Below are 142,414 nucleotides of genomic sequence, written 5' to 3'. Positions count from 1 at the left end.
TCCATTCCATAGTCAGAAGAACAACACCGTGATAATACTCCTTTATTCAGGCATTTGTGTTGCATCTCTTCCAGCAGAACAGATAGCTTGCTAATGTTCTTGACCTTGAATTTGGATTTCCCATCAAACATGATCCTAGTAAAATTCAACCATTTGTAGATATCCTGTTGGTCTAAAATGCCTGCAGAAAGTGATGGCAGTCAAACTAGCTCCCAAGAGCTGCAGGGAGAATTCCCTGAGTCCAGTCACTCCACAAGCTTTGCAAAACAGGGCAAACTGCAGCCCTGTTGAAGGATTAAAAGGGATTGCTTGTGTGTAACATGAGAGGAGCCTCCAGGGAACATACAGTTATGCCTTCCTTACCATTTTGCATGGCTTTTTGCAATGATCCCCTTTAATTACTGAGCAAGTTCCAGGAACTGCTGCTTTCCAGCTTGTGCCACACAGAAGAACCAGGGGCATGGAACAGGACACGGCCAAGCTGGTGTTTGCTTTCCCAGCCCCCACCTCCTATGTTAAATATTTATTTTAAATATTTATAAGCTCCCTTTCTTGCTTATGGAGCTCAAGGCAGCTTATAGCCTTTAGATAAAATACATAAAATAAAATATGTAAAAACTAAACATTTAGATCTTGCTGAAACAGGCATAGCCACAGTTGAAGCTGGGCAAATGGACTCTGAACCACTGGTTTTCTAAAGTGACCACTGTGTCAAGCAGCACTCCCAAGCTGCACACCTGGTTTTGCAAGGGGAATATAACCCTATCTATGATGGTAGAGATCTGAAGTCCTTTCTGGTCTGCCTTTGTACTAACCCAAAGTACCTCCATCTTATCAATATTAAGTTTCAGCTTGTTCATCCTCAACCAGGCCGCTACTGACTCTAAGCACAAGTTCAGAACATCAACATCATCCTCAGAATTAGATGGAAAAGAAAGGTAGAGCTGGGTATCATCCGCATATGGGTGGCACCTCCTGAAGATCACTCCCAGCAGCTTCACATAGATATTAAATGCCCCAGGGGATAAGACAGATCAACAGCCAGAGGCAGAGCAGGAATTCCGCACCACCACCTTCAGAGAGTGAACCCCACATTATGAAATTTGAATCATCATAATAAATGCCATAACATGGTGCTCCCCAGTCCCAGTGCTGGGAGGCAGCTCAGTAGGATACTGTGGTTGACAGTATCATAGGCCTCTAAGAAAAAATAGCACAATCCAATTTAGTCCTTGATAGAGGTCATCAACCAAGATGACCAAAGTATTCTCTGTTCCAAGTTCCAGCCTGAAGACAGATAATCAGAAAGTAAGTAAGCAAAGTTGAAGATGGAAATCACAGTGGAAGATAGAAAAGAGTTCGTTCTTTATTATTATTATTATTATTATTATTATTATTATTATTATTATTATTATTATTATTATTATTATTATATTTATATTCTACCCTCCCCAATGGCTGAGGGTAGTTCACATAAAACAGAAACAATACAGATAACTTAGATTAACAATAATAAAGTGATAACAACAAGTAACAAGGAACAGTAGAAAAATATGGAAAACATAAAATTAATGCATACTAGTAGCCCAGTGGGTTGAGTGGAATTGTAGTGGGTGCCATAGGAGGGAGGCTCAGGGGGGGGGGCCATGGGAAGTGGTGGTTTCGGTCAACCTCAACCAAATGCCTGGTGGAGGAGCTCCCTTTTGCAGGCCCTGCAGAACTGTTCTGAAGTAAATACAATTGGAATGATTCAGACTTGCTCTTGAATCTGCTAAGCATCTTCATTATATTACATATTTGTTGGATATTTTCATGAGGCTGTTTACTACTTTACTGCTAATTTACTCTCTCCTTATATGTGTAGTCTAGTGATTTCCATTTCATTGTCTGAAGTATGCATGCACATGGAAGCTCACACTTTGAATAAAAATAGATTCAAGTGGGTAGCCGTGTTGGTCTGAAGTAGCAAAATGAAATTTTAATCCAGTGGCACCTTTAAGACCAACAAAGATTTATTAAAGGCGTGAGCTTTTGTGCACAGGCATACTTCCTCAGATTTTAAATAAAACTTTTTTGGCCTTAAAGGTGCCATTAGACTCAGACTTTCTTATTGACTGTTCATTTTCTCCTTCATGTAACCTGAGCGTAAGCTTCGTGTTAGGCTACATATCTACTAGCAGCATTTGGACTGCAGGCATGAAACTCCCCAGAACCAAAGCTGAGGAGAGCAGCTTGCTTATCTGGCAGCTGTCAGCCAAGAGTGCGTTGCTATGTCTGTTTAAGTATTTTTAATCATTAAGCTCTCAGGGTAAAAGTAACAGTATTCCTCTCTTACTCTTTCTTCTTTGCAATTTGCCTGGAGCAGTTGGAAAATACAGTATATAGTCATAATGAAACTACACTGACACTACAGTAAGCAAGGCAAAACGGCAAACTGTCTTAAAATAGCTATCCTAGACGGATAACTAGTTCATGCAGCAAATTTCTCTAGCCCTAAATAAGCTCTAGGAGCCTCTTGTGGCGCAGAGTGGTAAGGCAGCCGTCTGAAAGCTTTGCCTATGAGGCTGGGAGTTCAATCCCAGCAGCCGGCTCAAGGTTGACTCAGCCTTCCATCCTTCCGAGGTCGGTAAAATGAGTACCCAGCTTGCTGGGGGGTAAACGGTCATGACTGGGGAAGGCATTGGCAAACCACCCCGTATTGAGTCTGCCATGAAAACGCTAGAGAGCGTCACCCCAAGGGTCAGACATGACTCGGTGCTTGCACAGGGGATACCTTTACCTTTACCTTTTTAAATAAGCTCTAATAAAATACACTGGGAGCAACAACTGGAATTCATTTTGGACTACTAACCCAAGCCTGGATATCCTGTATTCTGAATGTTACCAAAGGAAAAGATCCTATAATTTCTACAGCAGCTTATTCTATTGGCATTGACTGAAAGCTATGCTTGCATTTTTTCCTTAAGTTTTCCTCTCAGCAACTACCTTTATAAAACAGTCTGTCTTGACTCTTGAATTAAAAAAAAAAAGCTGGAGGATTAACAATCAGGCATTTTTTCTTTTTTCAAAAACCACCACCACTGGTTAAGATCCTAATGTTTTCTAATTGTTCCTGTAGTTATGCCAGGAGGCTGGCAAATTACTATTGTGATATGACAGTGGTCCTAATATACTAATAAAGATGGCACTCAAAACCTATTTGTTGAGAAGAAACGTAAAGTTTGTGTTTTTTTAATTCCAGTATAGACACCTTTTCAAGCTCTTAGGTCACCTCCATTACAATTTAATTACATTCTGAAATGATGCTCAGGAGTTCAAGGTGGGTGTCATGGCTGCATTGCATGGTTGCTGGGATCTTTACAAACACAGATGGTGGTGGTGATCTCTACCCAAATTACTTCCAGTCTTACCACCAGAGACAGGCAGGCATACAATGGCAGACATGAAGCAAGACCTCTAATGAGATACAATAAGGCAACTCTCACACTTACTAATACAGGGCTATCCATACCTTTGGCCAAGGCCTCTTTGTATTTTTCTTCTGCAACGTTCAAATTATTCACGTAGGCCGCATGATGTTTGCTGTGGTGAAGCTGCATGATTTCTGCACTAATGTGGGGTGCCAGGGCACCGTAATCATAAGGCAAGTCGGGAAGTGTGTGCTTTTGCCTGGAAGCCAGGCATCCAAGAGGTGCAACCAGTTTAGTGCCACATCTAAAACAGAATTGAAAATTATAATATTTTATCATTAAATGGCAATGCTTTTATTTCACCTGCTTTATGGGGTTGCCATATATGTCATTATGACTATTTTAATGAAAAGTATAATCAAAACTTAATACACATTTCAAACATACTATCATTTTTAACAAGTGTATTACATTTGGGATAGAGTCATGGATGTATGCACAAGGTCCCAGGTTCAGTCCCTAGTACCTCCAGTTAAAAAGAATCAGACATTAGGTGAAGAAACAGAACTCAGCCTGAGACCCTGGACAGGCTGCTGCCAATCAGACAATATTGATCCTGGCAGACAAATGGTCTGACTCAGGGGCTTTCCACACCGGGATCCTTGTAGCAAATTGTTTGCTGAACGAAAAATCGCCATTTAAAATAGTACAATTCGTCATTATGCATACCTGACTTTGTAGTGGAATCCAGTTGCGTTTCTATTGTTTCCCACAAGCTTCCGGTCTCAGCAAAAATCGCTAGAAAGGAAGCGCTATTGCCGAGCTCGTCCCGCCCCTGGCCGTCAAGCAGCCAATGGGCAGCCGTTAGCATGCTCCCAAACAGCCCCTTTCCCTTTAAGAAAGGTTTAAAAAAAAAAAAAAAAAACCACACCCATTGCAACGTTGCAACGGAGAGACCCATCAGCTGGCAGGTGTGTTTGAGCTGTCGTTTCATCGTTGCCACGCTCCCCCCAAGTGAAAAAAAAAATCCCCCCCCCCTCACGGGCCCGATTTTCGGCCGAAAACAGTGTAAAAATAAAGGGAAAATACATCAGCAAACGGGCTTCTCTGTTGTTTGTGCTTAGTGACTAAACAGCTCTGGGGAGGGACTGAAGCCAGGGAAGCCTCTAAACAGGCTTGCTGGTGGGTTGAACTTCGCTCGCTCGGAGAAAAAAAAATGGCGATCGCTTCGCCGGAAGATCAGAGGAGAGAGCCAGGGGGAGGGACTTTGTAGAAACCACAACAATGGTAACGCACAGAACTTTCCCGGTAGTGTTGCAGATTGGTTGCAGGAGTGTAGCGCTTTCCGGAGGGTGAATCCACTTTTGGGGATTTCCCTGAAAGCGCTACAAGGAAGCGCTTTTTGCGGATCGGTTTCAGGTGTGTGGCAGATTGTCAACGACGTTGTGCATAATGGCAAAACTGTAGCGTTTTCAATTGGCAACCATTGTGCGATTTTGAAGGCGTGCGAAAAGCCCCTCAGTATTAGGCAGCTTCATAAAAAGCAGCTTTGAGACCCAGCATGGTATAGTGGTTAAAGAGCAGTGGCCTCTAATCTGGAGGGTCAAGTTTGATTCCCTACTCCTACACATGCAGCCAACTGGGTGACCTTGGACTAACCATAGTTCTCTTAGAACTCTTTTTGCAAAGCAGTTCTTGGAGAGCTCTCTCAGCCACACCTACTTTATAGGTTATCCGTAGTGGGGAGAGGAAAGAAAAGGTGTTTGTAAGCTGTTTCAGGACTCCCTTGAGTACCGAAAAACGGTGTATTAAAAAACAGCTCTTCTTCGTTTGTTGTATTATGTTAAAGAAACCCAGTGACCTCATCTATATTGAAATTGACTGAATACTTAACACACTAGCTTCTTCATTATTTACTTATAAGAAAAAAATGTAATATGTTAGTTACAAAATCAAAATTAATTATACAAAATGGTATTAGAAACAACTTTTACCACTGATGGTGACTTGCTTGTCTGTTCAAAGATACATACTATTCTAGCAAATGGCCAGGAGAACCTTTGCTGTAATGTTAAGCCTGCTTCTGCTTGCTGCAGCAACTTTTACTACAGTCCAAAAGAAGCCATAATGAAATAAAACAAGGCTACGGCCTCTATTATTATTATTATTATTATTATTATTATTATTATTATTATTATTATTATTATTATTATGTATTCAATTTGTATGACCGCCGCTCTCGGAAACAGGTTCACAATATTTCAATGCAAATCAATACATTAAAACCCTTTAAAATCCCCCATTAAAAACCCCATAAACAGTGACTTGCTCACAATGATGGCAATTGAATAAGCTATTCCCACACAGGCCCACTGGATGGGCAGAAGGGAGCAGATGGATAATTGGGAATAGGATGGAACAATCTGGGGAACCAGGCCAGTCTAATACTGGTCTCCCCCCCCCCAAGAGAGGGGCCTGATATTAGCCCCCAGGCTACCACCCGGCCACAGACAAACGCCTGGCAGAACAGCTCTGTTTTGCAGGCCCTGCAACAGTGGTCCCCAACCTTTTTTAGGCTGGGGACCGGCAGGGCAACTGCCCCACCCCGCCCGCGCATCGCGCATGCGCGGCCGCACCCACGCATGTGCGCAAGCGCGGCCCTTATTCCCTCTCCCTCCCCCTCCCGCAGTAAGAAGTTTCCCGGGCCGCAAGCTTGCGGCCCGGGGAAGTTTTTTACTGTGGGGGGGTGCGGGGAGAGGGAACCACGGCCCGGCACCGGGCCGCGGCCCGCAGGTTGGGGACCACTGCCCTGCAGAACTCAGAGATGGCATACCTGACTTGATGATTTTTTTTTTTAATCATAGGCAAATAAGCAGTGATGACTGTAACCACCCTGGTGGTCTTCCTATTGAGCTGAAGCTGCAAAATATGTCTCCCGTATCCAAATGGGTAATCATCCATATTATTTCTACTAATACTACATCAATGACATGATTATTAAGAGGAAGATTCAAAGGTGCCACATTGTTCAAATGTAAGCAAGCAGACATACAGATCTCACATATCTAACACAGCAGTTCTAGAATTCCTAATGGGTTATAGAAACTGTACTTATAAGTCACTGTTGGCAGTAAACTGTGGGAGGCAGTAGAGTACAAGAAATAAGAGGCTGCATAAACCAAAAAAAAAAAATAGCTAGGATCTGAAGTAGTCATACTTCTGGTGAAAATCTGCAAAATATAAAAACAATCCACTTTCAAGTACCAACTATCTGCATGTTGCTCCTCTGTTCATAAGAAGGGCAGCCCCTAAATCTTGATGCTACTGCACAAGGATGGCTTCTCTCTCTCTCCAGAGCCAGTTTTGTGTGAATTGCCAGCTTGGTGTAGTGGTTAGGAGTGCAGACTTCTAATCTGGCGAGCCGGCTTTGATTCTGAGCTCCCCTGAATGCAACCAGCTGGGTGACCTTGGGCTCACCACAGCACTGATAAAACTATTCAAGCAGTAATATCAGGGCTCTCTCAGCCTCACCTACCACCTCACAGGGTGTCTGTTGTGGGGAGAGGAAAGGGAAGGCGAATGTAAGCCGCTTTGCTACTCCTTCGGGTACAGAAAAGCAGCATATAAGAACCAACTCTTCTTTATTATTCAACCTAGTGATGGAAGTGACAGCAACTAAGATACGAACTTCACCAGAATTGATGGGAATTCAGATGCCAGGATCTGAAGAGTTCAACATAAGAAGCTATGCAGATGATGGAGTTTTGATGTTGACAACCCCAAAAATTACTCTCACCAATTTGAGAAACTGTTTAGTCAGTTTTGGGTTAGACAATCAGGTTATAAAATAAATAGAAGCAATCCGATAGCAGGTACAGAATGTTATGTTCTTAAGCAAAAGAACAAGCCACTACCACACAATACTAGTTGATGTACTAAAAGTAGAGTGGTTCTCCTTAATCCCAGGTATGTGGGCTACCAATTGTGGGAAGGTATTTATTTAAAACATTTCAACGCCACCTTTCCACCCAAATGGTCCCCCAAGGGGGCAAATATCTAAACATTAAAATGTTCAGGATATCAAGATAGCATTTAAAGTAGGGTATATATATAAAATATTTAAACAATCTGATAAAAATACACACTGATGTAACATCACAACCAAGGAGGAGGATCAATATCTGTTATTGGAAGGTACACCAAAACAAAAACAAAACTTTTTCACCTTCTGGTGGAAGACAAGGATAGGAGGCAGACAAATCTCCCTAGGGAGAAAGTCCCCAAAAGTTGTGACGCCGTGGCTGAGAAGGTTCTTCCGCAAGCTGACACCCATCTAGTCTCAGTTGGCAGCATCACCCAAAGCAGGACCTCCAAAGATTACTAGAGTGGATGGCTAGGTCTGTATGGAAGAAGGCAATCCTGAAGGCAGGCATTCTCAACCAGGGTTTCATTAAACCCTAGGGTTTCTTGAGAGTCCTGGAACGGTTTCACTGATAGAGTGGGAGTTAATGTTTAAAATTATATATTTTTTAAAATTATCAGGTGATATGACCATACATGGTTATATTGACCCACCCCCTTCAAAATGACAACTGATGAGCCTGGAGGGGGTCTGGTCATAAAAATCCTCGCTCGCCGAGACTCTTCGCACATGACAACGAGTGGAGTGCACTGGGGGGGGGGGCAGGGGTTGATGGAGTTGTAGATACTTGCCCCAGCCAGGGTTTCATTAAATCCTGGGGTTTCTTTGGGGGGGGGGGTGTGGCAATGGTGTATGATGACACATCTGGTGAGAGTTTGGGTGATGTCACTTGTGGAAACATGTGACTTCCATGAGCGTGGCAGAGAAGTGTGGACTGCTGACATCACTTCCAGGGTTTCTGGAAGGCTGAATAATGTTTCAGGGGTTTCTCAATGGTAAAAAGGTTGAGAAAAAATGCCTTAAGGTATAGTGATTCTAAGCTGTATGGGTGTTTTAAGGTCAATCCCATCAATTTTAATTAAGCCCAGAAGAAAACTGAGAGCCAATATATTTGGAACAAGACCAGAGCAATATGGTCCTTATAACACAATCCAATCAAGTATTCTGTGCCAACCATAGCTTGTGGACAGTCTTCAAGAGCAGCACCTCATACCCTGCTTTGCTGTAACCTAATCTAGATGCTTCCAGGGCATGCATCACAGTGGTTAGCAATCTTTCCTGCCCAGGAAGGGCTGGAACTAAGTCACCACCCAAAGCTGGCAAAAGGCACACCAAGCCATCACAGCCACCTGTTTATCTAACAGGCCTGGTTCCAGCAACAGTCCCAAGCTACGAATCTGCCCCTATATTAGGGAGAGTGCAACCCTTTAAGCAGACTTCTTGGGTCAGAACTTACTGCCACCCCTGCACCCCCCCCCATACCCTCCTCCCCGTGGTAGCACCTCCATTTTGTCCGAACTAAGTTTCAATTTGTTAGCTCTCATCTCTCCCAGAACTGCGTCCAGGCAGCTGTTCGTGGTTCCCACAACCTACTGTCCTAAGTGTGAGACAGAGATTAGGAGGAGAAAGCATAGTCCTAACAGATTTAAATTGGCTCAGATAAGGATGCCTTGGGATTTTTTTTCCCTATGGGCCAACACCGTCCCCTGCAATTTCTACATTAGATCGACAGCCCTTGCTCAACTTAAGTTCTGATTTCAGTCCCTACCGAACTGGCTTCCAAGCAGCTGCTTATCCTACCCCATTCGTGCCAGTCTCCTCAGCCCTCGCCCGGTTTCTAGTCTCCCGCCTCCCGCCTCCCCCCTCCCCCCTCCCCCCTCCCGTACTCAGCCTCCCTTGTTTTCTCCACACCTCGCCCTTGGCCAGGAGCATTCAAGGTCCAGCCCTTCCTGCGTTCTCACCTGCCCCGGGAGACCAGCCTGCAGAGCATGGCGGCGGCGGCGGCGGCTAGGGGGGACTGGCAAGGACGGAGCAAGGGCGTCTGAAGCGGCTACAAGACCCGGGCTCAGCGCCTCTGCAAAGCCAGGCTACCGCGACTCCAGGCTTTTCGCAGGCGGCCTTTCCTCAACGAGCAAAGCGCCTGCGTAGTCCAACCCTCTCCCTTCTCCTTTCGCCGACGCCTCCGGGGCGGGGAGAAGAGGCTGTCTGCGAGCCAGTAACAGAGAAGGCCGGGCCGGGGAGTCGAAAGCGGGCAAGGGAAAAGGTTCGCGCTCCTGTCGTTCTTTGTTCCGGGACTTTTCAGCTAGCTGCACCACTCAAGGCAGGGTGAAGGCGGCTTGGAGCGCATAAAGCGCTTTCACCTCACTGCTTCTTTCTGGGGAGGGAATGTTGGCCCTGTTAAATTCCTGCCCGAAAAATACTGTTGGTCACTTGTGGGCTCCGGACGTTTGCTTAGTTAGCTGCTCCAACCTTTTCTTATTGCATGGCTGCTGACTACCCGTCGCCTTCTTGGGGTGGTTTTTGTCCCGGCGCATAAGAACGCAACGTGTTTTGTTTTTAAATGCACAATGATTTGTTGAACTGAAATGACGGCACGGATACTATCTTAGTTTAACATCCTATGCCTACAGATCAACGTCCTGAAAAACGGGAGCGCGGGGGCTGCGTTTCTGCGTCTGAATGATACATGACAGTTTCCTACAGTAATTGGGAAATCGGCAGAAAAAGGGGCTCATTGAAAACTAATACTGCCCCCCCAAAAGAAATCAAAGCACTTTGCCAGGAAAAACTGGTCTTGATTGCTAAGTACCCCTATGAAACTTGGTTCTAGTTCTTACGCAATGCCCCAAGGTATCTATTGCATAATTTTAGTCTGCATGCAGGTGGTTTCTTATAAAGCAAGCGTTTCTTAAGAAAGCAGAATTTCTATCATAAGCAAATGAGCATGCCAGCTGTAAGGCTAGACTAGAATCCTTCTCCCTGGTATACAAATTTTCTATGAAGCATTAATCCATGCGCCCTCAGCTGCAGCCAGCAGTGATGGATCTCCAATTCACTTTCTCAGTTATAAGTACAGTTGATCTAAGGAATCTGCTTACAGAACAGTTGAGATTGTTGTTGTCAGTCATTCAGTTGTGTCTGACTTTTGGTGAACCCATGGCAGTTATCACCACGATCCCCAAGCCCACACCGCCTCCCTCAGCCATACAACGTTCTGGCTGGGGGCCATTTTGATTGCGTCCAACAGTGGCATTCTTTATCCTGGTTTCCTTTTTCCACTGACCAATCCCAGCATAATTGCTTTATCCATTGAGTGGGATCACACGATATGGCCAAAGTGAGCCAGTTTTGTGATTTGGCCTACCAATGATATATCAGACTTTATATGCTGTAGTATTTCCTTGTGACTTTTGCTGTCCGTGGAACCCGCAGATGCCTTCTCCAACGCCAGAGGTTAAATGAATCTTCTCTTTTATCATGAGGAAATTAAAATTGAGGGTTGAAACCTAGTCAACAGGAAGAAGAGCCTAATGTTCAGAATGGGAGCCTAGGCATTGCTTGACTAGGGTAGATACTTATCCACACATTCACAAACTTAATATATTTTAATCATTTCAGCATGATAACTGGTAGAACTTACATCTTCAGGAAAGTTCCTAACAAAAACTATTCTGGAGTAATTTTGGAGTAAAATAGCAATAACAATATGGAGGAGCTCAAAGCCAGACAACGCAATAAGTATGGCCAGCTCAGCATGGCCCATGCCATGTTGGCACACAAGACTGGGTCCGCAGAGTGCTTTACTTATACAAATATGGTAGTATAAAAGCAGGAATAAAAAGATTATTATACAAATAACTGTTGACTACCTGGAGCAATTTGTCAGTCCCTGGTTTATCAGATTATAAGCAACTAGAACCTCTGTATTGCTTTCTCCAAAATTTTCTTTTCTTTACATAAAAAGCATACATTTATGAAGGCCACTAATCTCTATTTTAAAAGCATATTTCATTTTAAGCCAAGAATAGGTAACACTTAAGCCTTATCCTACTCCAACTCTGATGACTTTTCATCATGATTTACCAACTTTGGCTATGATAGACCTTTATAACATAAATGCCTCAGCAGAGCTATTAACAAAGTCAGGATAAATTGCTGTTCTCCAATTTTGTCATCCTAGTTACATGGTACTGTTCATTTAATACCTTATGACGTCTGCTTGCATTGTCCACCTTAAGACTCAGTGAGACAGCTAGTCTGAAGTACACAGGTTGCTTTAGTCCTTGGGTCATATTGAAATGTGGCAGTTATATATGTAGATCTGAAAGCATTTTGGAAGTAAAACTGACCACTTGCAGTTTTTGGAAAGCTTTTAACTTTTAGCAGAAATTATGCTACAGTTGCATCTGATAAGTCAATGCTGATTACTAACTACAACTGCACCTAAAAATTGTAACCGAAAATATTTTGCCTGATTGCCCTTTTCCCTATCATTTGTTTGTGATTCAGCTATGTGTTTGTTATGGAAAATGTTCAGTCTCTGCACCTTTACCAGATACAATGTGTTACAGATTTAATTAGGTTTTTATACTGCCCTTTCCATATTCATCCTGAGCTTACTAATGAACATTCAGTAACGTTATTACATCACCTACAACAGGGGTTTACTACCCATGGGTTGGGCCCTTCAGAGGGGTTGTACTCAATCACAAGCCCTTATTCAATCTACTTTGTTCATAGATGGCACTCCTCCTACTTCTTTCTACATGCATTGAAGGAGCAGCAAGGTGAGGTCCCTTGGTGGTAGTGAAGGTTCTTCCACAATTCTGATCATTGGATTGTTCCTTAAGGTGGCACACCTCCTAGGGTTTGTTTTGTTTCTTGTTCCAGGTTCTATTGGTCTGCTGCCTAGGGTCCTGGTTGTGATACCAGAGAAATCCTAAGACTGGCAGCCCCTGACTGTTGCATGAACTGTAATGTCATGTATGATGACACATGCTTGCAGCTCACTGGCTCCTATTCTGTCATCTGTGGATTAAAGGTAGATTTCAGGTCTAAAAATGTTTTAAATTCATTGATCAACAGCATTTCTAGAGGAGCTACCTATTCTGCAAATGTCAGTCTAAGATTTTGGAGATACAGGATTGTATCCCTACTCTGTCATGGAAGTTTGCTGGGTGACTACAGAATAGTCATGCATTCTCAAGCCTTGCCTACCTTACAAGAGTTGCAGTAAGAATAAAATGAATATAAGCTACTTTGGGTTCCCCCTGGGAAAAAATGTGGGATATAAATAAAATTATGTTCACTACAGAAGATATTTCATTGGTTCAAAATGTTCAGAAAGCACCCCCATCCTTAAGAGCAGCTTGTATTTTCTGATAAGATCACCATAAGACTTTAACTGACCTCTAAATAGATGACTATTTTAATTATAACAAAGATCCCAATATAGGCAAGGGAAGCCCAAATAAAATATATGCACAGGACAAATGCATGGGGACTAAACTACATTATTAAAAATCTTTATTTAGGTTTGGTCAGTACAGGTAAGATAATATTGGAGTCACAGAGCAATATGCATTAACAGGATACAACAGTTCTTAAACCGAGTAACTATGCACACAAAATTCTTAAACATTCGGTCACCTAAAGAGAACACACAGATGCATGTGGCAAAACTGGAACACAAACTACTACAGGACTCCTTCACCAAGTTCTTTTTAGTTATAAAACTACTGTACTGGGCAAACATGGCAGTCATTAACCCACAACTATTATGACAACTTTTAGAGTGTTGTAACAGTATGAGTAAAGAATGCCCTTACACAGCACAAGTTCTAGATATACACAAATTTGTACAGACATCATTTTGTTATACCTGGAAATAAATTCCATTTTCAACTTCACATTAACTCAAAAAAATACCTTGGGCCTACACAAACTTCCTTTTAGCAACATTCAACGTAATTGTTAAAATTTCAGAAGTGGCAGAGGTATTGAAGCAAAAAACCACAAAGGCAGAATTGTGACATATATGCACTAATTTGAACAGTTCTGGACAGTTTCTTCTCCCAATTTTAATGACACTATAAAAATGTTGCAGAAAAAATGTTACAAAACTGAACCCTGTACATTTACATTTGAGTCCAAACCATTCTGAACATGACGAGACCCCGCAGTTCTGTTACCTTTCACACTGACTGTTTTCTCTTCCTGAGGATCATGATTGGAGTCTGTATCATTTGAATGGTGAGTTAGAGAATTCTCACTACCAGTGGGAGAGTCTACACTTTCGTACCCAGTACTGAGTTGATTTATATAGCTACCAGATCCTCTGCCAGTTCTATCTTCAGAGTGGTTGGAAAGCTTATTACCATTGCTTGGTGAGGGTGGAAAATCATCCTCCGTTCCACTTCCCTCTCTATAAAAACCAGGCCCAGATGTCCTCTGATGGGAAGAGTTGCCATTGCTTGGTCCATTAGCCAGACGACTGCAGTCTTTGCCCATGGCGTCTCCCTGATCTGTGGTTTCAGAATTCGGAGTTCTGCTGGTACCTGGGGGTGAAGTTTGTGACTGCTGCTGCTGATATTGAACCAACTGCTGGCGAGTTTCCTTCAGCTGCTGCTGTAGGACTAGAATGGTACTCTGCATACCTTCCACTTCTTCATCAAGCTGGATGATGAAATCATTCAGTTCTATATGGAGCAAGCACATTTGGAGCAAACATTTAATAGCTCATAATTGTATCACATAGTCACTTTACCTCCACAAAGCCTTGTTTCCCAAGTGAGAAAAGTGGACTATAAGTAACAAATAAATGAATACATAACAGCATAACTATTAGTATAAGGTCTATTCCCTTTCACATACAACCATGCTGAAGTGTTCTTAAATAAATTCTTAATCTTTATTTCCTTAGAAAAGTCTTGCTGCAATGACAACACAGTAAATAACAAAGTAGATTGAATGTAATTATATTCAAAGGGTAACAAAACTCAACAGCAAAAATACTGTAGCCTTACCCTTCTAGAAGCAAAAGAATTATACTCCAAGGCCTCTGCAAATCCATATGTAGAGAATTAGTTATCTATATAAAATATGAACAGCTGCATATATTGATGTATATGCGAAGTCTTTTCCTGGAAGAAACGGTTTCTTTGGGTTCACTAGAATCCCCTGCTTCAGTAAAAGAAACACAAGCCAGTGCAAGTGCTCTTAATCACTTCAATAATTTAACTATAACCCCAAACAGTTTGGGAGAGAAGCAACTCAAGGAGTGAGTTGACAAGCCTCCCTTAACATCAAGAACATCTGGAGAGATCTTGCTTTATTCCCTAAAGCCCTGGACCTGTTTGTGTTATGATTGTTTATTGTTATACTGTGTTGTGTTTGGTTGCAATTGTTGGTTATTGGTGTACATGTTCTACAGACTGTTTTATGTATGGTTCTCTGTTATAATGTAAACCGCCCTGAGCCTCCGGGGAGGGCGGTATAAAAGTATGATAAATAAAATAAAAATATAAAATAAATAATACCTGCATATGTTTGGCAAGTAATGCTAGGGACAGAGACGGAAGTAGCACAAGTTTCAAGATTTTCATCCATATAAAATGCATCGCCTATAACTTCATACACAACTGTACTATTAGACATACGAATGATATTTAAAAGCATACATGCCTTAGTTTTCCATAAGCAAAACTTCAAATATACCTAATATTAGAAAGTGATACAAATTGATGCACCATGTATCTTAATGCATGCCATCTCAGAGGTAGAAAAAATGTTTAAAAACAGTAACACAGATTTTCTATTCAAACCTATGTTATTTGGACCTCACAGAAACAGTCTCACAATAAGAATGGCAGCATATTAAAACAGTGAGTCAAACTCATATGGGGAGAGGTGGTATACAAATTAATAACAGTAATAACATTGAGAACATTTAATACCTCAATATGTTAAAACAGTAGTTGTATATTATATATATAAAAAGTTCAAGATGATTACTGCTTACAAGAATCACCATCCAATATTCTAGTCTCTTTTGCATAACATTTTCTTATGTTTTCTGTGAGTAGAACGTCTCACCCATTTAAAAAAAAACTTTCTGGGGCACCCAACATCTGTTTTTTTCCCCCACTAGTATTCTTCCATGGGCCTTCACCTCTGTTCAATGCCAGTGAACAATATAGGTTTCTACGGCAGATTTAAAATATACATTCATCTCCCATTATAACAGAACACTAACTATATTTAAATCATTAACTATCACCAATCAAAATAAATTTGCATTACCACAGTACTCAACAACAAAATTGGTTATATGATCTTATTTGATAAAATTATCATCAAATCTTAACTGGATTATATTCAGTAATCCAAACATGAGCTCCTTAAACATATGAAGGTTATAAAAAAGGACATGACAGAAAAAAAGAAAGGTTTTAAGGTCTTCCAGTATCTTTCTGAATTATGGTAGAACATATACTTGGGAGATATTCTCAATACAAAATAACTGTGTTCTTCAATTTTTTTGGATTCAACATATACAGAATTCTAACAATGTGAATTTTTACTTAATTTCTTAAATACCAAGAATACCACAATATCCAAAGTCAGAAATGATTAAAGGCAAGTCCCTTCCAAAGAGCAATTTATGATGAAAGGTTTCAAAGTACTTAGTCAGCCAACTAAAACACCTTTCTATGCACTTGGTGCTAAAAAAGTTATATGAACTGTAGTATATAGTGGTTGGGATGCTCATGTCATCTTAAGAAACCCTTGGATATCTCTACTGCAGTCTTGCATCAACATAAAGTAAGGGCAACATTCAATATTGACTTTAATTCTGGAAGTGTCCTTTTAGTAAATGGGTTTTAAAAATATATCCAGAAATGGGACATGGTAGAATTTACAAATCAAACAATGGTCTTGCTCCAGAGAACTCACCCAAAGACTGGTCTTGCTTCAGTAGGATTTTAAAATATATTTTTCCTTATTTGAAAAGCAAGTCCCATTGTGTATCACAACCTGCTTTTGCAATTACACTGTTTCAAAAGTTTCTTGCTATATAGCTGTGGAAAGTGCTGCTCATGTAACAAATACAAAGAACCCTTGAACACACAAGTAGTTTATGTATTTAAAAGTTTCTATACCAGTTTTTTAAATTCATCAAAAAACTTCAAAAAAAAGTCATAAATACACATTAATTTCATAACCGCCCAGAGCTGCAAAGAATGGATGGTATAAAAATCCAAATAAATAAAAATAATAAAAAATTAATAATTAATAAAGCTCAGTTAAAAAGTGATACTGTAAAGATTTTTTTTTTTAACTAGGGGATAAATCTTTAAGATGGTGAATCAACAGAAGCAATAAAACTAAAACAACCTAAGGAAGATTTAAACTCAAACATTTCTTAGCTGCAACACCTAAACTATCCCTCGTCAGAAGTCATAACTGGCATTGTTACTGGTCCTCTATAGCAGAATCCTAGAACAGGCCTGGAAAATACTGGATTGCTAAAATCATTTGAATAGTAGTGGTTACTTTTAATTATTGTTTTGATACTTAATTTCACGTCAAGATTTACCCATTAATTGTCTGGGCTATTTTATTATTTGAAGAACACTGAGCAGGTAGTAACAAAAACAAAAGCAAATCTGGCCCTTAGAGATGCAAAGCAACCTTGAAGTGAGAAAGTTAAAGGAACAGAGCACTACCAGTAAGGAAGCTGAGCTTGTCACTATCTTTCTCACCTCAGGAGGCAGGGGTACCCAGCGAACAGCATTTTTAAAGGCCCTGGCCAGTTTGTTTTAAATGTCAAAAGCAAACCATACATTTATCACAGTGAAGAACAAGAATTTTAATGGCAGTTTGTATTTTGTGCAGTTTAAGATTCTGCAGCATATGGCCTTGGAGTACATGAGCTTTAAACTATACCTTTCCCCCCAGAATGCTTGCACAAAGGAATAATACTGGTATAACATGAAGCCTACACAACTACAAGGCAAGTTTCTATTTTTCTTTAAAAAAAAATCCCTTACCATCCTGACTGCTTTTAAGCTCCTCACTATATTTCTTCTGTAAAGCCAACTCTGCCTCAAGTTGTGCAATACGTCCTTGGGACAGCTGCCTTCCAAGCTCTTGATTCTCCTGGATAAGCATTCGACACTTCGCCATTAACTTTTTGCCCGTTTGGCTGTAAAGGAAAGAGCCATCTATCACAAAATGAAGACAAAATTATCTTCCTTTATAAAAGCATTCACTGAAAATAGTATTTCTTCAAAGTCTCATGGTAAAGTATCTTACAGATCTTCCAGCTGCATTTGACAAAATGAAAGGCAAGTTTATGCTGAATATTTAAGTGATCTAGGCATTATGACCAAATGACCACTGAAATTCTAAATATAATTACATAATTTTCATAGGATGGACTCAATTGTGCTCCCAGGAAAAAAAGGAATGGATGGGAGACGAGTGTTTTGGACACAGTTGCCTTTTCTGACTTGCGTGCACTGAAAAAAAGTTTCACCTGCATACCCAAAATTTTAGTTATGACTACTAGAATATAAACAAACTCAGACCCTAATGTCACATCTCATGAAAGTACTGTACTAACTGCACAACAGCAACTGGTCTATCTACACATATTTAGGATAGGAAGGGCAAACATTCAGGGCAGTAAATACCGAGTATGAAAAGTTCCTCACAGATCATGTTGTATCCTTCCTTAACATTTATCCTCCAGCTCCAGATGCATGTGTATACTGCCCCTATATTAAGCATATTACAATAAATCTTTTCAATTTCTGATATGCTATAATTTGTTTCCATCTATCTTGCATGCACCCAGCTACTGAATTCTACCCAGCCTATCCCTGTACTGGAAAGGCTACCATCAGCAGGAGTGGTGTCACACATAAGGGCCAGGAGAATGGACCACTGTATACATGTAAAGGCATGATATTTTCAACTTACCAGGAATGACTAGGGGCCCTGCAGCACACTCAGCAAAGGGTCCGTAAAGGAGCACTACTTTGTGTTAGACTATGGTCACTGCCTTGGTCATCTCTAGACTATATACTGGAATTCTTGTGCTAGTGGATTCTGTAGTTTTATGTAAAGAGCTACAAAAAGCTTGCGAACATTTAGGGCCATATGTAAAATTTGTGTTTTGTGTTTTGGTTTAAACAATCTACTGAGACCAATGAATCTGTTCAAAATCCACTGTAATGTATTTTTTCAATTTTGCTAAGTTAATTACACATAAATGAGTATTTTATATTTTCAAATTACAGTTTCAAACATTATATGACTTGGCATTCAACAAAAGGCAAAAGTAGAGTACATGTTTCTCATACTGAAGATACCAGATTCAATCCCTAGCACTTTTCAGTTATCAAGCAGGAATGCTGGGTAAACCTTTGCCTCGGATGCTGAAAACACACTGCCAGACATGAGATGTACCAATGCCTGTTGAAGTAAAAGGCAGCTTTCTACACTTAAATACTCCTTAAATTTGAGGGGTCGGACACGACTTCACACCTAACAACAAAATAATTTGAGGGCTAGCTGGGAGATAAAATGGCAATCAGACCCTCTACCACTTTCGAAGCTGAATAATAGAAGAATAATATCCCTCTCTCAACTTAAGCTTCAGAATTTACATTAGATAACAGTGTCGGAGCAAGCTTAAAATTGCACTATTAAAAGTTTGAGACACATAGATTTTGATGGCTATCACAATAAAATATCAGAACAAGATTGAGTACTGGGCACCATCATCTGTCCCATTTATTCTGCTTTAACATTCCACCTTCAAGATGTTGTTCATAAATGGCTACCATTTATTTTACCAGTTTTGTTATAGTTCTAAGTTTTTGAAGCTAAACCATATAAACCTCATATAATCAAAGCAACACACTTGTTTTCCATGCAAAATCCTTGTTTCTTCCAAACCCATGCAAACCTAATCAAAAATTATAAACATATGATGTTCTCAGTATTTTACCTGTACATAGAAGACTTCTGAAGATTTTTTTTAGTGCACGTAAGTGACAGGACTGCATTGTGCAAGGAATTTTTCTGTGTGTATCACTTCAATGGACAAAAAATAATACACTGTAATGTGTGACAAATGGACACCAATTTTCTGCAAAAACATGGAACCCACTGCAAATCATGGCTTCTCAATAGTTACAATGCAAACAAGCATTTACTATGTCTTTTGGAGTAAACCTGTTTTTTTTCCAGTATTGACCAGGTATTTATGTAGAAAATGGTTACAATGTGACCCTTAAGTTTTTTTTTTTACTCAACAGAACCGTGTAATACACCTATTTTGAATCTGTCCTTATTTGCCATGTGCCATAAAAGGTTGCTCTAAATGAAGAGCAAAGGCTAAAGCCCACTTGGGCTCAGAAACAGTTGTCCTATGCTTTGTAACTTGGGTCTGTGGACCTCAGAAATTTCTCCATTATCAGAACATTTTTCAAGTTTACACTCAACACAATTTCAGTTCTTAAGACTTGGATACAAAAATATTCTTGCAGAAGCCTTATTTACTGCATGAAGATGGGGAGAAAATTCTTTATTTTTGCTGTTTACCTATCCTCATTGTGGCTTCCCCCCACTACCTCTGACACTGTTTGAGAGTCCCAACCATCAAATGTGACAGAGGTGTAGGATGAGCAGGAAAGGCCTATTCTGTTCAAAATTTATTGGCACTATAAGTCCCACACAATAATTTGAATTATTGTTTGTAAAGAATGCATTTAGTTTCATACTTGTTTCATGTTTGTAACATTTAATGACCAAATTACTTATTGCTATTTTTATAAAATTAAATAAACAAAAGAAGAGTAACTGAATAACTATATAATAGAGCTGCAATACCATACTGCTGTGTAAACGCTGCCCAATTGCAACTTACAGGACGTGTACTTCAAGCATATGCTTTGGGCGTGTCCAGGCATTCGGTTTTTCTGGGAAGAAGTTATTACTCATATCAGTTTTATATTAGAATATATTCATTGATTTGAGGATTCTTATGTACTTCTGAAATATCTGCCCATCTCTTGGAACCTAACCAATGGTCAATGGAAATGGACCCTCCATGCACTTACTACAGCTAAAAGACTCATACCTGTAAATCAATGGACTGGGGACCTTAGAATTCTATCAGCATTTGAATACATGGTATATAGATAGCAATTGCCTATGGGTCTACTTTGAGATATTTGGAATTCATTTATATAAACATATATGTGTAGATTATAACCAATACTGTTATAATTTTGTCCTGTATTTATGTGGCTTTTCTTTTTAAATCTTATTTGCTGGCCTTTTAAGTTTTCCCCTTTGTTTTTTCTCAAGAAAAAAAATAAAAAACACTACCAAACAAACCCATGTACATAGATACTAGAGGTATATTAAAAAATTAATACTGTGCTTCTGTTAAAATCGCTATTAGATATATTATGCATGATGTCTGTGACAGTCATAAGGCAGTAGAAAATTCAGTATTTTCCCCCCTACAGCACTCAAGAGATTTGTCATCAAGGGCAATGAAATATAAGAAATTCTTGAAATTCTTGAGTAGGATTTTGAGCAGACTGACAAATCAGCCCCAAAAGTGTTATGTAAACACCAGAATATTACGTTATGACACACTATAGTCACTGTATTGGTGTGGAAGAGTGCACAAACACTTTCAAGTATATCAGAAGTGCTGTGGCAACATATACAGAATGCAAATGATTTAAGGGAAATATACCTTAAAAAGGAAACATTAAAAAACAATTTCTGGGATCTTCAAAAATGTAGCCAATTCAACTGTGTAATGTAAGGCAGAGCAAATCTAAGGAAATGCAATTTCACACCAATTTGATTTTTTCAGTTAAGTGGATATATATACTATGCAAGTCAGACTCATTCCAGCAGCAACTGTTTTGCAGATGTCTAGTTGAAGTAAACACAGTAAGAGTTACTCTCAGATAAACATCTTGTTTCAAACCTGAACATACTGAAATTACCATTACGTATTCAAACATAGAATCATTTGGTTAACTTTGACTTTACAAATAATCTGTATGACATACCACAATTAACACAGACCTAATGAAGAATGATTTTCTAATAATACATTCAGCAAGGTTTACAAAGTCAGTTGCAATATTCCAAGATTTGGTTTTGGTTTCATTTTGGAAGTCTTACCTCTGTTTGATGCTAGATCTTTTAAATATTCTTCTACACCACCACACCGAAGTAATTTTCAGACAATGATTTTTATGAATTATGTTAACGTTTTCTTTTGATATATAAATTGATAACTGATAAAATGCTTCACATACTACCACATTTTGTATGCTGTAATGATGGCCTAAAGCAGAGCTAAAATTTACTTCAAAGTATATATTAAATATAAATCATATGTAATTAATACTATTTTTGGAATGTATAAACAAGCAATTTTTGTTTTTCTGAAATTTAATCTCCTATGAAATAGTGTTGAATTTTCTCATTAAAACCTATAGAAACTGGCTAAGAATACACAAATACTACGCCAGTCTAAACAATGTCTCCAGTCTCCACCCTAAGCTGTCCCTTAATACTAGTTTTGGAAATAATTAGGGACAAAAAAAACAGCAAAAGGGACCAGGAAGTATTACTCTTTAGATGCTAGTAAGATGCTAACAATTACCTTCAACAGCATGTCTTTAAGAAAACAGGACAAGATATAGTTGGCTCTCTGTGATTTTAGATTCATACTCCATAAAATTTAATAAATAGTATAACTGTCAGTATTCGCTGCACTATGCATTAGAACTATTTCAAGGAATGTATGATATAGAAGTGCAGAACAAAAGCCAGATATACAATGGATTGCAAAAAGCAAAGGATTGCACCAGCACTGATCAGAACTGCACTAACGCACCACCTTCCATAGTCTGCATGTATTTCCTTAGAATAAAACTTGAATGCAAGTAAAATAATCACAACTATGTTTAAATATATATGCTAGTTGTGATCAAGCATGTGCATCTGTTTCAACAGTGTCAGATGTAATTAAATTGCAACTAAACGTTTGTACAGTACTAGATTTATGAATTCACATATTGCCAGCCATCCACAGAACAGTTTGTTATTAAAAACCATAACAAGGTTCACTGATGTCCTCTGCAACCCATACTGACTGTTTGCATGTTTTCACAGCTATTCAAAGCTGATTACCAAATATCTTTAAGCAAAATTCACCTCATTCTGTTTTGACCCAGCAGTTCAGTGAACAAGGAGGAAGTCCACAGTCTTAATGGCAAAACTGACTTAATCAGTCTCTAAGTCACTAGGTTTAAGAGCGAAGTATATTCCATTTTTAGGTTTTACTTGAATTTGACATGGTCAATTCATGATTTAAAATCACTAGGTTCTCCTCCAAACTGTCTGTAGACATAGTGTGCCACAGACTTTAGACTTCTGCTTCTCTCTCTATTTTCTTCAAATAGAACCACTTTGCAAAAGTCTACATGTTCTAGAAAGGACACTTTTGAGGTTGCCGCTTCTTCGGAATAGTCCGATGCTGTCAGCCCTCTGAAGCAAAGGGGGAGAAAAAAGCTGAAACACAAGGTTCATCTGGTAAGTTTACATAAAGCATTACAAGCTGGACAGAATAAGAATGTGGTTTTTGGCTCAAAACGTCTGAGTCTTGGTGTGGAAACGAGTACGTAGTTGTCCCACCAAAGCATTCTCTGTCAGGGAAGTCTTGACTGGGGAGTATGTTTTGTTTACCTATCAGGTGTAAATTTCCAGGCACTCAGTTCATTTTGGGCTTGTTCCAGTTTGTCTTTAGTCTGTTCCAGTTCACCTTTCATTTTTAGGAAAAACAAGTTGATGGCTGGATCCACCATTGTTGATCTCAGTTGAGCAACGCTCGGCTGCTGGACTTGCTTGAGGTACTGGATCTGATTCTGCATGAAAGGAAAAAATGATTAAATCTGCTTTTATAATGTTGCATGAGCAACATTACTCTGAGTCTTTAAGGTTTTCATAATTAGCATTTTTCTAAACAGAAACTGAACTCCCAGCTGTGAATAAATCCACAGACAGTGCAAGCCTTTGTTCGCTCCATCACTGAATTAAGTCATTCTTCAAGGTGTCTTAAAACCAATGAAGTCCTAAAACATTTAAGCAGTACATGCTTAAACGTACAGTCAGACATTTGCTTTATCTTACAGACTTAAATCCCGTTTAACTTGTACTTTTAATACAAGCAACTACTTGATTTGTATCAAATTCTTTTTAATGATGCTAATAATTTTTCACCTTTGCATATCCATCTATATAAAAACGCAAGTAGTTAGAGATTTCCAAGGAAACATCTGATCAAATTAGTGACTTTGGTACATTCCAAAAATCAGTTCTTACCTAGCTTGACAGAATGAATGTACTATGGATTTCAATAAGTTAAATATTTGAAAAATTATTTTAGGTGACGGAAAACCATTACAGTAGAGAACTGCACTTAAGTCCAACACAGACCCCCTCAACACACATTAATATTCACTGCTATTACTGAGATAAAGCTGGCTGGACATGTAAGCCCTAAACACAATATGCTACTGAGGCACTCCTAGTGTCCCAACAGAGTATGAAATTAAAGTAGATGTTCTGACATGCTAAAACTCAGTATCCAGAACACCCCTACTGCTGTTGGAAGGCAAAAAGCTCAAAGAGCAGGAAAATGCTGTTCCTAAATGCAAGACAGTAATATTAGACATTATGGCAATAAAGAAGAAATGAAATTATAACTAGAGTTGTGTGCTTCGGCCTCCGAAGCAGCCGGCACCGTGGCGCAAGGGGGTAGGGGCGACACCGGCACTGCCCCTCCCTGTACCGCTGGCTGCTTCAGGCTGCAATGGCTGCTTCAGAGGCCGAAGCGCACATCCTAATCATAACCCCCAGTACACCTCTACATCTGTTCCACTTAATGTTTCTGGTAAGCAAGTGGAAGAGGAACATGTCTCATGGCTTAAGTGCCACTCAGTGCTTTACACCCACGGAGGGTGGTTGTCTTGCCCCTGAGTGCCACCTCCTCCAACCAGCTTTTCTGTCTGTCCAGCGCCAGCCAATCACCTTCCTTCCCCCATCACTGGCCACCCGTCCTCTTTCCACTTCCCTCCAAGGCTTAAAGGCTACAGATCCCTGCTGCCTGAGAGCTGCCCCTGCTGTTGAGTTCCGTAACAGCTGCCTGCAGCCTTTCCAGGACCTGAGGGGAGGGGGGAGGCTGCCCTCCACCCACCCTCCCAATCTAGCCCGTTGTATTCCTGAATACAATGGGCTTGGCCCCTAGTAGGGACTATAAAGCACTTTACATGGTTTTATTCCTCCAATCCCATTTTCAGCAACAGCTCTAACAGCTGTTTTTAGAAAATTGCTGTGATCCACTCCATGGATTCTTTTTAACGGAAGGGTATCCAAATAAACAAATATCAAAATATATTGGTATGGGCACGAACCTAAAATTAGTTTGGATCCCTTCTCCTGGCCACAGCTTGCCATATCAGGGAGAAGGGGGGGGGGAATCATCTAGGAAGGATTAAATGGTTGGCAGTTTTGAAGTAGTGGGAGCAAAATGAACGTGTTTAATGGCTTTCAGCCATGTAAATGCAACAGTTAATGGGTGGACTCACCAGGAGACTCCTTGTTCAAATTTCATTCTTGTCACACATTCACTAAATGTTGTTGTTGTTGTTAGGTGCGAAGTCGTGTCCGACCCATCGCGACCCCATGGACAATGATCCTCCAGGCCTTCCTGTCCTCTACCATTCCCCGGAGTCCATTTAAGTTTGCACCGACTGCTTCAGTGACTCCATCCAGCCACCTCATACTCTGTCGTCCCTTTCTTCTTTTGCCCTCAATAGCTCCCAGCATTAAGCTCTTCTCCAGGGAGTCCTTCCTTCTCATGAGGTGGCCAAAGTATTGGACTTTCATCTTCAGGATCTGGCCTTCTAAGGAGCAGTCCGGGCTGATCTCCTCTAGGACTTACCAGTTTCTTCGCCTTGCAGTTCAAGGGACTCGCAAGAGTCTTCTCCAGCACCAGAGTTCAAAAGCCTCAGTTTTTTGATGCTCAGCCTTCCTTATGGTCCAACTTTTGAAGCCATACATTGCAACTGGGAATACCATAGCCTTGACTAAACGCACTTTTGTTGGAAGGGTGATGTCTTTTTGCTTTTTAGGATGCCATCTAGATTTGCCATAGCTTTCCTCCCGAGGAGCAAGCGTCTTTTAATTTCTTTGCTGCAGTCCCCATCTGCAGTGATCTTGGAGCCCAGGAAAATAAAATCTGTCACTATCTCCATTTCTTCCCCATCTATTTGCCAGGAATTGAGAGGGCCGGATGCCATGATCTTCGTTTTCTTGATGTTGAAAAAGCCTCAAACAAACCCATAGCCTCATACAAACCCATCTCTGACCCACAGCTTCACCCTTTAATATTCAAATAATCACATACTGTACATTGTTTTTGTATTGCGACAAGGTTAATGACATTGAGAATGCTCGATAAATTTCACAATTACACAAGAACCTTGGTTCATGTAAGAACCAGGTAATTCTCTCACTTTACTTCCCCCATAGTGTGCCCAGTGTTGTTCCAAGAAGCTCCCTGAAAGCCAATGACAATGTTTTGGGACAGTGGACTACAGCAGAAGAGGAGAGGCAGGAAACCTCTACTTGACAAGTGAAACTTCATTCTCAGTACTTTCAATATTTAAATATATCTTGCATAAGGAGAACTGGAAACACCTGCCTAACCACTGACTGCCAATATGCTACCGCAATTCCACACTAGTCAGCAAAGAAACCTAATATTTCAGCCCTAATTTCTAATTATCCATTGGCTAGGCATTAAAGCTCAATTTCTTATTTAGATGTTCAACAGCTAGCGGTAGTACATTTTGTTCTCCAACAATTTAAACAATTTCACTTACAGTACACTCTTGCATTTCTTGTTCCTTAGTTGCTAGACGCATCACCAGGATATTTTCCCTCCGAGCAGATTCTTGTTGCTGCTGCTTCAGCTTTTCTTCAGATTCCCTCAATCCAGTTACATCATTGGCTAGTTTAAAATGGTAAAAAAAGTTTACTAGTACAAGCCTTTCAAGATGTTCAATATGCCACTTTTTCTGACGACGAAAAGGCAATACTAAGTTGGGCAAAACTTTCCCCTGTGCTCCCTTTTTAAATTGGCCCAAGCCACTCATGGGGATGGCAGAAAGAAGCTGCATTAATGTGACACCATTGAAAAAATAGCCCCCTATTTTAGTGCTACTTTGTACTCTCACAGTCCTGTCTCTGTCCACGATACAAATGATGACTCCTGTACTGGTGTTATGGTAGATTCTTCTTTTTCTCTCATGCATACTGTGGTTTGAAAGGCAGACTGGTGAACATGTCTCACTTTTGCTGCTTGCAGGGTCAATATCTTTTTCCTATTTCTAACAAAGGTTTTTCTTTGTTTGTAGCCATGTTAGTCAGTTGTAACAAAAACACGAGGCTTGTGACATTTCAAAAACTACCATATTAAATATGACAGATCTTAAGTAAAAGAAGCCACCATCTGATTTCACAGTATCCTCAGCTATTCCTTTACCCAGCATACAATTTATAACAAGAATACTGAAACTGCAAAACAGAATGCAGCATTAATGGGTACACAATATGAGAAGACAAGCAACACTGGAAAGAAAACAATGCTAAGAAAATAGGAAAACCCAAGGTGAGATGGATTGACTCAATAAAGGAAGCCACTGCCCTCAGTTTGCAAGATCTGAGCAAGGCTGTTAAGATGGGATGTTCTGGAGGACATTAATTCGTAGGGTTGCTATTAATCAGAAGCAAGCTGATGGTACTTAAACAAACATGCAAGCAAGAAAAACTGGAAATCAGCTTTAGGGGGCTCTAAAGACATTCATTCAAGAGTCAATAATTGTGACTGAAGTACTCAGTATTCATGTGGCACTATGCTCTCTTAAACAAACACACAGTACTTTCAACTGGATTCATGCCTTAGCATTAACAACACACTTAAAATCCACTAAACAAGCAACCTTAGATTCTATCTGTAAGAAACAATTCCTGAGCATGATAGCACCAATAGTGGCTGCTTCTGGAAGTTCAGAACAGTCTAAAGGCCCAGTGAGAGAAAAGCACCATTAACACCACTTCCTTTTGAATTTCAATCAACAGGTTCACAGCAATTAAAAGCCAAACTTGAAACAGAACTCTCTTAGGTAGGTTTAGAAAACTAGCCTTCTTACTGCACTCTAGAGACATCACATGACTACCAGTGCTATCTGTTTGTCCTTAATTGTTGTTCACAGTATTAATCCCAAGGCTGGCAGGCAAGTTTTGTTGAACTGGTATCACAAGGGATAATTTTGAGATTATTCAAAAGAGCTCACAAGAACTCAGAACCCAAGGATACAGAGTACTGTGACTACCCATATTTCATTGTTGTTGTTATGTGCGAAGTCGTGTCCGACCCATCGCGACCCCATGGACAATGATCCTCCAGGCCTTCCTGTCCTCTACCATTTCCCGGAGTCCATTTAAGTTTGCACCTACTGCTTCAGTGACTTCATCCAGCCACCTCATTCTCTGTCGTCCCCTTCTTCTTTTGCCCTCGATCGCTCCCAGCATTAGGCTCTTCTCCAGGGAGTCCTTCCTTCTCATGACTACCCATATTTCATTACCAATTTATAATGTGAAGGTTTGTTGGAATATGTTTATGTTGCCGAAGCAAGTACGTTTTTTGATGACCAATGGTAAAGAAAATAAAATAGAAAAGCAATTGTTTGTCAACTTTAGCTGGATTTTTAAAAAACTGGACTGTTTAAGACCCTCACAGATGTTTGCTTCCTTAATGCAGATGGGTGCTGCAAACCAACAGGGTTCAACGTCAGAAGTCTCCCCTCATTTATGAAGGCAGGTAATGGACTTATCAGATACTTAGTTATTCAGAAGTTTAGTCCACACTCATTAATCATAGAATCATAGAGTTGGAAGGGGCCATACAGGCCATCTAGTCCAACCCCCTGCTCAACGCAGGATTAGCCCTAAGCATCCTAAAGCATCCAAGAAAAGTGTGTATCCAACCTTTGCTTGAAGACTTCCAGTGAGGGGGAGCTCACCACCTCCTTAGGCAGCCTATTCCACTGCTGAACTACTCTGACGGTGAAAAACTTTTTCCTGATATCTAGCCTATATCGTTGAAGTTTAAACCCATTACTGCGTGTCCTCTCCTCTGCAGCCAATACAAGAATTGACAATGTTAAATGCAGCTACAGCTTCCAAGTTAGGAGGATATCTTGTCAAGCCGACCACCAGCCCATGTTCTCAAATGTACAATGCCAGGACTTGGGTAATCAAATGGAAATTTAAGAAATATAGGGACACAGATCCTAACTTGTCATTTCACTGCCATAACAGGATTTTATTGGTGAAACAGGAAACAGCAGTTTTTGCTGATTGCCCAATCCCACTGCAGTTCCCCCACCACAACTCTGACTAGCAAAAGCATAATTACCACATGGCACAATAAGGCTTTAATGAGAGGGTACAGATTTCATCTTGTACTACTTAGAATTCAAGCCAGAGGTTTTAACATTTATAACTGCAAACCACTCTAATTCTGAAGTGAAATGGTACAATGGGCCTATGCCACGTGAGGTGTGTGTATGTGGGGAAGAACTAACCAGCAAGTGAATACTAATACTTGACCAAGAGCACAATAACCAAACCTTGAGGGACAATAGCATTCAACATCCTTAAACAATCAAATGGAATCCCTATTTTATAAGATTATCTTGGAACGATCAAGGTACCATTGAAAGATGTCAATAGTAGCCCAACATATGCTGAAGACAGTAGTAAAGGAGGATGGAATGGGCAGAGACAGGAGGTGTAAAGGTGGCGACCACCCACAATTTTACACACAAGTCACACTGAGATGAAGAAATACATATTCAAATATACCTTTAAATAAAATGAGCAGTACTTTTAGGATGGACAAAAAGAAACACAAATAAAATGTGTAATTTGCTGCCAGAGGATGTAATGATAACCACAGGAATAAATAGCTTTAAAGGGGGATTAAACAGATTCATGGAGAATGTCTATCAATGGCTATTAGCTTTGGAGACCAAGGGGAACTTTAAAATTACAAGGTAGTAAGTCTCTGAATCTCAGAGCCAGGAGGCAACATCAAGGGAAGGCCTCGGCCTCTATGCCTTGTTGCTGGCTGTCCACAAGAACTGGTTGGCTACTAAATAACATAGGATGCTAGACTAGATGGGACTACTGGTCTGATTCAGCAGAGCTCTTATGTTCTTACTGTTTATGGCACTCAGTGACCTGGCAATGTTATCAACATACCTCCTTACTCCCCAGGGAAGATAAACATTCTAGTCCATTGTTTAGCATATACTGGACATCTTAGCACCCTTGTAGAGAAGGTAAATTGTCTAACTACTGGCACTGTAACTTATATGATACATCTCTTAAACATGTGCTTCAGGCCTTTCCAGTTATTTGGCCTTTTGGGGAAGAAGTTAAGCACTCATGTCATTTACTGTTGCTAAAAGATATTACAACACTGGAGATATAACTGCCTGCCTCCAGGAACCAAACAACCTTTATGATAGATGACAATTGTGCATGGACATATTTTTAGATATGTGGAAATTTCTTTCAGTTTGGGGTAAAAATTAATTTTTGTAAGAAAACAGCATCATCCTAGGCCATTCCACCCTTTTACTTAGGATGGCACTTTAACTCATATCTAGATCAGCTTGTTAATGGGTAATTCAAAGAATGCTTAGAAATAATTCTTGTAACATATTAATGTACAGCCCAACTGCTGATTTCCAGAAACCAGTTTATAGTTACTCCTAATTATCAAGGTATGTCTTAAATATCATATCACAATTAATTCTGTCCCAACTTACAGTTAAGATCCGTGTATTTGCCCTCCAGAGCTTGTACATATGCTTCATACTGTTTCCACCTAACAAGGGGTTAAAATATTTTTTGTCAATTTTAAAAAGATTAGGGAAAATCTACAATACACATGAGATTTCTGAAATGCATACACATTCACTCCACCAGCTTTAATGGAATTGCTTCAAATAAATCATTATGCCTTCCAACTTCTATTTATACAGTCTTCATATCTAAAAACTTTATAACATTACTGCATTTTTATCTCCATAATAAAAACGGAGGCATTCTTTCATAGCCCCATACATGCCAAAATTATCATGGTCAACAGCTAGTTTTCTGTTCTAAAATAGATGCTAGCTAATTTAGCTAATGATCTTTCTCTATTAGCTAATGATCTTTCTCTATTTAGTTTTTACTTGTCAGGCTATTATGAAAATTTAAGTTTTAAAATCTGTTACAATACAATCTGCCCTCTGCATAAAGCAATATTTGCTGTGCACTGAGATGAATACTAAATATGTTCATTTCTTCAATTTAGTTTGTCACATGTTTGTCAAGAAGCTTAAAACAGAGTTCATGGGGTTATCCCACTGTACCATCACAATCCACTGTACAAAGTAATGTAGGAGAGTAATTAAGTTTAACAAGTTAACTTAGTAGCTGAGTAGGAATCTGAACCTGGGCTTTCCTAAGTCAAATCTAAATCATTACTTTCCATGTCATTCCAAATTAACTTAACATTACATACTGCATCCCAGGCAACTTTATAGACAACATTAAGCAAGGTCCTGGTCTCAGAAGTGAAGCAAAGCATGGAAACAAAGAGGCACTTGGAAGGGTGCTTGCATTTTATTTCTGAATTTTTCTTCCAAGACTAACAGCATAGACAAATGGTAAAAATGGGCACTTTAAATTCTACATTTCCCTAGACCAAGCATTTCAAATTATTTTCTGCATTTCTCCCCAAAAATCCTTTACTTTCTACCTCAATGTGAAGAGCAAAGATCCTTTTGCCTATTTAATGCCTCTAGTTTAGAAACCTGCATTTTGGCCACTATGGCCCATTATGCACGGAGGGGAAGGTCCGCATTCAGGGTGGAATGGCGGCGACTAAAAGCACTGATAACGCACGGTGCCGGCTGCAACCGGCCGCAGCTTCGGTGCATGCCGCCGAAAAAGCCGCTTTAGCGAAACACAGAAGCGCAGCTTTCTTTCCGGGTGACCAGGGCGCAACCAGAAGCGGTGCCAGGGTCGCCACGTTCATAATCGGTTACTCTGGATTTTGCCGCCGTTGCGTCCTGTCCCGTGCATAAGTGGTTGGCTTCGCTTCTTCCCCCTTCGCGTTTTCCATGTGACCCGAAATCGCCGTTTCGGCAGCCGTGCATAATGGGCCTATGTGACACAGTGTTGGACCAAATGGCCAACTGGCCTGATCTAACACAGCTTCTCATATGTTCTTAATCTATGTAGACTTTTCATTTCTTAAAAAAAAAACAACTTATAGTGTTATCATGAGGACATAAATTCTTCAAAAGGGTCGGTGAAGCATGAACTGCACATAAAAAATATGATTTTACCTTAAAATCAATTCCTCTCTGGGAAGAACCTTGAAGTCTGTGTCACTGAGACGAACCTAGAGGACGAGGTAATCAAGATTTAGTCTTCTCTTTGTTTGTTACTGAAAAAATATAAGGGGTAAAGATTTTCAAGCTTACCTTTTTTGGAAGCGGCTCCTCATTAGTCATTGTGAATTCTGGGGGAAGAAGTAATAAACACTAGGGTAATTTGGCCCTCTTAGTTATATAGTCAGCATCTTTGTAATTCCATAAAATATTAAGGCTGAGATCCTATTTATACATGAAATAACTTCCAATGAATTATTTCTTACTAAATATACATAGAATCAGGTTATTACTAAGCTTCATTTATTGCCCACATTTTTCACTGAGACTCAAGGGTTCAGAGGACCAGGCAAGTAAAAGCTATTACAAAAGCACTCAGGTTGAACCACTTAAATCATATGGCTTTTTAGTTTTTACACCGTAGTCCCAGCAAAACCCTAGATTTTGTCTACAACTGAACTTCACACTTTATTCAGACAGACCTGAGCAAGTGGGTGCTTAATCTACATACTAGCTGAAGCTTTCTTTTCCAGGAGAAACCAATCATTATGTCACTCACATAAATGCTATAACCAACTGAGGCAGATTTGTGCTACATTACATTTAGCAGTTAACTGAAACTGATATCTACATTAGTACATGGAGACCTAGAGTATCTACTAGCCTTAAAACATTAACTTATCTGAGCTTTCCCTCAATTTGTGTCAATAACTTGATGATGATGAAGATCTGACAAATCGATTCAGAAATTATTTGACCAGTGTATTAAGTATAGTTTAGATCTGCTCACTAAACAGGATACGGTTTGACTTAAATGACTGAAGACCAGGTACTATCAAAAGAATTAAGTTGTATGCTGAAAAACCAAGCTAAAATTGATTTTGCAAGTACCTCTATAGATTACTTACAGTATAACAGCACCTGAAGTGTACTTAAAGAACCAAAATCTTTCAAGATTCATCAAACTATAATTTGGCTTCAAAATAAGTTATAAAATATATTCTTAATAATTTTCTTATTCTGGCACTAGCTTTACACAAGTTTCTCTCCCTTGCAAATTATTGGCTGCCTAAGGAGGCGGTGAGCTCCCCCATACTAGAAGTTTTTAAGCAGCAGCTGGATAGCTTACTTATCATGGATGCTTTAGGCTGATCCAGCATTGAACAGGGGCTTGGACTTGATGGCCTGTATGGCCCCTTCTAACTCTATGTGTCTGTTCCAGTTTGCTTTTAGTATATGAATTTGAAAGCCATATATCTTCAGAACTTAATGTGACACTAGATGTCAGTGCAAAAGTTAATGCTGAACTATTTAAAGGAAGAATCAGAAAGAACTGCATTGAAATTTTATTAACTGTTCACTAGATTATGTTGCCAAATTAAAATTAGATTATCAAGATGGTTTAAAACACTAGTTCAAGAACTATATATAAATTGTAGCACACTGTGCAAACTGCAAAGTATGCATTATTTTATCTTGTTAAATGGCTTCAATTGTGGCTAGGCATTTCAATATAAGTGAGTTTTAGCCATTGTGTGACAGAGTGTTGGGTAGGCTGGGCTACTGGCCTCATCCAACATGGCTTTTCTTTTGATCTTAAGTGAGGCAGACATGGTATTTACTGTTAAGCCTTTTGAAGTAATATATGTTGGCCTTACCAAGTTTCAGTAAGTTTCAATGCAAACTGCAACTGGTTGTGTGATAAAGTAGATATGACCTTACTGTCATGAGCCCAGATTGATTTTCAACACTCAATGAGGGTATCCCCCACATAAAAATCACTATGTAAACAGAACGTTCACCTCCAAAGAACTCAAAAAATGGACTGGTGCCCATGAGTAAAGTGTTTAAGCACCTAAGTATTGCACAAATAATGCACTATATCTGACAGTGTAACTATGGGCTCCAAGTCATTAACTGATAGCATATTTACTATATGTGTGAATGAACTGCCTTCTGTGTGACAGTGTAGCCACGTACCATGTGTTTTTGCCCCATGAATAAACATTTCACTATAAGGAGAGCTACAGCACACATTAAACTGCACACACAAAGCATGTATTTTCATTTGTGTGGCTCAAACTGTGGCAAATATTATGCTAGCTCAGGAGAGTAGTATAAATGGAAGTAGTCACATGCTCAACGTATATACTTCATTCAATTGTATTGCAAGGCCACACATGAAACAGCTTGACCAAATAGTTTGTGTAAATAGTGCAATTTACTAAGTACGCAATAATGAAATATTAGTCCTACACTTAAAAGATTTTAGAAGATAAAGCTTTAGTTTGCCTTTAATAAACGAATGAATGATAAACAATAACCTAGCCTCTCTTTAATATCAAGCTGTTAGACAAACATAATAGCAGGGACAACAGGGATGTAAGCTACTTTGATTCCCCATGTGAGGCAAATATGGGATGCAAATATCTAAACAAACACACCATAGCATTTTCTGGCACAGCAAAATTATTTGCCACTTATCTATCTCTATTATGTGTAGCTCAGTCACAGGCCCATTCATCTAGAACTAAACTCTACTATGCCTTTTCAAAGTACGGATCAGATTGTAGCCTACAGCTGCAAACACTCTAAATGCATGAAAATGGCTTCCTGTACTGAACTTAATCATTCGAATATCAAAGCAAAACATCATGATACTAAGCCTTCACAGGATGTGGGAGCCTACTAAAAGCAAAAACAAAAACGCGTTTGCACTGTTCTGAGAAGGAGATACAGCAAGGCCCAGCTTCACACCGCACTCTAGCAAAGAGGTTTTTTCCCCCCTAGACTTACTAGGCCGGCAAGAGAGAGCGCCAGTGTGAAACAGACCGCCCAAGGAACTGGACAAAAGGGAAAGGTGCGACCGCAAGAAGGATGCGCGCGGGCGGGGCGTGGAGGTGCTCGGACTTGGCACAGCACGAACATCTCCCCGGCGCAAAGCGGGCCCGACCTCCGGCGCCCGGCAAAGCGGCGGCTTCTGCGTCCATCTTTAATCCCTCGCCGCCCAGCCTCGGCGGGCCAGCAGCCTCCCTGGGGGCGGAAGTCCCGCGGCCCGCGCGCGAAGAGGCCACTACTCACCTCCCGCCCGGGGCGGCGCCGAGGCTTCGTCTCCTCCGCACACGCAGCGACTCCCAGCCGGGGGGGTTCCTGTCGCATCAATAAAACCGGGCCAGCAGTGCCCGGCCCAGAGACCGCCGTCGCTGCCACGCTCGCTCCTCGCCCGCTCTTTATTTGCTGGTTCGTTGCGCTACAAAATGGCGCCGGAGAAGGAAATGAGGAGCCGCCTCGGCCAAGCGAGAAGGCAACAGCCGCGCGCAGCCAACCGCTGCCGCTCGCTCAACCAACCTCCCCCTCCCTCTCTCCCGCCTTCCCTCCGCTCGAACCCCACCCGCGAGCGCCGCCTCCTCCTCCTCCTCCCCCTCACGCACTTACCGGCCCAGCCAGCGACTAACTGCCTCTGCAGTGACAGCGGCGGCGCTTGCTCCGTGCCGGGACTACTTCCGAGGACTGTTCAGTACCCCTCCCTGCGTATTCTTCCCGGGCCTGAAGCGTTTTTCCCCCAGCGCGGAAAAAAGCCGTTATTCACACGCGGAGAGAAGAAGGGGAAACAAATATTTCAGCATAACAGCGGAGGCCGGGGGGGGGGGGGCTGATGTCAGGGCTCTCAAGGACTCCGAGATACAGACAACCCCCAGTCTAGTGAGGTACGCAGCCGCGAAGTATTATGGGAAGGAGGGAATGGCGCAAGGATTTGGGGACCTTGCTTTCTAACCACCTGCAGGAGTGAAGAAAAACTGGGCGGAAGGAGACTGGCTAGGAAGCTGTTCGATGAGATAGAAAGACGCCAGCTTTACGTGACCGAGTGGCTGCTCTGGGCTCTCAGTTAGTTTAATGTCATGGAGCTTAATTGAATTGCAGTCTGCCTTCATGCCAGGTTGCATTTTCGCCAAAGCAGTGAGTCGTGGTCGCGTATAACTGCGTAATGTCGACGTGTATTTAGTAGTAGTGGATTATACTAGGCGTCCGAGCCCAACCATCTGTTTGAAAGTAGGTAATATAAAAACCAGTGAGTTTTACTTGTAAATAAATATTCCTGGGACAACAGGCTAGGTAGCCTAAAGTAAATTTGATCGACCCATCTAGTGAGTTTTATAGGACTAAAAAATTAGGGCAAATTTGTGAAGGGTTATATCTCAATTAAATTTGACAGTTCAGTTCAGGATTGCTAAGAAACAGGCTTTCTTTTAGCAATGACTTGAGATTTGCAGATGACACCATTATTACTAAATAAAGTAGTAAAGAACTGCTGGAAAAGTACATTGTCAACTTGTCGACAGTGAAGAAAAATAAATTGCATAAGATTTTTTATTCTTTGGCTCCATCATCCAACACCAAGTGGGAGATCATAACCAAAACGTCAAAAAGAGATGGGGAAAGGCAGCCATGAAGGAGCTATAGAAGATCTTTAACTGTAAGGATGTGTCACTAGTGATCAGGATAATTCACACTATAGTATGGTTGTTATATATGGGGTGAAAGTTGGGAAATTACAAAATGGTCAGGGAGAAAGTTTATTCATTTGAAATGTGTTGAAGGAGTGTTTTACAGGTACTGTGGACCAGCCCCCCAAAGAAGTAGTTCTAGATCAAATCAAGTTTGAACTCTCTAAAGCCTAAAGAAGAAAAAGAAAAGGGTTGGTTCTTATATGCCACTTTTCTCTACTCGAAGGAACATCAAAGCGGTTTACAGTCGCCTTCCTTTTCCTCTCCCCACAACAGACACCCTGTGAGGTGGGTGAGGCTGAGAGAGCCCTGATATCACTGCTCGGTCAGAACAGCTTTATCAACACTGTGGCGAGCCCAAGATCACCCAGCTGGTTGCATGTGGGGGAGTACAGGATCGAACCCGGCTTGCCAGATTAGATGTCCGCACTCCTAAGCACTACACCAAACTGGCTCTAAACTGAGGTTATGGTACTTTGGTTACATATGGGATGAGTCACTGGAAAAGACAATAATGCTAGGAACAGTTGAAGGCAGTAGGAAAAGTAGAAAACCCAACAAGACCCAACCTTGCTAGATCAGGGGAATGCTATGGACATAGTTTATCTGGATTTCAGTAAACCTTTTGATAAGGTTCCACATGATATTCTCGTTGACAAGTTGGTAAAATGTGGTATGGATTCTAATTCTGTCAGGTGGATTGATAACTGGTTGACAGATTGTACCCAGAGGGTAAATGGTTCAGCATCCTTTTGTAGAAGAGTGATAAGTGGAGTGCCCAAGGGATCTGTTCTGGGACCTGTGTTGTTCAGCATATTTATAAATGATTTGGATGAAGGATTAGAGGGGGTACTTATTAAATTGGCAGATTATACTAAACTGGGAGGAGTAGCAAACACAACAGAATCAGAACACAGGATGATCTTGATAGGCTCGAGAACTGGGCTAAATAAAATAAAATTCAATAGGGACAAATATAAGGTCCTGCACCCCCTTCAAGGATCGCTGCCTTGTTGTGGCAAGGGGGCTTGCGTAGTTCAGTGAAGCTATGAGCTATGCCGTGCAGGACCACCCAAGACGGACAGGTCATAGCTGAGAGCTCTGACAAAAGGTGATCCACTGGAGAAGGAAATGGCAAACCACTCCAGTATCTTTGCCATGAAAACTCTATGGACAGTTCCAAAAGGCAAAACGATATGACGCCGGAAGATGAGCCCCTCAGGTCGGAAGGTGTCCAATATGCTACTGGGGATGAGCAGACGGCTAGTACGAGTAGCGCCAGAATGAATGAAGCGGCTGGGCCAAAGCCAAAAGGACGCTCAGTTGTGGAAGTAACTGGTGGCGAAAAGACCGTCCGATGCTGTAAAGATTTTTATTCCATAGGAACCTGGAACGTCAGATCCATGAATCAAGGCAAGCTAGACGTGGTTAAACAAGAAATAACAAGACTGAACATCGACATCTTAGGAATCAGTGAACTAAAATGGACAGGAATGGGTGAATTTAATTCAGATGACCATCAGGTATACTACTGTGGACAAGAATCTTGCAGAAGAAATGGAGTAGCCTTCATAATCAATAAGAGAGTAGGAAAAGCAGTCTTGGGTTGCAATCCCCAAAATGACAGAATTATCTCAGTTCGAATCCAAGGCAAACCATTCAACATCACAGTGATCCAGGTCTGTGCCCCAACCACTGCTGCTGAAGAGGATGAAGTTGATCAGTTCTATGAAGCCCTACAACACCTTCTAGAAGCAACGCCAAAAAATGATGTGCTTATCATCATGGGGATTGGAATGCTAAAGTAGGAAGCCAAAAGATAACCGGGATAACAGGCAAGTTTGGCCTTGGAGTACAAAATGAAGCAGGGCACAGGCTGGTAGAATTTTGTCAATGGTAATAGCAAATACTCTTTTCCAGCAACCCAAGAGACAACTCTACACATGGACATCAACAGACGGTCAACACAGAAATCAGATTGACTATGTGCTCTGCAGCCAAAGATGGAAAAGTTCTATCCAGTCAATAAAAACAAGACCAGGAGCTGATTGTGGTTCAGATCATGAGCATCTTGTTGCAAAATTTAGGCTTAAATTGAAGAAAGTAGGGAAAAGCACTAGGCCACTCAGGTATGAACTAAATCATATCCCCGACGAATACACAGTGGAGGTGACAAATAGATTTAAGGAATTAGATCTGATAGACAGAATGCCTGAAGAACTATGGACGGAGGTTCGCAACATTGTACAAGAGGTAGCAACTAAAACCATCCCAAAGAAAAAGAAATGCAAGAAATCAAAATGGCTGTCTGAGGAAGCTTTACAAATAGCTAAGGAGAGAAGGGAAGTGAAAGGCAAGGGAGAAAGAGAAAGATACACCCAATTGAATGCAGAATTCCAGAGAAAAGCTAGAAGAGATAAGAATGCCTTCTTAAATGAACAGTGCAAACAAATAGAAGAAAACAATAGAATGGGGAGGACCAGAGATCTTTTCAAGAAAATTGGAGATATGAAGAGAACGTTTCATGCAAAGATGGGTATGATAAGGGACCAAAATGGTAGGGACCTCACAGAAGCAAAAGAGATTAAACAAAGGTGGCAAAATTATACAGAAGAACTATACAAGAGCGAGCTTAACATCCCTGATGGCCACAATGGGGTAGTTACTGACCTGGAGCCAGACATCCTGGAATGTGAAGTCAAATGGGCCTTAGGAAGTCTGAGCAACAATAAAGCTAGTGGTGGTGACAGCATTCCAGTTGAACTATTCAAAATATTAAAGGACGATGCAGTAAAAGTGCTACACTCAATATGCCAGCAAATTTGGAAAACTCAACAATGGCCACAGGATTGGAAAAGGTCAGTTTACATTCCAATCCCAAAGAAGGGCAATGCCAAAGAATGTTCAAACTACCGCACCATTGCACTCATTTCTCATGCTAGCAAAGTTATGCTCAAAATCCTACAAGCAAGGCTCCAGCAATATGTGGACCGAGAACTTCCTGAAGTACAGGCAGGATTTCGAAGAGGCAGAGGAACTAGAGATCAAATTGCCAACATACGCTGGATCATGGAGAAAGCTAGGGAGTACCAGAAGAACGTCTACTTCTGCTTCATTGACTATGCTAAAGCCTTTGATTGTGTGGAGCACAACAAATTGTCGCAAGTTCTTAAAGAGATGGGAATACCAGAGCATCTTATTTGTCTCTTGAGAAATTTATATGCAGGTCAAGAAGCAACAGTGAGAATTGAACATGGAATCACTGACTGGTTCAAAATTGAGAAAGGAGTTCGGCAAGGCTGTATACTGTCGCCTTGCCTATTTAACTTGTATGCAGAGCACATCATGAGAAATGCGGGATTAGAGGAGTCACAAATTGGGATCAAGATTGCAGGGAGAAATATCAACAACCTCAGATATGCAGATGATACCACTCTAATGGCAGAAAGGGAAGAGGAACTAAAGAGCCTGTTGATGCGGGTGAAGGAGGAGAGTGCAAAGGTTGGCTTGAAACTCAACATCAAGAAAACAAAGATCATGGCATCCGGCCCTCTCAATTCCTGGCAAATAGATGGGGAAGAAATGGAGATAGTGACAGATTGTATTTTCTTGGGCTCCAAGATCACTGCAGATGGGGACTGCAGCAAAGAAATTAAAAGACGCTTGCTCCTGGGGAGGAAAGCTATGGCAAATCTAGACAGCATCCTAAAAAGCAGAGACATCACCCTGCCAACAAAAGTGCGTTTAGTCAAGGCTATGGTCTTCCCAGTTGCAATGTATGGCTGCGAAAGTTGGACCATAAGGAAGGCCGAGCGTCAAAGAATTGAGGCTTTTGAACTCTGGTGCTGGAGAAGACTCTTGCGAGTCCCTTGGACTGCAAGGCGAACAAACCGGTCAGTCCTAGAGGAGATCAGCCCTGACTGCTCTTTAGAAGGCCAGATCCTGAAGATGAAACTCAAATACTTTGGCCACCTCATGAGAAGGAAGGACTCCCTGGAGAAGAGCCTAATGCTGGGAGCGATCGAGGGCAAAAGAAGAAGGGGATGACAGAAAATGAGGTGGCTGGATGGAGTCACTGAAGCAGTCGGTGCAAACTTAAATGGACTCTGGGGAATGGTAGAGGACAGGAAGGCCTGGAGGATCATTGTCCATGGGGTCGCGATGGGTCAGACACGACTTCGCACATAACAACAACAAAATAAAGTCCTGCATTTAGGTAGGAAAAACCATACACACCAATATAGGATGGGGGAGACTTGTTGGCAGTAGTATGTGTGAAAAGGATCTAGGAGTCTTAGTAGACCATACATTGAACATGAGTCAGCAGTGTGACTTGGTAGCTAAAAAGGCAAATAGGATTTTGGGCTTTTTCAGAGTATCGTGACCAGATCACGGGAGGTGATGGTACCGCTCTGCTCTGCTCTGGTTCGGACTTTTGGGCACCACAGTTGAAGAGGGATGAAGACAAACTGGAGCATGTTCAGAGGAGGGCAACAAAGATGGTGAGGGGTTTGGAGATCAAGACGTTTGAGGAAAGATTGTGGGAGGTTGGTCTGTTTAGCCTGGAGAGGCCATGACTGAGAGGGGAATCTGATAACTATCTTCAAGTATTTAAAAGGCTTCCATATAGGATGGAGCTGAGTTGTTCTCTCTTGTCCCGTAGGAACGGACCAGAACCAGTGGGATGAAATTAATGCCATCTAAACATCAGGAAGAAGTTCCTGACAGAGTGGTTTCTCAGTGAAACAGGCTTCTTCCATCTTTAGAGATTTTTAAACAAAGGCTGAATAGCCATCTGACAGAGAGGCTGATTCTGTGAAGGTTCAAGGAGGTGGCAGGTTACAGTGGATGAGTGATAGGGTTATGAGTGTCCTGCATAGTGCAGGGGGTTGGACAAGATGACCCAGGAGGTCCTTTCCAACTCTATTATTCTATGTGATATGATGGATTGACTCAGTAAAGGAAGCCACAGCCCTCACTTGCAAAACCTAAGCAAGGCAATTAATGATAGGACATTTTAGAGGTCATTTATTTATTATATTTATATACTGTCCTTCCCGGAGGCTCAGGGTGGTTTACATAAAACAGAAACAATACAGATAACCTAGATTAACAATAATGAAGTGATAACTACAAGCAACATGGAACGGTAGAAAAATATGGAAAATATTAATTTAACTCATACCGATAGCCTGGTGGGTTGGGCGGAATTATGGTGGGTGCCATAGGAGGGAGGCTCAGGGGGAGGGCTCTTGGGAAGTGGTGGTTCAGGTCGACCTCAACCAAATGCCTGGTGGAGGAGCTCCCTTTTGCAGGCCTTGCGGAATTGTTTAAGTTTTGTCAGGGGCCTGATCTCTTCTGGGAGTTCGTTCCACCAGGTGGTGGCCAGGATAAAGAAAGCTCTGGCCCTGGTTAAGGTCAAGCAAGCCTCTCTGGGGCCAAGGATCACCAGAAAGTTGGAACTGCAGGGGCGTAAGGCTCTTTGGAGGGTGTAAACAAAGAGGCGATCTCTCAGGTACACTGGGCCCAAATGGTATATAGCCTTAAGGTGATAATCAGAACCTTATCTGATCCAGAAATCCACCAGAAGCCAGGGCAGCTGCTGAATGTGAGACCTCCGAGGTGTTGCTGTGAGGACTCTGGCAGCTGCGTTCTGGACTAGTTGCATTTTCCGGGTCAAGGGCAGGCCTGCGTAGTATGAATTGCAGAAGTCCAGCCTAGAGGAGACCATCACGTGGATCCCTGTGGCTAGGTGTTTCAGGGCCAAGTAGGGCACTAGTAGTTGGCTTGGCGAAGGTGGTAGAATGCCAGCCATGCTACCATCATGACCTGAGCTGCCATTGAAAGGCAGGCATCAAGAATCATACCCAAGTTCCTGGCAGAGTGGGCCACTGATAGCTGCACTCCACCCAGGGTAGGTACACATGCTTCTTCGCTTGGGCCCTTCCTGCCCAGCCACAGGACCTCAGTCTTTGAAGGATTGAGCTTCAAGTGACTCTGCTTGAGCCATCCTGTCACTGCTTCCAGGCAGCTGGCTAATGTTTCTGGGGGAGAGTCAGGGCGGCCATCCATGAGGACGAAGAGCTGGGTGTCATCAGTATATTAATGGCAACTCAGCGCAAACCTCTGCACCAATTGAGCAATAGGGTGCATAAATATATTGAATAGAATTGGAGAGATAACTGCCCCCTGAGGGACACCACATGCCAGCTGGTGATGGTTTGATGTGCTCTCTCCTAGTGCTATCCTTTGTCCATAATCCTGGAGGAAGGAGATCAGCCACTGAAAAGCAGTTCTTCTGATCTTGGCATTGGCGAGATGTAAACTAAAAGCTTAAGATTTACTCATTGCTGAGATGTCTAGTAATACAAGCAGCGCCAACCTGCCCCAGTCCAACTGGCGACGGAGGTCGTCCATCAAGGCAAATAGGACTGTATCTACCCCATGGCCAGGCCGTAAACCTGACTGGTATAAGACTGAAGCTTCTTCCAAGTAGGCTGACAATTGTCTTATGACAGCCTTTTCAAGGTTGTCATGGGTCCAAAGATGTTTTTTTGAGTAGCAAGCAAACCACTGCCTCTTTTAACACCCCTCCCCCGGAATTCTCCTGTTTAGAGGGAGAGGTTGATTATCTCCCAGAGATAGGCCACTACTCTTCTATTGTTTTTAGTAGTCATGATGGGCATGGGTCTAAGGAGCAAGTGGTTGGTTTTGCTGCCTTTAGCATCTTGTCCACTTCAGTCAGCGTGAGTCATCTGAAGTTATTCAATGTACTCTCCAAAGATGGCTAAGGGGCCTCTAGTTCACTTTCTGTCTAAAGTTGTGGAGAGGTCGTGGTGTAGTGTAGAGATTTTGTCTGCAAAGTGACTCGTCGCAAATGCCTCACAGCCGATGTCCAATTAGTTATTATTTTGGCACCCTTACTCTAGGGCGGTAAGGGATCGAACTATCCTAAATAATTGTGCTGGGCGTGAGTTAGCAGACGCGATTTTGGTTGAGTAAAATTTGTGTTTTACCGACTTCACTGCCATCTCATAGTCTCTCCTTCTCTGCATTCTATCAGATGTTCTCGCAATGCTTACACAAGAGTAAGTCCCACTGAGGTTCACTTGGTAAGGTTGACAATTATCTGAAAAAAGCGCTCTCCTTTTAATGGAGACAATGGGATGTTACCAGGTGATGTTAGATACTTCCATGCCATGAAATCTTCAGTTGTTCATTTCCACTCATTGAACCTCTATTCTCCAGGCATATTGGCAACCCAACTTTCAAGGAAATATTCATGGGAATCAACCTTAATTATTTTTATTGCCAGAGGAATCCTTTTCTATCTCACAGAGTAGCCAGTGTGCTGACACTCTTCTATAACACTTTATTTTCCTTAGGAACTAAGGGGGTGGGCATGAAAGCTAAATAAATAAAGCATGCAAGTGAGAGCCTTTAGAAGACCTTGATCTCAAGGACGTAACTCACACTTTCCATACAGGCCACTTAAAGCAGTGGTCCCCAACCTGCAGGCTGCGGCCCGGTACCGGGCCGCGAAGGCCATGGCGCCGGGCCGCGTCTCCCTCTCCCCGCCCCCCCCCCCCCCGCAGTAAAAAACTTCCCAGAACGCAAGCTTGCGGCCCGGGAAGCTTCTTACTGCGGGAGGGCGGGGAGAGGGAATCAGGGACGGCCGCGCCCATGCGGGCGCGGCCCGATCCACGGGCGCGGCCCGCGGGCGCGGGCCGATGCATGGGCGTGGCCCGCGCGGGCTGCGCCCCGATGCCCTGCCGGTCCCCAACCTCAGAAAGGTTGGGGACCACTGACTTAAAGTACTTTTGAACTTTTCCAGCAATTGGTATTCATATTTGAAAGAAATCAAATTTTCAGTGCAGTTGTATTAAGTTTCTTAATCCCTTGATAGCTGTGGAGGACAGTGGATTTCAAACTACACTTCATTCTTGCATTTGTGTCATCTAAGAACAGTAATGAATATGTACATTCTATTTATAGCACATTTTTAATCTATCATTTTCCCATGGAATTGTGCATTTGAGAATGGCTTTAAAATTTATATTCTCTTTCCAGTTAAAAATGGGAGGGGAGACATCTCAGTTACCTGCCACAAGCTGCTTGCAGGAAAGGTGGGCTATAAATTTAAAAATAAATTCTTTCCCTTTCTATACTGTTTGGGTAAAGAAGCATGGTTGAAGAAAAATCTTTCAGTTTTACCTTTTGCCAGCTTCTTTTACTTGCTGTCGTTAAGTGCTCTGAGGAGGGTATCTCTCCCTGCCCCCCCAGTACTTCCACCATGAAGGCACATGAATATGCACCAGTGCACAGCACTACTCACATTGTTAGAAAATAAATTGATAAGCCTTTCCCCAACTTTGCTGGTTTATCTAGATAGCAAAAATGGGGAGAGCAGATTATTGAAGGAAAGGGCTGCCAGGCAGTTTAGAAATTTACTTGTGAGATTGTGTCTCAGTTTAGTTGCAAGGCAATTTGAGGCGGGATCTGAGGTGGGTAGGGAAAATGTCTTCTCCCACATTGAATGGTCACAATGTGATGATGCTTGAGGGTGGAAAGTGCATCTTGTGAACAGTAAGGAATATGTATTGAAAAGGAGGAAGATTCATAAATGATGATTTAAACAATTAAAATGCTATACAATTTGAGTCTTAGCACAAAAAATGTATATTCTGTTGGCAGTGTTGCTTCCAGCATGCTGAAAGGAATAAAAAGATAAACTAGGTCATCACTAGATGGCAGGACAAGAATTGTGGAATTGAATTAGAGAGAGAAAATTCTTAGAATAGCTGACAGAAAACTGCCCCCCATACCGATGTACTAAAATAGAGCTGGAATCCTAAGAATATATTCCTGAGAGTAAGCTCCACTGACTAAAATGAGACAGTTCCCAGATTGCTTCTCCAGTGACACAAAGGCCTCATTTAGTTTGCAAATAATAACTCAAACAATGAGGTATAATGTTAGATCTGTGGGTCAAGGAAGATGGAGGCACTGGAATCATTCAGTTGTTTATTGGTGAAACTATGTAGTACAAGAGAGTATCATGACTTCACTGAAAATCCCCTGAGAAAAAAAACCAATATATGCAACAATAAATCTACCTGTGACTGAGTGATTGGCCATATGGCAGTTTGAACTGATTGGCTCCATGGACGATCTTGCCATGAGCCGACCAGTCAGGCTGTGGCTACCACATACGAATTGACCAGCTCCCGTAGGGAAGCCAGCCATGAGCCAATTGGTAGCTCCGAATCTTGATACTGCCTCGGACATCAAGCTCAGTCCTCAGTAGGGCTGCATAGCTACAGGAGAGAAAGTAGCTAACTGTTATCAGTTCACATGTGGAGTCCCACAGGAAGTGGTCCTCTCTCCAATACTATTGCATATCTTCATGTGCCCTTTTGATCAGCTGGTGCAGACACTTGGGTTGGGGTGTCATAGAATCATAGAATTGGAAGGGGCCATACAGGCCATCTAGTCCAACCCCCTGCTCAATGCAGGATGAGTCCTGACCATCCTAAAGCATCCAAGAAAAGTGTGTATCCAGCCTTTGCTTGAAGACTGCCAGTGAGGGGGAGTTCACCACCTCCTTAGGCAGCCTATTCCACTGCTGAACTACTCTGACTGTGAAAAATTTTTTCCTGATATCTAGCCTATATCATTGTACTTGTAGTTTAAACCCATTACTGCGTGTCCTCTCCTCTGCAGCCAACGGAAACAGCATCCTGCCCTCCTCCAAGTGACAACCTTTCAAATACTTAAAGAGGGCTATCATGTCCCCTCTCAACCTCCTTTTCTCCAGGCTGAACATTCCCAAGTCCCTCAACCTATCTTCATAGGGCTTGGTCCCTTGGCCCCAGATCATCTTCGTCGCTCTCCTCTGTACCCTTTCAATTTTATCTACGTCCTTCTTGAAGTGAGGCCTCCAGAACTGCACACAGTACTCCAGGTGTGGTCTGACCAGTGCCGTCATAAATAGGCAGATGTCCGGGGACGAGGGGTTGGAGCCCAGGGGAGCAAAGAAATGCTGCCGCGGAAAGTCCAAGTTGCAGCAAGCCAAGAAACCAAACGGTAGTTGTGGGGAACGGGACCGTGGAGGAGCCCAGACAAATTAGGAACCCAGGGGAGACATTAATAGCGTCCCTGGACTCAGGCACCTCCCCAGAGACCACAGCAGGAAGGGGGAAAGAGAAGAGAGAGGTGGAGGTGAAGGAAAGACCGATGAAGCGGGGGGGGGGGACAGATGGAGAAGTCAGTGTTGTTAGACTTTAAAGTATTAACCTGAAGTTTGTTTGATTTTGCTACAATGGACTAACACAGCCACTCCTGTGTTTTCAGAATCATCATATAATAAAAACATTTCTTTGGTGTTCACCCTTAATTTTATCTTTTTATTTATTATTCTCTTGTAACTGTATACATAAGGGAAAAATTATACATTTAAACAAGGAAAGGCCAAATCTCAAAATCGCTACCTACTCATAGTACAATCTCAAAATTTACATAATACACTATTTAAACCTTTCCTCATAAAGAAATAACTGTTAACAAATTTTTAGTGGTTAACAAATGGTCTCTTAATTCCATTTTGTCAGTCTTTAAACCTATAAAAAGGTAAAGGTATGCCCTGTGCAAGCACCGAGTCATATCTGACCCTTGGAGTGATGCCCTCTAGCGTTTTCATGGCAGACTCAATACGGGGTGGTTTGCCAGTGCCTTCCCCAGTCATTACCATTTACCCCCCAGCAAGCTGGGTACCCATTTTACCAACCTCGGAAGGATGGAAGGCTGTGTCAGCCTTGAGCCAGCTGCTGGGATTGAACTCACAGCCTCATGGGCAGAGTTTAAAGGTAAAGGTATCCCTGGTGCAAGCACTGGGTCATGTCTGAGCCGGCTGCTGGGATTGAACTCCCAACCTCATGGACAGACAGCTTCAGAAAGCATTTCTGCTGCCTTACTACTCTGCACCACAAGAGGCTCTTACTGGGCAGAGCTTACCATCCCATAATTTAAATCAGGAGTCCCCAACATTTTTGAGCTAGCAGCGTGGGCACAACCACAAAATGGCTCTTATAGGAGGCAGAGCCAATGACAAAGCAGCTGTTGCAGTATATAGAGCCAATCACAAAATGTCATGCATAACTTCAATATTTCAGGCAGAAGTTTCAAAAACAATTTCTTGCATACAGACAGCTTCACTGCATGACTGAAGGTAAGATTCACAAACAGACTAGAACAGGAGATTGCTGAATTACAAGTTATTACAACATCACCCTGCCAACAAAAGTGCATTTAAGGCTATGGTATTCCCAGTTGCAATGTATGGCTGCAAAAGTTGGAACATAAGGAAGGCCAGGCATCAAAGAATTGAGGCTTTTGAACTCTGGTGCTGGAGAAGACTCTTGCGAGTCCCTTGGACTGCAAGGTGAACAAACCAGTCAGTCCTAGAGGAGATCAGCCCTGACTGCTCTTTAGAAGGCCAGATCCTGAAGATGAAACTCAAATACTTTGGCCACCTCATGAGAAGGAAGGACTCCCTGGAGAAGAGCCTAATGCTGGGAGCGATCGAGGGCAAAAGAAGAAGGGGACGACAGAGAATGAGGTGGCTGGATGGAGTCACTGAAGCAGTCGGTGCAAACTTAAATGGACTCCGGGGAATGGTAGAGGACAGGAAGGCCTGAAGGATCATTGTCCATGGGGTCCCGATGGGTCGGACACGACTTCGCACCTAACAACAACAACAACATTCAGGCAATGGAACCTCCAGGGTTTAACAGTAATATCTGGTTCTTATCTCACTACACATACTAAATCACTCAGTTCTGGTTTATACCCAGAATTTAACTTTGTTGGTCTGAAAGATGCCGCTGGACTCAAACTTAGTTTTCAGATCTGTAAATGCTATTTTTCTGCTATTCACAGATCTTTAATCCAATCTTGCTATATTTATCACTCAGTTACTTATCCACCCCCACCCTTTATGTATGTAAATGTGTTGGCTGAGGAAGCCACGCCCACGCATCGGCCGCGCCCGTGCATCGGGCCGCGCCCCGGCCCTGATTCCCTCTCCCCGCCCTCCCGCAGTAAGAAGCTTCCCGGGCCGCAAGCTTGCGGCCTGGGAAGTTTTTTACTGCGGAGGGGGGGGGGGCGAGCGGGGAGAGGGAGCCGCGGCCCGCAGGTTGGGGACCACTGTTTTAAGGAAAGTGCATGCACATAAAAGCTTAAACCCAGAATTAAACTTTGTTGGTTTGAAAGGTACCACTGGACTCTTTTCCGTTGCTTCAGAACAACATGGCTACCTTCCTGAATATGTCAAAAGTAATAGTTACTCTTTCAAACTGCTTTCAACTCTGACAAGATTATTGTATGTCATCGCATGCCCTTTCCAGGTCAGGCTTTCTCAACCATGGTTTCGTGAATCTCTGGGGTTTCTTGCTATAGAAGGAATTAAGGTTTCAAAAAACCCATAAAGTTAAGGTTAACACAAAACGGCCTTGCACTTGTTTGCCTGGCAAACAGTGTCTAAGTCCATTTACTTTGTGGTTGATGGACAACTCTGTTGTGACGATAACACGGGAGTCGTTGCCTCGTAAGCCCTCTCGAATTTCTTGGACGCACAGTAAGAAGCTATGCCGGCAAGTGGCTTCGTCACAGCGAGTCTTGCAACTGTGCGTTCAAGACAAATGCAACGGAGGCCTGTTGGCAAGGCCTCTCACGCTAGAGCCCCACCTGCACCTTTGCTGAGAAGCTCGACGCCCCCACCCCCCCGCGTGACCACGGCTTCCCCTCCGCCGAGCGCCGGGAGCCCAAGGTAGCAGGGTGGGAGGGCGTCGTCTCGCGCAGCCAATGAGAGCGCGAAGGCCTCTCGCGTGAGCGGCTCAGGGAGGCGTCGGCCGTCTTTGGGTTGCGAGAGGCCGGGGGGCGGAGTGCTGCTCGCAGAACTGGCGATTAGCGCGCGAAGCCATCATGAGCGGCGATGGAGACGCGGTTGTGCTCGTTGCTGCTGCGAGGACCCCCGTTGGTGAGTGGCAGAGCGGGCGATTTTGACGCCCATCACTAATGTAGCGTCGCCGTTGGGTTCTTGAGGGCAGACGGATGAATCGCGCATAATCACGGCGTCCAAAAGTGCCTCGCTTCAAGTCCCTGATCTCCTCGTCTCCCCCCCCCGAGCTCCTAAGAATACTGGGGATGCCTCGACGCTTGAGCGGATTGTGGCGGGAGAGGGGAAGAAAGTGCAGTTTAGGGGGCTCCAGCTAATGGCTCCGTTTTAACGCCGCACTAGGGATGCTGCGAGACTCCCTTAAAGCCTGGTCAGTCATCATCATGGGTCTTTATGGCAGAAGAATGTTGGCATGTACAGGAGCCCGTAATGATTGGAAGACTTCACAGCGATCTAACGATCGTAATTGATTTTTTGAGGCACAGGCTGCCAAATAATACTTTCTACCCGCCCAGTCTTTGCAAAAGCAATTGCCTGAAATCCCCATGATCGAAGGCATTCTTTTGCCTTCAGAGTTACTTCTCTTGCAGGGGAAGGAGGTAGACGCTGCGCTCTTGACGCGTCTTCCTCAAGAGCAATCCCGTGGATTTCAGCGAGATTATGCCAGAGAAAATGACTCATCCCGAATTCCCGGTGCCGGGAGTTCCCCTGGACGAGAGTATCCGCCGGGAGGGAACGAAGCGTGGTCGTGAGACGACGGGAAGCGCCGCCCTCGCCTGCTCTGTGCTCGCCGTGATTGGGCAGTGGCTGTAGAGCCATCGGGTGGAGCTGCGCTGTCATTGCTCGGTGGGCGTCGCTCTCGGGTCACTCTTGTTCCGATGGGCTAGCTCACTTCATCAGATAGGGTATAGCTCCCTATGACCAGTACCTAAACTAGGAATCAGTGACTTTCCAAAGATGGAGAACCCTCCACCTCCCGAGGAAGCCTGTTCCACTGAGAAACTGCTCTAATTGTCAGGAACTTCTTCCTGATGTTTAGACGGATCTTCTTTTGAGTTAATTTCATCCCACTGGTTCTGGTCCATTCCTCCAGGGCAAGAGAGAACAATTCTACTCCATCCTCTACATGTCAGCCTTTTAAACATTCAAAGTACCCTCACTTGGATTGCTAGCAACTATTCATGTGGGTCATTTCCCATTCTGCAAAACATTTCTAGGAAGCCTACAAAAGTTGTGCTACACTGCTTTTCACATGAGTTGGGCCCCGGGGGAGGGGGCAGTTTGCTGCTATTAATTCTGCTAGCCCACTGGAATTTGTATCTACCATAGTCCAAACTTGTAAGCAGGCCTTTCCTTTGGATCTAACATTGATTTTGAATTGATGCCCTATTTGTTGGCCTCCAAGGCAGCTGGTTGTCCACTATGTGAAACTGGATGCTGGACTAGGTGGACCACTGGTCTGATCTAGCAGGGTATTTCTTTTGTATATGGCTAAAATTATTTAAATAGAGGGTATAGTTCCAGAGGTGGCAGCTGCACTGGCCTGGTGTAGCTAAAATAGCGTATTAATATTAGAATTGAGGTCCCCAAGTGTTTTGATAGCAAAGCATAAATATTGGAGGGAATTTGACAGTAGATATAATGGAGTTGTTAAATTTTTATTTCATTTCTATACTGTTCTCCCTTGTGGCTCAGGACAGTTTACAATACAAGTTTGCAGAAAATATATCAACATTTGCGACTTAGCATTGTGAACACAACAACACTAAGACAATTATAAACTGTGCAGTGTTCAACCATTAACTTGGATGTAACTTCAATTAATGTGGATGCAACTTCAATTAATTAATGGTTTGGCCGATCAATAGTTACCCTGTGCTGTATCTGATGGGACACAACTGGTGGTAGCAGCCAATCAGATACATAAATAAATTCATAATAAAATGCAGGTGTTCATTTTCTTTTCTAAATGTTGTAACTTAAATAAGTTTGTGTTCTATTACTAGACATCACATTTGTTTCAACATTCGGTATTTCAAGCTGCAGTCTTCAGCAAATCGCTGAAATTAAAATAACGTCTAAGTAAAAATGCTGTAAACAACATGGCTAATCAATGCGAGTGTCAGGGTATATGCATTTGAGATTCAAAGGTTCCTTCATTAGACATAAGTAGAAATGCTTTTTGGGAAAATAATCAAGTGGACATATGCCTTTCTTTGATTTAAAATGTTTTATTTAGGATCCTTCAATGGTACATTGTCTACCTTGCATGCCCACGAACTCGGTTCTGTAGCTGTGAAGGAAGTCTTGAAAAGGGCAAATATCAAGCCTGAAGAAGTATCTGAAGTTATATTTGGGCAAGTCTTGGCAGCAGGTTGGTCTTTAAATCTAATGTTATGTTTTATTCTGGACCCTTTTTATAACTTCTTCTCTATACATATTTGCACCAAGTTGAAAGAATGTGCATTTATGTCATGAATCACAGCTACTGAAGTCATATCATTGTACAATTCAAAATTGTAATATCTTTGATGCAGCATGAGATGATGGGCTTCTCACACCTGTTATCCGCATCCTTCTGTAACAAATAGAATTTCAGGTACAGAATAATAGATGGGAAGGAGGCAGCTGACGGGGCCAGAAGGAAGAAGCAAGAGTTGTCTTGCATTCTGCTTCAGGGGAGAATTAAAGGTTATAGCCTGGTAGCCATCAACTTGACTTATAAATTTGATTGATTTCTTAGGTTTCATTTTCTGAGGGAAAATACTGTATGAGAATATGCTAAAACTAGTTTTTAATGTATCAAACTTATTTGAACGGTAAGAATTTAATAATAAAGGTGTGCCACGGTAAATTACCTATTTAAGTAACTTGGAGATAGTGGTTTCAGCTGAAGTGCCATCAACTCATGATATCTGTTCCACATCATTGTCCCACCCAAATGATCCACCTTCCATACCTGCTTTGAGGAGTGCTGAAGTGACCAAGTATGATACCATTTCAAAAGCTGCCTCAAGCAAAATTGGGGAAGAGCTTTTTCATTTCACTGACTGTAAAATATCCTGGAAAATAATGTACTTTTGTACTAACCAAGGGTGATACATAATTGCCCAGGGAAGGAATGGCCAGAAAGCAGCTGATTTTCTGCTTTGACTCATAGAAATGCCTATTACCTCATTAATTAAATGTAATTGAAAAGGTAGATGAAGTGATAGTGAGAATATGCCAGTGCAAGAAAATTATAATTATTCCAAAGTCAAAACAGGTTCCACCCAGGGTGCTCAAAATAAAGATAATTTAAGCAACTGTAACACGAAGGTGTTGAAATGTAGACTTAAGGAATATAATATACACTTTTCAAAGCTCTCAAAGGAAGAGCTGTTTACTAAAAGCCAAGTGGATAGTTAATAATGTTGCAGCCAATTCGTTTGTCTTGGTTTTTAAAAAAATCAGAGCTCAATTTAGCCTCTGCATATTTTGAGTTCAGTGTTTCTCTGCAGGTGCTGGTCAGAATCCTGCTCGACAAGCCAGTGTCGGTGCGGGGATTCCATATGACGTACCAGCTTGGGGCTGCCAAATGATATGTGGTTCGGGTCTAAAAGCTGTATGCCTAGGAGCCCAGTCCATTATGACAGGAGAGTCCAGTGTTGTGGTGGCTGGAGGCATGGAAAGCATGAGCAAGGTAAGACAACAGTGTTATTCATGACAGGCAGTCAGACCCTCGGACATCAAGAGATTGAATATGAAATATTTGGACCAGCTCTACACGGGCACTGAGGAAGGGCTGTGGCTCAGTGGCAGAGCATCTGCTTTGTTTGAAGAGGGCTGACACAGGTTCATTCCCTAATAACTCCAATTAAAAGGATCAAGTACTAGGTGATATGAAAGACCTCTGTGTGTGAGCCTGGAGAATGGTTGTCAAGCTGGGTAGACAACAGCTACCTTCATAGAGCCAGTGTGGTGTAGTGGTTAGGAGTGGTGCCCTCTAAATCTGGTGAGCCGGGTTTGATTCCCCACTCTTCCACGTGTAGTCACAGTTCATAGAATCATAGAGTTGGAAGGGGCCATACAGGCCATCTAGTCCAACCCCCTGCTCAACGCAGGATTAGCCCTAAGCATCCTAAAGCATCCAAGAAAAGTGTGTATCCAACCTTTGCTTGAAGACTTCCAGTGAGGGGGCGCTCACCACCTCCTTAGGCAGCCTATTCCACTGCTGAACTACTCTGACTGTGAAAAACTTTTTCCTGATATCTAGCCTATATCGTTGTACTTGAAGTTTAAACCCATTACTGCGTGTCCTCTCCTCTGCAGCCAGCAGAAACAGCATCCTGCCCTCCTCCAAGTGACAACCTTTCAAATACTTAAAGAGGGCTATCATGTCCCCTCTCAACCTCCTTTTCTCCAGGCTGAACATTCCTAAGTCCCTCAACCTATCTTCATAGGGCTTGGTCCCTTGGCCCCAGATCATCTTCGTCGCTCTCCTCTGTACCCTTTCAATTTTATCGATGTCCTTCTTGAAGTGAGGCCTCCAGAACTGCACACAGTACTCCAGGTGTGGTCTGACCAGCGCCGTATACAATGGGACTATGACATCTTGTGATTTTGATGGGAAGCCTCTGTTGATACAGCCCAAAATGGCATTTGCCTTTTTTACCGCTGCATCACACTGCCTGCTCATGTTTAGTTTACAATCCACAAGTACCCCAAGGTCTCGTTCACACACAGTGCTACCTAGAAGCGTATCCCCCATCCAGTAGGCATGCTTTTCATTTTTCTGACCCAGATGCAGAACTTTACACTTATCTTTATTAAATTGCATCTTGTTCTCATTTGCCCATTTTTCCATTGTGTTCAGATCTCATTGAACTCTGTCTCTATCTTCCGGAGTATTTGCCAGTCCTCCCAATTTGATGTCATCTGCAAACTTGATGAGTAGTCCCTCCACCCCCTGATCTAGATCATTAATAAATATGTTAAAAAGTACCGGGCTGAGCACCGAACCCTGAGGTACCCCGCTACTCACCTCTCTCCAGTCTGATGAAAGTTCTTTCTACCTCACAGGGTGTCTGTTGCGAGGAGAGGAAGGGAAGGTAATTGTAAGACTCATTTGGGTACTGAAAAGCGGGATATAAAAAACAACTCTTATGGCTACTATGTGTGGAAGAATTATGCAGAGGTAATAAGCACTGAGGAACTCCTTATTGCTTCCCATATTCTAGACAGAGTTCACCAGATCCTTGTCTGGAGGTTGTCTTGAAATACTCCAAAATGCCAGAATTGTCAGCATTAGAGTATCCTCAAGGTTTCAGTTCTATCCTCAAGGTTTCAGTTTTGCTTCACAGCAGACAAGAGAGAGGGCTGGGCAGTGGGAGCAGTGGAGGAAGGCTGGAAGGAGTGCTGTACTAACTACCGTCTTCCCTGGACCATTTCATGACATTGGCACGACCTTCTGATGGTCTGGCCTTCTAAAACTGCCAAACACACCAGGGCTGAGTAATACTTTTCCAAGCACTTGTAAAACAGATGTTGTGTGTTATAAAGAGCCAGAAATAGTTGTACAATATTTCTGTTCTGCTCCTGGAAATGTGCTCTTCTACCAGAATATTCTATACTATGCCGTAGAATCCTAAGTGGAATTAAACCTTTCTAAGTAAATTGAAGTCAGTGTAACCCTGACAGTTTAACTCTGTTCAGGACAAGAGCAAACTTTGAATCCAGTGGCACCCTTGAGATTCAGACTTTGATCTGTTGCTTCTGACTAACATGGCCACCCACCAGAATCTGTTTAGGACTGCACTGCTGCTCAGCTTGCATTGTTAAATATTTCCTCTTTAATTGGTTTTTCACTGATGCTTACTAAAAGAAGCAAGCCAAATTCTAGCAACTGTTAAGCAGAATGCCACAAAGTTATCTTCTTTAATTAATAATGTAATTTATGTGTAATCTGTAAACCGGTCCGCGGTTATTAAATAAAACAGTGAGGGCAAGTTGGGAGGAGTTAGGGCGGGCTCTGTCTGGGATAAAAACTCGGAGGGGCGAATCAGGAGCCACTTTGCGGCTCCTGATTCGCCCCTCCGAGTGTCAATCCTGGACCAAGGAGGCAATGGAAAGGCACGCAAAGCGCGCCTCCACATTGCCTCCTTGGCCGCCATCGACTGTGCATCAATGCAGGGACGCCGTGTCGAAGACTGCTCCTTTCCAGCCGCGCACCCTCCCAACTTGCCCGAATCAAAGACACGGCCTCCCTGCTTCTTTCCAGCCACACACCGCCCGAATCTAGCGCCCATTTTATTTCACGATAAAATGGGCTTTGAATCTAGTATATATATATAATACATATTTATATAAATGCTGGACAGCTTGCCCTCTTCCAACCCTCCATTTGAAAAAAAAAAGAAAGAATGAAGTTTAATTCAGATGAGATGCCTGTTAAAGTATTGCTGGAGCAGTTCACTTGTCACTGCTAGGATTTGGTTTTATGTGTGTACGTTTTTCAGTCCAAGTCAGAGAAGACTTATGGAAGAGTAACTGGTGGTGTGATACATTGTCATGCCCCACATTCTGCTCTATGAAAAGAGTCTTGTGGGTTTCCACATAAAATCATGTGGAAAAGATGTACACATCACAGACAACAATGCCATTTTAAGCCCTTAAGGGGAGAACGATTGTCCCATGCCTAACATTAGACCCTCTCTGCTTCTTAAAACTATTGCTTCTGTCCTATTTAAACTAGCCCAGAGCTAGTTCACGTTGGTGAATATTCTCCTCTATAGCAGTGTTTTTTCCTTCAAAAACTGAAGAATAGAAGATTCATGTCATGATGAAAGGCTGAGCAGGAATGGTTTTCATTTGGGATTTCTAAATGTACCCAAATGCTTGCCTTTCAGGTACCCCACATGATTCGTATGCGCAATGGCATGAAGATGGGAGATGCCTGTTTACAGGATGGTATTCTTCTAGATGGTTTGACAGATGCCTTTTACCACTACCACATGGGTATAACTGGTAAGCCACGAGGGTCTTTAAAATGATATAGGTTGGCCAAGAAAAATAGCCTGGTGGAAAGAGTATTACATACATTGTGTGCAACTGTCCTAGTCTTTTTCTGCACCTCAGTTTTTCTACTATTTCTCAGCAAGTTGAATCCCCAGCTGATGCTCTGACTTCACAGCACCCCTTCTACAAAAGAGCAGTTATTTGGGGGATACCCTGACTGTATTGTGGGGAACAGTATAGTTGCCCTCAATTTCAAAAATACTCTGCTCCTCCTTAGTCACCAATTAAGAAAATGCCTGGCTATCATTGACTGGATGCACCAATTCATAACAGGGTTCTATAATTATAAAACATACTAAATGCATCATCATGTACTTCAACAGTGATAGAACCCCCCCCTTTTCTTGCATATACAATAGTTATTTAACATCATAACATTGTAAAGAAAAGAAAAAGGCCACCCATATTGTGAGGAACAGGATGGTTGCTGCCTTTTCAAAGGTCCCCTGTAGAGCCAGCATGATGTAGTGGTTAAAGCAGCAGCTTCTAATCTGGCGAGCCGGGTTTGATTCCCTCCTCCTTCCCCACATGCAGCCAGATATGTGATCTTGGGCTCACCACAGCACTGATAAAACTTCTGACCAAGCAGTAATATCAGGGCTCTCTCAGCTCACACGGTGTCTGTTGTGGGGAGAGGAAGGGAAGACAACTGTAAGCCAGGCAGTGAAAAGCAGGGTATAAAAACCCACTCTTCTTCTTCAATTCATAACAGCGTTATTCAATAATAATGAAGCACTCTAAATAGTCCTGATACTTCCATCAGCAATGGAACTGTTTTTTGCTTTGCATAGGCAGTAATGTTATAACATCATAACACTGTAAAAAAGAAAACACACCAGAAGCTATAAGGGAAGAGGGAGGGGATAGAGAATGAAGAAACAGCACATGGTGTCAAAACCTACCAACCCCCCAAAATGAAAGGAAATGAACTTCATGGACAAGTAATTGGATGAACAAGGCTACATGAAACCTCGCTGCCCGTTTTATCCCAAATTATTAACATTACTACATTATAATGCAAATGCAGGAAACATTATGCTTAAAAAAATTAGCAGATTGCTCAGGGGACAACCTGAGGGGGAGTCAGGAGGGTTGAACGTATGACACTGTCAACACCGAAGGACAGCAGAAAAAATTTAAAATTGGGAATTCCGCACTGGAAAATGAGTTCAGATCCAAAAGGAAATAAAAACCACATAAAACGATTCAGAAAATGCAGGGTAGCGGCACTAAATCTGGATCTACTCCTGGGGAGGCAAAGATTTGAAGTTTTATAAACATTGCTTGTTTAAGAAGGCTGATGAAGATGTTTGCACTTTTGCAGAAATGGTCTTAAGAGACATATATTTGTTTTTAACTATCTGTGACTTTTTTCAGAATGTTCAGAAGCAGTTATCACTAAATATTAGAAATACAGGCCTGAATTTACTGCTTTCAGTGCCTATTTACTGAATGCTTATCATTATTCCAAGCAAACCCTGATAGATGGCTATATATATTTCCTTTTATTTTACATTTCAGCTGAAAATGTGGCCAAGCAATGGAAAGTCAGTCGAGAGGAGCAAGATCAGCTTGCTGTAAATTCACAGAACAAGGCTGAAAATGCTCAGAAGTCTGGCTATTTTGAGAAAGAGATTGTCCCTGTTCTTATTCCTACCAGGAAAGGTATGTGTGTGCGCATGATGCATGTTTCATTTTCCCCTTCTCTATTTCATTTTCCCATTCTGTAATAAGATATAATAAGGCTTAACAAGTTGGTGATCACTGAATTAGAGAAAAACTCAATGATGTGTCTCAAAAATGTTTCTAAGTGGGAGCAAGCAAGGAGATTGTTATGTTTCAGAAGGATTCATGGATTAAATAAGATGTGCTGTTCTAGCACATTTATTGGCTATATATAAGCATGTTCTTGTAGACACAGAGAATCCCTGTATGAGCTTTTGGTAGATAAGTGTAAGATGATGCACATTAGAATCATAGAGTTGGAAGGGACCTCCTGGGTAATCTAGTCCAACCCCTGCACTATGAAGGATACTCCCAATCCTATCGCTTATCCACTGTCACCTGCCACCCTCTTGAACCGTCACAGAATCAACCTCTCATCAGATGGCTATCCAGCCTCTGGTTAAAAATTTCCAAAGATGGAGAGCCCACCACCTCCCCAGGAAGTCTGTTCCACTGAGAAACTGCTTTAACTGTCAGGAACTACTTCCGGGTGTTTAGATGGAATTTTTTTTTAGTTAACTTCATCCCATTGGTTCTGGTCCCTCTGGGGCAAGAGGGAACAACTGTGCTCTATCCTCTGTATGGCCCATTATGCACGGCCGCCAAAATGGCGATTTCGGGTCACATGGAAAACGCGGAGGTGGAAGACGCAAAGCACACCGGTTATGCACGGGACGGGGCGCGATAGCGGCAAAATCCAGAGCAACCAATTATGCACGCAGTGATCCCGGCGTCACTTCTGGTTGCGCCCTGGTCACCCGGAACCTGTGCTTTCTTCCGCGTTTTGCTAACGCGGCTTTTTTGGCGGCATGCACCGAATCTGCGGCCGGTTGCAGCTGGCACTGTGTGTTATCGGTGATTTTAGTCGCCGCCATTCCACCCCGAATGTGCGCTATTCCCCCCGTGCATAATGGGCCCATGACAGACTTTTAAATACTTGAAGATGGTTATCAGATCCCCTCTTCCTCGCTTCCTCTCCAGGCTAAACAGACCAAGCTCCTCCAACCTTTTCTCATACATCTTGGTCTTCAAACCCCTCACAATCTTTGTTGCCCTTCTCTGGGCACGCTCCAGTTTGTCTACATCCCTCTTCAACTGTGGTGCCCAAAACTGAACACAGTACTCCAAATGAGGCTGAACCAGAGCAGAAACTTAATCATGCCTTACTAACCAAAAGGTTAATTTTTCTATTTAATTACAAAATCCCTCTTGCATAGATAAGTCTTTGTTCTTCATTTTAAATGCAGTGACTGCTGTGATATTACTTGCTGCTTTGTCCTTGCAGGTCCTGTTGAAGTTAAAGCAGATGAGCACCCTCGTCATGGTAGTAACTTAGAAACGATGGCAAAACTGAAGCCTTACTTTGTGACTGATGGAACAGGAACTGTGACTGCTGCAAATGCTTCAGGTTTGTTTGAACAGCTTTGAAAAAAGGATGTGTGGCACAATGGTCCTGCCATGACCTGCAGGTCCTGCTCCACCCTGCAGTCTTGGGTTTTCCCAATACCTGGACGGGCTTTTCTCTGTGTGTGTGTTCAGATACCATCACCACATCATGACCTTTGTAGGAATTGCCCATTGGGCGGGTCTCAACTCCCAGCTTCCCTTCCAAGTTCTGAGACCTTTTGTCTCCTGCTGTCCAGTGCCTGGTTACCACTAGGACAGCTTACTGTTTGGTGCATCACTGGAGGAATAGCCACTTGCCAGCTTGACTGCCTTTCCTTTCCTCCTGGCACTCCTTTTAAAATGGTGTGTCCAATATCGTGGAGGTCTAAATGGCACCAAGAACCACTACCAGGATCAAAAGTTACAAAGCATTTATTAAAAAGAAAGTGTTCACAAGCATACTTTTAGCACAGCACCAGGTTGAGCAAGCGATTAAAAAATTCAAAAATGCAATTCCACTGATCCTTCCTCTATACCTGCCTTATCATCAGATGTTGAATATAAGGCAAGATCCTTAATTTTTGAAAGTTACAAATATTCTACTGGGTTTCCATTACCTTCTGGCTCTTTCAGGTGCACTGACCAACACATGGCCATGGCTGCCTCCCACAGACCTCAGGTTTCCATCTACTGAGATGGAATCAGCACAAAAGAGAACCAGGAGCTCTATAATTTCTCTTTCCCCACCCACTGACCATGACAGGCTGGGTCAGAGAAGCTTTCTAGTCTTACTTCCTCCTAATCTGTTCCCTGCTGGGGTGAGGTGGAGCCTTGACCATTCTGTTGTCTCTAACTAGATCTACTAGCTTTTCTGGAAAGATAGCTGAGGTGAGGCTGGAAAAGCAATTGACTTTATTGCCCTTGCCTTTTTTGACTCAGAGAGCAAAACATTTTTAAACTCAAAGTGAAAAATGCATTTTTTCACAGGATGCATGAAGGTGTCAGTTTCAAAAGAGTTTATCTTTCATTTGGTTTCAGATAGGTGAAGAGGAAATTGTGATTAATGTGTGGAATATAAAGATCTGTTTCAGAATTTTAAGAGTTTGTATTCCGAAAATTAAAAGAGAATGTGTGTGTTCCTCTACCTCAAGAAAATATTTTGAGATTGTAATGGTTGAATTCAGGTTTCACATGAAACCATTGGTAAGGAAAAATGTGCATGAACATGGCTTGTTGAAAGGCTTGCATATGGGCCTTCATTGGGCTCTCTGCCTCTTATACTAAGAATTGTGGTCATATTTATTTATATAGTCATACTGTTTTCCTCACCAATGTGGATCAAAAGCAGCTTGCAGCATTGTTCTCCCCACCCCCACCCTATTTTCACAACTCAATGAGGTAGGTTAGGCTGAGTACCTAGTGCACGGTGTCCCATTGAGCGGCTGTAGCAGAGTGAGGATCTGAACCTGAGTTTTCCAAATTTTAGTCTGACACTCTTCTACCATACCACACTGGGATTCTGGGTGTGTGTCCATTTTGAACCTAAGGCGGTTTTATTTCTCCTAAAGCCTCCAACTTGAGTAAAGCTGTGTGGGTTTATTCATGACAACTATATTTTTGTCCAGAACTTTCTATGATTTGTTGTTGTTGTTAGTTGTGAAGTCGTGTCCGACCCATCGCGACCCCATGGAGCTTTCTATGGTACCCAGAGCCTTACTCTTCTACATACTAACTCCTTCCAAGTACTTCTGCCTTTTCCAGTCTCTTTCCATCCCCAGGAAGGAAAAAAAGAAAACAGATCAAAAATTGTACAAGTGGAGTGATTGTACAAAATTATTGTTTATATTACCTGGAACTGTAAAATGAATGCACATTGTTTTTACATAAATGTGCATTAAAGGTGGGAATTTAGATTTGACTTCTGAGGTGGGTTAGCTGAAATCTGAAGACTAAAAAAACAGCAGCTCACACTTACAAAATCTGAGAAAGGCATGTCAAACATGGTAATGTAAGACAGCTGTTTACTAAGGAAAACAATCTTTGGCAAATAGAGATCATTGGAAAGGATGAGATTTTGCAGAGTAACCTGTACACAAACCTCTAGACCAGTCATAAGATGTTCTTTAAATCAGCTGGTTTAGAATAGTAGTTAACTTTAATGAAGAAAAGTATATTGAAGTCCTCAGCATTTGTTTTTGCCTAGGTTACATCTGTGTTTCATAATTTCCTGTCTGAGGCTATTAGGACTTGTTGGAAATAATCAATTTCCTGTATTCCTCACATTCATAGAACTCCCCTAGATTGGATGCAAAATGGTTGTGCTGGCACAGCTGTGCCAACAGGGGCAGTTGTATAAATCCAATAATAAATAACGCATCCATGTGTAATATTCCATCAGAAACATGAAATGAAGTCCAAATTCTGTTTGTACTAGTGGACAACTGTAGAATCTACTGTATATCTTCATGAACTTATGCAAACTCATTTGCAGGACAGAACTTATGACTGTTTTAATTTACCATATGTTTTTCTGGATTCAGTCCATCTTAACCTTTGTATTCTTCATGGCTTTTTTGAAATCTACGTGTCTGGTAAGACTCTATAGATCTTCTACATTAGGAAGATTGATCTGATACCTGGACATGTCCAAAGCTACAAGTCAATTCCCAAGTCACCTGCAAAAATTTCCTACAGAGTGATCCTACTCAGTTACACCCTTCTAAAGCCACTGATTTCAATGGGTTTAGGAAAGCATACTTAGAATTTTAGTGTTGCTCCTCAGTGTACACAGCTCAATTTATGTTACCTAGCAAGTGAACATGTGCTGTTAGTGTTGCTACTCAAAAAATTTTCAGTTATTCTTGAAGTATGATAATGATTGCACCAGAAACCTCTGTTTATGTCCCATTGAAATTAATGGGGTTTGTAAGAATGTCCCTTTCTGAATGTCTTCAGAAAGTTTTTGAGTATGGACTCTCATTTTTATGTAACACTGAAAGAAGAAAGTTGAAGATACAGAGCCTGATTAAAAAATGGAGAGTAAATTGGCAGCGATCAAGAGTTATAACAACTTTGTATCTTCTCATTTCTTCTCCAAATCTCTGTTCAAAGTCTGCATTTCCCACAGAACTTTCTCTGTCCCATCCTTTGCCAGGATTATCTTCTGCCAAAGAAAGCATGGCAGAGGCAAAGGATCTGTGTTATTTATCATGTAATGGGTTGAACCACTCCAGGTAAATAGTAACAGCTTTACTTAACTTTATGAAGTGCCTTTTGTGCAGGATATTGCACAAGAGCTACTGCAAGATCAAGTGCTGATTTTTCATGTCTGGCCAACATTGTCTACACAAATCAAAATGGCTATTTGATTCAGTCATTACAGTTCAAATTAGAGGTATGATATTTGATTGAAGGGGGAGAGGCATTGCTGAAAGATATCCTGTGTTATTTTTTGAGTAAGTGGCAGTGTAAAGATGGGATACAGTTGACAGCACAGCTGTTTGCAATGAATTCCTTGCGTTTCCATTTGCACAAGAGCTCTTGCATGAGCAGAAATGCTCAGTGGGATCCAGCCCAATATGTCTACCATGTTAATTTTTTTTAACAGCAGCATTACTTGTCTTCAGGTATGAATGATGGTGCTGCTGCTGTAATTCTCATGAAAAAAATGGAAGCACTTGGACGAGGGCTTACACCTTTGGCACAGATCGTGTCTTGGGCTCAAGTTGGCATAGACCCTTCTGTAATGGGGATAGCACCTGTCCCAGCCATAAAGAAAGCTGTAAGTATCTCAGCAGAACAACTTTAGAGTAACTAACTAATATTGGAAACAAAATTAATATTAAAAAATAGGCAGTCCGTTATTATTCTTTGCTAATGGAACTTGGGTCAAAAAACATCACGCTACTGGACTAGATATCCATAAAATCTGGATATGGTTGCTTGCAATTCTTACAATTTGTGAAAGAGCATGAAGGAGCCAAGTATAAGTTTTCTTAATGAATATGGAAAGTGTGGGGCTTATTTAATTTCACATTCATGTTTCCTTGGGGGCACATTCCACAGCCATGGACAAGCCCTACTGAACTCTCATCTCATCTTGATGGAAATAAACAGGGCAGTGAGTAATGTATTAATACACACACACAAAAAACCCCTAGGGACATTCAAATTCTAGTAACAATGACAATCAAGCACCTTTCATGCTTCCTTTTTCTACGAAATACTGCTGGTTCTAAGGAAGGGCAAGGAACTGTAAGGCACTGAAGTCTTGACCGGTAGGAACTGTTAAGACACCCAATTCAGTTGGTGTCATTTACATACTTAAGAGTATGTTGATAATTATGAGGGGAAAGAGGTTAAAAGAGGCTTTTGCTTCATTCAGTGCAAACAGAAAGTCTAAACTCTTGAGAGCTCATTTGCATCATGTTCTTTTTCTATTCTGCATTAGTTGGGGGCATGAACATAAAAGGCTATTTAAGCAACATGTGAAAAAATCCCTTAGGCCATACTGACAACCTAGAGGGCAAAGAACCCCTAACAAAAACATAGCATTTAACGTGTTCACAGCCCAGTCCTGTGAATGCTTACTTACATGTAAATCCCGGAGTTTAACAGAACCCCATAACCTCATATAGCCTGCAACTGTAGTTTAACACAGTGGTCCCCAACCTGCGGCCCGCGGCTCCCTCTCCCCGCCCCCCCCTGCAGTAAAAAAACTTCCCAGGCCGCAAGCTTGCGGCCCGGGAAGCTTCTTACTGCGGGAGGGCGGGGAGAGGGAATCAGGGCCAGGCCGGGGCGCGCCCATGTGGGCGCGGCCTGATGTGCGGGTGCGGCCCGATGCATGGGCGCGGGCGATGTGTGGGTGTGGCCCGCGCAGGTGCGGGCCGCGCCCCGATGCCCTGCCGGTCCCCAACCTCAGAAAGGTTGCGGACCACTGGTTTAACACACACCCCAGAATAGCTACTGTAAAAGAACACAACTGTTCTGCTGCCCTGGTTCTAATCTTTAGTGCTGCTTACATGTCTTTATAGGGCCCAACAGAATTGGGTATTCTGTTGGTCTTAATTCATACACCAATGGTCTACATTACCACATAATATGAAGAGTGCCTGGAATCCTTCAGCCATCACAGTCCCCACTCTTAAATTAAAAAATATTTTGCTAGTCCTAGAATCATAGAATCAGATTTGGAAGGGATCTCATGGATCATCTAGTCCAACCCCCTGCACTATGAAGGACACTCACAACCCTATTGCTCATCCACTGTAACCTGCCACCTCCTAGTCTAAATGATTTTGTCTTCTAGGTGGAAAAAGCAGGCTGGACCATGGATCAAGTGGACTTGTTTGAAATTAATGAGGCCTTTGCTTCATTAGGTGTAGCAATAACGAAAGAGCTAAAACTGAACCCTGAAAAGGTATGTCAGCATGGTAAGGTAAACTCAGAAGCAGAGATACTAAGCTGAATGGATATATTTGAAATGTTTGTCCAACAGTAAAAAACAACCTGAAGAACAGTTAATGTCCCTAAGCTCCTTACTGTAACCTAAGAAAGAACCCTGTCCTGATAACTGCTAATCCAAATACTTGGCTGAAAATGAAAAGGGGGTGGGAGGGAAGAAGGGTAGAAATGAAAACAGCTCAATGCCTGGCATAAAAAGCAAAGTCAGAATTATCGTTGGGTAAATCATTCCTTGTTTTGCAGTGTCTGGTTATAGACAGCAGACTATAAGCCAAAACAGGATACTGGGGACGGTGAATCTTATGTAGCTTTTTTTAGAGATACAGCACTAAGCACGTGCATTAAAGGCACCCCATGTGTCATTTTAGCAAATCATAGGCCACCCTCTTTAAACCTTCTGACTGTGGAGGAAACTTTGAAATAGAGTTCAGGCTTTGAAAACCCTGAGAAGTGAGAGCAGAAGTAAGATTTGGGAATCATTTAGTGTTTCCATGGTGGAGAATGAGACTAGGCCTGCAGAACAGCAAGGGGAGTGGACTACAGTGCCATATTGCTATGTCAGCAGCCATCCAAACTTCTGGGAAAGGCCATGTAATCCCCTGGGGAGGTCTTACGTAACCCCCATTTCCCAAAACCCTGAATAGGGATCCTTGCACTAGGTATTCTAGCAGTTTGGTCAAGAGGGGGGCAGGACTGTATTTTTAAATCCCTATTGTAGCAGGGCTGTTCTGCAAAACTTGTCAAACACTTAGACTACAGAACTTTAAGAATTGAGAGAGGGAGGGGAAGATGAACAGAATTTTATCCATTGTATATTGCATTTCACATGCTTAGTATCTACAGAATAAAAAAAATAAGCTGCACCCTTCTTTTGTAATTATCCACTTGTTTCTTTTTCTGGCAGGTTAACATTGAAGGTGGGGCTGTTGCCCTTGGTCACCCCCTGGGAGCATCTGGATGTCGCATCCTTGTTACTCTGGTGTATGCACTGGAGCGGACAGGCAAAAAGCGGGGAGTTGCTGCCTTGTGCATAGGAGGAGGAATGGGCATAGCTATGTGTGTAGAAAGATAACAAACCATTCCTTATTTCTGTACTGTGTATCATGCCTTGAATTCGAAGCTCAAATTGATTTTCATTGTTTTATTTAAAATTTCTGTACACGTCTACACTACCTGCTTCTGTCATTTAAAAAATCATGAACAAAAAGGGAACAAAGAAGCTAGAAACCTAAAAGGTTCAGCAGCAGAATATACTTATTAAAATATTTTAATTCATGTGCACATACCATTGCATAAATTCAAATACTGACACATTGGTGAAAGACAAAAAATAAAAGGCATTTCAACCCTTTGGGGTCTTTTTCAGTTGTCTAATATTTAAATATACTCATGTATTTAACCTGGATTTGATGCAACTGTTAGTTGCACACTCTGCCAAGAACCTGGACATGATCTTTGACACCTCCCTTTCCATGGAGGAACAGATTACAAAAGTAGCTCAGCTGGTGGTTTTCCACCTATGGAAGCTCTACCTGGCCCCACAGTACCATGTCACAGTGATCCAAGCGACAGTCACCTCTAGACTGGATTTCTGCAACTCGTTCTATGTAGGCCTACCCTTATCCCTGACCAAGAAACTCCAACCTGGTGCAGAATGCAGCAGCCAGGGTTCTTATGGGAACACCTTGGAGGGTCCATATTCAGCCCACATGCCAACAGCAGCACTAGATACCAGCTAACTACCAGATCAGGCTTAAGGTTCTAGTAATCACCTTAAAGGCTTTACATCACTTTGCATTCCTCAACCACCAACAAATGGGCAATCCCTGGCCACAGGGAAGCCCATCTCTCAGTGGGTAGTGCTAAGGCATTCTGTCTTGGGCCCCACCTGGAAGAACAATCACCCAGAGGACATCAGGGCCCTGCCAGAACTAAAACAATTCCACAGGACCTGCAACAAGGAGCTCTTCCACCAGGCATCAATGGGGACTATAAGGTGGCAAAAAATCTGAATGATGATCCTTCATAATTTGTTATGTATTTTCAGTTTTTATGCGCTTATAGTCCCCATCATGAGTGTATTTAAATATTAGATCACTGAAGACAACCCCAAGGTGTTGAAATGCCTTTGGGTTATTTGTCACTCATCCATGTATCGATATGTTTTGGATTTGTGCAATAGTACATGACAAATATTGATGTTTTAAAATGTTGTATGTGCACATGAATTAAAATAAATATTTGTATTTTAATATTTCATATATTCTGCTGCTGTTCAACTTTTTAGGTTCCAAGATTTAAAAAATATGTAACAGGACCAGCTCAAGCTTTAACAGTAGAATTTTCCCTACTGTGGGATGTAGTCTCCTCTTACTTTTCCCCACAGCAAGGAATATAGATCTCCATAACTGATTTAGATAGTTAGTATAGCTATGAAGGTCCACAAACATTAATTGCATACAGCAACAAACCAGTGTCTTACTACTCACCCCCTTCCCTAGTACAGGCAGACTTAAACAGGCTTTCACTGCTGCACAGGAAGAGTGTTTCTGTGTCTACTACAAATTGCATGAACTCACTCCTCACCCTTCCAGTTTCCTGTAGGGTTGTGGGCTTTGACCGCTTCAGCAATCACTGAAGCCCAAAGCAGCTTGGCTGCTTCAGGCTTCAGTGATCGCCAGAGCACGCAACCCTAGTTTCCTGCCAGACAAAAACAAGGAAGTCCACTTTTTGATGGTCAGAACATTCATCTTCCCCAGTCCTCAGCTTCCTGATGTATAACAAAATGAGAAATACAAATATCTGGGTCTCATTTCATTTATTCACTAGTTAACCATCTTCGGGGAGTGGACAGGACTTTAACAGCTTGTTTTATTAACATGCCAGTAAATACAGAACTAGAAAGAATTTTACAGGAAGTTAAATAAAAATCCATTTAGTCTTCAATTGCTCCAGAGTTGACAGCGTCTTCGTAACATCCACCTTTATCATTTTTACTTTCAGGGTGCAATTTAATAAGATCATCAATTCGAAGAATAGTAATTGCTGCTTCTGTTGCAAACTTCAAACTCTTTGTTTTGACCATGGTAGGCTCAAAGACACCAGCTTGCTTATTATCACGGGGCTTCCCATTGATTAAATCAAGGCCAATCCTTCAAGAACAAAAGCAGGAACTGTTATGAAACTGATATCAATTTCAAAATGGCCTTATCAAAGCCATAAAAATAAGACCCACTGAGATGCCTGTATACTAGACAAAAGCAGAATGCCTGCTTAATTTCACTTCACTCTCCACTATCACAAACATAGCTATGCCATACTATCAGCTGGAGGTAAATGGTTTGAAATCAGAATGTCAAAAAACTGCTTTTATGAGAAACAGTAGAATTAGGAATGAGCATTTAATAGCCATAAGTTACTGATTTTTTCACCAACCCTTTCATTGTTGTTCCCTTTTTCAGATACTTACCATTTCAGATTTTTCCGTTCAGGATTCACTTGAGCTTCATTATGAAATGCCCTGAGTTTTGCAACAAGATCTATGGCATCTTGGGCAGCATTGACTGCTAAAGTATTTGGAATTACTAGGAGAGATCTTGCAAATTCTGCAATAGCAAGCTGTTCACGTGATCCCTAATTGAAAAAAGAACTCCTTTTAACATTTTGTAATTAAACCAAGTACTGCAGTACTAGAATAAAATAAACTATTTTACAGTAAAGAGCTGCAGGCATTCCTATCTCTTGCAGCCCTGGAATAGTTTATCCTCAGGTGGCAGTACCTGCATGGTCCAATGAAGGTGATGTGGATGAAACAGGCCTTCCTAAAAGAGTCCCACAAGCCCAGAAACAAACATTCTAAGGGTCAAAAAAGTTTGGTGAGGGAAGCAGAAAGTGGGGAAGATCCGTGATCCTTGTGTGGGATCCAACCTAATGAATGGTTTTGTTCTGTACACTAACATCCTACCATTCCAATTCAAGGAGTTAAGTTTAGAAATATGGCTGCTCCCAAGAACAAGCTGATACACAAAAGCTCACCTTTCTTAAGCATCAATCAGATCACTTACCATGCTAGTTGCATAATTCTCTAGATAAATGGAAAGTGCTGCTTCAATAGCTCCTCCTCCTGGTACCACAGACTTCGACTCCAGTACTCTCTTGACAACACAAAGAGCATCATGCAGAGATCGCTCCATCTCATCACACATGAAGTCATTTGCTCCTCGTAATATAATGGAGGCAGATGTTCGTGCTTTAGTACTGTAAGGAAGATGTAACAAATCTGTTTTCTCATAATTAGCAAGCTTTCTGATAATTATCTTTGTGCCTTGCTGGTTATACTTCATCTACCAGATATTCATTATGCTGCTAATAAGTACTAAATTAACTGTACGGTTCTATCAGTAAAGAGGAGATACTTCCCATCTCAACATATCACTTACAGATGACCCATGATAATTTATCCCACGCGTATAACTGCTCACACCACTAAAACAGCATGGCAGCAATTAAATGGGAAACAATTTCATAAGGTGAAACAAAATTAAATTTCATTTATCCAACTTAAAAGTTCTTACTTCTTGATTAAGATCAATTCATCATCACAAATTCTTTCTTGAATCACCTCTTCTGCCTGCCCCAGCATTGATGCTTCAAAGGTTTCTTCACCTTCCAGGTTTGCCAGGGTAGAACAAATTGTGGCTTGTATAAAGATTTAAAACAGCATTTATTATACAAAACCTGATTACACCAAACGGCCCCAAACTAATAGTTAAAGTGCACATTTCCATATCCTGAACTGCAATTACCTCCAGCAGCCTTAGCAATGCGTTTAAGGTCTCTTTTCAGAACTCTGCGTACTGCCATGGCACCAGAATCCACAAAGTATTTCAGACACATATCATCAATGCCACCAGTGGTCAGAACAACATTGGCACCTGTAGCCAGAATCTTCTGAATTCTCTCTTTAGTGATGTCAGCCTCTCTGCATAAGACAGTATGTATAAATTAATTAAGACCAACTAAATTCAGAATCAAGAGCCTCTTGTGGCGCAGAGTGGTAAGGCAGCTGTCTGAAAGCTTTGCCCATAAGGCTGGGAGTTCAATCCCAGCAGCCGGCTCAAGGTTGACTCAGCCTTCCATCCTTCCGAGGTCGGTAAAATGAGTACCCAGCTTGCTGGGGGGTAAACGGTCATGACTGGGGAAGGCACTGGCAAACCACCCCGTATTGAGTCTGCCATGAAAACGCTAGAGGGCGTCACCCCAAGGGTCAGACATGACTCGGTGCTTGCACAGGGGATACCTTTACCTTTAAATTCAGAATCAGTGGTAAAGCTATTAGGGAAATGCTGAGAAACAACCAGAATGGGGCTCACTAGTCAACCTGCCGAGATTAAGTGCATATTCCTCCACTGCATTCATTTATAAAATTGCATTGCAACACGGAAGAATTCAGGAGGTATACCTCAAACTCCTACAGAGTTCCTTGGAAGATCATCGAAGGTTCTTAAATGAGAAAATCAGTATGGTAAGACAAAGCTTCCCTGAAAGGCAGCTTTGCCTCCCACAACCACTGCCCAAAATTAGCACTGTGTTTCTCTAAATAAGGAGCCTCTTGTGGCGCAGAGTGGTAAGGCAGCTACATGCTGTCTGAAGCTGTCTGTCCATGAGGTTGGGAGTTCTATCCCAGCAGCCGGCTCAAGATTGACTCAGCTTTCCATCCTTCCGAGGTCGGTAAAATGAGTACCCAGCTTGCTGGGGGGCAAACGGTAATGACTGGGGAAGGCACTGGCAAACCACCCCGTATTAAGTCTGCCATGAAAACGCTGGAGGGCGTCACCCCAAGGGTCAGACATGACTCGGTGCTTGCACAGGGAATACCTTTACCTTCTCTAAATAATGGTCTAGATCTTCAACTTCCCAACTATTTCTAGTCACAAGCACACTAACTCTGGCACCAAAACTCACCTGTGATATTGTTTCCACATGAACCATATGTATTTCTAGATTCAAGTGGGTAAGCTGTGTTGATCTAAAGCAGCACAACAAAACAAAATCGGAGTCCAGTGGCACCTTTAGGACCAACGAAGATTTATTCAAGGCGTGAGCTTTCGAGTGCAAGCACACTTCCTCAGACTATGAACTGACCATCATGACAGTGGGAATAGATAAGCAAAAGTTAATCCTGTGACACAGTTTACTAATTTAACAGGATTAACTTTTGCTTTATTCCCACTGTCATGACCTTCATAGTCTGAGGAAGAGTGCTTGCACTTGAAAGCTCACGCCTTGAATAAATCTTTGTTGGTCTTAAAGGTGCCACTGGACTCTGATTTTGTTTCATATTTATTTGTTAACTCTCTTAGAGGAAAAGGGGCTCAGGAAACAGGTCCCCAGCTATAGCAAGATTACCTTATAGCTTGCCATATAGAGAACCAGAAGATCATAAATGCAGAGTTTTGACTGTAATGTTACACTACAAGTATAGATGATCTGAAATTCTCTATATATCTGAACACCCAACAGAACCCAAGAGAAACTGATGCCACGAACAATCCTCAACTTTTGGCCATAAAATAAAAAGCCGCTGGATCTTAAGTGGTTTTTCAGCAGAAAGGAACATTGTTCTGAAGAGGAGACGGAAGGATTAATTGGTTTAAATCTCTCCTATGTTAACCATGGTTGAGGTCTGAACATCATGTAAAACTACAGTTAAATCTTAAAACTATTGCTGTTCTTTAATAACCAACTCAAACAGAACTAGCAGTGACTCAGGAAAGTTCATACCTACCACACATCAGTCTTTGAGGTGCTACTGGGCTCTTGCTCTTTTGAACTGGCTTCTGTGCAGTTTAGCAAGCATATCATTTAGAAAAGACTGCTCAGATTTCAATTTTATGATTTTGATATGATTGATAATACAGAGAAATAACCTTTCCACACAATGATAAAAAACAAAGATGAAAACTCCAAGCTGATAATTATGCATGACTGTTAACAAGTAAAAAGTTTAAAACTACACATTCTACAGTTTATGTTTCTAAAATCCACATAATAGCATACCTCTGTCTGATCTGGTCCAGTTTCTCAGGGTCTGTAATAACCACCTGAACACCAAGCTTCATTTTAGTCTTTTGCAGGCTGAAGTCAAGACAGGCAATCTTTGCATTAACTATTCTTTTGGTCATGCCTTTAAAAAAGCAGCACACCCAATATCAAAATAGAGTTTTTTAACACTGAAAAACTTTAACTAGAATTTAGTTTACAGGATGATTCACACAGTTGTTATAAATGGGAATTCCAAAAGTGAGCTTCAGCTACACCCTCCCAGTCTCCAAAAGGAAAATCTTAACCTTACCTTGGGATCCCACAACACAGTTCAATGCATAGCCATTTACAAGAATGCTCTCTTTCTGGCTGCGGCCATGTGCCTTTAAAACATTAATGGAGCTGATGGGATAGCGTGCTTGCCCCTTTTGATCTGTATATTTAATAGCAAGAGCAGCATCCACTACCATGTTGGCAAAGAAATCACTGTCACTGTAAAAGACTCATTAAGGTGAATAAGGGCAATTGTATCAAGAATTCATAAAACTTACAGCATGCCTGACATTAAAGTAGCTTAGCAAATCAGTACAGCAACCTTTTTCTATAGCAAAAGCTGATGCCATTTTACAGATGCGAGTTCCCTAAAGACATTCACCATTATGCAAATACCTTCACTACATGTAAGAATAAATCGATAAAACAGCAAGGCCAATAATAGACAAGGTAGGGCTTTCCGTATTCTCAGACTCCATTGGCATACAAAAGGATATGTCTTGTAAAATAAGTAAAGGGGAAAAAAACCTTAAAATGCCTGGAAAATGCACCAAAGTGGACAAAATGTTGAGTTAATTACCGTCCGTTAAGGAAAAGGGGAGGGGAAATCAGGCTGCTGAAGAGGGAAATTTTGAGAAGCAAGATCCCTCCATGCACATAATTAATCACAGCCCCCATCTTGTACCCCCTAGTAATAAATTGCCCATACTTTAGATGGATTGCAAAAGCAGCTATAAACAAAGGAGATTATGTATAACTAGAAGTCTGAGGACACACAAAAGAAGTGTTGATTCCCCTCTGGACCCCACACTGAGGGAATAAACTGAAAAATAATTTAGGTACTCCCTATATACACAGCCATCCCACTGCTACAGAAATCAGGCACAAGTCCTGTAAACTTTCATTCATTTGAATTGTCATCCTGGAAGAGCAACAAGGGCCAACACTTCCTGTTTCCTTACATACCAGATTCCAGCTTTTCATTGTGAATCAAAAGGATACACTCCAATGATTTTGGAGGACATCGATGTTTTAGCTGCATTAATCAGACAGTCCCTGCCCAGTTCATCTGAATTAATAACAAGATTTTCATTGATGTAACGAACTGCTTCCCTGTTTAAGACAAAAGTATTTCCGCAGAATTGTTAAAATTTCGTTTAATAGTACAAAGTTATTCTAACCTCGGTTGCTTGCTTATTTATGAAAGTTATGTAAACCTTATATTAAGGAACAGTGTTTAATACTTTTGTGAATCACGTAAGGGCTGAAAAATGACTAAGCGGACAACAGTATTTTATCTATGTCAAACGAAAAAGTTGTAATGTCCATTTTAAATTCTAAGGTAAGTTTAAAACTTAGTAGGCAAGGCTACAATTGCTTGCCAGTACATATAAACATTTCTTACTTGCAAGCAAGACGATATCCACTAATGATGGAAGTAGGATGAATTTTCTGTTTCACCAATTCATCTGCATTTTTCAATAGTTCTGCAGCAATAATTACCTGTCATAAAAGATGCACGATCAGGGAAAAAACATGACATACTCAATGTTCAAAAAGCATTCAATGAAAAACAGAAGGCCATTTCAGTTAAGAATTACAGTTTCACAACAAGTTATTTTTACCCACAATTTAGTATATAAATTATAGAGAGATGGGAACCATCAGACATTTATGCCAAATCAGGCCTTCTAAGCACAGTCTCTGTCTTGTCCAGTTCCTAAAGTAAATCAAAGGACCAAACACTGAAATTTCTAAGAAATAAAGGCTGATTCAAAGGCCTTCCCGGGGACAGAAATCTGGGAGTGGCAGAGGGCCAGATGATGACAGAATACTGGGGGGGGGGGGGGGAGGCGCTTTGGATCCTACAGATGTTTTATTGCTTCTGTTCTTGGTGAAGTCACCATAACATTACTAGGCAAGATGTAACTGCAGGCAATCTTTCAATCTGAATTGTTCTGCCATTGCATATAGGAAGAAGACAGAATCATTCTTCTCCTTCAGACTTTGGCAGGATTTCTGTATCCCATAAGCATAGCCACCTATTTTGTAGTGCAAATAGACAGCAGTCAAATGGGAAAGGGTTTGCTTACAGTTTTAACAGTAAAAACAGTGCACTAAATAGCTACAGGATCATACCCCAGCAAAGAACATTGCGTTTTCATCAATTTAATTATTACTGATAGAATATATGTCCTACTTCTGCATGTTTTCTTGTGGGTTTCTCTGATCCACAGCCTGTTACAACTCCCAAAATATTATTCCCAGGGCTATGGGACTCATAAAATAGCCATGTGAGTTAGGGAGAGTTCGCATGATGAAGGACAAGGGGGTGAATCACTCCTTCTTCGAGAAGCATATTTTTGCTGAGGAAAAAGGTCTAGTTCATCCTCACTATAGCTACGCACAGATCCTACAGATCGAGAAATTCTCTTTACAGGGGTCAGAGGGGGCTCCTGGAACAGAGGAGTATGGGGAAATTTCCATGCATGCACTGTTGGGAACTGCCTGATGACAGTACCAATACATAGACCAGTGTCGCTGAATTTCTATTGCAGAATAGGGTTGCAGTTCCAAGCAAGTCAAAAGAAACAAGACCTACTGAATTCTATGGTATATACTTCAAAGTAATCATAATTAGAAGTACATTGTTCGCGAACCTAAATCCTCAGACATGTGATTTAACAACTGGTTCAATTACTATTAGTTTGTGTCAGTGATTTCACACAAGTGGAAAATCACATATATGAAATAGGCATGTTAAAATTATTATACACTCCATAAAAACAGATACTGTTACACTGTTTTTGGCTGTGATGTTACAATGACTGCATCTTCAAACCTTCAAACCAGTAAAAGTTTGCTGAATTTTGGCAATTATTTAAATAAAATTACAGGATGACAACATTACAGAACAATGACTTTGCTGCCAAAACCGTTGAGTCTGCATATACACACATACCACAGAGGTGGTCCCATCTCCTACTTCTTTGTCTTGTAGATCTGCTAGTTCACATAGAACTTTTGCAGCAGGATGCTCTACCTCCAGCAACTTCAGAATGGTTGCACCATCATTTGTAATGGTCACGTCCTATTTATCCAAACACGGTAAAACATTAATTATGCTCACTTAGCAATTACTATAATGAAATCTACACAGTTAGCTAAATGGTAGAGTAACAATTGCTTTGGGATATAGATGGTCTGCTGTGCTTAATTGACTTCTACAATGCCCCTACAGATATTAATCTACTAGGCATCTTGTTTATCTGTTCATATTCCTGAATAATTTAAAATTTAAATAGCTAAGAAAGCTATCCTACACACACTAATGGAAGTAAACCATATTAAACACAAGGGGCTCATTTATTAGGTAGAATAACTAAACACTGCATTAAGGATGCTAGGATTATACTTACCAATAAAGCCACTGGTTTCTAAATTTGTACAAAGATGTACCATACAAAAATCGGAATACTGAAAACTTAAGAATACTTAAGATGATAAAGTTACCATAGACTCACCCCCAGAGTCATTCTCTAGCTGCCTGGAAGCAGTGACAAGGTGGATCAAGCAGAGTCACCTGAAATTCAACCCTTCAAAGACAGTCATGTGGCTGGGCAGGAAGAGGCCAAGTGAGGAAGCACACCTAAGTGGCCTAGATGGTGTTCTGCTCACTGCTGTCTATGAAGCCAGGAATTGGGTGGTGATCCTTGACACCTCCCTTCGAGGGGCAGGTCATGAGAATAGTGTAGTTAGCATTTTTCCATCTTTGTCAAGCCAACCTACTAGCTCCCTATGTTGCCCCGGAGCACCTAGAGGCTTGACTTCTGTAACTCACTCTACGCAGGCCTACCCTTATCCTTGACCCAGAAACTGCAGCTTGTCCAGAAAGCAGCTGCCCGGGTCCTCACAGGAACTACCTGTAGGGCCCATATTTGACCTATTCTTCAGCAGCTGCACTGAATGCTGATTGAAACAGAAAAGTTGGTTCTTATATGCTGTTTTTCTCTACCTGGAAGAGTCTCAAAGTGGCTTATATTCACCTTTCCTTTCCCCACAACAGACACCTGGTAAGGCTGATAGAGCCCTGATATTACTATTTAATGGAAGTTGTGATTTCAAAAGGTTTAATGTTCATGTTTTTATTAATTATGTGATTGCATTTTCTGTTGTGTACCACTCTAAGCCAGATGGGCATACTACACAGCCAATGGGCAAAAATACCATTTATATAAGATATATATATATATATATCAAATTTCACTTTCAACATGTATCAGTTGAGCGCACAACACAGTTTTCTCTAACATTTTCTGCTAGAAATAATGGTTACTTACACCAATGTCATCCACCAACATTTTATCCAAACCAACTGGGCCAAGGGAACTTTTCACAATGTTGGCGATGGAAGCAGCGGCCACAACTGTTTCAGTAAAACAAAACATACGTCTTTGTAAACATAGTAAACCAAAGCCATTACAGAAAGCAAAACAGTTCTGGAAAGATCCTGATTTCAAGACAGCAATTTACTTACCATGGCCTAGTTTACTCTCCACCTCTGCATTTACTCTGTCACAAAAATGTACAAGCAAGTCTTAAGCTCATGCACTATGTCTGTATCTTAAATCTATGAATCAGGTTCTTCATACAGTCAATCCATCCTTTTTTCACAATGGATGGATGAAATGAGCTAAGCTTACTCACAGAGCCATTTATTTGTTACACCCAGTTTCTTTACTTATAGGCACACAAGTTCGAATCTCACTTTATCACATACACAGTAGCTGCACAGTTATACTTGAAATGTGCTCTTTGTATGACTACTCTGCCAGTTCATACAGAAAAAAGATATTGTTAATCTTCCCCTTCAGGCTCTGACAAGCTTTCATTTACCGTATAAGTATAGCCACTTAATTTGAAACATAAATGGTAGTAGAATGGGAACAATACAGATCCTGTTTGGACACAGATTCTAAATATCAGTACAACAGACTAATAACGCTAAACCAGTGGTCCCCAACCTTTTTATCACCGGGGACCACTCAACGTCTTTTACTGAGGCCCGGTGTGGGGGGGGGGGGTAGTTTACTCCTCTACTCTCAACCACTGCCCTAACACTCTCTGATCGCTATGGTAATGTTTAAACATCCCTTCAAAATAAGATACAGACACGCCACAACAATGAACATAAGGAACATTTTATTTTCATGGAAATTTTAACTCATGACAATGACAAATCAATGGGAACCCTGAGCTTGTTTCTCTGCAACGAGATAGTCCCATCTGGGAGTGATGGGAGACAATGACACCCGAAGTGTGTTGTAACGGGCTGCGGGGGGAAGGCGTCCTTTGGGGCCCACCTCCAATTAGTTGAACGACCACATGTGGTCTGCAGCTCACAGGTTGGGGATCGCTACGCTAAACAATTCATTATCAAGTGGTTACTCCTCTTCTATCAGGTGAAGACTTTTTCATTTGTTTGGCATTCCTTCAGTGAATCCTCTCTTGCCTTATGCTTTAATATTCCTGCATTTTGGTTATATATACATAGATATTAATCAGTGCTATGATGTATTTTTAGTATTCTAATTGTTAGCCACCTTTGTAGCCTTGAGCAGGCAGAAAGGAAAAGCATACATTACTTATTTATTTAGATTTTTGATGTAAATGAAATAAATAAAAATCAGTTCTTTTAATTTGTCATTACAAAAAGTTCTATATAAAATCTAATCATATAATTTGTAATGATGGAAATTATTGATTTTAGAATCATGTAAATCTTAATACATACAAATTTGTAAAAGCATCTAATAAACCAGCAACCTTTCAAGCTGCAAGACCCATATAAGGAAGGGATCTCGATGAACAGTTGCAAGACCTCTACCATCCCAGGCACCCAAACACTTGGCTCACCAGAAATTTCTGCTTTAGGCCACAGATTTTTCAGGTACCGCAATGGTGTGAACAAAAAGACAGTGGAGCCTAATACACCATTTATATCTACTCTGCATAATCAAGATCTTGAAGGCAGCAGCTTCTCCCCACAAAGTGTTCCTCACATAGCTTAGAACGAGCTAAGAGGAAACAGTAAGACCACACCATCCTAGGAGCTGGCGGCGCCATTTCGCCAGATGGTCTCCGCTCCTACCCTGCTGACCCTACAGGCGCCGCCCTGAGCCGGCTGGGATACAGAGCCGTTATTATTAATGTCTTCAGCTGCCGGCTGCTCCTTCCACACGGCCAGACAAGCCACGCATGCCCAAAAGAGACGCCCCATTTCATCACGTGCGCGCGCCTCAACGGTCCCCACGCGGGGAAGAAAACAGACCAGGAGAGTTTTTTTCTTTTACCGTTCTGGGTGCGAACAGTTTCGCCGGTGCCCCGGTCTCCGAGGACCGCCAAAGGACCCTCCAGCGCCGCCATCTTTTCGACAAAGAGACCGAGAAGGCTACGCGCGCGTGCACCACTCAGCGCCCTAGAGACGCCTAGCCTTCTGGGTAAACCCCGCCCATCAAAATGGCGCTTGGCGGAAGAGTGACAAGGAGGAGCGGGAATAGTTGAAGAAAGAAGCGCAAAGTCGTTGTGATGTAGAAGTTAAATAACCAATTCGGAGACGCGACACAATTCAGCTGGTTCCATTTTTATTGCCGATTGGTCGTGCGTTGAACCAATGAGAATTCCGCCCCGTAGCATAGCAACAGGCGAGATTGGTCATACACTGAGCGTGAGTTGGGTGTGTTCAATCTAGGCGATTCTAGAAAATGCCTGAGAGGAGGCGGGGTTCCTTCGGAGGAAGGCCGGAAGACGCTAGAACTCGTTAGAGGGACGGTTGACTCTCCTCAGCGGCTTTTCTGCTCCGCCCTCCAGTGTTTTAAGGAGGAACCCACTTTATCTTTTCTCGCCTTAGTGACTATTGGGTGACATTTGAACGACTCACCCACCACCTTGCCGCTTCTGGAAAAGAAGCGGCGTCTGAGCTTTTTAAAGTATAAGGTCATCGTGAACTGCGTCCTAAATAAGGGAATATTACTTTTAATGGAGGATATCCGTGACTACACGAGGAAAATGTTGATTTGTGACAATAAAGGCCTGCGCCGGATATGACTGAAATCTCGCGAGCCTCCCATCGGTCTGGAGTCGCGATTGGCTGACTAGGAACTTCCTAAGACGACATTGAGCTGAGTTGCGTGAAGTGACCAATCAGATCATACATATCCCACATAGGGATATGTATACCGTGGGCGCCATTTTTGTACAGGGCTCGAATTCTGTTTCCTTCGTGGTTAGCATAGTGATTTAAGTATTGGATACCTCGGAGAACTTTGTCTTCTGAGTACAGATGGCTCCGCATAGCGTCTCGTAGTTGAGGTGCGGCTCTTGTGGACTACCGCCTTGGTGGTGGGAGAATACCGTCTTGGCAGGATGGCACTGAGAATATGGACTTTGCAGCTGGGGACTGCAGCCAAGAGATTCCTGGGAGTTAGTCAAGGTACAGAGCCCTGATAGTGTGGGTTGGCTTCAAAAACGCACGAACTGGATGATATATGCTGGGAGAATTAGTCCAGTGCAAGAAAGTGGGATGCTGTACGTTTTATAACTGGCCAAAACTACTGGAATGGATGGCCAGTGAATGGTTAGGCTGGTGAATAGATTTATACTTATTGTTATGGTGACCTGGGCCCATCTTTACATACCTACTTATAAAACTTGTTTTCCTGTTAGGCTGCGGTTCTGTGCACGTTTGGAAGTAAATTGCATTGAATTCAGAGGAGCTTGCTTCTGCATAAGCATGCATAGGGTTGTACTGCAGACCCACCCAGAAGTACTATATCTTTCACCTCACAGATGTAAATAAATAATCTGCTGTCCATAGTTCTATCTGCCTACATTTTACTTTTACAACAACCCTAGGGATAAATTAGACAAACACAATGTCTGACATTGTCACATAGTTGCCTGAAAAGCAGGGATTTAAACCTGGGTCTCTAGTTCTGCTCCCACACTCTAACCACTGCAGGACACAAAAACTGATTTACCAAATGTGGTCTTAATGAACAGTATTAAATTGCTTTTGTATTTGTATTTTGCTATGGACATATGGGTTACCTACTTTTTGTGTGTGGTAAATGGAGACACATTGCAAACATCTCATCCAAGAGAATAATGACATTAAGAGTATATATATGTCAAGATTAACAGGCCATCTTAAAACATCATTCATATGCATTCCACTTAAGTTCAATGGAATGAACGTGATGAATCCTCATATTAAATTTGCTGGCAGGATTCCTGTGGAAAACTCTCATCCCCTGATTCAGCAATAGACTGTAGATTATTTTACTTTTGCATTCATTTTGACTTTAAGCTGTATACTTGAACAGTATTATATTTTGTTATGTTTTACTTTGCATACGGAAAGAGTTATTTTTGACACATCTTAAACAAAGCCATTTTCCTTGTATTCCACTACAGGTATTCGATTCAATTCTGCAATTTTCAGTTCCACATCTTCTTTTGAGAATGAGCTGGATACAACAGAAAATGAGATTGTTGCTCCTAATTTTACTAACAGGAATCCTCGTAACTTGGAGCAGTTGGCTCTAGCAAGGAAAGAGCGAGGCTGGAAAACAACATGGCCAACACAAGAGTATTGGCATAGGTAGGATGTTTTTCTTAAGGATAGCAGAGGTTTACAAAAATCTTGTGACTTTATCATGTTTTTAAAAAGCCCTTGTCCTAAAGCATAAAACTGCTTTTGGCTCCTAATATACAGGGCACAGTCATGTAAAAAAAAAAAAAACCTCTTGTTTTCAAGCTTGTACTTAATCTTGATATTCTTATTTTGCTTCAGTTATTTCCCTTTTGTTGTTTTTGTGTTGTACGTATCCATAAATCTTTGTTGGCTTCCTTTGGTTTTCACCATTCACATCGAGCATCTTATAATTAACATGTTCTTCTCCTGACAATAAAGATATTAGTGTCCTCTCTTGTAGGCTCTTCCATGGTTACTTTGCTGCGTGCAAGTGACTGCTGTTCTGCACCACCTTTGGCCATCCCACTGCTAGCTCTCACATAAGTCCTCACATGCAGTGCTCTTGCTTCTGTCAGGAGTGAGTTGTTTCATCCCTTGAAGAAAGATGCAGAAGTGCCTCTGTTTAGATCAAAGAACCTGTCATAGCACAGCATCCTTAGCATGGCAGCAGTGCATTGAGCAGGTATCCTGGTACACTGGTTTCCTATAAGAGGCCCATAACAGATTCACTGATTTCAGGCAGATGTCAATACTTCACTCTTTTATGTTAGAGAGGTTACCTGTGCAATCAACAAGCCCTTCCATGGTTGATCTTGTTTGTTTGTACTATTTTAGAACTTAATTCCCATTTGGTATATGAGAATCTGTTTGTTTCCATAATTGAAGAGTGGCCTATGGGTGCCTGATCATGCCTATAGTTCTGCAGTTCATTTTGTGTTTCATAGAATGGAAGAAATCTGTGTCTCCACTTTCAACTGTGACTTGTATACACAAAGGAATGTATGTACCACTGCTTAGGGCATTAAATGTTCTTAGTCCTTTATGTCCATCCTTTGGGATTTTAGGAAACCTTGAATCAGCTTTCATTCCTAAAAGTGTGAGAGTCTTCTCTGTCAAGATTATGGATTATAGGCCATATAGATAGACCTACCATATTAATCACATCCACCCCCCGAGAACATTACTGCATCTTTCCTTAGGAAATGTCTTCCTCAGTAATATACATGATTCTTCCTCTAGAAGTCTGTATGATAGACATAGATCTGGAAGGATCTCCAAGGGCCACCTAGTCCAGATCTTTGCATAGTGCAGGAAATTTATGCTACCTCCCCCCTCCCACTTCCCATGACCCCTGTTTTATACCCAGAAGGCATATTGGACAAACACTTGAGAATCAATTTGTCTCTTCTCTTAACATTTGGGGGTTGATATTTTAGTTGGTGCTGTTACTTCCCAGAAAGGTATCCCGACTGGGAATTGTAGCTCAGTTAACATTTGGTCCCATCCTGGGTAAGGGTGTTCAATATTTTCTCTTTGTATGTTTTCAGTTTGAATCTGTTGGACATGAAAAAAATTCAGGAAACCTGGTAAAAAAACACATTCCAATCCCAGTAAAGAAATCAGATCTGGGACATTTAAAAAATCATTCCCGGTCCAAAGCAAAAAATACAGGGGGGGAGGGGAGAACAGTGACAAAGTCTCAAAAAAACATCTGAGGTGACTCAGCTGGGATCATTTTGGAAGTCCCTTTAAACTGGACTGCCTAAAAGAGCCCCGTAAAGTAGCTGATTCTGCAGGAAGAACTATTTAGTTAGTTAATTAATTAGTTATTGCACTTATTAATCACCACTTCCTCCAAGAGCTCAGGACTGTGCACATGGGTTAGACTCCGAGATTATAATTCTCCTAAGATAACCTGATAATAGGTTTACCAGTTTTGGGTTTGAGATAGGGAAGGGAGGGACCTCAACAGGGTATAACGTCATAGTCCATACTTTGGAGTCCGTACTCCAAAGCAGCCATTTTCTCCAGGAGATCACTTGTCTGGAGATCAGTTCTAATCCCAAGAGATCTCCAGCCACTATGTGGAGGTTGGCAAACCTACCCACTGAGCTTCATGTCTAACCAGGAGTATGAACCTCAATCATCCCAACCAAGAACACATTCATTATACTGCTTTGCCTCTGTATAAAATGAGAGCTTGTAAAATCATATATCTGAGCACTAAGAGGGAAGGTGTCAATGCTGAATGCTTTCTTTCATTGTGGAAGTACGAGGCTGCACAATCTAACAAAGCTTTCTATCTTTTTTAATGTGCATATTTATTTTGCTGCTGCATTCATGCAGAACAGATGTGCTCATGTAAATATGTAAATATGCCTTGTTAAGATTAACAACCAACACTAATTAGTGAAATAAAATCATGATATTTTCTTGCTTTGGAATCTAGGTTGAGACTTAAACAAACACATAACCACGTGGAGGGCTACATTGAACATTGCAGTGGCCAAATTGTCGTCTCTGCTTCCACCCGAGAGTGGGCCATCAAGCAGCACCTTCATCATACGACAGGCGTGACAGCATGTATAAATGTTGGCCGTGTGCTAGCTCAACGTTGCCTTGAAGCAGGAATCAACTTTGTGGACTGCCAAGTTATAATTCCATACGAAAAACATTCTGAGTCGGCAAGTTAATTATTGGGGGGCTGGGGAGCAAAGTAAATAGTCTAGAATGCCGCCCCCCCCCCCCCCGTGAATCAAACTCTTATCACAGATCTGGCTGGATAACTGTTTGCAAGGGCTTAGCAGCAGTAGGACTACAGCGTTAAATGCTTCAACTAACAACATACAGTCCTGCACAGTGAATTGTCTCATAAAGTGATAGCACCTTTAAGACCAACAAAGATTTATTCAAGGCGTGAGCTTTCGGGTACATGCACACTTCCTCAGACATTCAAGCTCATGCCTTGAATAAATCTTTACTGGTCTTAACATTGGTAAAGCGGGACACCATTGACCGGGGGGGTTCTTGATTAAAAATGTGGGCTATATGGAGCAACAAAAATTTTCATAGAATGCCTAGAACACAAAATAGTATTGTAATATATATATATATATATATATATATATATATATATATATATATATATATATATATATATATATATATATATATATATATATATATATATATATATATATATTTATTTATTTATTTATTTATTTATTTATATATATATTTATTTATATTTATTTATATTTATTTATATTTATTTATATATATATATTTTATATATATATATATATATATATATATATATATATATATATATATATATATATATATATATATATATATATATATATATATATATATATATATATATATATATATATATATATTTATATTAAGTACATTTATATATATTTATATTAAGTACAATATGCCAGGTGCCCCCAGATGTCCCTCCAAAAGTGGGACAATCTGGTCACCTTGTCTTAAGGGTGCCATTGGATTCAAATTTTGTGGCGCTACTTCAGACCAACACGACTATCTACTTGAATTTCTCATAAAGTGATGTTTGTGTAGTAATGCAGCACCAGCATACTCTTACCATGAGTGGTGCATTATGGGCTGGGAAAGATCTCTCAATGGATTGGGACAATAAATAGGAAGCATTTGAAATATTCTATATGATGCTAATGTTGGTATCAATGACTTCATTCCTTTCTCTTTTTCTTCAGATCCAGGGCTTCCATAATGCAGTGAGTGAAGGTGGTGTTGAACTGAAAGAGCTGCGAAGAATTTATGAATAATATAAGTGTAAAACTTGTGAGAATATGCTGAGGAAGAGACTATTGAAGCCTGTCATATGAAATAAAATTCTAATAGACAAATTGATGTTGATGACAGTTTTTTTTTTATTAGAGACATTTTCTCCAGTTTGGCCTACAACCTGAAGTCTCATGGGCTTAGCTGGATTTCAGAACAACGTCGTGGATATTCCTGCTGACCTCAGTATCTTCTCAGGCAATAGTCTCGATCTTTGATCATCGGTGCAGTAGTGGCCCATTATCATTGCTTGCCCTTTCCTTGCCCCAGATTCCCTGGTGTACCAAACAGATGAATGTAAAGGAACAAAACTGCAGGTAGTTATTTACTTCAGTGGTCCCCAACCCCTGGTCCGGAGACTGGTCCGTGGATCAGTCGGTACTGGGCTGCAGCTCGTCGTCATCCTCCTCCCCAGCTGCTGGACCAGGGGCTCAGACGGCGGCGTCCCTCAGCAAAAGACTCCCCCCCCCCCGGCCTCAGTAAAATTGTCAAGCATTGACCAGTCCCCAGTAAGGTTGGGGACCACTGGTTTACTTCACACCATAGCTTACCAGTTGTATTATATAGTAGATCTCTTTAAAAAGAGCAATGATTTAGCAACCAGGGAGGGAAAAGTTCTTTGTTGCTACTATATTTGCAAAGTGCTATCCAGAACTATGTTACATTTTGCAAGAGGAATACAGGGCAAAATGGCTATATTTGTGTACAGTCTTCTGCCCACAAGGTCATCAAAACTGCTTGTGTTGCAATATGTCTTAGTGTTCGCTGTAGGAATTAAAGTCTGCCCTGTTCGTTTGGGTCATTTTCACTTGCTGCTGTTCTGGATTCTGGCCTTGAAAATATAGGAGATTAAAGGGAAAATTAAGTCCTGAAAAAAATGTCTAGGTTGCAGAAAAACCTTACATCTTAAAACAAAAATATATCGGGGGGGGGGGTTGCCTCCCCCAAATGATACAAACAGCACCTTTAACTTTAAAGAACAAATGCCCTCAGTGGCCCTTGCTAGGCAACCACACAATATTGCCAGGCTTCATCCTTGATTTCTGTCAGTAAAAGGCAAGGTTGTTTCCAGGACTATTTTGGCTTGTGAAGGAGAACTCACTAGCAGCAGCTAATGGTCAACTTGCTATAGGGTTGCCATATCCCTCCTGGCAACCCAGTGGGGGAGAGAGGAGACTTGCTGGGAGTGGCAGGGAGGCCCACATAACACTTTCCCACATGACACTTCTGGGATGTTAGGATGATATACTGGTATTTGGGCAAAAATAGCCCAATCTGGTCAACACTACTCAATTCCTGCAGCTAGGCCAGACTTAGTCTGGGGAGAGGTTGCCAAGGGGCAGGAAGGAGGAAGAGTTGAAGGGGGATAATTACAGATAAATGTACATAAACTGGTGGGTGAGAAGGAGAAATGATGGGGAAAGGTGTATGGGAGCTTTTGGAAAAGGGAATGAGAAAATAGGGGAGGAAAAATGAAATTTTCCCACTTCCATAAGTCCTTTCTGGTCCCCTTATATTCTTGATTTTCCATGGATGGTGTGTTAGTAGACCCCTTAAAATGAGAATGTTTGTCTCTCTCCAATCTTATTTAACATCTTCATGTGCACTTGTGTTCAGCTGGTACAGATGTTTGGGCTGGGATGCCAGCTCTTCCACCTGACAGCCACCCTGATTCTCCCCCATAAGATTTAGCCAGATGTCTGGAAGCAGTGATGAGGTGGCTCAAGCAGAATCATCTGAGGCTCAACCCTTCAAAGACAGGGAAGGTCCAAGTGAGGCAGTGTGTTTGCCCAACCTGGCTGAGTGCAGCTATCAGTGACTCCACCAGGAACCTGGGGGTGATCCTCAATGCCTCCCTCACTATGGAGGCACAGGTTGCAAGAGTAGCACAGCTGGCTTTCTACCATTTATGCCAAGCCAAACTACTAGCACCCCACTTGATCCTGGACCACCTAGCCACAGTGATCCTCTGGACTGGACTTCTACTACTCACTCTATGCAAGCTTATACTTATCCTTGATCTGGAAACTATAGCTGGTCCAGAATATAGCGGCCAGAGTCCTCACAGGAACACGATGGAGGTTCCATATCCAGCCCAGTCTCCAGCAACTGCACTGGTTGCCAGTTGAATTCCGAATCAGACTTGGTAATCTGCTTGTTAAAGAATAAAGTTTTGGTAATCACCTTGAAGGCCATACATGGTCTGGGCCCAGTGTACCTGAAGGACTGCCTGAATACCTACACTTCCCCAAACAATGTAAGTTCTGCAACCGCCTACTGGTTGGTGATCTCTGGTTCCAAAGAAGCATGTCTGACCTCAACCAGGGCCAGGCAGGGCTTTTTCTGTCCCTGTCCCTGTCCCTGCCTGGTCAAGTGAGCTCCCTGATGAGATCAGGGCCCTGCGTGAACTTCCACAGTTCAATAGGGCCTGCAAAATGGAGCTCTAACATCAGGCTTTTGGTTGATATTGACCAAACCTGTAGCATCTACTGGGCCCCCAGAAAACCCCTAACCATGTACTGAATCCCGATCTGATCTACCTATGTAATCAGTAAGCTAATCTTTGACACCATTAGTTCTAGAATTGTTATATGGAAATGTTACAAGAATGTTATAGAAACTTATGTAAACCACAGTTGTTGTTTTTACTTGATGCTACGGATTATGCTGTATGTTCTGAGCCGGAAGGGAGGGTGATATAGAAATATAATAAACCAGGGCCATATTTGGGCTTGTTTCTTTTTAACAAAAAAAAAACATTCTCTGTGCAGGTCACTTATCTCATTGCCTTTGTGCTTGTGACATGATGCAAGTCGAGGGCTTATTAAACAATTGTGAAGATTAACTACTATTCCATTGACACTTTATCTAAAAACTTACCAACTCAAGCTAAAATGTGTATTTCTCATTGCTCAGATAATTATTATATTTGCGAATTTGTTCTCTCAACGTTTAGAGTCCTTGCACTGGGAGCTTATTCCAAGATAAGGTGATATTTTTATGAACATTGATGTGAAAGATTGATCATAATCACCTGTGAATAGGGTTGCCAGCTCTGGGTGGGGAAATTCCTGGAGATTTTTGTGAGTGGAGTCTGAGGAGGTCAGGGATTGGGTAGAGGAGTAAACTCAGTGGATTATAATTAGGATTACCAGATATACTCCTTTTTGTGTGTCCATTCTCATTTAGACTCTTTAAAACTGATGAAAATGCACTTTGGGGTTTGGAAGGTTAGAATTATTCATAATTAGTAGCAATTACCATATCTTACATATCTTTAACACTTAGCTGCTCTTAATATATGAGCTGCGGTCTCCTGTGCAGAGCCAGTCCAGCCTCTGTTTCCGGTCCATGGGCCAATCAGGACATGCATAGTAAAGCTGACTTGCTCGTGAGCCAGAAACAGGTCAGCCCGGCCCCAACAAACCTGGTGAGGGGCTGTCTGGCTCAATCGCCACCAGTCTGCTCCTGACCACCACCGGGAGAGGAGGTCAGTGGGGCTGGCCGGGGAGGGGGGAAGAAGGGAGGTCCCTGCCCCAAAAAGGCCTGCCAAGGCTTGGACAGGTTGCGGCAGGCTCCCCTGCCCTGAAAACCCCTGCCATGGTCTCTCCAAGCCTCAGTGGGCCTTTCAGGGCCGGGGGAAGTTCTGGCAAAAACTCCATGCCTCCCGCCGCCACCACCACCTTGAAAAGGCCCGCTGAGGCTTGGAGTCCGCAGCAGGTCTTTTCGGGACAGGAGGGAGGGCTGGCGGGGGGAGTGGAATTCCCGCCTGGACTCCCCCCAGCCCCGAAAAGGCGGGCTGAAGATGCTTGGCGGGCCTTTTCAGGGCAGGGGGGAGTCCAGGCAGGAACTCCATGCCTGGCCCGCAGCCCCGCCAAGGCTTGGAGAGGCCGCAGCATGTCTTTTCGGGGCACAGGGGAGTGCTGGTGTGTGGGCTGCCCAGGGAGGGGGGGGGGTGAGGAAAGGGGATGCTAGCGCTTGTATTACAGCTGCAACGGGCTTTAAATCTAGTTAAGGATATTTAATATGAGATTTGTCATAGTAATCACCTGTTTGAAGTAATCAGTTGAAAAATCTGTCCTTTTTGCTTTTCAAAATATATGGTAACCCTGGTTATAATGCTATAGTCAGCCCTCCAAAACAGTCACTTTCTCTAAGGGAACTTGTCTGGAAATTAGGTGTGATTCCTGAGGTCTTCAGGCACCACATGGAGCTTAGCAACCCTACAAAGTCGGTAGTAAGTTGTAGTTAAACTTTGTTCCACTCCACATTCTTATGTTTAGAGCTCAGGTGTCAGAAAAGTCAGCAAATAACCTTCCCTTCTACAGTTCCACCACCCCTCCCCCCCTTTATAAGCTTTAACAATTGGATGAATGTAAGTCTCTCCTGAAACAAACGGTTCTGAAATCCTTACAATAAAACGTGGCAAGAAAGTATTGAGATTTCATTAGTGTGGAAGGAAACGTAACGGGGGGGGGGGGCACAATCCTTTGGAAGCCGAGGGGAGGCGGGGGCAGAAGGTAGTTGCACTTCCGAGGGCTGGCCGCCTTTCAGCTGAGGCAGGATGGGTCAGGGATTTGTGTCTTTGAGAAGTGAGGCGGGGATCACAGCACGTGTTGCTAGGCGGAGAGAGCGGGAGGAGGCATGGATGTCGGTGCTGCGGAGTTTGAGGAGAACTTGCCGGCTCTGCGAGAGCTCATCCTTGACTGCGACTTTGTCGGTGGGGCAGCCAAACTGGGAAAGAAGACGGGTTATGGAAACGATTCTTGCCAGAGGCCGGCAGCTCTCCTGGGGGGAAGGAGGGGACTCCGCGTAACTGCCACAGACATGCAGTTCAGCCTAATGAATCTTTGCGCATAATTAAGCCCCACTTAATTCAACGGGGCTTCCCTCCTAGGAAGTGTGCATCGGTTATAGGCTTAAATCTTGGTAGTTTAATGGATGTTTCGTTGCTCTGGGGAGTATGGATGGCTGCAGTTTTGGAGGGGGTTTGCCAGCGTCGCGACAGGTTTCTGTGCACTGCCACCAAATAAGTTTTTGGAATTCTTCTGGGCATGTTGTGACACTCACTGGAGCCATTCAGTCTTGCCTGCCTCGCAGTGGTGCTATGAGAATAAAAAGGAGTACAGGAGAACTGTATTTCCTGCCCCGACTGCCTTGCGAGAAAGGGAGGGGGGTTGACTATGCGATGGCATTATTAAATTAAAAGTAAACCAGCATAACCTGCGTGTGTTGAACGATACCGGTTTCATAGATGTGGGGGTTGTTACATTGCATGGATAAAATGCAGAGCTTTTTTTTTTTTATGTGTTGCTTAAAAAGAGTCATGTCTTACCCCAAGAATGGTTCAGACAACTGTGATGTTCTAAAACATTTAAATACAAAGGTGGTATTTGTTTCACTAACTTTGTAATTACATTAATGACACTGCAGAGGAGAAAGAAATCTTAATAGTAAAACTAGTCTATTATTCTCTACAGAATATGGTTACTTCAGATAGTTTGAATCCCAGACATTGATGAAGCCTTATCTCTTATCCCAATATCTGATTGCAGAGGGCTTCCCCTGCTACATGCTGTTGGTTTGAGTGCCCACAGTGTGAGAATTTGACTATCATGTAGGGCTCTAAAAATCCTGCAGAAAAATCTAGAATTGTTAAAAAGCAACATGTGTGTGATATCCCCAATGTTAGTGCAGGAATGATTTAAAAGGAAAAAAAGCTGGCCCATGCTCAGTCCATTGTGACCTCAGGGGCATAAGCTGGGGGGAAGAGGGTTGGCTAACAAGATAGAAGGGTAGATTCAGGTGGGTAGTCCTGTTGTAGGAGATCAAAATTTGAGTCCAGTGGCACCTTTAAGACCAACAAAGTTTTATTCAAGATATAAACTTTGTTTTGCCTGCACGCTTCATCATACAGGAAGGGAAGGTAATATTAAATGTAGGTGGAAGATATTGGGGGGGGGGGAGTAAAGGGACAACCAGATTTCCTTTCCCCTTGGCTTCTTGCAGATTCATTCTTGCCCTTATTTTTCAGATTTCAGGTACAAATGTTTTATTCCGTCTTCATTTAGCCCAGAATATAGCTCCTTAGACACTACCTTGACCCAGCTGAACTTCAGAAGCCAGCTTGGTATAGTTAGGAACACCAACTTCTAATCTGATTCCCTGCTCCTCCTCCACATGCAACTAGCTGGGTGACCTTGGGCTCACCACAGCACTGATAAAGCTGTTATTGGACAGCTGTTATTTATTTATATATTTATATATCGCCCTCAGAGCGAATTATAGGAAACAGGAAAAAGATACAGATAACCAAGCAGATCACCCATGTTCTCCCTCCCACCCTCCTTCCAGCTCATTTCCCACCTCCAGCAGATGCAAACAGGACTGTTTTTGCCTGCCCAAGTTATGACAAGGCTGGATGGTAGCTGAAGCCCAAAAAGACATTTTAAGCTAATGGGAGGCTTAAAAACAAAGTGCACACATAGCTGAATGACCCCCTTTCCCAGGTCATTTCCCTCCAGAAAGCGAATACGGGGCTGTGTTTTGCCTGCCTGATCCCAAGAAGACCATGGACACTTTAAAAAAAATTTATTTCACCCTAGAAAATGTAGGTTTGTGGTTCTTGCTGCAACACCAGCTGCACCATTTAAAAAAAGAAAAATTATTCAACGCAGGAAATGGAGAGGGGAGGGTGTTAGCGAGGGCGGGACAAAGCTGCGGAGACTATCGCACATTTCCCACTTCTTACAGTGTTTCCCCTGGTTGCTCACTAGTGGCTTGCCAGTGGTTTGCACGATTTAGGGTGGTAAATCTGGATTTACCACATCACGCTTTAAATATGGTGAAATTGCGAGCCACCTACTGGACAGCCTCGGGATGTTGGCGACATCATGTGGAGGGGCCTGAATGTGCTACTAACATTTGGAGGCTGCCCAGCTACATTTTGCATGTGTGGAAATGCCCTTCTTCTCACATTGGTTCATGCCATAGTAACCTCCTAGCCTTTGAAGACAACTCAGAAACTCTAGTTAGTACAGAATGCTGCAACTGTTATTATTGGAAGTTTTGGCATAGTATACATATTAAGGCTACACTGCAGTCATTACTTTGGTTACCAATTGTTTTCTTGGTTTATTCCAATCTGCTCATTACCGCCCACAAAACTGTGGCCCAGGACCTATATATCTGAAGGACTGCTTCTCCCAATATTATGCACATCAGCAGCAGTGTTTATCAGAGCAAAATCTTCTGAGTATTTCATGGTACAACTGGATAAGTTCAGCAGCTACTCATACTTGAGTTTCCTCAGTTTTGACTCCTGCCTGAAGAAACAAACTGCCTAAGAAGTCTCCCTATTGTTCTGCAAAATATATATAAAGAAGCTGTTCAGCAGGGCGCATTTGAACAGAATGTAGTTAATGTCTCTGGATCTTAAGGTAGTCTTCAGTATGCATGTCAGCCTGTTTATTTTGCTTTTGTGTTGATCTCTAACTTTTCAATCCAATCTTCTATAATGTTTAACCGCATTCTCCCCTTTTGAAATCTGGCTCTATTTATATGTATAGGTTGCCCCTATTGAGTCAGTCATCTCAGGGCAGCTTAAAACAATATGTAATAAAACTGTACTATATAGAATGCAATATATAAATATAAATAAATTAAACACAATTATGCAATTACTCTAAGCAGACGTTATTAGATAATTTGCTTAAACAAGGAGAGTAGGAGTAGGACCCAAGATTGGCAGGGGAGACCCATATGATGTTCTAGTTCCTCTACTGTAGAACCATAGAATAATAGAGTTGGAAAGGACCTGGGTCATCTAGTCAAACCCCCTGCACTATGCAGGACACTCAACCCTATTGCTCATCCACTGTAATCTGCCACCTCTTTGAACCTTCACAGAATCAGCCTCTCTGTCAGATGGCTATCCAGCCTTTGTTTTAAAATTTCCAAAGATTTATTTTATTTATTTATATCTTAACACCGCCCGTGGCGCCATGGGCGTCACGGACTAAATAAAGGGTAAGGGGTTCTGGGGCGGGATGTGTCCGGGATGAGGAAGGGTCCGGATTGGACCCTTCCTCCGGACAGAGAATCGGAGGGACCAATCAGCAGGCGCACAGCGCCTGCCGATTGGTCCCTCCGATTCCCAGCCCCAGCAACTGCAAGCTGCGCGCAGCATGCATCAGGCCGCCCGCAAGGGAGCCCCCGGCAGTCGCGTGGAGCACGGCTGCCGGGGGCTCCCTGCCCGGCCACCTGATGCGGCGAGAGGCGCTTTGCGCCTCTCGCCGCGTCAGGCCACCAGCCGAGGGAGCCCCCGCCAGCCGCGCTCCGCGCGACTGCCGGAGGCTCCCTTGCCTAGCGCCTGCTGTATTTATTTTACAGTGGGCTTGATCACTAGTTTATTTATATTTATATACCACCCTCCCCGGAGGCTCAGGGCAGTTTACAGGAAACAGGAAAAAGATACAGATAACATATGGTAACAACATGTGATAACAGCTATAACATAACAACAATAACCTTAACATGATAACAATAATAACATTAGAGAATGATGGAAACGTAAAAGAGCCTCAGCTCAACTCTTACTGGGACCCATTGGGTTAGGCAGATTAGTAGCAGTCACAGTAGGGGAGGGGGGCTTGGGGACCAATTGGAAGCAATGGTTTGGGTTGACCTCAATCAAGCAGCTCCCCTTTGCAGGCCCTGCGGAACTGTTTAGCTGGAGAGCACACCACCTCCCGAGGAAGCCTGTTCCACTGAGAAACCGCTCTAACTGTCAAGAACCTCTTCTGGATGTTTAGATGGAATTTCTTTTGCATTAATTTCATCCCATTCGTTCTGGTCTGTCCCTCTGGGGCAAGAGAGAACAACTCTGCTCCATGCTCCATATGGCACCCTTTTAAATACTTGAAGATGGTTATCAGATCACCTCTCAGTTGTCTCTATAGGCTAAACAGACCAAACTCCCCCAACCTTTCTTCATACATCTTGGTCTCCAAACCCCTCACCATCTTTGTTGGTCTCCTATGGACACGGTCCAGTTTGTCTACATCCCTCTTCAACTGGGGCGCCCAAAACTGAACACAGTACTCGAGAATCGGAGCAAAGGAGTGTATTTTAGTGTGTTCTGCATTTTTGTAGGTTATAGGTCTGTTGGTTTTATTGCTTGGTTGCTAGTGGTAAGCTGTATTAAATCTCAGAGAGGAAAATGGGCTATAAACAAATAACATAAGGATGGGAACTCTGTATTGTGACAATGCTGTGGGGATGCTTAAAATCTGCTAAATGCATGCAGTGGATTGGCTTCTAAGTGCTGGTTAGCACTTTTGCTTAAGTAGCTTGCAAGAGTTTTAATAGGACCTGCTGTGGTGAGAGTGGTACAAATAATGGGTCACTGCTCTGGGAGTTTGATTATCTAGTTTGTGCTTTAATCATCTTACACATTTGGTATTGTTAGACTGCGAAAGAAAAATGTCCTCCTCTTTACAGTTTTTTGTGTTTTACAGGATTTGATATGGAATTCACAGGTTTGCATTCAGCATTTCCACCAGGTGGACAGCCCAGGTAAGCCAAATATGTTGTCAATTTATTTGCTTAAAGAACTAGTATGAAGAAATATGCCATACACTGAACAATATGGATTATTGTCTTTTCCCCCTTTAGTCTCTATGATTACCCTGCCGAGTGGTATCAGAAAGCCAGACGGAGTGTTCAACAATTTACAGTGTGTCAGCTTGGTGAGCTCACTTAATCCTTGTTATCAGATAGGCTGAAATCCTGAAGCACAGGTGTGGGATGAGGGTGGATGCATGATGGAAAAGAGATAGGGAGGATCTACAACTGCTACGTCTCCTGCTTCAGTGCAAGAGCTAAAAGCCCAGGTTGCTAGGCAGCAAACAAATAAATGCCTTGAGTTGCAGCGTGCCATCCAGTATTTCTGTTTTGAGGGTATTCTGTTTTTCTAGCACCTTTCTGGAACTCATTGCTTTAAAAAAATTGGAGGGAAAGTTGGTGGTGGTTGTTTAATGAGCGTTGTTTACATATTTTAGAACGGATATGCTTCTCGATTTTGGGAGGTGGGGATGGTAATGATCTACATGAAGACAACTATCTGCCTGTTCCCTCCACTTAGTATAGTAAGCATAGCATGTTTTAGGAAACATTTTCCTAAAACAGTTTGGAAAGGCTTTTAAACCCTAACTAGAATATATTTAGAGCATCAAAGAAGCAGACGTTACAGGACTAGAGACTATTCTTTCTTAGCATGTCATTGTCAACCACAAAGAACTGAGAAAATAAAAGCAAACTGGACTCTTGGGTATTCCCCATATTTGGTAGGGACCTTCATGGCTTTAGTTCCAGAAAGCTACATCAGAGAAGATGCTTGGTGCAGAACTCGTTTTTTAGCCTGCAAGGAGACTATGAAGACGAAAGCCGAGATGGACTCTGGAGACAGAGACAGAAGAGAGTGCTTTTTTTTTGTACCTTGCTTTTTGCTACCTGAAGAAGTCTCAAAGTGGCATACAGTCGCCTACCCTTCATCTCTCCACAGTAGCTATCCTGTGAGGCAGGTGAGAATGAGAACTTTGAGAGAAACTGTGACTGGCCCAAGATCACCCAGCTGGCTACATATGGAAGGGTGGCAAATCAAGCCAAGTTCTCCAGACTAGAGCTGCCACTCTTAAGCACCTCACCAAGCTAGCTCCTGGATATCTCCCATACTTGGCCGTTGAGAAGACTGGAATGGATGTTAATGAACAATAATATATTTTGTTCATGAATTAAGTCTTTCATGGATGGAGTCAATGGGCTGTTGTGTGTTTTCCAGGTTGTGTGTCCATGGTCGGGTAGTTTACCTCAGGGATGAAAACTACCAGACCACAGCCACACAGCCTGGAAAACCCACAACAGCCAGTATTTTGTTCCTGTTATATGCGAAAAGTGAATGACAAAATCTTCCTGAACCTTCCAAAAATGTCCTGATGATTTTTTGGCTGTGTTGATCATGAATTTGATACCCTGACTAAAAGTTGCCCCTGAAAGTTTCAGTAAATTGGTAGATAAATGTGTGACATCATTAATAGTAAGTGCAAATAACTATAAAATAACTATGTGGGGGTTATATGGGAATAAGTGCCCAAGAATATAGTGTGTATAAATATAAAACTGATTGTTAAAAACATTTCTTTCAGGGTTGTCAATATTTTCTAGTGAAAGTTCAAACAAGTAAGTAAAGAATCTTCCTAGCAATACTTGTACTTATGATTGTCATGGGATGTAATATGGTCTTAGTTTTTCTGTTTTTATTACAGGTATGTGGCACATTCATATAACTTTTTCCTCTTCCCTGCAACATTTGGCCAAATGGATTCTGAATTCTCTTTCCAAGCATTTAGCATTAAGTTCCTGACCCACTATGGTTTTGACTTCAACAAGGTACATCTTCTGTTGAATATAGATTTTTTGTAGGGGAGCACTTATACACAAGATTTTTTGCTTTTACAACTCCTAAAATGCAATATGTTCAAAAGTATTTGAAAACATATTAGCACATTAAATAGTCTGAAATCGCATTTGTTTGAAATGTGTTAATTATCACCTAGGAATCTTTCCCTACTTCAGTTATCCCATATGCCTATCTTAGCTGCTGGTCCTGTTAGCCAGTGACTAGATAGGGATGGAATCATATAACATTCTTTTGTTGTTGTTGTTGTTATGTGCGAAGTCGTGTCCGACCCATCGTGACCCCATGGACAATGATCCTCCAGGCCTTCCTGTCCTCTACCATTCCCCGGAGTCCATTTAAGTTTGCACCTACTGCTTCAGTGACTCCATCCAGCCACCTCATTCTCTGTCGTCCCCTTCTTCTTTTGCCCTCGATCACTCCCAGCATTAGGCTCTTCTCCAGGGAGTCCTTCCTTCTCATCAGGTGGCCAAAGTATTTGAGTTTCATCTTCAGGATCTGGCCTTCTAAAGAGCAGTCAGGGCTGATCTCCTCTAGGACTGACCGGTTTGTTCGCCTTGCAGTCCAAGGGACTCGCAAGAGTCTTCTCCAGCACCAGAGTTCAAAAGCCTCAATTCTTTGACGCTCGGCCTTCCTTATGGTCCAACTTTCGCAGCCATACATTGCAACTGGGAAGACCATAGCCTTGACTAAACGCACTTTTGTTGGCAGGGTGATGTCTCTGCTTTTTAGGATGCTGTCTAGATTTGCCATAGCTTTCCTCCCCAGGAGCAAGCGTCTTTTAATTTCTTTGCTGCAGTCCCCATCTGCAGTGATCTTGGAGCCCAGGAAAATAAAATCTGTCACTATCTCCATTTCTTCCCCATCTATTTGCCAGGAATTGAGAGGGCCGGATGCCATGATCTTTGTTTTCTTGATGTTGAGTTTCAAGCCAACTTTTGCACTCTCCTCCTTCACCCGCATCAACAGGCTCTTTAGTTCCTCTTCACTTTCTGCCATTAGAGTGGTATCATCTGCATATCTGAGGTTGTTGATATTTCTCCCTGCAATCTTGATCCCAATTTGTGACTCCTCTAATCCCGCATTTCTCATGATGTGCTCTGCATACAAGTTAAATAGGCAAGGCGACAGTATACAGCCTTGCCGAACTCCTTTCTCAATTTTGAACCAGTCAGTGATTCCATGTACAGGTCTCACTGTTGCTTCTTGACCTGCATATAAATTTCTCAAGAGACAAATAAGATGCTCTGGTATTCCCATCTCTTTAAGAACTTGCCACAATTTGTTGTGCTCCACACAATCAAAGGCTTTAGCATAGTCAATGAAGCAGAAGTAGACGTTCTTCTGGTACTCCCTAGCTTTCTCCATGATCCAGCGTATGTTGGCAATTTGATCTCTAGTTCCTCTGCCTCTTCGAAATCCTGCCTGTACTTCTGGAAGTTCTCGGTCCAGATATTGCTGGAGCCTAGCTTGTAGGATTTTGAGCATAACTTTGCTAGCATGAGAAATTAGTGCAATGGTGCGGTAGTTTGAACATTCTTTGGCATTGCCCTTCTTTGGGATTGGAATGTAAACTGACCTTTTCCAATCCTGTGGCCATTGTTGAGTTTTCCAAATTTGCTGGCATATTGAGTGTAGCACTTTTACTGCATCGTCCTTTAAGATTTTGATTAGTTCAACTGGAATGCTGTCACCACCACTAGCTTTATTGTTGCTCAGACTTCCTAAGGCCCATTTGACTTCACATTCCAGGATGTCTGGCTCCAGGTCAGTAACTACCCCACTGTGGTCATCAGGGATGTTAAGCTCGCTCTTGTATAGTTGTTCTGTATAATTTTGCCACCTTTGTTTAATCTCTTCTGCTTCTGTGAGGTCCCTACCATTTTGGTCCCTTATCATACCCATCTTTGCATGAAACGTTCTCTTCATATCTCCAATTTTCTTGAAAAGATCTCTGGTCCTCCCCATTCTATTGTTTTCTTCTATTTGTTTGCACTGTTCATTTAAAAAGGCATTCTTATCTCTTCTAGCTTTTCTCTGGAATTCTGCATTCAATTGGGTGTATCTTTCTCTTTCTCCCTTGCCTTTCACTTCCCTTCTCTCCTTAGCTATTTGTAAAGCTTCCTCAGACAGCCATTTTGATTTCTTGCATTTCTTTTTCTTTGGGATGGTTTTAGTTGCTACCTCTTGTACAATGTTGCGAACCTCCGTCCATAGTTCTTCAGGCAATCTGTCTATCAGATCTAATTCCTTAAATCTATTTGTCACCTCTACTGTGTATTCGTTGGGGATATGATTTAGTTCATACCTGAGTGGCCTAGTGGTTTTCCCTACTTTCTTCAATTTAAGCCTAAATTTTGCAACAAGAAGCTCATGATCTGAACCACAATCAGCTCCTGGTCTTGTTTTCATTGACTGGATAGAACTTTTCCATCTTTGGCTGCAGAGCACATAGTCAATCTGATTTCTGTGTTGACCGTCTGGTGATGTCCTTGTGTAGAGTCGTCTCTTGGGTTGCTGGAAAAGAGTATTTGCTATGACCATTGTATTCTCTTGACAAAATTCTACCAGCCTGTGCCCTGCTTCATTTTGTACTCCAAGGCCAAACTTGCCTGTTATCCCGGTTATCTTTTGGCTTCCTACTTTAGCATTCCAATCCCCCATGATGATAAGCACATCATTTTTTGGCGTTGCTTCTAGAAGGTGTTGTAGGGCTTCATAGAACTGATCAACTTCATCCTCTTCAGCAGCAGTGGTTGGGGCATAGACCTGGATCACTGTGATGTTGAATGGTTTGCCTTGGATTCGAACTGAGATCATTCTGTCATTTTGGGGATTGTATCCCAGGACTGCTTTTCCTACTCTCTTATTGATTATGAAGGCTACTCCATTTCTTCTGCGAGATTCTTGTCCACAGTAGTATACCTGATGGTCATCTGAATTAAATTCACCCATTCCTGTCCATTTTAGTTCACTGATTCCTAAAATGTCGATGTTCAGTCTTGACATTTCTTGTTTAACCACATAACATTCTTTAGTTGTGCTAATAGCAAGATAGAATCATAGAATCATAGAGTTGTAAGGGGCCATACAGGCCATCTAGTCCAACCCCCTGCTCAACACAGGATCAGCCCTAAGCATCCTAAAGTATCCAAGAAAAGTGTGTATCCAACCTTTGCTTGAAGACTGCCAGTGAGGGGGAGCTCACCACCTCCTTAGGCAGCCTATTCCACTGCTGAACTACTCTGAAAAAATTCTTCCTGATATCTAGCCTATATCATTGTACTTGTAGTTTAAACTTGTACTTGTGGTTTGTGTGTCCTTTCCTCTGCAGCCAACGGGAACAGCATCTTGCCCACCTCCAAGTGACAACCTTTCAAATACTTAAAGAGGGCTATCATGTCCTCAAGTGTATAATTCCTAAGTGATGCACTCTGGTTCTCTTGTCTTTGTTTTTAATTAACATGTAGCTGTTCATTAACAGTGTTTGTTTGCATACATGCCCTTTTGATGGAGTCCCTCCCTGGAGGAGTAGGGAGTAAGGGGAGTTGCTTTGTAAAAGAGCATTTCAGCTTTGCTGGAAAACAACAAATTAATAGCAAGCATGGCCAGGAAAGCATTAGAAATATATTACTGTTGATTTCTCAACTGAGGGGATGTTGAGTAGCATATGGGTGCGGAGATTCTGTTTGCTGGATATCAGGTGGAGAGAACAAGGAAGAGAATGGACGTAACCCAGATGAGCAAAATGTCTCCAAGTAGGTGGTCCTGGAGAGCCTTACTCTGATGGACTGTAGGGTCTTTGGTGTACAGTTAAGAGATGTGATGTGGGAGCTCAGGCAGTGGGGTTTTGATTCTGCACAACATAACAGCATCCGCAGATGTGCAGGCCTTCTCTTGCTCTAATAATTTGAGTTTAAATTCCAGTCAAATATTTCTACAAACAGCCACTTGGTCTGCAATTTTTTGATCTACCTTTGTGAATGTACTGATCTATTTATTATCTTAGTGAGTTCATCTGTCTTCATTTTGCATTACCACAACATGGTTTACTTGTTATGTGGCTCCTTCAAAACCAATTGATGTGGAGCATATTTTGGATGTGAGTTCTGGAATGATGGTGGTGACAGAAGGCCTGAAAGAACAGACCTCTTTCAGAGGTTGCAAAGAGAGGCTTCTCGAAAGTAGTCATCTTCTGTTTAAAAGATATGTGTGCCAGTTATGAGGTACGCAGAAGCAGTTTTCAATTGTGATTGTTTTTTATCTTACTCTGCTGAACAGAGGCAATAGAAACTGTTGTAGTATCTTGCATTTGAAGTTTTGACTAAATTAACTGAAGTGTATCCCAAATAGAATAAACATTTGTTTGGTATAATGAGTAGAAAAAGATAGTGAAGGTGACTCTGGTTTTGACAAAGGTCAGCATACCGCCCCTATTCTGCGTAACTGTACCCTATTATCAGTTTCTTAAGGATGGGATCCCATACATGAATGCAACACAAGAGAAGAAACTTCAGCAAGGTCTTCATTCTGGAAATTGGATTGTCCAAAGGTAAAATTATTGCTATATTACTATTTTTGAATTGACTTACATTTTTTCCCTGGACAGTATTTGTTTTGGAAACAATTGGGGGATGCCAGAGAATGTCCTCTAGGCTAGACCAGGCCTACTCAGGAATGAGCTTAACTGTTCAAAGATCTGGCCTGACTGTCATTTCCTCTTCTATACTGGATCCCTCTATGCCTCTCTTTGATTGACAGTTGTTACCAGAAACACACACCCACGTATCTATGAGCAGTGGGGAATTGCTTTGCGAGAGGTTTGGTAACATTGCGTTAAGGATCATTTGCCAAAGTTTACAAGGTGATTATACCCTTTAGAACTCAAGGCAGACAACAAGTAGATATAGTAAAATGGTAAAATCTTAATTGGAAGGAAAATAATAAAAATAAATAAACAAACATATATCTGGCACACAAGCAGATAGGACTTCAAAGATGGAAAGGGGTTGCAGTAGATATATTTACCAGTCCTGAAGAGCAGAGAGGCAGAGAGCGACACAACCAACCAACAGCGTGAAGGGTGTTCCAAATGGTCCCAGATCAGAATCACACTTTGGCTTGGCAAATCCAGAGTTTTTATAGGTTTTGGGAGAGAGGGGGTCATGCTGAACTCGTGATGGTGGTGTGACAGGGGCATGGTGGGTACATGATGGAATTTTCCATGGGTAGGAAGTTGGGAAATGGCCTAGCCAGGTCCAGAGATGGGTATTAATGGGTCTACACAAATGGAGATAGGTCAATGGGTCTAGCTATGGTGGTGGGGGAAGTGATTTCCCCTAGCAGATTAGCTTAGAGTGAGAGGTGTGAGACAAAGGAACTTGCCTAGAAGCCTCTAGGCAAACGTGCTGTGCTGGCCAATCAATCAGCAATACAATGTCGTGGAGGTGGGGAAGAGGAAGGCAAGACATGGTTATTGGTGAATGTGCTATCAATAGGTGCTTCTGGATTATACTAGTCTCTAAAAGACGGAAATTATTGGGCAGTTGCTAGAAATAGGGAATAGTAGCAGGAGTATATTCCTGGCAAAACTTTTCCAAATGATGCCAATGGTTTCATAAGCAGGGTTCTGTAAAGAGGAGCAGGGGATTTCTGGGGCTGGGGCTGAATTCAGCTTGGAATTATGTTCTGTGCATTTTTCATCTTGCATTCCCACTAGTGTTCTGGACAAGGACAAAATGAAAAAAGTGATTGATGAAGTAACGTGCTGGGTGTCATCTGCAGAAGAGGGAGAGTCCTTGGTTCTTCATGACATATATGGTAGGAAGTTTGTTCCTTTTTCACTCTTCCACCTCATCTCAGGTTGTTGTGAAACCTTGGGGTTTCTTGATGGACCTGGGTGGATTTCCTGAATGGGTGGGAGTTAATTTTTTTAAATTTGTGATATGACCATATATGGTTATGTTGACCCACCCATCCCTCTCAAATGGCCAATCATGGGCATGCAGGGGTGGGAAGGGAGGGCATGTACACAGCTATGCTCCTCAACTGTATTCTGTAAGATCTCTCCACTTCTGGGGTTTCTTGAAACCTGAAGAATGTTTTAGGATTTTCTCAATATTTAAAAAGTTGAGAAAGGCTGCCCTAACTCCTTAATAACTTGTTCTTCCTCTTGCATCCTACTCCCTGTCCAGGACTTTTAATATTTTTTTCCTGTTTGCTTGTTTGTTGCCCGCACTTTTTGATAATAAGGCAATACTTCTGCACCTAAGCCCTGTTACCTGGATATGATGAATAATCTGTACAAACCTAGTTTCCACTGAAGAAAAGACTTCTGCAAGCCTTGATGCCTCCAAAATTATTCAAGTTCACTTTCTTATTGAGCTGAAACAGGGATGGTATTTTTCACATCCCTCTACTAAAAAAAAAAGTCACATTTGCTGAATTACTGCATAACTCTGTTGGGTACTCAAAGACTGAGAGATAAAAAATATATAAAAAGAAAGAAATATGGAATATATATGTATTTATTCCAAAGTGCACCAAAACTATACTTTAAAAACATTAGCACAGTCTACGTTTGAAGCAAGGAATATTTTGACTAAGAAGTCCTGAATCTATGGAACATGATACAATTCCATATCTCTAGGTTAGTAGCCTTGAACCAGTAGCACAGAGCCAACAATTCAGTATTTCTAAGATAATAACCTTGAAGCACAGTAAAACAGGACCAAATGCATTTCTGCCTCCAAGGCACACATGCACACTTTGACATAGAAACACATGTTAAAGACAAGGCAGGTTGATGATGCTTTGAGCCAGCAAAAAGACCAACGTTTCACGTATCTTATGAATCAGGTATTTTAATAAGAGATATTTTCAGGCCTTATAATCAACCTGCCTTGTATTTAAGAAGAAGAGTTGGTTCTTATATGTTGCTTTTCTCTACCCAAAGGAGTCTCAAAGCGACTTACATTCACCTTCCCTTTCCTCTCCCCACAACAGACACCCTGTTAGGCAGGTGAGGCTGAGAGAGCCCTGATATTACTGCTCGGTCAGAACAGCTTTATCAGTGCTGTGGCGAACCCAAGGCCACCCAGCTGGCTGCATGTGGAGGAGGAGCAGGGAATCAAACCTGGCTCGCCAGATTAGAAGCCCACTCTTAACCCCTACACCATGCTGGCTGTCATGTTTCTATTAATGCATGTTTCTATGTCAAAGTGTGCATATAGACAATAATTTGACCACTGAGGAAGGCCTTGGAGGCAGAAACACATTTGTTTCTGTTTTCTGTGGTTCAAGATTATCATCTTAGAATTGTTGAATTGGTTCAAGGCTATGAACCTAGAGAGATGGAATTATATCATGTTTCATCAATTCAGGACTTGATTCAGCCATACTGGACTTAATACTGACCAACAGGCAAGAGTTGGTGGATGAGGTGAAGGAGGTGGGGACCCTAGGGGGAAGTGACCATGTCCTCATAGAATTCCTTGTAAGCTTGTAGCCAGATGCGGATGTTGGATTTTCGTAGGGCAAACTTTAATAAACTCAGAGACATGATGAGTGTCATACCATGGACAAGAATGCTGGAAGCAAAGGTTTGGATACACACTTTTCTTGGATGCTTTGGGCTGATCCTGCGTTGAGCAGGGGGTTGGACTAGATGGCCTGTATGTTCCCTTCCAACCCTATGATTCTATGACTTCTTAGTCCAAATATTCGCTGCTTCAAGGGTGGAATTTTCCTATGTTTTTAAAGTACAGTTTTAGTGCACTGGAATAAATACATATATTTTAATTCTTTTTCTCTTTATATTATTTTCCCACTCAGTCTTTCGGTACCCAACTTTTGTTTCACTGGATTGTTTTTGCCCCCTTCTGTTTGTCTTTGCTTTGTACTGCATAACTTTTCGGAATCTTCTCTTTTTTCTTGGTAGGTTTCCATATGTTTGAGATACAGCTTGTTTTAAGACAAGCTCTCCAAGATATTTGGACGGTCCCTTTGGGAAGTAACAAAGTGAGTTAATACTGTGGCATCTAGACAGGCATCTAGACAGTTCTGAGAACTGGGAAAGGCATTAGTATATTTCTTGCCCATTTTACAATACAGCCTTCCACTTTTGGATCTTTGTGAGTTATATTAAACCTCTGGCAGAAGTGAATGAAAGTAGTTTATATTAGTATGTCCATAGAGGCTATAAATCAGAACTTTTGGACCCATGGTGCAGAAAAAAATTGACTGTTTTAGGCAGTTTCGAACACAGATCTTACAGACCTATCTCCTAACATATACTTATGCTAAATATTTGTGGTGCCTCAATAGCCTGCATGAGTTTGCTTTTTAATTGTTCTAGTATTGTTGACATTTACAGCCACTGTCAAATCTCTCATCTGTCGTATTTTAAAAATTGCTGCATATACCTGAGGCATAAACCTTCTCTTCTCCCAACTTGTGGAACTTATTTGTTTCAGTTAATGGTGAAGAAGATAAGTCCACGAGGTCGCTGGCTGCTAGAAAACACTTCTTATGACTCTTGCCGAAGAGAGCAAATTCTTCTTTCTGCAAGGGGTTTTACCAACCTTTTCTACATACTTGTGAAGGCAAAAAAGGTAAATCTCAGAAATTGGAACTATCTGTAATGATATTTCTTGCATATTAGATTTTCAAAGAGAGGGACAAAAATGAATGCAGTTAATTAACAGCATGCATTTCTCAAGGATTCTTTAAATAACATTTTGAAATTCCATCTGGAAGTTCTAAATGGGTTGTAAATACCATATCACGCCAATCTTGCTCCATCTACCTTGGCTTCCAGTTTGTTTCCAACTGCTATTCAAGGTCCTTGGCTTGACCCTCAGAGCCTTAGATCATTGGGGACCAACATACCTGAAATACTGTTTACTCTCTTCTGAACCAGCCTGATCATCATCATCATCATCATCATCATCATCATCATCATCATCAGTTTGATTTATTACCTGCCACTCCCAGATGGCTCGTGGGGGGTTACATATGTCTGAATAAAACCCCCCATTAAAACCCCAGACATAAAAACAACACAATTCATTAATCAGAAGAAGAAGATACAGCGGAAAAACTCACTCACTGTTCACATTCCCCTAATAAACATCTCTTAGAGGGGTTAGTGGGAAGAGGGGCGCAGATGAAACTTGCAAACTGCTACTCATTCTGCTCTATCCTGGAAGGGGGGCCATGAAGATCTTCCTAGCTACACCGGCCTCAACCATAGACCTGATGGAAAAGCTCCATTTTGCAGGCCCTGTGAAATGCCGAAAGCTCCTGCAAGGGCCCGCAGTTCCTCCAGGTCATCTTGGGAGGCCCTGCTTCAGATGTCTCTGCATTCTGTGATAGGCAGGTGACAACTTAGGAGAGGGCCTTTTTGGTCATGGCACCAAAACTCTGGAACTTTCTCCCCAGAGAGATTTGTCTTGCCCTCTTTTGTTGCCTTCTCATTCCAGCAGGTGAAATCTTTTTTGTTTCATTTGGCATTCCCTCAATAATCCCTCTTTCCTAACCAATATTTTCATGTTTTGTATGTATTTTAACTCTGTTTTTTTAACTATCTTTAAAATTGGTTTAATGATATAAGTTGGGGGGAGGGTTGATTTTAATGGTTTTTATAATGTAATTTTATCATGTATGTTTAAATTGTTAGCTGCTTTAGCAGCCAATGTAAGGGCAGAAAGGTAAAATACAAATTCTGTAAATAAATAACTGCACCTCTGACAGCAATTTTTACACTATGGTACAGAATCAGCGCAGTGTGTTGTATTCTAAAGATTTAGGTGGACATGCATTGCTTTGGAATGCACTTGGAATTTTATGCTAGATAAGTGCACTCTCTGTAGGAAGCCGACATATGGGAAACTAAGCTGTATGCCTCCCCCAGTTTGCAGTATTTTTGTACACAGGCTGTTTGCTTTCTTTGAAGTTGAGCGATATCCCACAAGCATCTAGAATTATTATAGGCATGTCGTTTGCTTCTGTACACATCCTTATCCATGGTTCCGCTATATATTTTTGAAACAGCCTGGGGGGTGGAATGTGTCCGGCTGTCCAAGTTGGAATAAGGCCATACCCTGATTGGCCCTGCCCCTGCAGCTCCTCTGTCCCTGGACTCTAGCCTCTTTGCTCTCAGATGCACCTCAGTGCCTGGAGCCAGCAGCAGGTAAGGGGAGAGGGCCCTGGGCAAACGGTCATTGTGGAGGGCCTGCTAAAGAGGGTCTCTTAGCCTGCTAGGCTGAGCCTGCTAACGAGGGCCTTCCAGCCATCTAAGCAAAGCCTCCTAATGAGGGCCTCTTGGCCTGCTAGTCTGGGCCTGCTAATGACCTCCCGGCCTGCTAACTGCCAGCTAAGGAGTTCTGTCCCGGACCTGCTAATGAGCTGGCCAGCAGCTGCCCACCTCACTTGATTCGGCTGCAAGCTGCGGCCAAAAGCCACCAAGCTGCCTGGCCGGGAGCCAGGGAAGGGACCCTTTCAAGGCCCGTTCTTAGGAACGGGCTTTGAAGATAGTTTTAAATAATTTACTTTTCTTTTGCTGTCCTTTTGCAAAAGGAGTTTGTGTTGTGCTATGTGTTCTGTTTTGGGAGTAAAACTCTCATTAAAGTATGTTGCTGCTTTCAGCCAAAGGATAACCCTGATCACTGGGAGGCCCTTATTTGGCATGACTGCAAAACAAATTAAATTTCTTCTCTTAAAAAGGAGCCTATTCTTGTTTACCATTGTTGTACTATGATGTGCTTGACAGTGTCATCTGTTTCCCTTTCTAGCCATTGGTGGGGCACAATATGCTGATGGATCTTCTGCATCTCTATGACAAATTTTACAATCCCCTTCCTGGTAATGTCTTTCTGCAGAAGCCACAGGATTTGTTGTGACTGTCCCCTATCCCTTGACTGGCTCTTTCTATTGTAATTTCCTCAGCAGAGTTTATTACTGAAGTGCTAAGTAGTTTTTTTAAGTAGAAAGATGGAGATATGATCACCATCTTCAAATACTTGAAGGGCTGTCATATAGAAGAAGGAGCAGAGTTGTTTTCTGTTGCTCCAGAGAGTCAGGCCAGAACCAATGGGTTGAAATTAGTTAAAAATAATTTTTGACTAAACATCTGGAAGAAGTTCCTGACAGAGCGGTTCCTCAGTGGAACAGGCTTCCTCGGGAGGTGATGGGTTCTCCTTCATTGGAAGAGGCTAGATAGCCATCTGACAGAAATGCTGATTTTATGAACTTAGGCAGATAGTGAGTGGGTGGGCAGGAAGGAATATGCCAGTGTTTGTCTCTTGTGGCCCCTCCTTGCATGCCCAAGGAATTGCTAAGCACCACTGTGGGATGGCAGGTGAATTTCCTCCAGGTCAGGCTGGATTCTGGATTTTTTTTGGGGGGGGGAATCATTTGGTCATGAAATTAGAGTCGTTGTGGGTAGGCAGGTAGTTGTGAGTTCCTGCATTGTGCAGGGAGTTGGACTAGATGACATTGGAGATCCCTTCCAGTTCTATGATGACAGAATGTGGTGTGGTGTTAACTGCTCCTGAGCCATTATCCCTGTTGAAGGATCTGTTATATGTTCAGTGCCTGGTCAATAGCTTAGTCCATTATCAAACTGGCACTTACTCTGCTCCCACCCCTCTTCCTTTTATTTTCAGAAGACTATGAGGAGTTTAAAAAGAATATACACACTCTGTTTCCTATCCTTATAGACACCAAGAATGTTGCAAAAGACGTTTGGAAGGTAATTTACATTATCTGCTTTCATTTTGTTCACAAAGCTCGTCACTCTCTCGTAATGTCAAAAGAAAATCTCACAACTCAGTGGTAGAATAAGTATGTTGCTTGCATTAAGTCCCATTCTCTGAAATCCCATGGATCTGGGCCTAGGAGAGATATCTGCCTGAGGACTTAGAAAGCACTAGATAGTGCTGCTATAGTTTTTTTTTTTTTCCTTCTCTGTGTAAGACAGCTTGATGCATTCTAGGACTCTCTTGACAAGGGAAGTCCACATTGCCTCATCTTTCCTGACATTTTGTGATCTGATGAAATTGGTCCTGGGTGTCTATGCTGTTGATTAGTAGGACAATATGTATTCTCAGTTGCATTGTCAGAAAATGAATAACTTTTTCTCCCCATGCAGCAGCAATGATTTTATTTTTTTGTCTTTCATCACAGAAGAGGATAAATGCTCACAGAGCAGTGATTCTTGAAGAAAGTGATTTTCAATTATCCTCCTTATTGTTGATTTTATGGCTCTGATGATTTAGTGTGTTGCCATGCATAGGTGAGGCTTATTCAGGAAGATAGATTCGGGTGGGTAGCCATGTTGGTCTGAAGCAGCAGAACAAAGTTTGAATCCAGTGACATCCTTCAGGCCGACTAAATTTTATTCAAGGTATGGGCTTTCTTGTGCACAGTAGAGTTCCTCAGACATAATTAAATGAGATTAGAAGTCCACGTATGTAGACAGAGGGTGAGCCATAAATTAGTAAACAGTGTAATAAAGATGTTTAATAGGAAGTTACCCTAGAGTTGGAATTCTGATCATAGTTCTTACTGCCTAGTTCAGCTGAAGTTTACCAATAGTAGAAGGAATGTATTAGGAAAATTGACCAAGTTCTCTCAAATGTCTTGGCATTCTCATGCTTCAAGGCTTATTGTTGAAATTGCTTAGGCTCCAATTTGTATACTGTATACCCAAACAAATGGAAATGTTGTCCACTGTGTCCGGTTGAACAAGGAAGGTACTTGAGAACAGAGGCTTCACTCACAAGTGGCAACTTTGTCCTTTTTATTGGGGCTGCTTTGCTTGTTACCTCACCCAATGTGGTACCTGGTGAGGTATAGCAGAAAAACTGGGATTCTTATGCACCACAAAGTTTTAAAAGATGATATTTAGGCACCTTCAATTGAGATTAACCCAGAAGAAAACACCGTTATGGGCAATGTCTAGGTTTGAGTCCAGGCTTTGAGAGTCAAAGCTCAAATCTTCCGTAGACAATGGCTGCCTTCCGAAGCTAATAAAATATGTAGTAATCCTGCTTTTGTTCTTGAGGAGAATAAGGAGGGGAGCATCAAAGCTGAAAGGACAAATGGGTTCTAGAAGTTATACACAGGTATGACTCACATTTATGTCTTGTCTTCTACTCTCCATAGTTCTTCAGTTCTTTCAAAAATCATGGCCTGTGTAAATGTATTTTCTTTTTAAACAGGAATTTCAGTTTCCTCAAGCCTCTAATCTTTTGGAGGTGTATGAAGTGCTGTGTAGGTGAGCCCTATAATTGTTTTGTTTCTGTATAGGACTGTCTGAAAAGAAAAGCACCTAGTTTCCCATTCTTAATGGAAGAATCGTTTCTTTCCATGTTTGTTGGTAGTTGAGGTTTCCAAAAGTCAAACTTAAATAATTCCTGTCTTTTGAATGTGAATGTGCATTGCTGTTCAGTTTTGAACATTGTATAACAAACAGACATAATAAAGAGCCATCAAGTCACAGTTAACTAACAGCAACTCTTTATGGGGTTTTCAAGGCAAGAGTTATTCAGAGGTAATTTGCCATTGTCTGCCTCTGCATATGAGCCCTGAATTTCCTTGGTGGTCTCTCACTCAAGTAGTAACTAACCATGACCAATCCTGTTTAGCTTTTCAGCTTTGACTATTCTGGGCTTTTCAGGCTGCTGAACAAGGGCAGCAAGTCACTGACAGCCAGCATGTCATAGCGGTCAAGAATGATGGACAAGAATAGTGGTTAGGAGTGCGGACTTCTAATCTGGCATGCCAGGTTCGATTCTGCACTCCCCTGCATGCAGCCAGCTGGGTGACCTTGGGCTCGCCATGGCACTGATAAAACTGTTCTGACCGGGCAGTGATATCAGGGCTTTCTCAGCCTCACCCACCTCACAGGGTGTCTGTTGTGGGGAGAGGAATGGGAAGGCGACTGTAAGCCGCTTTGAGCCTCCTTTGGGTAGGGAAACGCGGCATATAAGAACCAACTCTTCTTCTTCTTCTTCTTCTAATCTGGAGAGCTGGGTTTGATTCTTCACTCGACCACCGGAAGCCTGTTTGGCCCAATCTCACTTCTCTCAGAACTCTCTCAGCCCTAATTGCCTTACAAAGTGACTGTTGTGGGAAGAGAAAGGGAATGTGACTGTAAGCTGCTTTGAGACTCCCTAAGCAGGGTATAAAAACCCACTCTTCTTCTTACATGGGAGGCATTTTTCGGCCAAAATGTTTTAGTCTGAGATTAGGAGATTTGTTGAAAAGCTTTTAAGTATTCTGATACTTGATAGATTTTTAAAACAAGGTGGAGAAAGTCTTCTTTGAATATAGTTGCGTGAAATAATGTTTTTTGCATATATCCGTAGCCATAATATTACTCCTGAGAATTCTGATTTGACATGTATTATCTAGTAAAAAGTCTGGCTCTTCAGTGGAAAGAGACATGAAGTAGATTAAACAGTACTGCCATGGAAATAGACAACAGCGAACAGAAACCTGATAATGGATACCTTTCTTAACAGTGACATGAATCCCACAAATGCTACTTGTCCAGAGGTTTTTCATGCAAGTGACTGCCTCAGATATGGTACGTTTAGTTACAGAAGCTAACTCCTAGAGCGTAACCACCAAACCTGGTACAATGACGAGAAGTGTGTGTCCCCCCCCCCCACACACACACACTAACAGATTGATTTAGAATTGAACCAGTTGTCTGAATAAATTTTATGGTTGCTGTTCCTTCAATGATCTCATGGAGATCTCATGACTATGGAGGCTCAGGTCAAGAGAGTAGCGGGTCAGGCGTTTTTCTATCTTGGCCAGGCCCGACTACTAGCGCCCTACCTGTCCCCTGACCACTTGGCTACAGTGATCCATGCGACAGTCACCTCCAGAATAGATTTCTGTAACTTGCTCTATGCCAGCCTACCCTTGTCTCTGATCCGGAAACTCCAGCTAGTGCAAAACGCGGCTGCTCGGGTCCTCACTGGTACACCTCGGAGGGCCCACATCCAGCCTGTGCTAAGGCAGCTGCATTGGTTGCCAATTGCTGCCCGGATCAGGTTCAAGGTTCTGGTTTTGACCTTTAAGGCTATACGTGGGTTGGGACCTACATACCTGAAGGACCGCCTACCGCCCTATATCCCCCGCCGGGTTTTACGCTCAGCGGGGGAGAATCTCCTGATCGTTCCTGGCCCTAGAGAAGCGCGCCTGGCCTCAACCAGGGCCAGGGCCTTTTCGGTCCTGGCCCCTACCTGGTGGAATGAGCTCCCGGGTGAGCTGTGGGCCCAGCAGGACTTACCAGCATTCCTCCCCCTCCCCCCCCGGGACCTAGTAAGTTAGATCTCCTTCCCACCTTCCCTGCCGCTCTGATAGCAGGGGATAGGAATAATGAGAGCTTCCGCCATGTTGTGATTGTTTTTAAAGTCTTTTAATGGGTATTTTAATGGGGATAGGACTATTGTGACCAGCCACGAGCCTACGGGGAGTGGCGGGAAATAAATCTAATTAATAATAATAATAATAATAATAATAATAATGATAATGATAATAATAATGATAATAATGCTATGTTCATGCTATGTTGGACTTTCGGAAGAGAATGTGTGTACCTTGGATGCACTTGACTCATTTAGTGCTGAATTAGTTGCCCTGCACTAGTTCCTGGGGATATTACAAACAACCCATAACATTGGCATGATCTCTGCTTGTAGGATAAATTAGTGATGTCAGCATGGGGAAGCTCCAGTCAGGATATAGAAATTACCTACCTGTCTTTTCAAGGGAGCATCCCCTGCTACTGCTGTCATCCATAAACCACAGAACAAGCACTTCAGGACTCTGCTTGATAAACATGATCTCAAGCTTTGGAACCTGACATCAAATGCTTTCCTCTTAAACAGTGGTCCGCAACCTTTGTCAGGCTGCGGACCGCTGCGCCGGGGTGCGGGGAGAGGGCGACCCGGGGCCCCGCACGTGCGCGGCAGCCCCGGTGCAAACACGCATGCGCGGACTTGCCGTGCGTGCATGTTTGCGCCCCGCCGGACGCAAACGCGCACGCACGGCAAGTCTGCACGTGCGCGTTTGCGCCACCGGCATGCCGGCAGCCGCAGCTCCCTCTCCCCGCTCCTCCAGGCCGCAAGGAAATCGGCCACTGAAGCGGCCGATTAGCTTGCGGCCCGGCAAGCTTCTCTTCCCGCCACCTCCCAAAGCAAGAAGCTTGCTGGGCCGCAAGCTGATCGGCCGCTTTGGCAGCCGATTTGCTCGCAGCCTGGCGAGCTTCTCGCTGTGGGGGGGGGCGGGAAGAGGGAGCCGCGGCCCAGCACCGAAGCCTTCGCGGCCTGGGGGTTGGGGACCACTGCTCTTAAAGATCTGCACAGACTGTGTTCAGTTTCCATGCTTCTGTTTGTAGGATGATTTAAGCTAAAAGAGTTTCCATGGGCTGTCCAGAGAGATTTTACCTCTTTTTTCTGTTTTGTTGATCTACTTTCAGCTACAAAGAAGTCTCCCCATGAGGCAGCCTATGATGCCTTTCTCTGTGGATCAGGTATTGCTGTGATTTTCTGATTTCCAAAGTCTAAAACATCCCATTCCTTAGTCATTTTGCTAATTCAGTTTGTGGACTTCATGGGTCACTAATTTTGTTAACTGTTGTTGTTGTTAGGTGCGAAGTCGTGTCCGACCCATCGCGACCCCATGGACAATGATCCTCCAGCCCTTCCTGTCCTCTACCATTCCCCAGAGTCCATTTAAGTTTGCAACTACTACTTCAGTGACTCCATCCAGCCACCTCATTCTCTGTCGTCCCCTTCTTCTTTTGCCCTCAATCACTCCCAGCATTAGGCTCTTCTCCAGGGAGTCCTTCCTTCTCATGAGGTGGCCAAAGTATTTGAGTTTCATCTTCAGGATCTGGCCTTCTAAGGAGCAGTCAGGGCTGATCTCCTCTAGGACTCTCAAGAGTCTTCTCCAGCCTCAAAAGCCTCAATTCTTTGACGCTCGGGAATACCATAGCCTTGACTAGACGCACTTTTGTTGGCAGGTGATGTTGAGCAGGGGGTTGGACTAGATGGCCTATATGGCCCCTTCCAACTCTATGATTCTATGTCTCTGCTTTTTAGGATGCTGTCCAGATTTGCCATAGCTTTCCTCCCCAGGAGCAAGCGTCTTTTAATTTCTTTGCTGCAGTCTCCATCTGCAGTGATCTTGGAGCCCAGGAAAATAAAATATGTCACTACCTCCATTTCTTCCCCATCTATTTGCCAGGAATTGAGAGGGCCGGATGCCATGATCTGTTTTCTTGATGTTGACTTTCAAGCCAACTTTTGCAGTCTCCTCCTTCATCTGCATCAACAGGCTCTTTAGTTCCTCTTCACTTTCTGCCATTAGAGTGGTATCATCTGCATATCTGAGGTTGTTGATATTTCTCTCTGCAATCTTGATCCCAATTTGTGACTCCTCTAACCCCACCTTTCTCATGATGTGCTCCGCATACAAGTTAAATAGGCAAGGCGACAGTATAAAGCCTTGCTGAACTCCTTTCTCAATTTTGAACCAATCAGTGATTCCATGTTCAGTTCTCACTGTTGCTTCTTGACCTGCATATAGGTTTCTCAAGAGACAAATAAGATGCTCTGGTATTCCCATCTCTTTAAGAACTTGCCACAATTTGTTGTGCTCCACACAATCAAAGGCTTTAGCATAGTCAATGAAGCAGAAGTAGATGTTCTTCTGGAACTCCCTAGCTTTCTCCGTGATCCAGTGTATGTTGGCAATTTGATCTCTAGTTCCTCTGCCTCTTCAATGAAACCCTAAGAAAATGTATAACATGCACCTTCTTGTGGTGCTGGAAAAATGAAGGATCTGTGATAAATGCTTTTAGGACAGCTTTCCAGGTACTTTGAACATAATGAATTTACTGCCTCTATCCTCAGCCTACTTTTTTGCTCTGAAGAGGTAAAATCAGTCCAGATGGGTCCCTGCAGGTGGCATTCTATATATGTTTCCATCTTGTAAGACTGAGTGATGTTCTGGGATGTTCTTTATTTCCACAGTTTTAAGAAGACTAGATAATTAACAGTTCTTCCCCCTGTAGAAGGAGAGATGGAAGAGCAGATCAGAGGGTTTTTTTGAGTGTGAAGATTGGTCGTGGGGATTAATTGATAGTTCTTACCATGTTAGTGCTTATTAAGCTAACAAGTACCTATCTGAAAAGCACAGATACCAATAATACTTTATAGCTACTCAGAAATGTTTTGAAAGACTCAGGGACAGATTATGTTGCTTTGGGAGCAGATAGATTGAGAACAACTAATTCTTATTCTTAAATATCTGGTAAAAGAGAGGCAGTCTTTTGTGGGATGTTCCCCCAACTCCCAATGTGTAATACTGCTGAAGGTATGATTCACAGAGTTTATTTCTTTTTTAGTTCTTCTGAAAACAGCTCATTTGCTCCTTTGTAGAATCACTTGGTAAGTAATGGTTGGCAGTTTCAACATTTTGAAATGGATGGTGAGAATATTAGAAAAAATGCTTCAAATGATAAATTAAAGCAATTTACAGCAATGTAAGATCTAAACAGCAATAGTACAAAACAAAGGTTCCAGCAGCTTAAAGTTATAGGGAATGATTGGCAGAATGCTGTATGTACTTTTGTTGAGAATGGTGATAGTCATTTCACCTTGCTTAGTCACCCTACTATCTCAGCCTCCCACAGAGCCTCAGGTGACAGGAAAAGGGATTCTGGCTCACCCCCAGCCTTTTTTATTCCTACTTAGCCTGGACCTCACTGACACTTATCCCCTTCAAAGGCTGTGCTGCAACCATTGCAGTTTCCCTTCTTGTAAGAGGAAGATTGGCATTTTCACAGAAGGGAGGGGGAGCCTATATGCCTGTTGGTGTGGCCCTCCCCCAGCCTTTGCTGTGCAGGTTTGACTAATAGGCCGACACAGTGAATGAACAGTTGAGACACAATGTATATATTTCTGTAATAATATACAAGCACGATTATTAGAGATGTAATAAGAAAGGGGTAGTTCTTTGTATAAATTTGTAATAGTTTGTGGTAATGTGAGAATAAGTAAGCAGTTTTCGTTTAGAATATTATTTTGAAACAAAGCGTTAAGGTTACCGGTTTCTGTGGCTGAGTATTTGCAAACTTAACATGTTGTATTTTATTTCTCATTTTGCACTTATCCTTATATTTATTTATTTTCTTTTTTCTTTGAACTTTTATCTCAGTGTTTTTAAAATTTCCATTATGTGTATGTAAAGTAAATGAGAGACACAATGCATATTTCTTGGCAAACAGTCTGCTGCTAGGATTAGTCTGCCTCTTGGTTTAGTGGTTAAGAGTGACGGCCTGTAATCTGGAAAGCCGGTTTGATTCTACACTCCACATGCAGCCAGCTGAGTGACCATGGGCCAGTCACGATTCTCTTAGAGCTCTCTCGGCCCCACCTACCTCACAGGATGCCCATTGTGGGAAGAAGGGAAGGCGATGGTGAGCTGCTTTGAAACTCCTTTGGGTAGTGAAAAGCAGAGTATAAAAACTAATTCATCTTCTGATTGCTATCTACTTGAATTTATCTTGTCTGTAGACTAGCCTTTTTTGAAGTATTGCAGAATGGATTTGTTCCTGAGTCATCAAGAGTATTAGCAGCTATAACGTAGAACTAGTGCTATCAAAAGTTCAAGTACTAAGAGTTCCCATGCACAGTTTTGTTTCGTTAACCAGTCAGTGTTAACAGAACAACTAATTTAAATGAACAATTTCTTTAGCTGTATTTCCCAGTATGCACCAAATTGGCTTTGTGTAAGATAAGTCTTAACAGCAGGAAACCAGAGAGGTTCCACATTTTCCTATGTTATGTGTGAAATTAAAATTAAATACTGACACATATAGTGCCATCACCATACAAAGTCTTTATTGGTGTAACAAACATATTTAGTACCAATGAGGGAAAGAGGACAGAAGGAAGAAAGCATTTTGTTAATAGGCAGATTTAATTTACAAGCTACTATAATACTTTGCATTGTCATGTTTTGACTTGCAAAGCCAACTTGGTGTAATGGTTAGGAGTGCTAACTTCTAACCCGACAAGCTGGGTTTGAATCCCCACTCCTCCTCCTCGTGCAGCCAGCTTGGGTGGCCTTGGGCTCTCCAGAGCACTGATAAAGCTGTTCTGATTGAGCAGTAATATCAGAGCTCTCTCAGCCTCACCCACCTCACAGGGTATCTGTTGTAGGGAGAGGGAAGGGAAGGTGATTGTAAGCCACTTTGAGACTCCTTTGAGAAAAGTGGCATATAAGAACCAACTTTTCTTCTTCTATATATTATCTACATTTTGTGATTTTTTTTGTTATAAAATGTTTGCTTTGAGGCATGTAGCACGAGATGGCAGAAAATAATCATATAAAACAATAGAAAAAAGACCCTAATGTGTGTTAAACTGTCCCTTGCACCATTCAGTTCATTCAAGGAATGTGCTTTAGTGGTTATAGTATTCCCCACAGACCCGTTTTATTTTTTTTTCTTAATGCAGTGATCCATCAAGAACTTCCTCTTCTTTTTCTCAGTACCTTGATGTATTGGCTGCACATGTGAACCAGGTGAACCTTATTCGAGCTCGTGTTCCGAAAATTGTGAGTTGAGATTATAATTAACCTATTTTAGATACAGATTAGCAATTGTAGTAATTAGTCCTAAGGCTAGTCCAAGGACTTCTCTCCCAAAGGAGTGAAAGATAAAGGGAAGCGATCGTAGTTCTCCTGACGTGGAAGACCTTTGAAATAAGTTTTCCACTGCATACCTATGGAGGCAGGAAATAATTTTTTCTTCCACTTCCTATCTTCTTCAGTAGTGGTCTCACCTCCAGTTCTTTTCCTGCCTTGAACAGGGAGAGCAGTTCATCTAGGAGCTCCACTATTGATAGAAATCTTTTCTGATTCCATTTTTAAATTTCTAATTTATCTTACCTTATGCCTCCTATGTTTCCCCACCTCCCCCATCTGTCTTCCCCTCTGTTAGAAGCTTGTGGCCACATATAGAAAAGATATCCCTTGGTTAATCAGCAGCATCTGAAGCCAGTGGCCATCTTATACAGCCATGAGTGGTACATATTTAGTACACTCTGGCTGAAAGATGTAGAGATGATTCCTCCCAGAAGATCTGGAGGGCCCTTTCCTGGCCCCAGATTGAGAGGTAATAGGTTTGGAAGACGCTGCCCCTAAACAGGTTGCACCTACTGAGACAAAGAAAGTCCAGATAATCACAAATAAAAGCCAAAGGACCTCACCAAGAATCAACATAAAAACATAAAGCAGAGAATTGGTGCAGGCTCCTGATCAACACAGACCTCTCTGGTGGCATTTTGAGTGTTCACCTGATATATCTTCACCTTAACTGCAGACACCTAATAAGCAAGTAGCCTCACAGACAGTCACAGAACAGGGCACAGCAGCAAAATCCTTTAGTCCCAACCACATGTGAGTCATACTGGGACTCCAGTGTTAACCCCAGATTCTATTCATATTCTGAGAAAAACCTTATGAGAGGCAATAACTTTGTAGTAATAGAGTCATGTCTACCTACCCAGATTATCAGCCCTATGTTTACGACAGTTATAATAGGGAAGTCAGAATATGATCAAAAACCTGCCTGGCCAACCAAAGCTGCCCAAAATAGGAAAATTAATGCCCCATTAAGTATAGATTCTTCAGGTAGTTGCAATAATAGTAAATAGGAGGAGGAGTTTCTCCCCAGTGTGGAACCAGTTGCTGAAGTACAGGTGCTGGAACAATTAATAAGACTTTTCAAGTTGAAGGATTTTCAGAAGCTCCTTAGTAAATATGTGGCAGCCCTGGATCTTTGGCAATCTGAAGCTATAGACCAGGCTACCTCTGCAACCCAGCCTGATGGAGTTGCACTAGGGGATGAAGAGATCTTTCCAACATCAGCACAAAAGTTTTTTCCTCTTCCCCGCTTCTTTGAAAAGAAGATGAAGGCAGAGTGGCAAAAGCCTATGTCCAACGATTTCCATGTTTTTGTAGAAGATCATATGGTCACTCAATATGCCAAGGATATTTTGCAGACTTCTACAGTAGTTGTGCCCATTACAGTTATCCATATGTCCAGATTTTTATCTGAGGATGGAGAAGGCAATATCAAGGGCACACACACACACACAAATTTGCACTGTGCAGAGCACCCAAGGTTATCCTAGTGGCAGTGCAGGCCTCCACTGCCTCAATAGTTTTCCCATGTCTCCATCAGATGGGCAAGGAATATCATTCAATTTCTGCCCATTCAACTGATGTCACCTCCAGAACAATGGCTTATGCAGCGGTGGTAAGAAGAATTCTCTGGCTTTCAGCCTGGCAGGCAGACAGACAACCATTCCAAGACCATCGTAGTGTCCTACCCATTTCAAGGTGACATGCTTTTTGGGGCCCCAGTTGGCCCCAGCAGGAAAAGATACTGCCCATAAATGTCCTGAAGGTGAGAGCCATCCTTTTAGAGCTACAACAGTTGCAAGACCTAGTACGTTAGCCAAATTCTAATCAGGACAGACAACATCATCGCAAAGTTATACCTAAACAAACAGGGAGGGACAAGGCCCTCAAGTCTCCACAAGGGAGGCTACTAGAATCATAAAATGGGCTGAAAGCAATCTGTTGTCCCTCAAGGCAGAGCACCTTCAGGCAGAATGGCTTAGTCACCAAACTCTTCAGGAGGGAGAATGGGCCCTGAGCAAATCTTAAAGCATGTTCAAAATTTCAGGCTATCAGAAGTAAATTTATTTGCTATATTCCAAAACTGACAGGTAAAAAGGTTATTTTCCTGGTGTCATCACTACCTGTCAGAAGGGATTGATTCAATGAAGTGAACTTGGCCAGAAGGCTTTCTCTATGCATTTCTTTCCGTTCCCATACCCCTCAATAACGCAACAACAGGTGTCAATTCTATAGGTGGCACTATTTTGGCCAAGGAGGCCCTGGTTCTCCACGATTCTTCAATTAGCAGTAGAATCACACATGAAGCTTCTCAACATCCCTGTCCTTCTCTGTCAGGGACTGATTTGGCACTCGTATTCAGACTGGCTCAGGCTAACTGCTTGGAAGTTAAAAGGACATAGAATCATAGAATCATAGAGTTGGAAGGGGCCATACAGGCCATCTAGTCCAACCCCCTGCTCAACACAGGATCAGCCCTAAGCATCCTAAAGCATCCAAGAAAAGTGTGTATCCAATCTTTGCTTGAACACTGCCAGTGAGCGGGAGCTCACCGCCTCCTTAGGCAGCCTATTCCACTGCTGAACTACTCTGACTGTGAAAATTTTTTTTCCTGATATCTAGCCTATATCGTTGTACTTTAAACCCATTAGTGCGCTTTTTTTCCTCTGCAGCCAATGGAAACAGCATCCTGACCTTCTCTAAGTGACAACCTTTCAAATACTTAAAGAGGGCTATCATGTCCTCTCTCAACCTCCTTTTCTTCAGGCTGAACATTCCCAAGTCCCTCAACCTATCTTCATAGGGCTTGGTCCCTTGGCCCCTGATCATCCTTGTCGCTCTCCTCTGTACCCTTTCAATTTTATCCATGTCCTTTTTGAAGTGAGGCCTCCAGAACTGCACACAGTACTCTAGGTGTGGTCTGACCAGTGCCGTATACAATGGGACTATGACATCTTGTGATTTTGATGTGATGCCCCTGTTGATACAGCCCAAAATGGCATTTGCCTTTTTTGCCGCTGCATCACACTGTTTAGCTTTACAATCCACAAGTACCCCAAGACAAGTACCCCAAGACATCTCTTATGAATCAAGGGTACTCGGAAGAAGTCATCAATACCTTTTTAGCTTCAGTCTACAGTTCACATCTACAACATGTCATGGAAGGTGTTTGTACATTGGGGATGCCGTAAAAAGGTGCATTATCTCCAGTCAAAGATGTCCTGAATTTCCTGCAGCAGGAGATTATCAAAGGTCTTTGGTCTGCTATCCTATGAAGTCAGACAGCAGGGGTAGCCTTGGTTCAGCCTCAAGTGTACAGTCTTCCAGTTTCAAGACATCCACAAATACTGAGATTTCTAAAGAGCTGCCACTCAAAAACACAGATTTCTGACATGGATGCTCAATACAGTTCTGAAAGCCTTAATCAAACATCTGTTTAAGCCTATTGCAGAGATTCCTCTCAACTTCCTCAAGATGAAAGCACTCTTCCATGTGCTGCCACTTTAGCAAGACATTGTTACAAAATTAGAACTGTACGTGTTTCATAAAGATAGGGTTGTACTATGTACTAATCCAACCTTTTTGCCTGAGGTTAATTCGTTTTTCCACACATTACAAGAAATTTGCTTTCCAGACTTTTATCCAAAGACAAAACTCGAAAAAGAAAGAATGTGGCACATACTGGATATTGGTCATTGAAGATGATATGACAGCTTATTCATTGCGGTATCACCTCCAAATCTGGGTTGCAATATGCCCAAAGCAGTCATTAGCACTGTCCAAAACAATGTATAGTTGAGACATACTAATCACTAAAGCAGACACTACCTCAGGTATTACTGCACACTCCTTTAGGAGTGCCTCAACTAATGCCTCAGTGGAGGAAGTATGCCAACCGGCGACATGGCTGTCACTTTCCATGTTTATCATGCTTAATAAAATCCATATGTACAGTTCTTCTTATACAGAGTTCAGTAGGACAGTGTTCCAGCATGTCATAGACCTGGGAGACATATTTCCACCTGGGAAGTAGACCATTGGCTTGGAAGGTCCCATCTTTCAGATGTCCCCCACCTCAGGAGGGAATGACCATTGATTATTCACTGAGAAGGGTCCTTCTACTCTGAGAAATGAGGAAATTTGATCCCTTCCTTCCATCATCTCCTGTCTTTGATTTCCTATAACGTTATCAGTTAAGGTTATGAGAGTTAGTAAGTTATTCATTAAGAATCAGAATTCATGGTCAAAAGTTCCAAAATAATGTTATTTTTCTTCCAATGTCACTTTCTTTTCTAAGCACTGTTTTTCCTCTTTCATTGTTAACCAGTTCAAAGTTTAGGTGTTAAATATTATGTTGATTTAGTTCTCGGAATCACCAAACTGGAGGTGGGGCTTCACTACTGAAGGAGATAAGAAGTAGAAGAATTTCTTTGCTGCTTCCTTGACTATGCAGTGGGAAAGCCCATCTTCCAGATGTTATCCTACCTCAGGGGAGAAGGACCCTTCTCAGTAAGTTATCAATTGTTGTTTTACAGTCTCATTATGTGACAGTGGCTTAGGTTGGATGTTTAACTTCAAGTGACAAGGCAAAGGTTTGAATTGAAAGGTTTCCCTTCAACTCACTATAATGCTCAGTACCTGCCAGTTTATTAGTTAGAAATGCTTGCTATGATTAAAGATGTATCCATACTTTGTATTCTTCACTGAGAAGGGTCCTTCTACTCTGAGAAATGAGGAAATTTGATCCCTTCCTTCCATCATCTCCTGTCTTTGATTTCCTATAACGTTATCAGTTAAGGTTATAAGAGTTAGTAAGTTATTCATTAAGAATCAGAATTCATGGTCAAAAGTTCCAAAATAATGTTATTTTTCTTCCAATGTCACTTTCTTTTCTAAGCACTGTTCCAGTGGAATTTCATGTCTGATAAAAGATGCATGAGTATTGAGGTGATCACTGTAATTTCCTTAAGGCTACACTAGTTATACCAGGATACCTCTGATTTCAAAGCACAGAAACCTTATCAGACCTCCCCTGGATCTCAATAGTGATACATTATGTCTTTGCAGCCTGGAGTTTCTTCTTTTTTGAAGCTGGACTTCTTAAGAGTTAAATTTTTTGATTTTAACTTTTAAATTCACATTTTAAAAATATTACACTTATATCTTGCCTTTCTTCCATTATTGAAGTAATATATATATTCCAAAAAGGTTTTCCATCCTGGTTCTACACAGATCTATACCTAACCTTCAATAAGGTTACAGTATCATGTGCCTTCCAACTATACCCTTGGGCAAAATGTTTTAGATCATTTTCTCCCCTGGGGCTTAGTCAAGAACAGGCTACTGTGCTTTCCTTGCTGCCAGCTTGACTGCTGATGCAGCTGCTTTCAAATTCCAGATTTCCATAGTTTCCCTGCCCCAGTCCCCTAGCAGAGGCCATGTCCCTCCCTCTGAGCTTCTGAGGATTTTTAAAGAAACCATCATATCATTAGATCAATATTCCATTAATAACAATAAGTGTAACAGGTTCTATATGTTCCCATCTTTTATTTTTAAGGAAGTCTTTAGCTTCTTCCATTGTAGAGGTATGTCTATCCTCATCAGAAGACGCTACAGATTTTTTTTTTAAAGCAGAGAATTCATACAACCAGTTAGGTCTTATTATTATAATGGTATATCAATAAAACAATATGAAATTGATTTTGTTTTTTTTTTAGAAAAATGAAAAAGCCTCCGGTAGTACAGAGAGGAAATGGTCACTGTGGGTACAGAGTCAGGGGAAATGGCTGTCATGTGGGTGAGAAAACCCAAACTTTGCCACCCACACAGCAGCTACCTGAACTTTACTGCAGCTGTCCCCTGAACATCATTGCAAAGGAGGTTGCTTGTTTGTTTCTAATGCTGGGGATCCTCAGCTTATATTAATTTTGATAGAATATAAACGAAAGAAGAAGAATTAAAACAGAAAGTACAAAGATACAAAAATATTGAACCCTCATATAGTTATGATTCACCCTTATTTTACTAATACATTTATTTACTATCTATATAGTCTGTATAGTAGTGCCATACTTCTTTGAATTCTTCTCCTGGTCTGTGGTTGATTATACTGGTTAGTTTAGCCATTTTAGATAATCCTTCAAGTTTATCCAACCAGTCGGTTATCTTTGGTATTTGCTGTTATTTCCAGTTCTTTTCTAAAACTATTCTTGATGCAGGTGTAGCATGAAAAAAAAAATTCAGTTTGTTGAGGAATATTACCCAGCAATACACTTAACAACATATACTCAGGGTACATAGGAAATTTAATATTCATCATTACTTCTAGTGTAGTATGAACTTTTATCCAAAACTTTCTTACGTTTTTACATCTTCACCACATATGGTAAAAGGATCCAACTTTTTCTTTACATTTCCAACACATCATATTATTGGACATTTTACTAATAACCTTAGGCGTAACATACCATCTATAAAACATTGTATACCAATTTTCTCTTATGACATTTTGTAGATCTTACAGTTTTACCCCACATCGTTCCCACTCCTCCAGTGTAATATTACATTCTAAATTCTGCATCCATTTCATCATACAATTCTTAATCTGTTCACTTTGTGTCTCAAGTTTTTAACAAAAGCTTATAGATTTACCCTGTAAATGAGATTTAGCTTGAAATAGAATGTTTTCAAACTCAGTTAAGGAAGATCCCAGGTCCTCATGTTTTAGAAACTCATCTTTAAATCTAGCTATACAGCCACCAGATAGAATCCAAGGGAATAAGGGCTCATCTTCAGACGAGCAGAAAATAGATGCTTTGGAAGGTAGACCTTGTAGAACTGTACCCAACTAAAGTCCTTGTCTTCTCCAGACTCCCCCCTCAAAAATCCAAGAGTTTCCCAACCTGGATGTATTTGCATTTTAATTCGGTAAATTTGCCTGATTTCATGAAAAAAATGTATGTTAGAATCATAGAATCATAGAGTTGGAAGGGGCCATACAGGCCATCTAGTCCAACCCCCTGCTCAATGCAGGATCAGCCCAAAGCATCCTAAAGCATCCAAGAAAAGTGTGTATCCACTTTTGCTGATCCTGCTGATTAATTTTTTTTTTTAAGCAAGAGTGTGTAACTACAAATTCTCATCTTGTGTACTTTGATTGCATCTGTAATTTGAGTCAGATGGTACCATTAAGACCAGTGAAGTTTTGAACGACTGAAGATGGCGCCATCCTAGCCCGGTTTGTGCCGAGCTCTTGAGCCAAGCAGAGGGTCAGGAGCAAATGCACCTGGCAGACCTGAGCAGATATGCAAATCTTGCTCGACAGTCGCCCCAGGAACCGGGAACGGCATCCTGAGGGTCCTACAGATCCGCGGAGACTGAGTTCTCCGGATCGTCGCTGCATGTGCTCAAGGTCATGACGGTGCCCTTGTCGTAAAAAACCTTCTAAGCCTGAAATGACCAGCTGACCCTGCATTCTTCCCAGATCATCTCTTACCAGACTGACAGGAGCCGGAGTCTGCAAAAGTTAAGACTGTGAGTTTTCTGTTTTTTTTCCCCACCAGCCCTCCTCCCCCTCCTCAACCAATTTACAAGGGAATCCTTTCTTCGAACGGGAGGCAAGCCAGCTAAATACACTCGTTAAACAAACAAAGAGAGAGCTTAAAGAAAAGAGAGACTTTAAAGATTTGTTGGAGAGAGTTCAGTGGGGGACGCTGACTTGATACGGAGATCGACAAACTGATAATTTTGGATCGCCCGAACTCCTGTGAGACCTCACGAGACTTTCTGTTTATAATCTGTGACTGCCTAGAACTATGGAAAAATTAACTAAGGCACAGCTTTTTCATTTGTTATGCGAAGGGAACTCAGAGATACTGAAAGCAGTCAACAAGATGGAAAAGGAAATCCAAAAGACTAAGAAAGAGCTCTTAGACAGAACCGACGGTTTGAAAAAAACAGCTGATGAAAACACAACTCAGCCAACAATACATCAAACGAGAATTCAATGTCTGGAAGTTTCTTTTTTTTCTTTTTCTCTCTTCTTTAAGATAATAACAGACTATACCTTTACATGTATCAATAATTACTAGCTCAGCTGGTTGTTTCTTTTTCTCTTTCTTTCTGTAAGCGCTATATATACAACAAAAATTAAAATATTATTAATTAAAAAAAAGACCAATGAAGTTTTATTCAAGGTATTCCAGTGTCGATTTAATAGAGCAAACTCCATTTTACTGTATATATATGTACTTGTTATTTATCAATAAGACTTCTCTTTTTAATATTTATATTGACAGACATTGGGTGGGGGTATGGTTGTATAATCATTCATAACTTTAAAAATTTTCTAAAGCTGCCCACCTAGGAGTTATGCAGTTACCCCACACCCACATGCTTAATAACTGAAGGCTTTACTTTATTCTTTCTTTAGAACTTTTCTGGTGTGGATGTCTGTACAAACCGCCCACCGCTTCTGATAGCTAATGTTCGGGGGTGGCCTGGTGTGACTGCCGAGCAGATATATCAGGAGTTAAGAATCCACTGCAGGTTTGATGTGCAACGGCAAAGAAAGAACCAGTTTCTCTTGTTCGCCAATAAATTTAAAGAGTATGTGATCAGACTTCTAGTCATTACCCCTTGTTTGACATTTTTCTGCTTTCAACTGTTTCTATCCCAGTATTGAGCATTCTTTGCCATATCTACAAATGTGGTTGCAAATGCTGGCAGGGGCTCATGGGAATTGTAGTCCGTGAACATCTGGAGGACCACAGGTTGACTACCCCTGCTCTAGAGCATTTTTTTCTTCATAATGGCCAGTGTGTGTGGAATACTCTTTGGAAGGAGCTGCATGTTGCTAACCTGAAACAGCCTCCACAGAATTGCTTGGGTTGGAGAGGTTAACACCTTTCACTTTCCTTGCACTGTAGTTTCAATACAAACTGTGGTGCATGTACATGCTACCTAAGGGAGGGGGGAATGCTTGAATTTCAAGTGTCCTGTCTGGTTTGTTTCTGAGGCTGCTGCTATGAAGAACAAGGATCAGGCAGACAAGCATAAAATTACATGAAGGACATGCAGTATCTGACTCTTCCCATTCTCAGGGCTTTTGTCTTCCTTTATTAAGGAAAGGAAGATTAATAATGCAGTTCTCCTACTCCTAGTTTTATGGGCAGGGTAGCATTGGAAAGGGCCAGAAGACTTTCTTTAATGCCCAACTATACATCCTAGGACTTGAGCAGCAACAGACTTTTCCTCCCTGCTATGATATCAAAGATGCAGGGAAGCAGAAGACATCTACTGCCTGCTCCCCTCTGCTGTCTTTTTTGCTGCTTTGATTGGTGGGTATGTGGTATGTGTTGGACAGCAGGAGGAGAAGGCACTATATAACTTCTTTGTGTTCATACCGAGACCTATGAGAGACAGAGAGAAAGCAGGATTTGCATGCAATTCAGGCATTATTTGGTTGATGGGGGATTAGGAGAAGACTGCCTGTTGTGGAGAAGGGATGGCTGATGGCTTGAGGATGTACCTGTAGCGAGCCTTGCTTCTTATACACATTGACCTCTGCCAGTAGAGTAATTTTTCCCACCCACCCATTCCACTATGGTAAAGCAGGTAATCCAAATTAGCCATGTGGGAGGCAGGCCTGTCCTAAGGAGAAGACCATTTGCATGGGCTGATATAACACACCATCACTTTATGGGATTCCAACTACTAGTGTTTAGCTGTCTAAAATTGTGTTTGGCTATATGTGGTCTGCATTGCTAAACGTATAATCGCTTATTATTACAGCGTCAAGTTGGTTCTGAAAATATATAAAACTCATCCCAATCTGCAGATTTCTCTCTATCACCACTGGAGGCATTCGACACGAGTAAACTGCTTCCTTCAGTAAGTAGGGATAACTTATATGACATTTTTTATAACAGAGTTATGGAATGTTAGAGGAGGGTTCCTGCCCTTCCCTAATGTAGTCCCAATCCAAATGGTGATATGTTCTGATCTTTCAAACCATAATTTGGACATGCATAGGGGCATCACATCAAAATCACAAGATGACATCGTCCCATTGTATACGGCACTGGTCAGACCACACCTGGAGTACTGTGTGCAGTTCTGGAGGACTCACTTCAAGAAGGACATAGATAAAATTGAAAGGGTACAGAGGAGAGCGACGAGGATGATCTGGGGCCAAGGGACCAAGCCCTATGAAGTTAGGTTGAGGGACTTGAGAATGTTCAGCCTGGAGAAAAGGAGGTTGAGAGGGGACATGATAGCCCTCTTTAAGTATTTGAAAGGTTGTCACTTGGAGGAGGGCAGGGTGCTGTTTCTGTTGGCTGCAGAGGAGAGGACACGCAGTAATGGGTTTAAACTTCAAGTACAACGATATAGGCTAGATATCAGGAAAAAAATTTTTCATAGTCAGAGTAGTTCAGCAGTGGAATAGGCTGCCTAAGGAGGTGGTGAACTCCCCTTCACTGGCAGTCTTCAAGCAAAGGCTGGATACACACTTTTCTTGGATGCTTTAGGATCGTTAGGGCTGATCCTGCGTTGAGCAGGGGGTTGGACTAGATGGCCTGTATGGCCCCTTCCAACTCTATGATTCTGCCCTCCATTTGCAGGTTTCTTTTAACATAGGTTCCCTCTAGACATTGTGTGTATTTACAAAGTAAGGTTGGAACTTGGTGCTAACTATATTTGTCAGATTTTCACACTATAGAAATGGAAGAGAAAGTGGAGAGGGATCTGCGTTTTCCCAGCTCAATTTTGAGCCACCTCAAAATGATTTAAAGCTTTCAGGTTCTGGATGTGTAGTAACACTGCAGCTTCCCCAAGCACAGTAATAATCATAGCAGCTCTTGGGTCTATTTATTCCTTTTAATTGCTGCTGAATTCTAATTCATCATCCATCTTGTCGTGCAGTCCCACATTGGGACTGCGCTTGCGCAGGCCTGCCGCTCGGAACTTCTTCTAGCTAAAAATCTCCAAAGAGGGCGCTCGCCCACACGATCGCACATGTGTGGGTTTTCCTGCCTGCCGATCACATGACTACCCGGCGGAGCGCCCACCCTCCTCAGTTCTCTTGTAGCTGCTGCGGATAGTGGATGTCTTTTTCCTTTCGCGATCGTCTCTAAAGTTTTTTCTACCAACAAATGATGGCTTCTAAGGCTGTCTATAAGAAGTGTAGTCAGTGTGCTGTAAAAATGGCAGTTACTGATGAGCACGATCACTGCCTGAACTGTCTCGGTGAGTCTCACATTATGGCTTCCTGTCCCGTTTGCCAGAAGTTCACCCCTAAGGCCAAATCGGATAGAGCCGCCAGATTGAAGGCGGTGCTTTGGGAGAGGGCGCTTTCTGCTGATCCCCTCTAAGAACCCAGTCGGAACTGACTCCTTCCAGGTCGGTGTCCAAATTTCCATCCGTCTCTGGATCCGGCCCCCCGTTGGTTGCATCATGTGGGAATGCGCCGAAGCCTTCATCCAACCCTCCTAAGAGACCCGTCCTGGCGTCTGAGGCTGATAAAACTGTGGCAAAGCCTGCTCCAGTTGCTTCGGAGAGAAATGCTGCAACAGATCCACCGTTGAAGAAGACGAAAAAGTCCAATCACAAGGACAAGTCGTCGGCTTCTGAACCTCGCCCTACTGGAATAGTTCAGCCTATAGCCACACACCCCTTCCGTGAACCTCTTACTCAGCTATATGTTCTGAACATTCCTGAGGAACCACCTTCGGTGGCTCCTCCTCGGTCTCGTTCAGCCCCCCCCCCGGTAACATGGAGGCCTCCGTGTACTGTTACGATGGGGGAGTCCCCAGTCTATGTCGGGCAATGGGACCACCCTTTGGAGGAAGAAGAGGAAGATCCCTCACTTGATTTTCCTGACAGCGCTTCTATTATGGTCTCAGCTGGACCATCTACAGTTCTAGAACCTGTAGGGCAGGGAGACTCTGATACGGCATCGGAACCTTCACCTGATGACTCCATTTCAGACCCGACTGCAGCTTCTCCTACAGAAGATTACAGAATGTACGGAGAACAACTCCTCAGAATGGCCAAAGCTGTTGAGCTAGATGTCTTTACCTCTGATGTCGGACCCAAGGATAAAATTCGGCTCTATTACAGTACACCCTCAGTCATTGCCTTACCCATCATCCAAGGTTTCGAAGATCTAATGGTTCCGATCTGGGACAAGCCAGCATCGGTCCAACCAGCTCCTATAGGTATTGAGTCCTTATACAGGGTCAAGCCTGACTCCTCGGAATACCTCTCGGCTCACCCGTCTGCTTCTTCCTCCATCATCGAGGATATGCAGCTGAAAAGAAAGCAAAGTCAACGTTCTGTACCTGTGGACAGAGAGAGTACACGCCTGGATACTATTGGACGCAAGGTTTACTCTTCCTCGGCCTTGAGTTTCCGTATTGCCAACTATCAGGCTTTTATTGGTGCCTACCAATTGTGCCTATGGGAAAGCTTTTTGAAGTACATTGAGTTACTCTCTGAAGATCAGAGAGGGCTGGCTCGTATGATCCAGAACGAGGCCATCGTGACCTCAAAACAGGGCATTAACTCTGGGAAGCATGCTGCCGGTATCGCGGCCAGGTCTATGGCTTCTGCAATAGTTCGTCGTCACTCCTGGTTGAGGAATACGTCCTTACCTCTTGATGCAAGAATCAAGGTGGAGGACATGCCTTTTGAAAAATCTTCTTTATTTGCTAATTCCACCGATGATTTCCTTTCCTCCTTGAAGAAGACTCGTCAATCTGCGAGGTACCTAAGTTCCTTTCCCCCTTTGCCGGCCCAACATTTCCAATTCCAATGCCCTCAACAACAAGCCATATTACCCACAAAGGTCTGCTGCTGCTCAACCTCAGTATCCTCCCCGTCCGGGTCCTCCGTCATTTCAAGGGAAGAAGCAGGGGCAACGACAACGCCCTTTTAACCAGCCTTTTAATCCTGACCGTCCTTCTCAGAAATTCTGACTATACCCTCTGGAGGTTCCGTCAGTCCCCCTTTTCAGGGACCGTTTGTCCTGTTTTCATGGGTCTTGGGTCCGTATTACTCAGGACTCTTGGGTTTTGTCTATTGTTGCGGAAGGCTACCGCTTAGAATTCCAGTCATCCCCACCTTGCACTCCTGGTTCTCTTGCACCTGATAACCTCTTCCCTGAGCTTACGGTTCAGTTGGGTGAATTGTTAAAGAAAGGAGCTGTGGTGTTAGTTCCCACAGGTTTATCTGAGTTCGGTTTCTTTTCATGCTTTTTCCTCATGGATGAGAAGGACGGAGGTGTCTGTCCCATCCTTGATCTGAGGGGATTGAATAAATACTTGTATGTCTCCAAGTTTTGCATGGTTTCTTTGCCTCCCTTAATTGAGTCATTGAATAATGGTTCATGGTTTGCAGTCTTGAACCTCAAGGATGCCTATGTCCACATAGGGATTCATGAATCCTACAGGAAGTTTCTACGGTTCTGTCAAGGTTCCTAGGTCTATCAATACACAGTCCTCCCTTTTGGTCTCGCCACGGCACCTCGAGTTTTTACAAAGTGTATGTAGTCGCCTTTCTCAGAATGAACAGGTTAACAATTCTCCCATACTTAGATGATTGGTTATTAGTTGGGACTTCAGCTACAGAATTAGCAGACCATATAGACTACGTCCTTTTCCTATATGACCTGCTTGGTCTGGTTGCGAATAAAGAAAAATCCCGCTTAGTTTCTACACGTCAGGTTGAATTTATCGGGGCTTTGCTGGATTCTATCTAGGGTGACTTCCTTTTTATCAATGATAGGTTCCATAATTCGGAACTGATGGCAGTCAGCCCGTACTTTTCAAAGGGCCCTTGGCCTGATGGCTTCCGCTACGGCTGTCGTTCCCCATGCTAGATGGCACATGAGATGCCTTCAGGTCTGGTTTATATGGAGATTTAATCCCTTGAGGCACGAACCCTTCCAACACTTCACGGGCCCCCAGATCAGTTGCCCGTTCTCTTGATTGGTGGATGTCTACAGGAAACTTACTACGTGGAGTCCCCTTTGGTCTATGGACCCCTGAGGTTACCCTTACCACGGACACTTCACTTGAAGGTTGGGGTGCATATTACGGGGAATTTTCGGCCCAGGGACAGTGGTCTGTTGCCAAACGTGATCTCCATATACATTTGTTGGAAATTCGAGCAGTACGTTTAGCCTTAACCTCCTTTTCAGATCTGCTATGCCACAAGAAGATCCTCCTCAGAACGGACAATACATCTGCAATGATCTATATCAACAAGCAGGGGGGCACAGGCTCACTGGCCCTATGTATGGAAGCCCTGAGGGTGTGGGAAGTCCTACTATAGAGATACCTGCAGACCTGAGGGCTATTCATATAGCGGGAGCCTTGAATATCAGGACAGACAGACTCAGCAGAGTCTTTACCCAGGAGTATGTTTGGTCCCTCAATGACCAAATCGCTTCCAAGCTATTTGCCCTGTGGGGGAGCCCACGGATAGATCTCTTTGCGAGACCTTGGTCTGCGAAGGCACAAGAGTTTTGTTCCCCGGGGGGGGGGGTGGATCGATCCCGAGTCACTGGGGGATGCGTTTCAAATCAACTGGGGGATGGTGCCTTGTTACGCTTTTCCCCCACTGCCATTAATTCCCCGAGTGCTAGCCAAGATGTGTTTGGCCAAGACAGACGTGATTCTCATCACTCCTTTTTGGACACGGCAGCCTTGGTTCATCAGGCTAACGTCCATGGCGACCGGGGGATGGATTCAACTCCCATTGGATCCAGCCACCCTAACTATCATTTCCGGGATGTCGCCGGGCATGCACCGGCTCCACCTCACCGCTTGGAGGATTCACCCGAGGTTGGATCCCTCCCCAGTGCTGTGAGACGTGTCTTGTTGCATTCCCGTAAAGATTCCACGAGACGTAATTACCACAATAAGTGGGTTAGATTCGAGAGGTGGTGCGCATCTCGCTCCTTTTGCCCCTTCTCCTGCCCATTGCCTCAGCTCTTATTATATTTGTGGGAATTGGCACAGTCCGGTTTGACTGTACGGTCTGTTAAGACTCATTTGGCCGACCTAGCTTCCTACCATGTTGAGGTAGAGGGCACTTCTATATTCACTCACAAGTTATCTAAATGTTTTTTGCAGGGCCTTAATAATATATTCCCTCCCCGTCGCCCTCCAGTCCCTCAATGGTCTTTGGACGTTATCCTCCAGGCCTTGATGAACCCTCCATTTGAACCGTTGGGTTCTATACCTCTATTGTTTTTGTCAATTAAGATCGTTTTCCTAGTAGGTATCACCTCCGCTAGGAGAGTTAGCGGGTTGGCTTCTTTCAGGATAGATTATCCATTTCTGAAGTATTTTCCTTCCAGGGTGGTGCTTCACTCAGATTGGCATTTTCTGCCCAAGGTAGTGTCTGCGTTCCACCTTTCTCAGGAAGAGTTACTTCCCTCGTTCTTTCCTAACCCTGAGTCCCCAGGGGAAATAAAGTTACACACACTAGATGTTAGAAGAGCCATTCTTTATTATTTAGACAGGACCAGGGAGTTTAGGAGGTCCCAGTCTTTATTTGTTATTGGGGAGCTAAGAAGGGGACTAGGGCATCTTCACAGTCCCTCTCTCAGTGGATAGTGTCTGCAATTCGGTCTGCATATAGCGCCGCTTCCCTTCCATGCCCATTGCTCTTAAAGGCATATTCTCTGAGGGCTCAGGCTTCTTCGGCTGCATTCCTGCGACATCTTCCGCTCCAGGACATCTGCAAAGCAGCGACATGGTCGAACGAGAGCACGTTTATCAAACATTATGCTATCGATTTATCAGTGAGAGCCGACGCTCGTTTCGGAACAGCTGTCCTGCATTCCCTTTTTTCGTAATGGACTCACCCACTACCAAAGGTGTTTAAGCTCGTGAAGGTCCCAATGTGGGACTGCATGACAAGCGGATGATGAAAACAGAGTTGCTTACCTGTAACTGCTGTTCATCGACGTCTTGTGTGCAGGCACACATTCCCTCCCTCCTACCCCGCTGAGTCCTATTGTTTAATTTCAAGCTTGTAATTTTTTTACCAGCGGTGGATAGGAACTGAGGAGGGTGGGCACTCCGCCGGGTAGTCACGTGATCGGCAGGCAGGAAAACCCACGCATGCGCGATGGCACGGGCGAGCGCCCTCTTTGGAGTTTTTTAGCTAGAAGACGTTCCGAGCAGCAGGCCTGCGCAAGCGCAATCCCAATGTGTGCCTGCACACAAGACATCGATGAACAACAGTTACAGGTAAGCAACTCTGTTTTTTATGCATATGCTGTATTAATTGTTCTCATGTCCAAGGCAGCTTTCTTTCATGGAAGAGGGTCAAAACAAGAAGTTTCCACAGACAATCTCTGTGTAATACTATTTAAATATCGAATGGAGAAATGCCCAGATGCACATTCACACAATGTTGATAAAGTAATGCTGTGCAAATCCAAACTAAGAACCTGAAAGGAGAAAGTTCAAGTTTATGCCAGTTTGTAAAGTCAAATTAAAGGATGGCAAATCATTTTCAGGGGGACTACATGTTGCCTTTTCTATTGGCATATATATGTATGTTGACATAAGTCAGCCTTTTTCAACCTTTTGACTATGGAGGGGACCCTGAAATAATTTTTGAGACTTCGAGGAGCCCCAGAAGTGAAGTCATCTGGCCACACCCCCAGAAGTGACATCACTGCCCACATGTTTAGTTCTCCTTTTGCTCTCTCCCCCCATATTCACTACTACTATAGTAGCTGTGCCTCATGTAGGCTAGAAAGAAGAGTAATAACTGATAAGTCAGCCTGGGCCGCTCCCCCCAATACCACACTGCTTCGGAGTTCCCATGGACTCCCAGGGATAGGGTTGTGTGTGTGTGTGTTTTTGTACATCTTGTTAACTAAGTGTCCTGTTTTCCCTGCTACTAACATGCTAATGTGGGAGAACTGAGTGGATAGCTGCTGCATAAGGAGCTTCAGGGGCTCTAAAACTCAAGGCAAAGAGAAAGTGGCCTATCTGGAGGGCTGGATGGGAGGACTGTCAAATGGTAATCCTAGTGTGGTAAAAATGTTTCCTGTGGTTGTTTTTTTGTTTTTCGTTTCAAAAGGGAGGGGAGAGACTCCACACTTCAGTGCTTGTATGTCTCTTGGTTTATGTTTATTATGTCCCAGGCTGTACAGGCTATGTACTTTGCACAACCATGTTTAGAACTGTGCAGCTTTCAATGCTAGAAGGTGCCAGCTTTTTGTAAGACTTTGTCCACTTCTGTCAGTATGTGTGGCAGAATAATCTTCCAAGCACTGCATTATGGCTTGATAATAGAAGACGAAGAATATGAGGGTTGGCCATCCTGAGTCTAGATAAAAGTCAGTGTTCAGTCGTATTTTCCAAAAGAGCATGGATGTGAGGGGAGAAGAAGATGGGGAATGTGTACATGATTGGTCTAGGTAGAATGGGACAATTCTGTGCTTAATTTTACTTTGAGTGCTTTAGAGCACAGAGATGGATTGAAGTGTCTTGGTCAAGCTATGAGTGCTAAACAATGTAGAGATTGAAGGTTGGGAAGTGGGGAGAGGAAAAGATGTAACATTTTTGTACTAGCCCAAGAGCTGACGCAGGGGAGGATAGAGGAATGTTAACTTTTGAGGCTAATGGACTTTGGATATTTTTGTTTTTCAGAATTTGTGGCATTGTAGCCTCCTGGTCTCTCCTGGCCTTTCTGCTAGGAGGCTCTTCAAGTTTTGCTTTGTAAAACATCTACCTGAAAACTTTCCTGCTTTATCGCCTCCCCACCCCCAATAAACAGTACTCATAGAAAACTGAAATAGTCGTTTTCTGTTATGTTCTGTTAAATAGTAAATCAGAAAGGAGCAGTTGTCAAGGAGGGAACACGATTCTTTGTAGCAAAGAATTTTTTAAGAGATAAAGAATTGATATGTAATCCAGGTTTTCTCTCCCAGGATTTTGGAAAGGGTCCAGAAATGGGCAATATCTAATATCTAGCTCAACCTTTCTCAACTTTTTTACCATTGAGAAACATTCTTCAGGCTTTGAAAAACCCCAGAAGTGGCACGGTCGTGCAGAATATAGTTGGGAAACATACCTATGTACACACATACCTGCCACCCAACCTCTCCATGCCTGTCACTGGCCTTTGGGTGGGGGGGGGGAGCAGGTTGACATGACCATATATAGTCATATCACCTGCTAAATGTTTAACGCATTTTAAAAATATATTAAAAATTAATGAACTCTAGGGCAATCAAGAAATCCTGGTTGAGAAAGCCTGATCTAACTGATGGGAGTAGTTACTGATGAGAGCCAGTTTGGTGTAGTGGTTAGGAGTGTGGACTTCTAATCTGGCATGCTGGGTTCAATTCTGCGCTCCCCCACATGCAACCAGCTGGGTGACCTTGGGCTCACCATGGCACTGATAAAAGTGTTCTGACCGGGCAGTGATATCAGGGCTCTCTCAGCCTCACCCACCCCACAGGGTGCCTGTTGTGGGGAGAGGAATGGGAAGGTGACTGTAAGCCGCTTTGAGCTTCCTTCGGGTAGGGAAAAGCGGCATATAAGAACCAACTCTTCTTCTTATTCTTATTCTCTTGGCAGGCTGCCTCAGGGTTGGGACAGAAAAGAGGTGCCTGAAGGATTTCGATTCAGGATGAGATTGAGAAAGAAGTCTGCCAGCCACTATTAAGCCGTACAGTGGCCTGGGGGGGGGGGGATGTCAGGCAGGGCAGATGCTCTTTTTCTCAACAAAGATGCTTCTGTGACACCCATTTTCCGTGTAAGAAGGCATATTCTGGAGATGAGTCAGTATATAAATGGCTGCTGGCACTCCCAGAATGCCTTGTGATGGTGGTCTGGCTTCTCTTCCCTAGACCAGCATGGGTCTCAGTGGCAGCTCAGTGCAGGGACACTTGGTGCCAGTCCCAACAATGTGGGTTCTTGCCTGGGGTAACACCAGCTTTTCATTTACCTGCCTCCTCAGTATTCAGCTATATTCATTTATTGATATTCCACCTTTCTGCACTATGGAGGCCAAAGCAGTTTCTGCTCCATTTTATCTTTGCTTTATCTTTAATCTTATAGCTAGTGGTTTAACTATTGGGATCTTTCTGCATTCTGCCAGTCTGAACTGGGACCAAAGAAAGAGACAATGATATGGTGGTCCTTTTTCTAGATTATTAGAATACTGTTTCATAAATGATATGACACTCATCTTAGAAAGTCCTTTACTTGTGTAAGGTTTCAGACCTTCCCTTCTAGCAGGGAACTGATAGCAGAATGTGTGTGCATGTATGCGTACATGCATGTAGAAATCCTTGACACTATGGCAAGTCTGGAATTTATCAATGTCCTGAGACGCCATAAGAAGTTATGTTGACACTGGGACATGGGTTTTCTATGTGGGTGTATTAGAAGTAAAAAGCAGTATCTGTCATATTTATTGTGCATCAGGGAATGCTTATCAATAGTCCTCTGGGTATAGTACTTTCCATTTGCCTTTTGATGCTGAAGATGTATTCAGGCCACTTCTTGGTCTTGTTCTGTTGCTGTGCTTGAATTTTCTTCTGTATGCTTCAAGGCACTCTCAATGAAAATATGGATGGATCTCTGCTGCTGTCGAGAGGCATTTAGGTTGTCGAGAGGCATTTAGCTGCACTGGATGAGTTCAAGTCCCCTGGTCCGGATGAAATGCACCCAAGAGTACTCAAAGAACTTTCCAGAGAACTTGCACAGCCCTTGTCCATCATCTTCGGAACCTCTTTAAGGACTGGAGATGTCCCAGAGGACTGGAAGAGAGCAAACGTTATTCCGATCTTCAAAAAAGGGAGGAAGGATGACCCGGGAAACTACAGACCAGTGAGTCTGACCTCTGTTGTGGGGAAGATAATGGAGCAGATATTAAAGGGAGCGATCTGCAAACATCTGGAGGACAAATTGGTGATCCAAGGAAGTCAGCATGGATTTGTCTCCAACAGGTCCTGCCAGACCAACCTGGTTTTCTTTTTTGACCAAGTAACAGGTTTGCTGGATCGGGGAAATTCGGTTGATGTCATTTACTTGGATTTTAGTAAAGCTTTTGACAAGGTTCCCCATGATGTTCTGATGGATAAATTGAAGGACTGCAATCTGGATTTTCAGATAGGTGGATAGGGAATTGGTTAGAGAACCGCACTCAAAGAGTTGTTGTCAATGGTGTTTCATCAGACTGGAGAGAGGTGAGTAGCGGGGTACCTCAGGGCTCGGTGCTCGGCCCGGTACGTTTTAACATATTTATTAATGATCTAGACAAGGGGGTGGAGGGACTACTCATCAAGTTTGCAGATGACACCAAATTGGGAGGACTGGCAAATACTCCGGAAGATAGAGACAGAGTTCAACGAGATCTGAACACAATGGAAAAATGGGCAAATGAGAACAAGATGCAATTTAATAAAGATAAGTGTAAAGTTCTGCATCTGGGTCAGAAAAATAAAAATCATGCCTACTGGATGGGGGATACGCTTCTAGGTAACACTGTGTGTGAACGAGACCTTGGGGTACTTGTGGATTGTAAACTAAACATGAGCAGGCAGTGTGATGCAGCGGTAAAAAAGGCGAATGCCATTTTGGGCTGTATCAACAGGGGCATCACATCAAAATCACAAGATGTCATAGTCCCCATTGTATACGGCACTGGTAAGACCACACCTGGAATACTGTGTGCAGTTCTGGAGGCCTCACTTCAAGAAGGACATAGATAAAATTGAAAGGGTACAGAGGAGAGCGATGAAGATTATCTGGGGCCAAGGAACCAAGCCCTATGAAGATAGGTTGAGGGACTTGGGAATGTTCAGCCTGGAGAAAAGGAGGTTGAGAGGGGACATGATAGCCCTCTTTAAGTATTTGAAAGGTTGTCACTTGGAGGAGGGCAGGATGCTGTTTCCGTTGGCTGCAGAGGAGAGGACACGCAGTAATGGGTTTAAACTACAAGTACAACGATATAGGCTAGATATCAGGAAAAAAAATTTCACAGTCAGAGTAGTTCAGCAGTGGAATAGGCTGCCTAAGGAGGTGGTGAGCTCCCCCTCACTGGCAGTCTTCAAGCAAAGGTTGGATACACACTTTTCTTGGATGCTTTAGGATGCTTAGGGCTGATCCTGCGTAGAGCAGGGGGTTGGACTAGATGGCCTGTATGGCCCCTTCCAACTCTATGATTCTATGATTCTATATCTGGGATTTTTGGAGTAAGACCTCTTTTAATAGAGGAGTCTGTTGATTCAGGCGACAATAATACAAAGCTAAGAGAAATGTATAGCACATACCTGAGCATTTTTGCAATCGTAATCTAAAATACCTTGTAGTAAGTGACAGACTCAACAGGGATCAAAGAAAGAGCCACTGATATGATGTTTCTTTATATTATTTATTAGAATGTACAGTTCAGTTATTCCATTGGCTTCTTTGTAGAATGAAATGGACAGATGACTGTGTGAGTGTCTGTCAGCATGCACGTAGAAATCCTTGGCACTATGTCAAGTCTTGAATTTGTCAACATCATTAGATGCCATAAGAACTTCTGTTGACACTGGGCTATGAGTCTGTGTGTGTATTAGAAGTATCAAAAAACAACCAAGATTAGCTGTCATGTTTATAGTGTATCTGGGAATGTTTATCAATACTGCTCTAGGCATGGAACTTTTCATTTGCCTTTTGACGCTGAAGACGTATTCAGGCCAGTTCTTTGTCTTCTTGTGTTCCTTTGCTTTTATTTTCTTTTGTATGCTTCAAGGCACTCTCAATGAAAACATGGATGGATCTCTGCTGCTCCTGATTCTTCCACCAGCCAACAAGAAGATATATGTATGGGCGGCCATTACGGTAGATCATCTCAAATAAAACAAAGACCACGAATAAATCTGGACGATATGTAGGTGGAATCCAAAACTGTAGGAAGTTAACAATTCTAATTGGTGCCCAAAAAACAAGAGTCCAAACAATTGTAGCCATAATACTTACATCAAACCTTGTTGGAAAATTCCTTGGCAATTGCCTCTGAATTCTGGTTAAATGGGCCACAATGGAAAAGACCACAACAGCAATAAAGCTCATGAAGTTGCAGATGAAGTGGAGGATTGCTATAGTATCACAGTTGAAAATTTCGTTTGTAAATTGAGCTGAACCGCAGATAAAATATTCCAGCAATGTAATTCCCAAGGAGAGTGCCCAAAGAATGCTACACATGAGGGCTGTAAATAACTTCGGTCGGTGAGAGTGATAACAGACTGGGAAAAAGAACATGAAATACCTTTCAACAGTAATGACTGTTAAAAAATAGATGCTGGCATCGTTTCCCAAAAAATTTGATATGTACCGTAAAGATGATATCAAAGATGGAAATTGTGTGGGTCTAAAATAAAAAATGATATCTATAAAATAGTTGACTATTATAATCAAATCAGCAATTGACATATTCAGAAGGTACATGGTGAGACATGTCTTATTGATCCTGCAGCTAAGAAGGTAGATGAGCATTCCATTCCCAATTATTCCCAAAGCACAGGTAAGAAGACCTAGGATTGCAAGTAGAATGTGCGACTTATCCCCATCTTGTGGTGGACTCATACTTTCCACAGATCCATAATCAATGTGAGGAGACAGGTTCTTTCGAGATATCATCACGAGCAACTCAGGGTTTATAGTAATTATTTTCAACCTGCTGAAATAGAATACAATATATTGTTATTAAAATGTAAAGAAGTTTTTCAGTATAAGCAGAAAATCCTGAATAGGATAGTTATTACACTGTTAGTCCCCTGTAGAAATCTGATATGGAATCTCTAGCATAATACACCCACTCTTCGAGATCAAGCCCTGCCCTTCAGTGATTTATTGTAGAGCTGAAGAAGAACTGAGGTTTCTTTACACCCCACTTCTCACTACCCAAAAGAGACCCAAAGCACCTTGCAAACACCTTTCACCTTCCTTTCCCCACCACAGACACCCTGTGAGGTAGGTTGTGGCCAAGAGAGCTCTAACAGAACTGTGAAAGAACAGCTCTCAGAGAACTGTGACTTGCCCAAGGTCACCCAGCTGGCTGCATGTGGAGGAATGGGGTATCAAACCCAGTTCTCCAGCTTAGAGTCTGTTGCTCTTAACCACTATACCACACTGACTCTGTAGATTGCCAGTTCTCACTGTAGATGTGTTGTACTTCATTCCCATGAAGAAAACTATTCAAAATACCAGGAAATCACCAGAACAGAAATTTTCTGGTGGTGGTGTATTTTCCACCGTTGTATCAGCAATATGAGGAGACAGGCTCCTTCCAGATATTACCCTGAGCAACATCGGGTTTATAGACATTTTTTTCAACCTGCCAGAATTCAATACAATGTATTGTTATTAAGAAAGACATTTTGCAACATGGACAGTAAACACAGAAAAATATTGCCATGAAAGCCTAGCTGGAGAAATCTGCTGTGGTCTTTCTTTGTTTCAACAGCAGACTCAAAGCATAATACACCAACCTAGAAATTTCCCACCAGATCATGTGCCCCAAACCCCATTCCTCACTGTAGAGTTGACGAACTGGGATTTTTTCATATCCCACTTTTCATTACCCAAAGGAGTCCCAATGCAGAATACACACACCTTTCATCTTCCTTTCCCCACCACAGACACGCTGTGAGGTAGGTGGGCCAGAGAGAAAGAGCTCTAACAGAACTGCTGTGCAAGAACAGCTCCCAGAACTGTGACTTGCCCAAGATCACCCAGCTGGCTGCACCTGAAGGAGTAGGGAATGAAACCCCATATGCCAGATTAGACTTTTTTACTCTTAATCACTACAACACACTGACACTGTAGATATCCAGTTTTCACTGTAGATGTGTTCAGTAATTCATTTCCTTGTCAAAAATAATGCAGAGATAGAATCTTCCATCTGATCTTGTTTTTGAACTCAGTTGCCCCTGCTTGATCTTCTGGGGCCAAGAGATGCTGATTCTACTGCCAGAGTTAGGCCATCTGCTACTGGAGGCTCAAGGCATTCATTGTAAAAATGCTTCTATTCCCAATTCAGGGGCTGGGTGAGCCATGGAAGGAGTATAGGCAAACTGTCAGATGTTCAGGCCAAGCAGGAGCAGATACCTTGGGGGCAGTGGCTGAAGGCAGGATGGGTGATGCAGATAGGTAACGAGGGAAGATGGGGAGGTCTCTCCCAGTGTTGAGTTCCACGGAGTGAAGGAAGTCATAAAGACTTCAAGTCTGTCTAGAGAACCCTGTTGGCTCTCAAGCATCACCTGTTTTTCCAGGTCAGGAGGCCCACATTCTTTCCCTCAACCAGTGACCCCCAGAAGTACTGGTAATTTGAGATATGTGCTTGATCCACCAAACATCTGGCTTGAGGCCCATAGTGGTTGACACAGGCACCCTTAATTAGATTCATAATGTTGTGGCAATTGAAAAGTTTGGCATTTTCCTCCAGTTGATGAAGAGATATAAGTTAGAAAAATCAAACCTTTGGTAGGTTCACCCCTAAGTCCTTTTCCAATTCGTCTGATAATGCAGTTCTTCACAAAAGTGTAATGCTCTAAATGCAGGAAAGATTTTACTTTGAGAATCTCATGACCTAAGAAGAACTCTTAGGCATTGCATCACAATTCTTCATTCTGAATCTGTTTCAGTTCAGTTCAGGTCAGCTTCTGGAAGGTTTAGGTACTATGAATTCTAGTACCCTCCTGGACCATGCCCAGATGCATATTCCCACAATGTTGAGGCCGTATGGCTGTGAAAATCCATCGTGAGATCCTGAAAGAGAAAAGTTCAAGTTTCTGCCAGCTTGTAAAGTCCAGCTTCTAAAGTCTGAATTCATTTCAGGGGGCTTCATGTTGCCTTTCTAATGGCATGCTATGTGTATCTACAGGGGAGAGGGGGATGCGTATACATCTCTCTTGTTAACAAATTACACTGTTTCCCCTGCTGCTAACCTCTATGCTTTAGAATCAGAATTGGAAGGGGCCATACAAGCCATCTAGTCCAACCTCTTGCTCAATGCAAGATCAGCCTAAAGAATTGACAAGTATTTGTCCAGCCACTGCTTAAAGTGTGTCAGTAAGGGGGAGCTCACCACCTCCTCAGGCTACACTTCTCGGTATAAGCAGAAGCAAAACTAAGAATGAATCCTATGCATGTTTACTGAGGAGCAAGCCCCAAGGACCACAGAAAGACTTACTCCAGAGTAAGCTAGGACAGCACTGCCAGGATAAAGGAAACCCCAGGATGCTGCCTATACCTTAGTCAGATTGATGCAGGAGCCCACGAGGGGTAACCTGTCCTCATCCATCTCTGACAGCCGCTCTCAGCCTCCTACCAATGATCACCAGGAAGAGAAAGTGCTGCGCAGCCAGGAAACTTGCATTTCGCAACCTTCGCCACCGGAAATGATCCGCTCTTCACCCCCCACCCATAAGAGCTGCAC

General features: G+C 42.4%; 7 protein-coding genes and 2 non-coding genes across 18 annotated transcripts in view; 3 read left to right on the top strand and 6 right to left on the bottom strand.

Moving 5' to 3' along the window:
* Window positions 1–9,505, bottom strand: part of SOD2 (superoxide dismutase 2) — a 17,676-nt gene extending 8,171 nt beyond the window's left edge. Inside the window, exons 1-3 of one of the 2 annotated variants that reach the window (XM_077348470.1) lie at window positions 9,294–9,478; window positions 7,636–7,809; window positions 3,512–3,714 (exon numbers count right to left, since the gene is read on the bottom strand). In XM_077348470.1, coding sequence (XP_077204585.1) covers window positions 3,512–3,714; window positions 7,636–7,763 — 331 coding nt within the window. In that variant the 5' untranslated portion in view covers window positions 7,764–7,809; window positions 9,294–9,478. Of the gene's footprint in view, window positions 1–3,511; window positions 3,715–7,635; window positions 7,810–9,293 lie in introns of both variants that reach the window. The other variant, XM_077348481.1, reaches the window with a different exon arrangement.
* Window positions 9,506–12,841: 3,336 nt separating this feature from the next.
* WTAP (WT1 associated protein) lies at window positions 12,842–35,601 on the bottom strand. 2 transcript variants are annotated; one of them, XM_077348446.1, is made up of 9 exons: window positions 35,397–35,601; window positions 35,043–35,211; window positions 32,055–32,092; window positions 31,917–31,972; window positions 30,345–30,403; window positions 26,328–26,455; window positions 23,128–23,306; window positions 17,385–17,539; window positions 12,842–14,030 (listed from the first exon to the last, which is right to left on the bottom strand). In XM_077348446.1, the coding sequence occupies exons 3-9, from the start codon at window positions 32,082–32,084 to the stop codon at window positions 13,447–13,449; spliced, it is 1,191 nt and encodes a 396-aa protein (XP_077204561.1). In that variant the 5' UTR covers window positions 32,085–32,092; window positions 35,043–35,211; window positions 35,397–35,601; the 3' UTR covers window positions 12,842–13,446. The 2 variants fall into 2 exon arrangements, with proteins under 2 accessions (XP_077204561.1, XP_077204570.1); XM_077348455.1 differs by lacking the exon at window positions 35,397–35,601 and having other exon boundaries at window positions 35,043–35,315.
* A 13,741-nt stretch (window positions 35,602–49,342) lies between these two features.
* ACAT2 (acetyl-CoA acetyltransferase 2) lies at window positions 49,343–67,997 on the top strand. 2 transcript variants are annotated; one of them, XR_013233421.1, is made up of 10 exons: window positions 49,343–49,502; window positions 51,661–51,795; window positions 52,922–53,103; window positions 56,309–56,426; window positions 57,999–58,142; window positions 59,488–59,610; window positions 63,215–63,369; window positions 64,897–65,007; window positions 65,956–67,672; window positions 67,716–67,997. XR_013233421.1 is itself a non-coding variant. In XM_077348417.1 (9 exons), exons 1-9 carry the CDS (start codon window positions 49,448–49,450, stop codon window positions 66,121–66,123), a joined length of 1,191 nt encoding a protein of 396 aa, XP_077204532.1. In that variant the 5' UTR covers window positions 49,343–49,447; the 3' UTR covers window positions 66,124–67,997. The 2 variants fall into 2 exon arrangements, 1 of the variants encoding a protein (XP_077204532.1); XM_077348417.1 differs by having other exon boundaries at window positions 65,956–67,997.
* Window positions 67,855–78,900, bottom strand: TCP1 (t-complex 1). Its single transcript, XM_077348404.1, has 12 exons — window positions 78,722–78,900; window positions 76,709–76,794; window positions 75,331–75,459; window positions 73,774–73,871; window positions 73,371–73,481; window positions 72,406–72,587; window positions 72,111–72,237; window positions 69,857–70,032; window positions 69,626–69,749; window positions 69,116–69,308; window positions 68,521–68,684; window positions 67,855–68,203 (listed from the first exon to the last, which is right to left on the bottom strand). Exons 1-12 carry the CDS (start codon window positions 78,792–78,794, stop codon window positions 67,987–67,989), a joined length of 1,680 nt encoding a protein of 559 aa, XP_077204519.1. The 5' UTR covers window positions 78,795–78,900; the 3' UTR covers window positions 67,855–67,986.
* On the bottom strand, window positions 74,316–74,449 carry LOC143828210 (small nucleolar RNA SNORA29). Its single transcript, XR_013227561.1, has one exon. It is a non-coding gene; the product is annotated as a small nucleolar RNA SNORA29 (small nucleolar RNA).
* LOC143828215 (small nucleolar RNA SNORA29) lies at window positions 77,186–77,316 on the bottom strand. Its single transcript, XR_013227564.1, has one exon. It is a non-coding gene; the product is annotated as a small nucleolar RNA SNORA29 (small nucleolar RNA).
* A 177-nt stretch (window positions 78,901–79,077) lies between the features above and the next one.
* MRPL18 (mitochondrial ribosomal protein L18) lies at window positions 79,078–84,804 on the top strand. The gene is made up of 4 exons (XM_077348434.1): window positions 79,078–79,860; window positions 80,844–81,030; window positions 83,354–83,588; window positions 84,648–84,804. The coding sequence occupies exons 1-4, from the start codon at window positions 79,794–79,796 to the stop codon at window positions 84,717–84,719; spliced, it is 561 nt and encodes a 186-aa protein (XP_077204549.1). The 5' UTR covers window positions 79,078–79,793; the 3' UTR covers window positions 84,720–84,804.
* A 4,479-nt stretch (window positions 84,805–89,283) lies between these two features.
* PNLDC1 (PARN like ribonuclease domain containing exonuclease 1) lies at window positions 89,284–138,889 on the top strand. 6 transcript variants are annotated; one of them, XM_077348351.1, is made up of 19 exons: window positions 89,284–89,303; window positions 94,254–94,311; window positions 94,411–94,484; window positions 95,940–95,973; window positions 96,060–96,183; window positions 100,675–100,763; window positions 101,931–102,031; window positions 104,151–104,230; window positions 104,686–104,823; window positions 107,005–107,074; window positions 107,878–107,963; window positions 109,435–109,490; window positions 110,740–110,804; window positions 112,710–112,763; window positions 114,642–114,684; window positions 116,758–116,857; window positions 125,379–125,554; window positions 126,740–126,838; window positions 134,626–134,755. In XM_077348351.1, the coding sequence occupies exons 1-19, from the start codon at window positions 89,300–89,302 to the stop codon at window positions 134,696–134,698; spliced, it is 1,524 nt and encodes a 507-aa protein (XP_077204466.1). In that variant the 5' UTR covers window positions 89,284–89,299; the 3' UTR covers window positions 134,699–134,755. The 6 variants fall into 6 exon arrangements, with proteins under 6 accessions (XP_077204466.1, XP_077204456.1, XP_077204448.1 ...); XM_077348341.1 differs by lacking the exon at window positions 89,284–89,303 and adding an exon at window positions 89,327–89,455 and having other exon boundaries at window positions 107,932–107,963; XM_077348333.1 differs by lacking the exon at window positions 89,284–89,303 and adding an exon at window positions 89,327–89,455 and having other exon boundaries at window positions 107,881–107,963.
* Window positions 138,348–141,561, bottom strand: LOC143842971 (proto-oncogene Mas-like). 2 transcript variants are annotated; one of them, XM_077348382.1, is made up of 2 exons: window positions 141,455–141,561; window positions 138,348–139,654 (listed from the first exon to the last, which is right to left on the bottom strand). In XM_077348382.1, the coding sequence occupies exon 2, from the start codon at window positions 139,612–139,614 to the stop codon at window positions 138,667–138,669; it is 948 nt and encodes a 315-aa protein (XP_077204497.1). In that variant the 5' UTR covers window positions 139,615–139,654; window positions 141,455–141,561; the 3' UTR covers window positions 138,348–138,666. The 2 variants fall into 2 exon arrangements, with proteins under 2 accessions (XP_077204497.1, XP_077204508.1); XM_077348393.1 differs by having other exon boundaries at window positions 138,348–139,651.
* Between the last annotated feature and the right edge of the window lie 853 nt (window positions 141,562–142,414).

Source organism: Paroedura picta, chromosome 1 (genome assembly GCF_049243985.1).
Source record: "Paroedura picta isolate Pp20150507F chromosome 1, Ppicta_v3.0, whole genome shotgun sequence".
Taxonomy (NCBI): Eukaryota; Metazoa; Chordata; class Lepidosauria; order Squamata; family Gekkonidae; genus Paroedura; species Paroedura picta.
The sequence above is the reverse complement of the archived record's forward strand: the minus strand, read 5'-3'. Positions and strand labels throughout refer to the sequence as shown.

Bases quoted from the DNA above. Each gene is read 5' to 3' on its own strand.
- WTAP (XM_077348446.1), bottom strand. From the start codon at position 32,084: ATGACTAATGAGGAGCCGCTTCCAAAAAAG. The intron at 31,973-32,054 runs GTAAGCTTGAAA...CTCGTCCTCTAG, and splicing joins AGGAGCCGCTTCCAAAAAAG to GTTCGTCTCAGTGACACAGA. The intron at 30,404-31,916 runs GTAAAATCATAT...ACCCCTTGTTAG, and splicing joins AGAGAGGAATTGATTTTAAG to GTGGAAACAGTATGAAGCAT.
- ACAT2 (XM_077348417.1), top strand. From the start codon at position 49,448: ATGAGCGGCGATGGAGACGCGGTTGTGCTCGTTGCTGCTGCGAGGACC. The intron at 56,427-57,998 runs GTAAGCCACGAG...TTTACATTTCAG, and splicing joins CTACCACATGGGTATAACTG to CTGAAAATGTGGCCAAGCAA. The intron at 65,008-65,955 runs GTATGTCAGCAT...TTTTTCTGGCAG, and splicing joins TAAAACTGAACCCTGAAAAG to GTTAACATTGAAGGTGGGGC.
- TCP1 (XM_077348404.1), bottom strand. From the start codon at position 78,794: ATGGCGGCGCTGGAGGGTCCTTTGGCGGTCCTCGGAGACCGGGGCACC. The intron at 72,588-73,370 runs GTATCCTTTTGA...AGTCTTTTACAG, and splicing joins TCCTCCAAAATCATTGGAGT to TGACAGTGATTTCTTTGCCA. The intron at 69,309-69,625 runs GTAAGAACTTTT...TCTTCCTTACAG, and splicing joins GAATTGATCTTAATCAAGAA to TACTAAAGCACGAACATCTG.
- MRPL18 (XM_077348434.1), top strand. From the start codon at position 79,794: ATGGCACTGAGAATATGGACTTTGCAGCTGGGGACTGCAGCCAAGAGA. The intron at 79,861-80,843 runs GTACAGAGCCCT...ATTCCACTACAG, and splicing joins ATTCCTGGGAGTTAGTCAAG to GTATTCGATTCAATTCTGCA. The intron at 81,031-83,353 runs GTAGGATGTTTT...TTTGGAATCTAG, and splicing joins ACACAAGAGTATTGGCATAG to GTTGAGACTTAAACAAACAC.
- PNLDC1 (XM_077348327.1), top strand. From the start codon at position 89,380: ATGGATGTCGGTGCTGCGGAGTTTGAGGAGAACTTGCCGGCTCTGCGA. The intron at 89,456-94,253 runs GTGGGGCAGCCA...TGTGTTTTACAG, and splicing joins CCTTGACTGCGACTTTGTCG to GATTTGATATGGAATTCACA. The intron at 104,231-104,685 runs GTGAGTTAATAC...TATTTGTTTCAG, and splicing joins TCCCTTTGGGAAGTAACAAA to TTAATGGTGAAGAAGATAAG.
- LOC143842971 (XM_077348382.1), bottom strand. From the start codon at position 139,614: ATGATATCTCGAAAGAACCTGTCTCCTCACATTGATTATGGATCTGTG.